Source organism: Erythrolamprus reginae, chromosome 3 (assembly GCF_031021105.1).
Source record: "Erythrolamprus reginae isolate rEryReg1 chromosome 3, rEryReg1.hap1, whole genome shotgun sequence".
NCBI lineage: Eukaryota > Metazoa > Chordata > Lepidosauria > Squamata > Dipsadidae > Erythrolamprus > Erythrolamprus reginae.
Genome location: NC_091952.1, coordinates 63,493,419 through 63,600,860, shown reverse-complemented (window position 1 = coordinate 63,600,860; position 107,442 = coordinate 63,493,419). Strand labels below are relative to the sequence as shown.

At 38.8% G+C, this 107,442-nt stretch overlaps 2 protein-coding genes across 2 annotated transcripts; one reads left to right on the top strand and one right to left on the bottom strand.

Moving 5' to 3' along the window:
• Positions 1-7,407: 7,407 nt before the first annotated feature.
• On the bottom strand, positions 7,408-17,976 carry DDX20 (DEAD-box helicase 20). Its single transcript, XM_070745615.1, has 11 exons — positions 17,678-17,976; positions 15,900-15,994; positions 15,184-15,352; positions 14,181-14,295; positions 12,359-12,501; positions 12,008-12,146; positions 10,723-10,781; positions 10,254-10,336; positions 9,583-9,688; positions 9,394-9,495; positions 7,408-8,629 (listed from the first exon to the last, which is right to left on the bottom strand). Exons 1-11 carry the CDS (start codon positions 17,871-17,873, stop codon positions 7,554-7,556), a joined length of 2,283 nt encoding a protein of 760 aa, XP_070601716.1. The 5' UTR covers positions 17,874-17,976; the 3' UTR covers positions 7,408-7,553.
• A 24,217-nt stretch (positions 17,977-42,193) lies between these two features.
• INKA2 (inka box actin regulator 2) lies at positions 42,194-83,932 on the top strand. Its single transcript, XM_070748921.1, has 2 exons — positions 42,194-42,601; positions 82,041-83,932. The coding sequence occupies exons 1-2, from the start codon at positions 42,551-42,553 to the stop codon at positions 83,076-83,078; spliced, it is 1,089 nt and encodes a 362-aa protein (XP_070605022.1). The 5' UTR covers positions 42,194-42,550; the 3' UTR covers positions 83,079-83,932.
• Positions 83,933-107,442: the final 23,510 nt, after the last annotated feature.

The following is a 107,442-nucleotide window of genomic DNA, read 5'->3' as shown; positions in this document are numbered from 1 at the left end:
GTCCTCCCGTCCCCCCCCAAAATACTATTTAATTAAAAAACTAGAAGAGAGAGGCTAATTAAGAGAAATATATCATGGTTACAATAGTTACACAATGAATATGAAGTCTGCATTTTTGGTAGAAAATGTTCTACTTTAATTCTTTCCTATACCATGTTGAAACCCCAAATGCTGCAAGAACATAAGAGTATAATTTATTTCTTTAACTCTTATCTTCCATATAACCATACATTCATAACTATATAACAGAAAAGCTAATTTAGCTTTTTTAATTCTGAGAACAGCTTAAATTCAAAATGACCTTGTGGAGTCAACTTTTAAATTTAGACTTAAAACTGAAGTTTTGAAAGCATTGTTGTGAGCCGCCCCGAGTCTTCGGAGAGGGGCGGCATACAAATCCAAATAATAAATAAATAAATAAATAAATAAATAAATAAATTGGGAAGTACATATTTAATAATTAACAATTGTTCAATTTATAGGTTTTACTTTGCACCTTAACTAAAAATTTAAAAATATTCATATGCTAATAATTTTCAATCTAGGGATATTCACTAAGGTGGTTGGACTCAATTAGTGATGATGGGTGCCTCCTAAAGGACCAACTTGGGACCAGATTGTCCAGAAAAAAAATCTTATTTATTGGGTCTCAACTCAACTCTCCCTGCTCAATATTACATAATCTATCAAGGATATTCAACAGCAGTGTTAAAGACAAACTTCAAAGTTCCAAGCGAAAAAAAGGGAGAGTCTAGCACAGGCAAAATTGAAATTGGTCGATAATGAATTAAATATGAATTATTTCTAATAACTCAAAGATAGGACTGGTATATATTCTTTTTGTGCATTGTAAGTCATTTTTAACAACCAGACAGCATCATTTTGTAAAAGTAATTATAGATTAGTAGGGTAAAAATATGCTTCGAGTTAAAATGGCACTCCAGTTGATTATTAGCTCAGCAGCTTTTGAAAATACCATCATGCTAGATGAAAACAAGATATACAGTATTTGGTCCTCTATGGCAGTGTTTTTCAACCAGTGTGCCGTGGCACACTAGTGTGCCGTGAGATATGGTCAGGTGTGCCGCGAAGCTCAGAGAGAGAAAGAAAGAGAAAGAAAGCAAGAGACAGAGAAAGAAAGCAAGAAAGAGAACAAGAGAGAAAGAAAGCAAGAGAAAAAAAGAACAAGAGAAAGAAAACGAGAGAGAGAGAAAGAAAGAAAGCAAGAGAGAGAAAGAGAGGGAGGGAAGGAGAGAGAGAAAGACACAGAGGGAGGTAGGGAAGGAGAGAGAGAGCAAAAAGGAGAGGAAAGAAGAGAAAGAAAGAGGGATGGAGAGAGAGAAAGAGGAAGGGAGAGAAAGAGGGAGAGAGAAATAGAGCGAAAGGAAGAGAGAAAATATTTTTGTCCAAACTTTTTTTAGCCCCCCACCCCACCCCGCTCAATGTGCCCCAGGGTTTCATAAATGTAAAAAATGTGCCGCGGCTCAAAAAAGGTTGAAAATCACTGCTCTATGGCAAAGTCAAGCCTAAAGATAACGGAAATGAACAGTCCTACTTTTTGCAAGCTTCAGAGATTGCACTGATTTCAAATGAAAACCTTTACCTGTGCTTCATTTTACTCTTTACATTTCAAGAGGATTTTGAACAAACTTTAAGCAGTGGTCAGAGTTCTTTTTCTTCTTGTCTGGGACTTTGGCAGTCAAAGAAAATATAATATCACCTCTATGCTTTTTTCTAAAATATCCTGCTACAATCTGGGCACCAATTATTTTTCTTAACTTATTGTTCATGTACAAAAGCAACTATGTGAAAATTTTATTATTCTGGGCTGTGCCATGTGGTTTGAGGATCAGAGGCATACCTATAATGAAGCATGTTTAGAATTATCCACTTTTTAAAAAATAACAGGAAACTCCATGTGCTGGGAAAGGTGAAAAGGACTTTTAAAATACTTCATGCAACACTTTGTCTGGTGGGGGATGCAAAAACCTGGGAAAACATTTACCCCTCATAAATATTAGAATGAAATAGCAGTAGACTTTGCTATTGTGAACCCACAATACTCAGTAAATATGATACTTCATGTACATATATAAATGATGACTAAAGTTATTCATTTGAATGACATGATTACTTCTATACATGTAAAACAACACAACAGAAAATCAGACCCTTGCGCACAGAAAAATTATACAAAATTATGCAACGTAACAATTGTACTGAGTAAAAGCAAATGAAAGAGAAGAGTATAGCAACGCTTCAGATTTTACACAGGTTGAATAGCTATAAGGAGACAAAATTTTCTAGGTACTAGAAATTTTTTTGCACCTTTGAGTCAGCAATCACTCCTCACAACTTCCTGGACTAGTTCTTGCAATTTTCTTGGAAAGACTTCAGAAATGGTTTACCATTGTCTGCTTCCTAGGGCTGAAAGAGAGTCATTGGCCCCAGGTCACCCAATTGCCTTTGGGCATAAGGCAGCATTAAAATTCAGTCCTCTGATGTCTAGCCTGTTGTTTTAACTACATCAAACTGGCTCTTATTCCAGAACTTATACATCTACCCAACTCAGTTTCAATTATGAGATGCTAAATGAGATACAGTATAAAGGAACTGAAACAAAACAGGAAAATTAGTTTTGGAGATAATCGATAACAACACACATAAAAAACTGGGTGTATCTTATACATCGAAGTCGTCACCTGTGAGAAGCTCCGACAGCATCCTGGCGGAGCAGAGCAACTCGCTTGTTCACATCCAGCAGCCTCAGCCGATGCCAGCTGCTCTCCTGCCCCCAGCTGCTGCTATTTCAAGCCACTGCTGGGACTCCTAGGGACTGCAAGAGGTGATCGGTAAGTTTGCACAGAAGGGAGCAGCTTCTATCTCTTGGGGTGGGGGTGGGGGTGGAGGGGGAAAGGAAAGAGGGATGACTCAGTGGAGAGCAGGGAAAGAGAAGAGCAAATACTTCGTCAGCCAGGTTTTACTGGCGTTTTTTCCTGTTGCTGTGCTAATGAGCCCTCCCTTCAGCAGTGGTAAAATACATGCACATTTAAATATTTAGATTTCTGAGAAGCTGCCACCATTGCTGCCTGAAGTGAGCCCTTCCCACCACTGCTGGCCTTCCTGCACAAAGCCTGCTCCTAAACTGCCTGAAGAGCTGCCACCCTAGTTGCTGCATAATCTTTGGATGGATCCCCCACCCGGACTTTCTCACCCTCCCCTCCACAAAAGCACAAATTGGGCTTCCAAGTTTTAGCAAGCCAAGAAAGAAATCCAAGTGGGTGGCTTGGTGGGTAAAGTGTTAGGAATTCTGGGAGTTGAAGTCCACTAGTCTTAAAACTGTCAAATTTGAAGACCCCTGAGTTAGGGTTTAGAAGTGCAAGGGTCTTCAAACTTGGCAAGATTAAGGCTTGTGGACTTCAACTCCATTTCCTAAGGTAGCATGACTGGTGGAGGAATTCGGGGAGTTAAAGTCCACAAGTTTGAAGTCCTTGAAGCTGTCAAGTTTGAAGTTTGTAAAAAAAAATGTACATGGTTTTAAAAAGTATACATGGTTTAAAAAAGTATACATTGTTGTAAAAAATATTCTGCTACACTGGTATTTTATTAAGCAATATAATACTACACCATTTGGTTCAGAATACTTTTTCCCTTGTTTTGCTCCTATAAAATCTAAGTGCGACTTATACATCAGTATGTCTTATACACCGAAATCTGCTAAAAATTCTGAATAAACTTGAACCGCACATTATGTCAGGTTAAATCTATGTATAACTTCTTTAAAAGTAAAATTGGAGATATCAGTAAAAGTATTATATTGGCAGATAAGATATTGTATGGGTGCTTTTTAAATATAGAAATGGACACTTCATGTGGTTTTCAACAACAGAATGAACAGGACTAGATATAAGTAGAGTGTCAATAGCACCACCTATTGAACATTGTAATGAGAAGACTCTTAAATATTTTATCAAAGTCTAGATCATGCATAAGAGGTATTATTTGAAAAGAATGCTTTCTAAAATCCTTTAAATTGTTAAGAATACTATAAAGACTAAAATAAATCTTCATATTTACCCTAGCCAATTAGGCTTGTTCTGTTGACTCTGCAATTTTCTTATAAACATTTAATAATATAGCAAATTGGGTAAATTAAGGAGAAAAAAATGGCATTCTGGTCTATGGAACTTTATGACCAATCAAAATATTTTTCAAATGATGAAAGATTTTGAAGGCTAGGGATATGTCTTTTGAGAAGACAAACGTTTTGGAAAAGCACAGTGATTGTATCTAAAAGTTTGAAGAAAACTACAAAAATTGGTCTGTTTAGGAGGCAGGCGGTCCCAAAAATAAGTTTTTCAAACTTGAACTTTAACTATACGTGCAAGATTAATAAATACATTAATAAGTAAAGATGCAAACATACATTCTCATTTTACCCTTTCAAAGTCTTGATATCTATCAGGTGCCCTACCAGGTGAACCTAATCTGAATTTGAATATTTCCAAATAAAACCATGATCAAAATTCATAACATTTTGTCCTAATTCAACTGATCTAGTTTAATCAAGCTTGTTTCTATCAATATAATCAAAAATTTCATTAAAATCCACAAAAGCAGTAGTTTCCTATGGGCCTGTTTTACACACTTACCACATAAGCCAATACAAAACCATGATCAATTGTTGGAAATTCTTGTCCAAGACCTGCCTGCTCCTCTGCAAACTATTATTGATGACCCAGTTCTCTAATCTATTTATTAGTAAGAAATTTTGCATAAATTTTAGCTGTAATGTAAATTCAGAGTAATCATTCTATAATTTGCTGGGTGGCTACAATTTCTTGTATATTGGGATCAATATACACTGCTCAAAAAATAAAGGGAACACTTAAACAACAGAATATAACTGCAAGTATTCAATGAGAATATTTCATTCATTCAGATCTAGGATTTGTTATTTGAGTGTTCCCTTTATTTTTCTGAGCAGTATACTTTTATTTCAACCCTGGAAAGTTGGCCATAGAAATTAATGTTATTAAAGTGTTTAGCCAAAATAGACTTCCACTATATGATATTAGCTTTTAATATATCACCAGCAATACATGTTTTCCAGGGGCTCCATTTCTTTTAAAGAGATATATAGAACTAGAGCATATTGTCACACAAGTTTTACATTAATTGGAAAATTAACTGGAGTGGGATGAGGAGCAAACTATCTACTACAATAGTTCTCCCAATTCCTCTCTGGACGTTCTAGCCCCATGATGATGAATCCATGGCACACGTGCCACAGGTGGCACGTAGAGCCATATCGGAGGGCATGCAAGACATTGCCCTATGTTAGCGCCATCTGGTTCTTGGCCTTGGGAAAGGCCATTTTGCCTTCCAGACGCTTCAGGGACACTTCCCTGAAGTCCCAGAGTGCAACCCACCCCACCCCCCAAAACCACTGAATGGATAAATCGGAAGCTCGGAAAACACATTCCAGTTTGCCATTGTGCTGTTTTTTGCACTCCAAGGGTTCAGGGAAACTTTCTGAAGCCCAAGAGAGCAAAAAAACACCCAAGGGACAAACCGTTTTTCTCTTTGTGCTGTTTTTAAATGTTTTTGTTATGTGTGTAATTTGTTGTAAATGAAGAAAATTTTCCAATAAAAAAGAAAATAATGTTAAATGTCCCAGCAAGATTTTGCTTCTGCACATGATCAGGAAGCAAAGTCTCAAGAGGAGACATGTGCGAGAGATTTTGGTGATTTTTTTGCTTCTGCACATGTGCAGAAGTAAAAAAAAAAGCTGAAATATCTCTTGCAGGCCCCCTCATGAGATTTAGCTTCCTGCGCATGCACAGAAGCAAAATCTCGCTGGGACATGCACCAGTAGCAGTGGTAAGATAAAACCTGCCCTGCCTGGTATATATAAATATATAAAACAATTGCTGCCAATCTGCCTTCCACTGAGGACCTGTATACTGCACGAGTCAAAAAGAGGGCTGTGAAAATATTTACTGAATCCTCACATCCTGGACATAAACTGTTTCAACTCCTACCCTTAAAACGTCACTACGGAGCACTGCACACCAAGACAACTAGACACAAGAACAGTTTTATCCCAAATACCATCACTCTACTAAACAAATAATTCCCTCAACACTGTCAGACTTTTTACTAAGTCTGCACTACTTACTATTTCTACTAGTTTTTTCTCATCATTCCTATCACCCTTTTCCTCCCACTTAGGATATGACTGTAACTTGTTGCTTGTATCCTAAGATTTATATCAATATTGTTTCTTCATTGCTTATTTGACCCCTATTACAATCATTAAGTGTTGTACCATGATTCTTGACAAATCTATATTTTCTTTTATGTACACTGAGAGCATATGCACCAAGCAAAATTCCTTGTATGCCCAATCACACACTTGACCAATAAAGAATTCTATTCTATTCTATCACAAAGAAATTGTGAGTTAATGGGGAAAATGATAAAGAATTAAAAAGAGAGAATAGTATTATTGAAGTTGGACAATTAGGATTAAACATACTTATTTGTATTATTGTTGTTTAGAAAAGATTTGACCTAGTCAATGCTGTCCACAAAATACAATATGTATGGTGTGAAAATAAAACTGCAAATAAAACATGTTTTTTTAAAGAGGTCAACTATGTTTATACTGAAAAATGTTGCAAAAATGGGAACTCACTTATCAACTTTCGATTTCTGCATTTTTAACTGTTCTTTTTTCACTTATTCTAAATATTAGTTCGAATTGGATTTTATTGTTTTCAGGATTGTAAATAGTTGGTTATTGTTTTTTTAAGTCTATGGCAGTGAGAGAGTGCAAAAGACTTGCATGATATCATGTCTTCTTGTGTTTTAGAAGTTTATATTCCTTTTGCTTCAAGCATTTCCATAATTACTCATGGGACACAATTAGATTTTGCTCTTTGCCAAATTCCTAACTGTGTAATAAGCTATTCTACATTACATGTCAAACCAGTGGCTATGTTGTTGAATTAAATGTAGAAATGTCCTGACTTAATTCTTATGAGAATTGTACTTTCAGACTTTGTAAGATTCTGTCAGTGTAGCTTTACAATAAAGTATAATTAGCTTATCTGGTTGTGATTCTTAATTGGCTTGCCCAATGAGGCTGACGTCAGTCTTGCAGGTCTGAAAGTACAATTCTCCCCGCCCCCTTTCCCTTTAGTTTGAGAAACCAGGGAGACTCTCTTTTGAGAGTCGCCCCATCCCACCCCACCACCTAGTTGCACACTATGTTGTTTTCTATCTGATTTTTCGCTTGGGTAGCATCTTTTTGCTCAGTCTCCCAAAGTCTTCGTCACATATTATTCCAGAGATTGATTCCAATACATAAAAACAACATGGCAGCAATAGCAATAAACAATATGACATTATTTGTCCAGTTTATTAGCAAAATGGTTTGATTGAAATGTATACAAAAGAAATATCAAAAGAAAATTACATGAGTACACTTAAGATAATTAAATATAAAGTATCATTTAGGTATGATTAGAGACATACTACTTTTAATATTACCTATCCTTCTTCAACAGCTCTTCCAGGTAGATTGCATTGGCATGATATGCAGTCAACATGTTTAATGGTCTCTGGTATTTTTGGTAGTATAAACGAGAAGCTTCAACATAATGCTTCCGCCATGCCCGGTAATATCCTCTCCAGTATTCAACAGGACTTAAATTCTCATTGTGAGGCAAAGGAACAGTTTTGCTTTGGGATGCTTCTTCTGTAAGTTCAGTCTTGATGGGGTGAATGGAGGGATAGTGGTCACGCTTGATCTGTTTACTCTGTTTCCCATTTCCTTTCATGCTCTTTGGGACTAGGAAAGTATCTTGCTTTTGTTTAAGGGCAGGACTTATCTGCTGAACTGTTGACAGTATACTAGTCTCGCTTTGCTGTATATCTGAAGTTGTTTTGATGCAAGATTGATTCTCTTGGCTACATATGGATGATTCAGAACTACAAGAACTACTATCATAATCAGATTCCTCAGCCAATGTCCCAGTTGTTGCTTCCATGTACTCACTGGATTCCATTCCTACTAAATCTAAAGAATCTAAATGTTTATCTTGCTCTCTGGGATTTGTGTAAGTTCTTATAATCTCTACATCTCTCTCCAATCCTTCCTTAATGAAATATTCATAATCCTCAATAAAATCAACTATGCTCCATAAGCAGGCAGAATCCTGGTTCTTAAAAGAAGACAGGCAAGGGATTTTAGGAAGCATCTTCTTTAAACTTTCTTTGTCCCCCTGTCCATTACTGTGCACAGCAGTTTCACAATCAGATTCCACTTGGTGTTTTTCAAGTGGGATATCATCATGTTTATTTTTATCCATTGATGTTTTAGCATGCTCTATTCTATTTTTAAGAAGCTTCTTTTGTTTGCAAACTTGTTTTGGCTTGGCTACTAGAGAATTGTCAGAAACAATCACCTCTGTACTAACACTTATTGTTGGGGGTTGCCTTGTTCCTTCTGGCCTTTTAGTTGGCAACAGACCTGTATGAGGAGATGCATTGGGATATGGGACAGCAGTGACTTCTACATGCCCTCCTTCAAAATGTTCCAGCAGCTCTGGTGGCAAAGTTTCTTCAAGGAAAAGAAAAACAAATTCAGCCATGGGTGACTGAATTAATTGATAACATGCCATAATTTCAATGTTTAAATTATTTAAAATCTATATTTTTATTTCAGATTCTACTATATTAAAGTGAAAAAAAATCAGGATTTGGAAACACAAATTTTAAATGAAGCCATGTTTTAAATAAAAGTCATAGCATATATATTTTATAAGTATTCATTTTAAAAGTAAAAAAGATAAACAAAAGCATTACCAGAAACTAAATGATCACACAAGTGCTATAGAACAAATACAATGATATGTCAAAGTGCAGGCAAATGAATTTGGTTATCTTTTCTTCTGACATTCATAAGAAAATATTCTCCATTTTCCAGTAAGTATAGCCAGCTGTAAACATAACTTAAAATTTCTCTCTACCTTGTTTTAAAACATTTTCAAACAAACTTGTAATAAAGTGAATTGTTTCCTGAGCATCAATGCAAAATGTTCAAAGTGTTCATGATAAGAAATGATAAATATTCATTTAATTATTTGCAATATGCACTGAAGTTCTTCATCATGTGAAATGTATAACTCCGGTAATTCCTCACTTCCAAAAAAGCCTTTCATTAAATATTAGGATTCTGAATAAGACTATAGATGCATAATTAACAGTGCAATAGTACACAATCACTGTTTAAATTTGATCATCTCTGGGACAGCATTTTAAAGAGCTTAAATTCAAGAGACTTAAATTCATAAAATTATGATCATGTACAGGAGTCATTCTTACCTGGTAAAGAAAGAAGCTGAAGATTACATTTTTGTGCAATTTTCATCATTGTATTTTCTTCCTCTCCACGACAGCAGTACGTCACAGCTAATCCTAAAGTTCCTACAATGAATCAGAGATTAAAGTCAGTTGGAAAAAAGCATTAGTCCATTTTGCTTCTACAAAATAGTAGAGTGGTAGAGTGTTTACCAAAGCGTCCAGCTCTTCCAATACGGTGCATATATGTTTCCCAATCCAAAGGCACATCTAAATTAACAACCAGATTCACTTTCTCAGCATCAATTCCACGAGAAGTCTGAAAGAAAAAAAACACAGCAAAGTGTTTGTGAATAGAAGTTAAGCCAGGCAAGAAGAAGCCAAGTCTATCTTCTTAGACTTCTTTTCCTACATTACAATGCCATAAAGGAAAAACAGTGCAGATTCTTAATGGCTTGGGTCAAATGCAAGTGGTCCAGTTCAAAAAGAGTTTCCTTAATACAATAGCCATACTCTATAAAGGCATATGCTTGTAAAAGTTCCTCTGAGGACTGCAGGCCCAATCCAGAAAAAAAAATTAATTGTATTCAGAAATATTCAATTCAAATATTCAATGTTTTATAAATTAAATTAATATGTGCATTATAAAACAGAATTAAATCTAAAGCTGGTATTGTATCTTTCTTGCTGCAAACACTGCAAAAATGGTATTATAAAATGCAAAAGGTATAAATAGCAAAGCTTCAGATAGTGAAATATTTATATAATGGTGATATACTGTTAAAAAGCTGTATGTAAGCTATGGTTAACATTACTAGATCCCATGAGTTAGTCTTGTATTAAGTAATTTTATCAGTTATTTAAAACAAATTAGGAGAACCAACCAAATCTGTCGAAATTAATACTCTGCAATGAAACTGCTTCAGCTTAGCCATGGCATCAAGTCGCTGGTTCTGATTCATACTGCCTAGAAAAACAAAGATAAATAAGTAATGAAAAAGAAAAGTGAAGGAAATACATGAACTCTACTAGTTTAATTCTTAAGAAAACTGGCTGACTTCAAACCTGAAGAAAGCAGTAGCATGTTAGTCATCAGCAACTTTAAATAAATTTATACTGAACTGTCAGGCAAGAACTTTTTGGCAAGAACGCTGAGAGTAAAATTTAACTTATAACACTTCCAAGTATGCCTTACAAATGAATCTATATTTACAGTACAATATAATTTAATACCACTTAAAGAAATACTCATTTTATTTACTAAGGATGAAAACTTACTGAATTTACATGCATATACCTTTTAAAATTTTTGTACACACAATACTGAACAAAATAACAAATCTACAAGCTTACCAGAAATACACTCAGCAGGAAAACCTTTGGATGACAATATATCAGCCAAGTGTTGAGCTCTTTAAGACAGAAAAATAAAACATCAGAGACTTCTATGTTTACATGTATGTGTTGTTTCCATTGTCATAAAAGTTTCCTCTGCCAGTTATTTAAACTGCTTTATATGTGGCAGAAACAAAATGTCTACTTCCATAATTGGAATGTATTGATTTTTATGAAGATATAACACCATGGACATTTTTCCTCTCATAGCTTAATCTGCTCTATCAGTAATAAACTCTTGATTTTTAAAAATTAATTAAGGTGGATTCTTTAAAAAAAATTAAGAGTTTTTTAGTAAAGAATACCGAGTCTTCTGCAACGTGCTTAGCTTTTAATGATCAAACATCTCAGTTCTATAAATTAATGGGCTCAACTGTCTTTTAACTATATACTTGCTGTGGATGCTTTGAAAATGATTGGAAGGCATGCTTTCACTATACAATCTCTATCTATCTATCTATCTATCTATCTATCTATCTATCTATCTATTTATTGGATTTGTATGCCGCCCCTCTCCGTAGACTCGGGGCGGCTAACAACAGTGGTAAAAACAACATGCGACAATCCAATATTAAAGCAGCTAAAAACCCTTATTTTAAAACCAATCATACATACAAGCATACAACATAAATTGTAGAAGCCTAGGGGAAAAGAATATCTCAGTTCCCCCATGCCTGACGACAGAGGTGGGTTTTAAGAAGCTTACGAAAGGCAAGAAGGGTGGGGGCTATTCTAATCTCTGGGGGGAGTTGGTTCCAGAGGGCCGGGGCCGCCACAGAGCTCTTCCCCTGGGTCCCGCCAAACGACATTGTTTAGTTGACGGGACCCGGAGAAGGCCCACTCTGTGGGACCTAATTGGTCGCTGGGATTCGTGCGGTAGAAGGCGGTCCCGGAGATAACCTGGCCCAGTGCCATGAAGGGCTTTATAGGTCATAACCAACACTTTGAATTATGACCGGAAACTGATCGGCAACCAATGCAGACTCTGGAGTGTCTATGCTACTTATTGAAACAGGTCTGAGAAAAATGTGGGTTGCTTTACTGAATAGGAACACTGTGCATGGTTGAGCGTCAAAACATTTCTTCCAAACATCTTTTTAACCATAACTCTAATTCTTTTTTTTACCTCAACATTATATGCATTTAACATTCACTTAATACACATGACTACCAACCAACACCCACACCCACAATCTTTGTTTGAACTTTTTCAGATTTAAGAACAAAACAAAATTCAGAATACCGGCTATGTAGATTTGAGAAAACCAAGGCCTGGTTGAACGGTATTTTCCTGAAGAGTTCCTGTAAATGCTCAGCCTTCTCCTCAAAGGTCTTATGAGGTAATGGGTAAGAATTCACAACTTTATAGTACTGCTTCAATCCTAACCAAAACAGAATAGGCTTATATATCATATGGTAAATCAAAAATGCCTTGAGGATATACATTTAACAATATATTTGGATCACAGAATGTGGTTATAGTGTTACTACATAAAACAGTTGCACAGAATATATAACCTATATATGATGCACATTTAATCACAAATTTCATAAACACTGGATATCTGTACAAAAATTTAAAAATCTCATTTACCAAGGAGACTTGGGTCCGTAGAATTCAGTTTCACAAAAGTGGGTTCTCTCATGTATTTGGCCAAAGTATTAGCTAAGGATTCAGGATAGGTGGCTGAAACTGCCAACATCTGCTTATTGGCTGGTAGAGAAGAATAAATCCAACTAAAATGTGTGAAAAAAGAAAACACCGTTCACAATATTTTGAACCATTAATGGCAAAGGACAGCATGTGCATAAACACATTAATTTCAATTGCTTAAAATACCAATAAGACATATTGTATGGATAATCCATACAATATGGATCATTTATATGGATAGCCGGTGCAATAAATTAAGATAATAGTAAACATAAAATACAGTGATCCCTCGATTATCGCGAAGGGTTCCGTTCCAAGACCCCTCGCGATAATCGATTTTTCGCGATGTTGGGTTGTGGAAGTAAAAACACCATCTGCGCATGCGCGCCCTTTTTTCCATGGCCGCCCATGCGCAGATGGTGGAGTTTGCGTGGGCAGCGGGGAAACCCCGATCTTCGTCTGCTTGCTGCTGCTGCGGCCGCCCAGCAGCTGATCTGCTCGGCAGCGCAGCAGCAGCGAGCAGACGAAGATCGGGGTTTCCCCGCCGCCCACGCAAAGGGGAAAGCCCGATTCGGCTCCTCGCTGCTGCCGCCGAGCAGATCAGCTGCTGGGTGGCGGAAGGAACCTTCCCTGGGTCTTCCCCGCCGCCCACGCAAAGGGGAAGACCCAGGGAAGGTTCCTTCGGCCGCCCAGCAGCTGATCTGCTCGGCGGCAGCAGCAAGGAGCCGAATCAGGCTTTCCCCTTTGCGTGGGCGGCGGGGAAACCCCGATCTTCGTCTGCTCGCTGCTGCTGCGGCCGCCCAGCAGCTGATCTGCTTGGCAGCGCAGCAGCAGCGAGCAGACGAAGATCGGGGTTTCCCTGCCGCCCACGCAAAGGGGAAACCCCGGCTCCTCGCTGATGCCCCCGCTCGCCCGCCCGCCGCCCGCCAGCAAGAGGGGGAGAGATAGAGAAAGAGAGAGAAGGAAAGAAAGAGATGAGAGAGGGAGGAACAGAGTGTGAGAGAGGAAGAAGCAAGATAGAGAAAGAGAGAGAGAAAGAAAGATGATAAAGGAAGAGAGTGACGTCATCGGGTGGGAAAAATCGCGATATAGTGTTTCGCAAAGTTCGAGATCGCGAAAATCGAGGGATCAATGTAGTTTCACGTCAGATACTATTATAATGTGCTTCGCCAATTCAAGTAAAGATCTTTAGAACAAAATATTGAAGTAGACCAGCAAGTACTAAGAAATTTAAAAAAACAATTGACAAATGACTCTAATGCATCTAAATTTTACCAATCCTGGTAAGCAAGACATAGATTCTCAAGATAATCTGCTTAGAGATAGTATTGATAATGGTGGTCATTCATATTCTTAAACTTTGGACCAGCTCCTCAGAAAGACAACCAACCCAAGCATTGGTTACATAACATAATGTATATAATTGGCTACTTTTCTAATAGGGAGCTATTATATCCAGGAACTAAAAAAATACCTCAATGTGAGATAAGAGGACTATGAACTGAAAGGCAACTGTATTTGATAATGGCTCCCATATTATGGAATATACTGACCCAATAGATACATGGCTCTAATTCCTTTTGCATCTGAAAGGTCTTTATGTTTCTTTGTTAACTACACCAAATTATTTTTTAGGCATTACTTCTGCATTTCCAGGATTGTATTCCCACATTTGTTCCAAGCCTTTTCATGAATTTCTCAGACCATTTATGTAAACCTTATACATGAAAAAAAGAAATTATGTGCAGCTAACTATGCTTACTTTATTTGTTCCTGGAAGCTGCCTTCTTCCAGAAGCTTGTCTGCTTCATCAAGAATGAAAAGACGAATGCTGGCTGTATTCAAATAGTCCAGATCTATAAGTTGTTTAATGCGACCTTGAGGGGAAAAAAGAAGCAATAAGCAAAGAGACACTATCATGTAAATATATACATATCAATGAAATAGACAGGCAGAAAGTCCTTGTTTAACCACAATTTGGCTGGCAACTTGGTCATTAAGTGAAGTGTTCACTAACTACAAATGTGCTTATGATACTTCAGCTTTTCTTTATACACATGTGAAGATTGTAAATGCAAGGATTGATCATAAAGTTACATTTTCATCTCAACTATAGTGGTGCACTGTCACTAAACAAGTCAGTTGCTAAAAGCGAAGTAAGTATACTGTCTCCAGAATGTCTACAATATTTTTATTGTCTCCTTCACTAGGTTTATATAATGCACAAAAAATAAAGGGAACACTCAAGTAAAACATACTAGATCTGAATTAATGAAATATTATCATTGAATACTTTGTCCTGTACAAAGTTGAATGTGCACAACAGCATGTGAAATTGATTGTCAATCAGTGTTGCTTCCTAAATGGACAGCTTGATTTCACAGAAGTTTGATGTATTTGGAGTTATATTGTGTTGTTTAAGTCTTCCCTTTATTTTTTATTGAGCAGTGTATATAAATTGTTCACCAGATATTCAACACAACATAAATTACATTCCTTCTCCAAGTTTTCCCCAAAAATAATAATCTTGGAACATAGGACAAGTGATAGCAACTAACTGGCATAACAACCTTCCACTGTTAAAGAATGGAGTTGAATGTTATATACTAGTCCAAGTCACCCTAATCGTTTTTTAAATTTAACTATTGTTTTCTATAACATGTGAATATTAAAGTTTTTTTTTAAATTTCAGACAGATAGCATCTGCTTGTTATCTAGCACATTAAATAATGAGTTTAAAACATTTAGATACAATGTTTCCTTACCCGGGGAGCCTACAGCTATATGACACTTTTTAAGTCTCATTTTATCTTGATTTACAGGAGTTCCTCCAATGAAGACGTGACATTCCAAACCTTCCATTTTAATCCCAATAGTTGTAATTACTGCATGTATCTGCACAGCAATCTCTCGTGTAGGTGCCAAAACTAGAATCTGAAACAAATATTAATTCTATAAGTAAGAGTGAAAAATCAACTGAAGTTGAAATTATCTACTCTTCTCAAAACAGCCAATAAATATAATGAAATATTTGGAAATAATAAAACCAAAAGCTAAGTATCCTCCACATCACATCAAGTTCAACTGTCTGCTGATTCCATGGATTTATTCACACAGCTTTTTTGGCAACACAAAAATTATTTAGCATTGTCTTCCTTTTAACATTTCTTTTACTTCCCAATCTAGCCAACTGTGTTAAAATTTTGGTCCATCTAGGTTTTTGAGATATCCAAGAACAAGTCACCCCAAACACAACCTAGAATCATAATTCTCAAATTAGGTCAGATAATCAGTACTTGTTTCAATTAACTGCACTTACATAGTCAGCTAACAGACTCAAGTCAGGAATTTTGGACAGAAATACAGATATTAATATAATTCTGGACAGCAGCATGCACAACAGCAATATCACTACAGATGATTGCTGTGTTTGCTTTTGAGATGGATGTTCCTGTCTGAATTTAAGCATTATCACCCTTACCTGAGTCACTGAGTTTTCCAAGATAAGGGAATCAAGTGCAATAGTAGAAAACACACAGGTTTTACCTGTGCCTGATTTTGCTTGCACAATAAGGTCTAAAAGACAAAGAAAAGTACAAGTCAGAAAGCATCAACTTTTGAAAGTCCAAAGAAAAAGGTTACTTCATCAGTATTCGAGGCTGGGAGTACAACTAAGATTCCTTGAAAACTTAAACTATACCAGTTTTATTTAATAAGCCCAATTAATATTTTTGTCACATACAAGTAGTCCTTGACTTACAATTCGGTTCAGTAACCGTTTAAAGTTAAAACAGCACTTGAAAAAAACATTTTATGACTGTTTTATGACCATTTACGACCACAGATTCATTTGTTGCAGCAGCCCCATAGTCAGGTGATCAAAATTCAGACAGTTGGTCATTGTTATTTATTTAGATGGATGCAGTGTCCAAGATTCATGTGATCACATTTTGCAACCGTCTGAGAAATAAAATCAAAGCCAGCTGCACTTAACAGCCATGAACTTAATTGCAGTGATTCACTTGGTAAGGTCAATGGGGCAAAATTCAATTAACAAGTGTCTCACATAGAAAGTATGGGAACAATTGTGGTCATAAGCCAATGCCTTTGATATTGTAATGCTAACTACACTGGAATCTCTGGAGCACACCAGAGATACTACTTTCTCAGAACTCATTTGGAAGTGTAACACATAAACAGAAACAGAAGAAAAACATTGCACTGCATTAAATTCCTTATTTTTAAAGTGTAAGTCAAGTAATGGAGATTCTCAAGTCATCCAGATCATGGTTGTCCCAAAGGTGCTTTTTCAGGAAGCAGACTTTTATAAATTATATAATTTGAAAATGCAGCCGCGCGAGCCATAGTGGGTGTACCAAAGCATCACTCCAATTCTCCGTGAGCTGCATTGGCTACCAGTTGGTCTCCAGAAGCAATTCAAAGTGTCGATTATTACCTTTAAAGCCCTACAAGGCTTAGGACCAGTCTATTTACCGGATCACCTGCTACCTTATACTTCCCAACGGCCAATAATGGCCCTAGAGTTGGCCTTCTCCAGGTCCCATTTGCCAAACAATGGGGACCGCAGGGAAGGGCCTTCTCTGTGGCAGCTTCAACCCTTTGGAAGCCTTCAGAGATCTGCACCATCCCTACCCTACTAGCCTTCCGGAAAGCCATTAAGACTTGGCTTCTCTGGTGGGCCTGGGACCATGAATGACTGAGTGTATGTATATATATTATTAAAGGGCTATTATTTGTTTCTGCATTCTTACTTTAATATTGCAATTTTTTATACTTGTTTTAAATTTTGTTAACTGCCCAGAATCCACTGGAGTTGGGTGGCATATAAATCCTGTTAAATAAATAATTATATCATATTATACACACACACACACACATAAATTATAAATCCTTCAATGGGATGGGATGGTTTATAAATGTATATAAATTTATACATCGTTCCATTCCCTATCATTCGGTCAGAGCTGAAGAAGCTTCTTGGATGAGAAGCGAAACATCTTCCAAGAAAGAAAAAAAAAAGCCCGGTTGCCTCCTGAAAAAAAGCACTTCGGGTCAGTGATAGGCTTCCTTCATACAGCCTGCAAAAAGACGCGCGGATCTCTTCCAAAACGTCTCACATTTCGCGAGTATTTTTCCATCACGCCAATGGACGGAAGAATACAACCCCACCACAAGCAGACTGACGCCGCAGCACCACGGAAGCCCGAGGTCCCCGCTTGCTGCAGCCTTATTTCTCACCTAAACCGCAACGGCCTAGCGGAATAGCTTTGAGCTGCACCGGAGAAGGCCTTAGGAAGCCCGCCGCTTTCAACCCTTCCAGAACTGGGGCTGAAAGAAGCAGAGACCCGAAATCTTCAGGCCCTTCCCGGAGGAGGACATCCCGAGTACGCAGCCAGGACTCCGCCATCGAAGGAACCGCGTCTGGGGTGTCCATCTTGGACGGCGAGATGCTCTTCAAAATCTCATCTCGCGAGAAATCAAATCGGCGTTAGAAATAAAAAGACGCGAGTCGTCGCTAGGTTACTCCTGATAGGCGCGCGCGCCGAGAGACGAAATGCTTGTAGTATTGCTGAAAAAGAGAAACTTGAGCGAAACGCGGGGGTGCTTGGAAATGATTGGCCCACTCAAGGAGGGTGAAACCATTAAGAGGGGGTAGGAAGAAAGGGGAGGTTGAAAGGAAAAGTCCGCTGCCTTTGGAAATGGGGCATCTCAGCGACGGAAGCTGAACTGAGGCCGGACTGTGAGATGAACGAGGAGGGAGGGTCGAATTAGGAGATTCGGTGCTCATCATGCGCGAAATGAGTGTTGCACCGCAATGACTAATAACGCCATTCTGATATTAAAATAAAGATCAGAAACATAACAGTTTATTATTATATCATTAGAGGCGTGCATGAGCGCACCATTGTTTCCTTTTATCATGCCTTTCTATATTATGTTTATATAAGCTACTATGTGTGTATTATGTTTATATAAACTATCCTATACTTGATTGACAAATAAATATAAAGATCATAGACATAATCATTTATTACTATATCATTAGGGGCATGCAAAAGCGCACCATTGTGCTTACTGTCCCTGTCCAACTGTCCTGTATTTTATCATTCCTTATTATAATGGTTATATAAACTACTATCCTGTACTTGATTGACAAATAAATAAAATAAAATAAAATAAAGATTGTAAACATAAATATTCTCCAGCTGGTCTCAATTCTCAGAAACACCATAGACACGCCGGTGTTTATTGGGCAATCGTATACAAGCGTTTTATATCAATGCCATCTTCTGGGCTTTTCCCCTGCCACACGCACACACAAATTCTCTGTTTAATTTGCCATACTGGGATTTTCCCAGTCCACCATCGAGCCCAAACTGTTTGGCTTTTCGAGGTTACCTGTAATTGACCAAGGGCTACACATTTTTCCTTATCTCTTCTACTATCTCATTTCAAAATTGGACTTGAGTAGGAATTCATTCAGGCAAAAGTAATGCCTACAGATGATTTAATAATCCACATTACTGATTCACCATGAGAAAAACTCACCGGGGAATAGGCATTGTGTCATTAACTTTATAACGAAGGAGAATTATTATTTTTGTAATGAACAACACTTAAATTCCCTGTGGCTGGAACTAACTTTAATAAAGCTACAAATGCAAATACTGTATATGCATACCTGGTATCAGTAGGGGGGTTGCTGCAGGAATGCTGCACCGGTAGTAAAAAAAAAAGGATGCACCGGTAGTAAAAATTGAGCGTGCGTAGCTTTGGGTAGTGTGTCCCAGTGAGATTTTGCTTCTGCACATGAGCAGGAAGCAAAGTCTTGAGAGGGGACGTGTGCGAGAGAGGGATTTCGGTGATTTTTTGCTTCTGCGCATGCACAGAAGTAAAAATAGCTGAAATATCTCTTAGAACCATAGAATCATAGAGTTGGAAGGGACCTCCAGGGTCATCGGGTCCAACCCCCTGCTCAATGCAGGATTCATTAAACCATCTCAGAAAGATGACTGTCCAGTCTCTGTTTGAAGACCTCCAGTGAAGGCTAGCCCACCACCTCCTGTGGCAAACTGTTCCACCAGTTTATCACCCTTACCGTTAAAAAGTTTTTTCTGATATCTAATCTAAATCTACAGTACTCCCTTGCAGTTTCATTTCTTGAATGCCGCCTCGTGAGATTTTGCTTCCTGCACATGCAGAGAAGCAAAATCTCACTGGGACGGACACACACGCAACACACCTGAAGTTGCGCGCACAGCGCAGCAGTAGCAGCAGTAGAAGGAATCTGCCCCTGCCTGGTATATATAAATTATATACATGTGTGTGTTTGTTCGAAACCCCAAAAACTTTCACCTTAGACTCTCTACCATTGACCTCACTCCATTCCTAAGAGATCTGTAACGGGCGTACATAAGCACATCAATGTGCCTACTGTTCCTGTCCTGATGTCCTCATGTATTCATAAGCATCTCATGTTCATGGTAATGTTTATACATTTTATGTATTCACAATCATGTTTATACTTTTTCTTATATGTGCTTATATATGCTTGACAAAATAAATAGAAGAAAATAAAATATTAGAACGAGATTCAATTGGTGCCTCCATTTCTATCTCCATTATTTTTCCTCCTGTATTTCTTTCTAAAGTACAAATACTTTGACTTTCTTATTCATTGTATAACTCCTCCTACCATAGAAAGAATACAAATCACAATACATCACTATTTTTTTTACAATTGCTATTTATAATTACTATTTTATAACTATAGCTTATAATAATTGGTATACAATAAAAACATCTCTTTTTAAGATGTTGTAATCCCTTAATTCATAATAGAGTCAAGGCGACTGATGCCCTTCCTGGGGCGATTTGGAGTTTGCAGTAGATATTTTGGCTTTGCACCCTAGGAGGGACATATCTGCCATTACCTAGGATTGAACTCTCAACCTTCCGCATGGGAAGAGTTTCTTCATCCCTAGCCACCTATATAATTTGTGTTAAGTGTGGGTGATGAATGGAAATGAGGTCAGAGTAACTTATAACACAGCTTTTTTATTTAACTCATAGCCTGGCTGGAGGCACTCCTTTTAATAGGAGGCTGTCAGCTGGTCAACCAATCAGCTTAAAGTATTTTCCCACTTCAATAGCAGACCTGAGTGAAAACATCAGCAACTAGTTTCAATTACTCATTTCAATACATAGCAATTTGCATACAATAACACAAATAATTCATGTTGAAATTGGGTAAAGTCTTACCTGATTTCCAAATAAATCCATGCTGTAATTGAGTAAAGTCTTGTATAATTTGCACTCAGGAGAGAGGAAAAGCTAATATCACTCCTGCACTCCTGCTATTTCATGGATTAGCTACAAACCTGATGCAATGTGAAAGGTGATCTGGTGAAGCAGAATAGATTGTTTCTTGACCAATGACTAAGGCGGTGAGTCTAATCATTGATCAAAACTATCTGCAACTTTGTGATCAGAGTATCGTTTCCCACTGACTGGTGATATTGAGAAATGGGGAAAGCAATGCACTTTGCTGAATATTCTTTATACCATAAATCAGAATATTACCATCCATTGTCGGGCTGGGGGGTGGAAGAATAGGGATTGATAAGAAGGACAACTAATTTAGCGCTTTCCCCCTCTGATGGCTAAAGAACAGATGGAAAGCATTTTAAAACAAATTAAGGCCTAAAAGTTTAAATATATCAACTGCACTTCCTGTTTCTCACCAGAGGAGAGTGCAATTGGACCATGTGTTTTTGTTTTTATTTTTTAAAAAGCGATAAAAGAATATGCATGCAGACAAGTCTGTGTGACATCCTGTTAAACACAGATAACGATTGCACCTGTGTAAGACAAACAAGATTTTTCCTCCCATCAAAGAAAATAATAAACAATACTTATTAAAACATCAAAAATCAATCACAAGGAAGAACATGCTCTGGTAATAACTGTTGAACTGACTATATCAAGAAATGGGAAACAGGATTAGGTTGTAAAGTGAATTGTCTTTATACTCCAGTGTTTTTCAATCTTGCCAATTTTCAAATGTGTGGACTCCACCTCTCATAATTCTCCTATCATATATCTGAAACTTGCCAACATAAACTCTAATCTAAAGTAGCATAAAGTAAAGAAACCATGACATGTTTGCACGTAAAATGCATGTAATTTAAATTGGTAGTAGAAGATTTAATGTGCCAAAAAGAACCCATCCAAAGCTCACATTATTGGTTATAGGATGTTAAAACATTTTTAAATTTCTTTTGCAGAGAAGCACTCATAAATAAGGAAAATGGTCTCTGGGCAAAGGAATAATTACGGTAGTCTATTTTTCATGTTAGGGTTCCAGGTAATATACAATTCAAATGTTGCTCCTGATTTTTTATCATAGATAAAATAATAACTGTTTGTGTTTTGAAGTTTTTTGGGTTTTTTGCCTATTCTTGACGTGGTCTCAAAAATAATATCGAACATACTAGAGCAGTGATGGCTAACGTTTTTGTTGCGGTTCGCTGAAAGCGTGCGTGACAGCACGGAAGTGCACATGCACCCATAATGCAATGCAGATATGCCTCCCATGTGCCATGCCCCTGCACATGCGCACACAACCCCACACAGGCATCCCACCATTGCAATGTGTGTGTGACCCCACATATTTCCCCACCCTGTGCATACGCACATGACCCTTCATGCTCCCCTGCCCCATCACCCCTTGCGCATGTGTACGATACCCCCTGCACATGCATCTGGACATTCTTGGGGGGTTTTAAATTTGAAGATACAGTATTTTGCTTCTCATTCAAGAAGCTTCTTCAGCTTTGACAGGATGATGGGGAATGCTGAACCAGCTTTTTGGATGAGAAGTGAAATGTCTTCAAACAAAAAAAAATCAGAAAGTTCAGTTGCTTCCTGAAAAAGCACCTTTGGGATCTGAGTTACCTTATTTCCTCATCATGTTTTTTTTTATTACTTGGCAGTGTGTTTTTATTTGTCCTACATTGTTCTTTTTGTGAAATTACTGTAATTATAAAATATATCGCTTTCTGTTATGTATTTCACCAATCCACAGGCCAGAGCATAGTGTATGTTTGCACGTACAATATAGTGTGTTCTAATAACCAAGAGCAAAAATAATTGATTCTACTATTGCAGCTAAGCGTGTATTAAAGTCTAATAACATAATTTCAGCTTCAGAAAAGGAAGGAATCTGTAATAAGAGTCCAAAAAAACAATTGATTCTTGTATTACAAATAGGCCTACTCTGACATTTCATAATTTTATAATTTGTAATCTCATTTTATAGCATAACATAATTTCAGCTTCATAAAAAAAGGAAAAACACTGAAATACGGAACAGAGACTTTAAAATGATCCCTTTTATCCAAATCCATAAGATATATATGGTTTCTGGGCAACTCTTGTTTTTATAAATAGATTTTAAATTAAACCCAGATATGTCTTGTCTATGGATTTATGTCTGCAGTGGAGATAATGACACAGTGATAGAAATTGGCAGTCAGAGTAAGCACTGACAAAGATAATCATTTCCAAACTGTCATGTGATATTACAGCTAATTTAGTAACTGTGATATTCTACTGGAAGTGTCACTGATGTCAGCCGGGCAACCCTGCAGACTTTCTAGAGGGGGTAATTCAAGTAATTACTTCCCCCTTAAGCAACGTTGCCAAATCATAGCTCCTTATATCGAGCCGACATACTGTGTTTAAAATACACTTCAAATACTGTAATGTTGCAAATTATTTGTACAGAATTAATCTCTCTAATGTCAATAATTTATGAAGTATATTAGTTTCAGTAATATACTTCATAAATTATCACTAATATATCTTTCATACACACACACACACACACACACACACATATATACATATCCAAAAAAAGACCCTGCCTTAACCTGAAATAAATGCTCCTCCATTGAAAAATGGAGCCCTGAGTTTTCTTCTTTCAATTTCAACCTAGGACAACTAACATTGTTCCTGGCAAAGAAAAAAGAGCCTAAATCCCCTGTAGCCATTCATTCTCTAGCTAATGCCAGTTTCAATATTATGACATTTATTATCATGTTTGCATAAAACTAAGGTGTAACGTTAACAAGTATGTGCTGTATGGTTTTAATTGTTGGGGTTTTATATATCTTTTCTTTTAATATTAGATTTGTTTACTGTTATATTGTTTTTATTATTGTTGTGAGCCGCCCCGAGTCTTCGGAGAGGGGCGGCATACAAATCTAATACATTGAATGGAATTGAATTGAATATTCAAAGCATTTCTTAGCAAAGGCAATATATTGTATTATGGATGTTCTGTTAACCAATATATGTTGGCTTTGGTTATGTAGTACGTTACAGACACTATTAAAGTAGGACATATATTTTCACTGAAACATTTCACTAAAACTGACTCTAAATCATGTTGAAATATTTTGCACAGGACCATTCTACAATCAGATTGCTTCCATTATGAAATACTTGGTTTAGAATTTTTTTTTTTTAAACCTCTATTAATTCTCCTTAGAGACCAGACACAATCAGAGATCAGTCTCCAATTATGTTGGCATTCACCTGCCACATTAATTTGTAGAGAAAATGTAATAGATCAACTGGACAATTGACTAAATAGTGATTGCTTTAATTTCTTAGTTGTCACTCTTCATTTTCCAAGACACAGCTTGTTAAAAATTACAGAGAGGGGCGAGGGTGTTTTAAAAAAGATTTCTTATTTCATATGATGTAGGCTATTTCTAATACGTTAGGATCATACTTTTAGTTTATATTTAAAAGGCAACAATACTGTAGAACCTTTATATCCAAACTGTGTACAATGAAAAATAATGTCCATTGTAAACAAGTACTGTACTGTCCATAGCTATTTGTGTGCATGTATGCATGCACCTTTCAATCAGTGTTGAGTTGTCAATTGCCTAGTCGCTGTTTTTGAGTACTTGTTATTTTATAACTTTTCATTAATAAATCATTTCATATTCTTCTCTTTTAATTCTATAGTTACATTTTTAAATTTAATCAGTTTGCAAAAATTTATGGTTGAACTTCACTGGATTCAACATACCGTCTTCTCTCTCTCTCTCTCTCTCTCTCTCTCTCTCTCTCTCTCTCTCTCTCTCTCTCTCTCCTTCATTTAGATGGATCATCATATTACATTCATAAATCCTGTTTCATCAGCGAATCCATATAAAAATCGATTCAGTTTTTGCGTTCCATTTTTCTTTCTTTCTTTTCTTTTTAAATTCTAGAGGAAATCATGTGAAACAATTAACATCTTCAAAGGAATAAAACTCACAAGGGATAAAGAAAACAACAACACATTACCCTTCCTGGATATCCTCATCAGCAGAGGAAATGACGGCAAATTAGAAACACAAGTCGATCTAAAAATAACCCACACTAACCAAGTACTAACCAAAATAACAGCTCAACCTCCCATAAGAGGAGCTGTGTAAAGACATTATTCAGATAAGTACAAGTGTACTGCCATAACCCAGAACACCAATGAAAGGGAACTGACTGCCTTTAAAACTTCTTCCAATGAAATGAATATCCTGTAACTTTATCAAAAAGTACCTGACCATTCAACCTTACAGCACAATAATCAACACAAGCAATGAAAATGATAACACTGCCATATATCAAAAACTTATCGGAAGTAGCCAGCATACTATTATAACCGCATAGTATCATATAGCACACAAAAGCCTTCAAAACATCTTAAGTAAACCAAAAGATTCAGTAGTCCTAGAAGAAGAAGAAAAAACAGGAATTATGTTCAAAATGTATAAGAACAGGATTTACAGTGTAAGAACTGTAACAGTCATTGTATAGGACAGATAGACAAAAAAATAGAGGAGCTCATCCATGAACACCAATTAACAGTCAGAATACATGATGAGACTTCTGGCACATGGATAGACTCAAATATAGTTTTAACTGGAAAACCATAGTTTTCTGTGAAGTAAATGCAAAAATGCTAGGAAATTCCTGGAAACTGGGCATTCAGATAAATTAGCCATCAATAGATATAGAGCAGGGTGTCAAAACCTGATTTCATTGAGGGCTGCGTCAGAGCTGTGTTTGACCTCCAGGGGTCAGAGTGAGTGTGGGCAGAGTGGGTGTGGTCACTCATGTTGGGGATGCCTGTGATGGCCTGAGAGTTCTGCCAGCAAAAATGGGCTCCTGAACTCCAATTTTGGCTTCCACGTCCTCCTGCAACCCTCTGCAAAGTGAAAATGGAGCTCAGCCCTCTTGAGCTCTATTTTCGCTAGCAGAAACATTGCTGGCAGGTCCTTCACTATTTACAAGTTGGCTCCATGGGCCAGATCTAAGTACTCCATCGGCTGGATCCGGCCCCCAGGCCTTGAGTTTGACACCCCTGCTATAAAGAGATAAATAACATTTGCATACCATTCAAAAGAGGCAATAAAAAAGCTAAAAAGGAAACAAAAAGACAAGACACGTTTCTCCAGCAACCTACACCCAGATAAACAAGGATTAACACCAGACAAACAATAAAAACAAACAGAAAGCAATGCCATTACTGTATTAAGAAACTACCAAGGAGAAAACCACATACCGTACTCACTAACACTGACAGTATGTACAACAATCAAGCTCCAAGAGCATTAAGAACTCCACAATTCATCTCTCAGTTACATATACTCTAATTAGTAGAAAAAATTATGCTATCAAGGGATAGCAACCAGCTAGAAGAAACCTTTTCCAAATTCAACAACTCTTCAATTATTCTAGTTGCTCTTCTTTTTTCCTTCTCCCTTTCTTTTCCAGTCCCTTTAATACCTTTATCTTGTGTTTCTTTATTGAATCAACCCACTGATTATAAATGATGGACTTTTAACACTTTTCTTCTTCCATAGGCTAACCTGAGAGAAATATCAGAAGAACTCTGCCACTCTATTCCTCTAGAATTAAACTGGTAAAGAGAGCTTTGCTCCGAAATATAATAAATAGTAAAAACAAACCTAACCAGCTTTTCCAGAAGCCTGAAATGCTGTAGGTGGATGGGTCTTAGAGAACTCCTTCATGGAGCCACAGGCATTGATCACTCAATCCGAATATATGAACATGGAAGTACATACTTCATTGTAACCTGTTTTCTCACTTTTAGACCCAAATCCCAGTGTCTGCCTGTATGTATTGTCCAGACTCCAGAATGTATCTTCTTTTCTCTACTATAGCTATGCAGCATCATAAAACTATGGCAGAGCTATTAGAAAAAGCACCATATTGCAAAATTGCTGTGATGCTGTCAGCTTAACACTACAGCTTGCAAAAAGAAGCTGTAAATAAATAAAGAAGACTATCTTGATAGTAACAAACATTCCAAAATACTTTTATTTCCAATGCAAAACACATTTTTAATTCAAAAGTGTAGATGGGGCATCGTGTTTGATTTGGTCCTCTTTTCTCTTAAGTGTAACAGGGACTTTTTGTTATTTTCAGGAAGCAATTTAGGATTTTTTATTTAGTTTTTTTATAGTATTCTCATATTAGCCAGTTGAAGGGAACACTGAACGTGATTTCTGCATAGTCTTGGCATTTTATAGTTGGCAGGTCATAAGATGATCAAAGATAAACTTTGAACTGCTTTGGAGGGATAAGGGCGTGGAAACATTTTTTTATGTTATTCAGAAATGTTCTTAATAACATCAAATTCGAGGCAGAACAAATTGTTTACTTCCAACTGATGTGGGGCGGAGCAATAAGGGGCTAGACGGTGCGTCAATAGTGACTACATTCTGTGCAGTCTTAGCTGGGTAGAAGCTATAAATGTGAAGAGAAAGGAGATGCCTTGAGGCAGGATATTATGAAACTAATATTATTTTAATTGATCTGAGTAATCAATTCCACCCATTTGAACTTTTAAAAAGTTAACATCCTTTTAAAAGAATATAAAGCAGACTATATATTCTCTATAACACAATAAAAATAACATTGACAGATTTATTCTTAATTTTCGTTGGTTCCAGATGCCCGATTGATCTATGTTTATGCTCATCTATGGAAGCATGAAATTCAAATAGATGCTTTGGTCACAGAGGCACTAAAGAGTACTATACAAAACTTGAGATTTCTAGCTACATGCTCTGTTCTGTTTGTTGCAGGGAGGTAAACTGTTGGGAGGCAGAGGCCAAAGGGTGTGTGTGGGTCGGGCTACATTCAGTATAGAAGACATACCCAAGTTTTCACCCTCTTTTGGGGGGGTAAAATGGGTGTCTGTATATTAATAATGTCTGTTTCTAGGCTTTTCCCTGAAGCCTTCATTGCCAAGCAGCTGGTTGGTGGTTGGATCATCCTCCTGAAATATTGCCTATCAGCTGTTCTACGTGATCGGGATGTCCGCTGATCTCTGCCAATTGCCACCACCAATCTCTGCAGCTGCCATTCACAGCTAGCAATCAGTGGCAATCAGCGGTGGTGATCGGTGGTGACAATCGACAATGGGGATCAGTGGCAATCGACAGTGGTGATTGGTGGTAATTGGCAGTGGCAATCCCCACTGTGTAGAACAGCTAATTGGCTGTATTCTGGGAAGCCAATCCAACGGTTTGGCATTCCCCAGTGGTGGTGGACTGCGGCATCAGAATTGCTGTACCAACCCCCATACCCCCCCCCCAATATTCACTCTATAAGATGCACAGACATTTCTATCAATTTTTTTGAGGGGGGGAAGTATGTCTTATAGCGCAAAAAATACAATATCTATGTATGTATGTATGTATGTATGTATGTATGTATGTATGTATCTATCTATCTATCTATCTATCTATCATCTATCTATCTATCTATCTATCTATCTATCTATCTATCTATCTATCTATCTATCTATCTATCTATCTTCTATCTCTGTTTATCTGTCTATCAGGACAATTTTTACTTTCCTAAATCAAAGTCCTAGTATCAGGCTGGTGTCAGACTGTTTTCTCTGGCAGAAAGGTTTCCTCCATATTCATCATCAAAATGAGTATCTTAGATCGTTGCTGGAATCCATTTTCTTTCTGTGAAAGAGACTGTAATTTGCCCATCAGTTGACAAGGTTTTAGGGCAGCACTTAACATCCTAGTTGCTTTGATAATTGACCTACTATCTCATCTTTCCCAGCAGGACAGATACAATGAACTGCTACAGATTACAGTATAAATATGCTTTCAGGCATTCACTGAAGTGTGTATCTTCCATTGAGAGAAGAAAAGGAGGGGGAGAAAATAGAAGAAAGAAATTTCACGAATCCACAGAAAGAAATATTAATTAGCCTCAAATGTTTTAAATTAATATTCTTCAAATGTGAACAATGTTTAACAATATAGTATAACTCCATTAATACAGAATAATAGATTTATAGTTTACAGTATCTGTCAAAGTATGACAAACGAGTATATTGTTACTCCTATTGATCAAGAATAATAGTTCATTTTTATTTTCAAATAAAAATAAAAGTCAAAAAATCATTAAAATTGTTAAAAATTCCAGTAGCAGCAGAATAAAATGCTATCCTTAAAATTCATACTGTAACATTGCTAGAAAATATTATTCAAATCTGGCTACAATAAATCATACAATTAATTTAAAGTTCTAACCTTGATTTCTTACTTTGATTTAGAAATACAGTTGATAGAATTTCCATTGTCAAAGGCAGACAATCCAATCCACTCACACATATACTTCTGAAACTGAATTTGGGGTTTCAGTCCCAATGGATCTATAATGAGCCTATTGTTAAGTAGTAAAGAATAGAATAGAATAGAACAGGGCATAACAGAACAGAATAGAATTCTTTATTAACCAAGTGTGATTGGACACACAAAGAATTTGTCTTTGGTGCATATGCTCTCAGTGTACACTAAAAAAAAGATATGTTTGTCAAGAATCATAAGGTACAACACTTAATGATTGTATAAGGTTCAAATAAGCAATCAGAAAACAATGTTAATATAAATCATAAGGACACAAGCAACATGTTACAGTCATAAGTGGGAGGAAATGGGTGATAGAAACGATGAGAAAAACTAATAGTAATAGTAAGGCAACCTTAGTGAATAGTTTGACAGTGGTGAGGAAATTATTTGTTTAGTAGAGTGATGCTGTTCAGGTAAAAACTGTTCCTGTGTCTAGTTGTCTTGGTGTGCAGTGCTCTATAGAGATGTTTTGAGGGTAGGAGTTGAAACAATTTATGTCCAGGATACAAGGGGTCCATAAACATTTTAATGGCTCTCGTTTTGACTCGTGCAGTATACAGGTCCTCAATGGAAGGCAGGTTGGCAGCAATTGTTTTTTCTGCAGTTCTGATTATCCTCTGAAGTCTGTGTCTTTTTTGTTGGATTGCAGAATCCAACAAGACAGTTATAGAGGTGCAGATGACAGACTCAGTGATTCCCCTGTAAAACTGTATCAGTAGCTCCTTGGGCAGTTTGAGCTTCCTGAGTTGGCGCAGAAAAAACATTTTTGTTGCACTTTTTTAATGATGTTTTTGGTGTTAGGTAAGCATTTTAGGTCTTGAGATATGATAGATGCTAGAAATTTGAAGGTCTTTACTGTTAATACTCTGTTGTCTAGTATTGTAAGAGGAGGTAAGATGGGAGGGTTTCTCCTAAAGTCTACCACAATTCATTTCTATGGTTTTGAATGCGTTCAATTCCAGATTGTTCCGGTCGCGCCATTAGGCTACTTGATCAGCCTCCCATCTGTATGCGGTTTCATCATTGTCTCAAATGAGACCAATCACTATTGTATCATCTGCAAATTTCAGTAGTTTAACAGATGTATCATTTGAGATGCAGTCATTGGTACATAGAGAGAAGAGAAATGGTGAAAGTACACAGCCTTGGGGGGGCACTATGCCAATTGTACAGGTATCTGATGTGATTTTGCCTAGCTTCACCTGTTGCTTCCTGTCTGTTAGGAAGCTTGTGATCCACCTACCAGTGTGTTCCAGTACTGCTAGCTGATTTAGTTTAGTTAGAAGAATGTCTGATGGTGTTGAATGCTGAATTAAAGTCTACAAAGAGGTCCCTTCTGTAGGTCTTTGGAGATTCCAAATGTTGAATAGAATAGAATAGAATAGAATAGATATTCTATTCTATTCTATTCCATTCCATCCCATCCTATAGATCTTTCCTACTTAATAATATCTTTCTTACTTAAATGTATGTATGTATACGTATGTATGTATGTATGTATGTATGTATGTATGTATGTATGTATTCATGTACGTACACACACACACACACACACACACACACTGTTTTCCCCAAAATAAGACATCCCCTGATAATAAGCCCAATTGGGCTTTTGAGTACATGGCAATAAGGCCAAATGCTTATTTCAGGGCTCAAAAATATATATAAGATAGGGTCTTATTTTCAGGGAAACACAGTATATAAGATATAGCATAACCAAGATCCTTCAAACTTAACAAAATCTTTCCTACTAAACTCTCTCTCCCTCCCTCTCTCTCCCACTCTCTCTCTCTCTCTCTCTTTTTCTCTCTCTCTGCCTTTATTATTAATTGGACAGTTTTGTTTCTACATTCCCTGGAGTTATTATATGACCTTGTCCGCTATACATATTCTGTAGCAGATATTCACCCTTCTGTGCAATGAACAGTTCAATTGATTATTTTGAGATTGTTGCACTGGATCATATTCCCAAAGTAGACAGAAAACACTTGTCCTGATTTTTTCCCTTAATTTGTTCAAGAATGGTAAAGTAGTTGATTCTCTATACAGAGTAGTATATGTTGATATATACATCCAAAAAAGCCTACATTTGTGCAATCACATTGGTTGCTAGAATTATTCCTTGAAAGAAACTGCTGTAATATACGAATTCTGAGGAGGGAAAAGCAGTACTACAGAACCAAAGAGTTGGAAAGGAATAAAACTTGTTTAGTTTACTCTGCTCAGATCAGGATTCATTTACATGTCTCACTAATAAACCATTCAGCCTGTGACAATGCCTAGGAAAAAAATTCACCATGTCATGTAGCAGCCTGTTTCACAAGCTGACAGCTCATACAGTCAGGGAGGTTACTCATTATGTCTAGTCTGAACCTTCTTTAACTCATTGGTTCTTCTCCTGGCCTCTTTTGGCAATAGATAATACATCCACACCTGCTTTGAAGATATATTGATATCTTATCTTCTCTTGGTCATCTTTACTGCAGGCCAAATATACCAAGAATATTTAACTGTTCTTAATGGAATTTCCAGACAAAAAATCTTGGTAACCTCCTCTGAACTTCCTTCAATTTGTCATTGGACTTTTTGAAATGTGCCCAAGGCAAAGTAGAGTTGAATTATTATTTCTTACAATTTGGCTTTTACTGCACTGTCAATGCACTTCAATTTGCCTTTTTAGCAGCTAGATGGTATGTCTGGCTCCTGTGTTTTGTACCACCTAGATCCTTTACACTTTTCTACTGCCAAGGTAGGTCTCCTCCATCTTTTACTCATGGCCATGCCCTACATGTTTGATACTCAGATGCAGAAATGTATGTTTCGTGCTATTTCAATCATCCTATTAATCCCAGTCACTCCTTAACCTTAAGTAAAACTTGGTTTTATTTCCTAATTTTGTGTCATATACAAGTGTTTCTAAGTGTCTTTTCACCTTAGTCATTAAACAAATGGTGAACAGCACAGGGCTTAAGAGGGTGAACAGCACAGACCCTATGGCACCTTCTATCCTCCACATTGAAATGGACCCATTAGTAAGCTCTCTTAGAATCAGGGTTGGTATACTACCCAGACGGGGGTGGGGGCACAGTGGGGTAGTGAAAATGGAGCTCCAGCCCAGATCACCCATTTTGCACTGAAAGATGTTGAAAGTAAATGCAGGGCATCCTGCATAAGCCATGCCCACAGTGTGGTAGTAAAAATTTTGGTAGCCCTTCACTGCTTAGAGTACAATAAGTCCATCTAATAATGGTATCATATATACTCCATAGTTTTCCATTTTGTAAAGGAGGATTCTGTATGTATCCAGAGCATTCCCCTGATCTATTTAAGCTAGTGGTGTGGTTCTATCAAAGAAGCGAACCTTATTTATTTATTTATTTTATTTATTTATTAGATTTGTATGCTGCCCCTCTCTGCAGACTCGGGGCAGCTCACAGCAATAATAAACAATATATAACAAATCTAATAGTTTAAGAGAAAAACTAAAAAACCCATTATTAAAAGCAAACATACACACAAAAATACCATTCATAAACTGTATAGGCCCGGGGGAGATGTTTCAATTCCCCCATGCCTGACAGCAGAGGTGGGTTTTAAGGAGTTTACGAAAGGCGAGGATGGTGGGGCAATTCTAATCTCTGGGGGTAGCTGGTTCCAGAGGGTCGGGGCCGCCACAGAGAAGGCTTTTCCCCTGGGTCCTGCCAAACGGCATTGTTTAGTTGATGGGACCTGGAGAAGGCCAACTCTGTGGGACCTAATCGGTCGCTGGGATTCATGCGGCAGAAGGTGGTCCCGGAGATATTCTGGCCCGATGGCATAATTTCTTTGTGACAATTCACACTGTTTCTTGTTAACTCCAGCCTATTCAAGTGCTCATAAAATGCTGTTTGATAACTTGTTTGAAGATTTTTCCCAGTTCTGATGTCAAACTGACAAATCTATAGTTTTATACTTCAGAGTTGAGGAGATCTGAATAACATTTGCTGTCTCCAATCTTCTGGAACTTCACCAGTCAAAAACTCTCCTCTTGTAGCAGAAATGGAGAACTGTATCTAGACATAGAATTCTATTCTACACTTGTTCCAGTGAATTAGATGATAATAGGGAGTAGGCTTTATGGAGGGAAAACTATTTCCCCATTCCCTTATCACAGGAAAGAATAAACTATACATACTGATCTGGGAAGAAAGGAGCTGGATGGATGGGTCGCTTGCAATCTAAATGGACTCCTGCATTTGACCCCAAAGCAGGTGATTTCTCATCTTTATTCTAGCTCATAATTTCCAAATTATACTTTTTAGGGGAAAATGGCAAAAAAACCCACCTCAACAATCTAAAAAGAAACAAAAGCACCAAACAAGCAGCACACATTATTTAGGATTTTATTTATTTATTGCTAGAAAAAAAATGCATACGAGTGAATAAAGTAATACTACCTACAAAATTGCCTATTAACACTGAGTTTGGGGGGGGGGGGAGACAAGTCAATGAGAAATGTGATTGAGATGGCCAAAACAAGCATGCAGAAGCTAGAGGATATCTAGGAACATGCAACCTACTGGATTAAATGTAAAATTTCTTGGCACTAATTCAGTTTAAACAGATAAGTTGTGATATTACATCAAAGTTCTATAAACAATAAAAAGTTTTTTAAAATGTAGAAGAAAGCTGACGTCTGGCCACAGTCCAAATCTTAAACTAATTAAAACATATGTGTTATGACAACTGTTGTGTCCAAAGCTATTTTCTACTAAAAACTCCTCTGGAAGTGATCCGGCAACAATCTATGTTTAAAGTTATAAAAAACATTTCAAAATATTAAAATGTCTGCACAGTTTGCAATTGTTGAGCTGCTATATATCCAAGTTTTTCCTATTTCTGTCATGAGTGCTAATTTCCAGCAACTTTGTAAACTTCAGGATATTGCTCGTAAAAGATAGGTACACACGTGAAGATCATAAACATTCCAATGATTAAACTAATAACGACTGTTTTAAATATGAAAGCCAAGCAGTGGTGGAAATTACACTGCTGGCAAAATTAGAGGATGTAAAATGAAATAACAATAATCTAAAATGCAAATTGGCCAATCACTAGAATGAATATGTGTTGTTTGAATATGAAATGTTAACTTCCTGGTAAGCGGCCAATTTCCATTTTGTTAATATTCCACAAAAGCATAAGAAAATGGATTAATAATTATGCAGTTAATTATATCACTAGTCAGACTGTGAAAGACTGTGAGACTACAGAAATTATACTTAAGGTTTTGCCACTTTTTTCAGGCTTTTCTCAGCTGCTGTTTCTCAACAGCTTAGTAACTATCTGGCTTAGAGCCAAGTATGTAAAAGTATTATCATCACTCACTAGCTATATATTTCTTATTAATGTTTACCTCATTTGCTAATGTGAGAAAAAAGGCTACTATGCCCATCTAAGGTGCTGGCCCATTTACTTCAGATTCAAACCCAAAGGCTGCCCAGAAACCATTTTATTCTGAGCCCGTCACTCAGTTGTTGTTATTGTTTAACTGATAAATTTGAGGAAAATCATTATATCACTTGGAAGTATAGAAAGGCATTGAAGTTATGACTGATATAGCCATTTCCCATCACATTTTCATGTATAACATAACACCCTGTATGTGGGAATTCTTTCCATATATAAAATATGCCACTTATGGCTACAGCCCATTCCAGATGGAACATTTTTATTTACTAGTGTGAAAAACAAAGAAAATTGAAATGTTTCTCCCTGGTTACTTTTCTGCTCTGCCTATCCACTTACCCACTAAACTGATACTTACATACCTTCCAATCATGTATAAAAATAGAAAAGGATCGTAGGTATTTTAAATGTACAGTGATACCTCTACTTACGAACGCCTCTACTAACACACTTTTCGAGATACGAACCCAGTGTTTAAGATTTTTTTGCCTCTACTTCGGAACTATTTCCACCTTATGAACCCGAGCCCAGATCCATGAGCTCTCTTACTGCACGTGCGCTCTCTTAATGCCCCGCCATGAGGATTTCCCTTTGTTTGCCGCCCCCACCGGGATTCCCCGCCTCTGGACTGCCAACTCCGACTGTTGCCGCCTGAAGTGGTAGAAGGAGAAGTGGAAGCGATGAGGAGATGTGTGCTCTCCACCTCCTTCTCCTATTGATTCCGCTCCCGACAGAACAAATAAGAGGCCCAAAAAAGTGAAAAGGCTTCTTGATCAGCGGGAGGGAGCGCAGCTACAGGGGATGAAGGTGCACGTGAGCAGGCAGGGAGAAGAAGGAGGAGGAGGCAGAATGAACGTCGGCAGCCAGGACCCGGCACTGTCCCCCAGACCCAATTCTGCAGTTCTACTTCAATTCTGACGTTTCTACTTACGAACCTGGTCACAGAACGAATTAAGTTCATAAGTAAAGGTACCACTGTATTTGCAAATGTATTTTGCAACCATGTCAGATTGGTGTAAACACCATGTATGGCTAGGCGCTCACTTGCTTTGCTTGCATGGATCGTCTTTCTTATTTGCCCATTGCAGCAACTTTTAGCAAATGGGTAATCAGAACCATTCATTGTAAAGCAGAGTTTATTTTTTGAACACCACCGAAAATGCCCAAATGTCAATTAGGTAGTTTCATGCAAATGTCAAGAATGAACTATCCTACCATCTCACCTTTGTTCCTGTAACTATGTAAAGGAATAGTGATAAAGCCGCTCCGAGTCCTCAGAGAGGGGCGGCATACAAATCTAATAAATTATTATTACTATTACTATTACTATTATTACTATTATTATAGACGTAATTGGCTTCTACAGGCAAGGTCCTTGTATCCATGAAGTCCCTGCTAGACCTAGTTTTTCAATAATTGAATTTTATCTCACAAGAGGAAAACCTTCCCAAATGTGATGTTTTCTGTGTATGGCATATGCCTTCCCAAATCTGTGTGTTATCTTCATATTGCTCCAGAGGATTAGCAAATCAAATAGAAATTAGATGGATTCTTTTAACCTTTTGGTTTATCATCCAGACATCCCTTTCTTTTGCCAGATTTATACATTTTATGCTATCACAAGAGATGTTTAGGTTTCACAAATAAACATATTGATGAATATGTACCGGTACTCACAAATAAATATTACTTTCCACTGATTATTACAGCAACACTTTCTGCTATGGTTATACAAATCTGTATGTTGTGCTGTCATTCAGATTTTAAGAAAAGTAGCTTAGAGATGACTTGGGTAAGAAGCATATTTTCCCCCATTATCTAAGAAGGGAAGGCTTTCACGCAGCGTGTTCCTATTTGAAAGCCACTGGTAAAAATAATGCCTGCTGTGAATGTCAAAGGGTCTTCCACTCCCTCTCCTTAAAAGATCATTAAAAAAAAGATGTAGTTCCCTCAAAACATAACTCCAGCTGTGAGGGCAAATGTGGACTTAGATAAAAGGAAATAAGAGCATGGCAATGAAACAAGGTGTCCCACAGTAATCTCTATGTATTTAAATAGCTGGTAAAATGATTTTAGTATCTAAAATAACAATCTGGGCTACTGTACAATATGCCCTCCTAGGGAGAAGACTATGCAGGACAGAAGGAGACCACCAGATTGCAAGAACTCATTGATAGCCTTACACTGCAATCAACAAGGGCATACATTTTTGCAGCTACTATGGTTGTTAGACGAGCAGGCACAAAAACAACCAGGAAAATGATTGAAGCCTGGGAAATGGGCCCCCTTCAGTCAATGAGAGTGTTGATTTGCCATCAGCTTATCAAGTACAGTGGTACCTCTACTTACGAACTTAATTCGTTCCTTGACCAGGTTCTTAAGTAGAAAAGTTTTTAAGAAGAAGCAATTTTTTCCATAGGAATCAATGTAAAAGCAAATAATGTGTACGATTGGGGAAACCACAGGGAGGGTGGAGGCCTGGTTTCCTCCCAGGAGATTTCTAAAGAGGCCCCATGGAGGCTTCTCCCCGCCTTTTCCAGCCCTGTTTCCTCCCAGGAGATTTCCACAGAGGCCCCACTGAGGCTTCTCCCTGCCTTTTCCGGTTACAGATTCAGAGGCTTGGGTTTGTAAGTGGAAAATGGTTCTTGAGAAGAGGCAAAAAAAATCTTGAACATCCGGTTCTTATCTAGAAAAGTTTGTAAGTAGAGGTGTTCTTAGGTAGAGGTACCCCTGTACTTAAAAAGCAAGGGCTGGGTAACATAAGCAAAAGACAGCCAATGATTTAATAGCCAGCCATCAACACACCCCAATTGAAGTCTAAAAAGCCATATACAACAGGCACAATATAAGTATCACACTACAGAACAGCATACTCCCTGAAGATGGGCTCTAGCATGTGTCTGAAAACTCAGAACACAAAACCTCTGGTCTCGGTGACTGACCCAGATTGGATACTATCCTATCCTAATTAATAAATATTGTACGGATGAAGATTTATTACTCATCCTACAGAGCATTGCAAACTAAGACAACTAGACACAGGAACAGTTTTTCCCCAAATGCCATTACTCTGCCAAAGAAATAATTCCCTCAATACTGTCAAACTATTTACTAAGTCTGCACTACTATTACTACTAGTTTTTTCTCATCATTCCTATCACCAATTTCCTTCCACTTATGACTGTATGACTGTAACTTGTTGCTTGTATCCTTAAGATTTTTATTAATATTGATGGTTTCCTCATTGCTTATTTGACCCCTATGACAATCATGAAGTGTTGTACCTCATGATTCTTGACAAATATATCTTTTCTTTTATGTACACTGAGAGCATATGCACCAAAGACAAGTTCCTTGTGTGTCCAATCACACTTGGCCAATACAGAATTCTGTTCTGTTCTGTTCCAGACTAGATTGGATGGGTAGAAGGAACTGGGAGAGGACAGTCTTTCAGGTAACCCAGTTCCAAACCCTGAAGAGCTTTAGAAGTGACAACCAGCACCTTGAGTTGCACACAGAAATACAACCACCAATGCAGCTTCCAAGGTGTTAAATGTGACGAATAACCAAACACCATTTACTACCTGTATAGTTGTATTCTGCACCAATTGAAGCTTCCAAACGTTCTTCAAGGGCAGCCCCATGTAGTGCATATTCAATTCAATTCAATTTATTAGATTTGTATGCCGCCCCTCTCTACTGGATTGCAGTAATCCAGATAGGAGATCATGAGGGAATGAATAACAGTGAGGAGAGACCCAGTCCAGGAATGTGTGGAGAATATGTGGAAGGTCTTAAGCTTAAAACGTATCAGGAAAGACTTAATGAACTCACTCTATATAATCTGGAGGACAGAAGGAAAAGGGGGGACATAATCGAAACATTTAAATATGTTAAAGGGTTAAATAAGGTTCAGGAGGGAAGTGTTTTTAATAGGAAAGTGAACACAAGAACAAGGGGACACAATCTGAGGTTAGTTGGGGGAAAGATCAGAAGCAACATGAGAAAATATTATTTGACTGAAATTGTAGTAGATGCTTGGAACAAACTTCCAGCAGACGTGGTTGGTAAAGCCACAATAACTGAATTTAAACATGCCTGAGATAAACATATATCCATCCTAAGATAAAATACAGGAAATAGTATAAGTGCAGACTAGATGGACCATGAGGTCTTTTTCTGCCGTCTATCTTGTATGTTTCTAGCTTTCTATGAATAATGACTGAAAAAATGCTACAAGATAAGAAAAGATAAACTCTTCCAACAAAACACATTCCCCAAAACAGCAGTTCCCAGAGATGAGGTAATAGCAACTCCAGTGGACAAATGCTACAATAAAAGTCCCAAGGTTTTATTGTTGTTTTTGAGCAGACAATATATTATTCAGATGTTCTTCGGAGCCATCAAGTAGATTGAGGAACTGTGCATCATGGACATCTCTCTTCAGTATATCTAGAACTCAAGCCTAATCTGGCCCATTAAACTTTCAGTTGGGTAAATATTATGAGGCTCAAACATTAGCTTTTAATTCAGAAAGAGAACTACAAACCTATATTTGATTCTACGTGTCTAAATCACGAGATAAAAAGAACAAGTAACTGCGAGTTTTATAATCCTTGGTGTGATAAATGATCCAGCATTGGGGTGTCTATATGCTCAGGAATGTCCTTGATGTCAGCTGGGCAGTGGACAGTAGTTTTCAGGATGGGCTTGATCCTGGAAACTGAGTCACATACAAGCTGCCACTTGAAGTGGACTGTTTGTAATCCTCGAGACTTGAGCTTCTAAGCCCATTAACCAAAAAGATATCCAGGAATGACAATCAACACCTGCTCATTGTGGCAGGAAAGAACCTCCTGGGTCCACGCTGCTGTCTACATTTGGGCATATTTTTTTTTTCTTTAAAGCTATCTTATAATCAGGAGGCTGGACAATATAAGAGGTATTTTTTTTTATGATGATGTGATGAGGATATATATGTACATACAGGAGTGGGCTGCTGCCTGGACGTGGGGGAACGCAGTGGGGTAGCAAAAATGGAGCTCCACCCCAAAGCACCCAATTTTCATGAAAGATGTTGAAAGAAAATGCAAAGCATCCTGCATAAGCAACGCCCACAGTGTGGCAGTAAAACATTTGGCAGTCCTTCAGTGTGTACATAAAAAATCCAAGTACCGTAAATACCTCTAACATATCAGTAGAAGTAAACTCATTTTTATTCCTGTTGTCAAAATGCCCAAAGACCACTTGTTCAGAGTACAGTGTTCCCTCGATTTTCGCGGGTTCAAACTTCACGAATAGCCTATACAGTAATACCTCATGATACGAACTTAATTGGTGCAAGGAGGAGGTTCGTAAGACGAAAGGTTCGTAAGACGAAACATTGTTTCCCATAGGAAACAATGTAAAGTCAATTAATCTGTGCAACCAAAAAAACCCCCGCAAAAAACCGGCTTTCGGCGACTGGTGGGAAGCCGCGCGGCTGTTTTAAAAGGTGACAGCCGGCCTGGGGGGCTTCCCAGCGGGTTCGGGGGGTGCTGGGAAGCCCCCCAGGCCGGCTGCGACCTTTTAAAATAGCCGTGCCGCTTCCCATCTGTCTCCTGAAGCCGAACGGCAAAGCCGAACTTCCGCGTTCGGCTTCAGGAGACAGCTGGCAAGCGGCGCGGCTCTTTTAAAAGGTTGCAGCCGGGCTGGGGGGCTTCCCAGCAACCTTCCGAACCGAACCCGGGGTTCAGAAAAATTTTGCCTCTTCTTACGAACTTTGTTCGAGTTACGAACCGGCGTTCGGGAGGCTTCTGGGAAGCCCCGCCGCCCGGCTGTCACCTTTTAAAACAGCCGCGCGGCTTCCCAGCAGTCTCCGAACGCCGGTTCGTAACTCGAAAAAAGTTCGTAAGAAGAGGCAAAATTTTTCTGAACCCCGGGTTCGTATCACGAGTTGTTCGTAAGACGAGGGGTTCGTATCTTGAGGTACTACTGTATCACGTTTAAAAAAAAAATATTAATTAAAAAATATTTTGCGGGTTTTTTTCTATACCACATCATACGTCATCGCCAAACTAAAATTTTTTGCAAATAAATAAGAAAAAAAATGTTAATAAATACATTTGTTTATAAATATCAGAATCACTAAATGTCTTATTCAATGGTGACTACCAGTAATAATGGTGAGTAAATGGTTGCTAAGGGAATGGGAAATGATAATTTAGGGGTTTAAAGTGTTAAGGGAAGGCTTGTGATACTGTCCATAGCCCAAAATAGTGTATTTACTTCCGCATCTCTACTTCGCGGAAATTTGACTTTCGCGGGCGGTCTCGGAACACATCCCCCCTGAAAGTCGAGGGAACACTAATTAAAAAAACACAACCCACCCAGGATATCAAATGATGCAGTGATATCTGATAAAGCAGTTGTATACACTAGCATGGTAGGAGAGTAGGAGAAAATCAGCTATAGACTTCACTATGATCTATCTCCCTTATAACTTCCAAAAGTGCTCCATCCCAATGTCCTAAAGTCCAGGATCTAAAATTAGCTAAATGCTAATGAAGAAGGTGCTGCCAGTTTAACAGATTAACAGAGTTGGAAGGGACCTTGTAGGTTATCTAGTCCAACTCCCTGCCCATGGAGACCCTACATCCATGATGGCAAACCTATGATAAGTGTGCCACAAGTGGCACGCGGAGCCATATCAGTGGGCACACAAGCTCAGGTCCAGCATGAATGTGTGTGCCAGCCACCTGATTTTTGGGCCTTCTGGGCCAACCAAAAGTTGGGAAACATCCTGTTTTCAGTTTCTGGGAGGGGTGGGGAAGGCCCATTTTTTTCTCCAAGCTCAAAAGCCTTTCTAGGAGCCTGGCACCCCAAAAATGGCATCCCCCTCCTGGAGGTCCACCAGAGGCTGGAAATTTCCATTTGCCTTCTTCCAGTTGAACCAGACAACTAGACACAGGAACAGTTTTCCCCCCCCAAACGCCATCACTCTACTAAACAAATTTCCTCAACATTGTCAATTTTTTTTACTAAGTCTGCATTTCCATTTCTATTAGTTTTTTTCTCATCATTCCTATCACCCATCTCCTCCCACTTAGGACTGTATGACTGTAGCTTGTTGCTTGTATCCTTAAGATTTTTATTAATATTCTTCATTGCTCATTTGACCCCTATGACAATCATTATGTGTTTTACCTCGTGATTCCTGATAAATGTTTCTTTTCTTTTATGTACACTGACAGCATAAGCACCAAGACAAAATCACACTTGGCCAATAAAGAATTCTATTCTATTCTATTATTCTATTCTAACGTCGGCACTGCCAACTAGGATCGCCGCATCCGCCCTTTGAGGCGGGCGGGACGTCTGTCCTCGCAGAGCGCAACAAAGCAAGCAACGCCTCTTTTGGATTCGGTTGCCAAGCCTCTCCTCCAAGGCTTCACTTTTGCTACCACGTGCGAGCGCGGCGGGAATTGCCATTCAAGCGCCGCTGCCGCTGCCCTTCCCGTCACTTCGGCTCGTGGGTTCTCCATTCTGGGCGCTGGTGCTTCTTCGCGCAGCTCTTGCAAAAGGCAAAGCGAGGCTCGGGCTTCAGGAGCAGCTCCCGTGCCTTTGCAGAGGGTTAGCGGGCGAGAGCCTGGCCAATCCCGAGCCTTTGCCGTGCCGAGCGTTGGCATTTGTGCGTGCGCGTTTTTAACTTTGAAAAGAAAGCCACTTGGCTTCTGGTTTTTGTCGGTCGCGGGCAAAAAGGAAAAAAGTTTTGGCGATCTTTTTCGGGAAGGGCGCTTTCCCGGCGGCGGATGGGCGTTTAAAGGGGCCGTTGGATTAAAAGGCGGCGGGGGCGGGAAAAGGAGCGTCGCGGCTGAAGCAGGAGAGCTGGGCGCGGCGCGCCTCGCAGCCCTCGGCAAAGCTGGATTCGCATGGGAGGATGGAAATGAAGGACATGGATCACTACCTACGCCGCCTGAAGCAAGAGTTGGTAAGGCATGAACGGGGGAAGACGGGAAGGAGGGCGGTTGTGATTAAACCTTGCATACTTACCGCGCGTCGCCCTCTTTTGCAACTTTTCAGGCACTTCCCCGGCAAGAGATTTGTATTAGCAGAAAGAAGAAATGAGTCCATCTCTGTAAATTTATCAAGTGTCATGGTTAGTGTCAACTTATCTGTTGACCTGATTACTCTACAGCTTTTAAAAAAATCTTTATTGAAGATAAATAAGGGGGATACATAAAATAAAAGGGAGGTGCATAAAATGTTGTAAGCCACCCTGAGTCCAAGGAGAAAGGCGGCATAAAAATCGAATAAATAAATAAATACAAATGTATCTGAATTTTGAGTAAACAATTATAAATCGGAATACACACACACATATATAGAAAAAAAACCCCAAGGAATCTTCAATAAAGATTATATTTTTTCTAAGAAAGAAAAGATTTTTATTAGCAATGGTCACGCCAATACTGTGGCGATAAAAGCGCTTGGTATTATGACTTAACATCGATCCATCGATCGCAGTTGGCTGGTGCTGTAACCGATCCCGCCCCAACCCATACACACCCCTTTCATTAGAAAGTACATATTTTCCAAGCTTTTGTTAGAAAAATCTTCCACTGGCGTTTATCTCAGGTATACCAAGAGATGCATCCTCAACCCATTCGTGATTTTTTTTTTTTAAACCTTTAGAAATTTTCTTTTGAATGAAAACTAAACCTAGTTGTCTCGGATGGGTATTTGATGAACTGTATTGAGGGAAGGGAGTAGCAATGCTGTTGGCTGCCCCGAGCCTGCGGAGAGGGGCGGCATAGAAATCTAATTAATTAATTAATTAATTAATTAATTAAAAGTAATTAATAATCATAATAATAATGCACAAGTTAGACATGCTACCAGAAGCCAGAATCCTAAACTTTGCTGCTCAGAATCTATCATTCTTTGCCTATTGAAAAGGGAGAGCTTCTGCTAGTATAACTGATGACCGGGACTAGCAAATGTGGTAATCCATTCAGATAGCAATCAGTTGTAAACTGGAAAGTATCTAACCCAGATGATTAATGGACATCATAATGCATCCTGTTGCTGAGTCCTTTGACATATTATTTTACGTTTAACAAGCAAGTCTGCTTGGAGCAAAACAAAAACATTGAATCAGCACACTAAATAATCTTACCTCATTTCTTTCTTCCTGACGTGGATGCATTATGAAGGTATACCAAACACCATCTTTCAATTTTCTTTGCATCAAATGACCCTGATTCAAGTAGTATTGCTTTTTGCTTTCCAGAGCAGGTATGTCGCTTGTACTTTGCAGATATATTTTGGGGGAAGGGGGTGGAGATATTTTATATAATTACGGGGGTTCCTCCAAATCCTCTGTAGACAATTCTGAAACCCTTACAATTGATATTTTCTTATTAGCTTCCTTTTTTGTTTCATATTGCATAAGTTTCCATTGTGTCATTTTTATGCAAAGGAACTGCTTAGGTCTGCTTAAGTACTCATACCCAAAGTCTCTTGATTGGTATCCTGCAACATATTTAGAAGGTGCTTCTTCACAGTTGCACTTTTGAAAAAGGTAAATTTGATTACCCCACACCTCAACAATCTGAGTTGGTTTTATTATTATCATATTTTATAAATGAAAAACTGAATTGGATATTCTGATTTCCTAAGATGTGCAGTGGGCTGCATTTCCATTCCATAGCTGAAGCCCTCTTTAACAGACTTGAAAATAGTTGTGTAGATCTGTATTGAATTAATTCAACTGCATTGAATTAATGCGGCTATATGTTATAATTGGAGAATTCTGGAATGCAAGCATATTTCCACAAAAGGAATATGCATACATGAGTTACTCGCAAAGAGGTTTGCTTGAACTCTGCAATGTATTTTAGCTTCCCCACAATCAGTTTTAACTGGTCCTTATCTATTTTATCCATACATTTTGGGGCACCCTTCTGGAGGGAAGTGAGTCAGTTTTTTCCCACTTAGACTTTTCTCTTAAGGGCTTGCCTACCTTGCTTTACAAATTATTTTACAGCTTCAACTGAAGTATAACCATAGTATTGTTTCTGTATCACTCTTGATGTGGATGCTGTTTTATAGTCTCTTTTTCTTGGCCCTTTCATCACAACCCTATGAGGTAGATCACCTCTACATCATTATCATCTACAGAAGTCTGATATGTTACTGATGTCTTGGATATCAACCCCATAGAATGCAGCTGTGAGAGCAATCATGGGCTTTCCCAAATATGCCCATGTTACACCAACACTCCGCAGTCTGCATTGGTTGCCGATCAGTTTCCGGTCACAATTCAAAGTGTTGGTTATGATCTATAAAGCCCTTCATGGCACTGGAACAGATTATCTCAGGGACCGCCTTCTGCTGCACGAATCCCAGAGACCAGTTAGGTCCCACAGAGTGGGTCTTCTCCAGGTCCTGTCAACTAAACAATGCCGCTTGGCGGGACCCAGGGGAAGAGCCTTCTCTGTGGCGGCCCGGCCCTCTGGAACCAACTCCCCCCAGAAATTAGAATTGCCCCCACCCTCCTTGCCTTTCGTAAGCTACTTAAAACCCACCTCTGCTGCCAGGCATGGGGGAATTGAGATACTCTTTCCCCCTAGGCCTTTACAATTTTATGCATGGTATGTCCATGTATGTTTGGTTTTTATATTAATGGGTTTTTAATCGTTTTTAGTATTGGATTATTATTGTACGCTGTCTTATTATTGCTGTTAGCCACCCCGAGTCTCTGGAGAGAGGTGGCATACAAATCCAATAAATAAAATAAAATAATAAATAAACAAACAAACAAACAAACAAAGTGTCAGGCAGCTGAATTAGGAACAAGTAGGGTTGAAGATTAGTTTCCCTGAAGAATACCAATATGGGGAAGGGCACTGTACTGATTGATATCTGTATACAGATTGATATCTATCTGTATACCCAGATTGATACGTGTACAGTGGTACTTCTACCTAAGAACGCCTCTACTTACGAACTTTTCGAAATAAGAACCGGGTGTTCAAGATTTTTTTTGCTTCTTCTCAAACAAGAAGCTTCGAAACTGTAACCGGAAAAGGCAGGGAGAAGCCTCTGTGGGGCCTCTCTTGGGATCTCCTGGGAGAAACAGGGCCAGAAAAGGCGGGGAGAAGCCTCCATGGGGCCTTTCTAGGAATCTCCTGGAAGGAAACCGGGCCAAAAAAGGTGGGGAAAAGCCTCCGTGGGGCCTCTCTAGGAATCTCCTGGGAGGAAACAGGGCCGGAAAAGGTGGGGAGAAGCCTCCGTGGGGCCTAGGAATCTCCTGGGAGGAAACAGAGCCTCCACCCCCCATGTGGTTTACCCAATCACACACATTATTTGCCGCTCTGAGTCCACGGAGAGGGGCGGCATACAAATCTAATAAATTATTATTATTATGTCAGTACAACACAGCAAACGAGATCACTATGCTGGATTTCGTATTTCATCACCAGTTGGGCGATCCCAGTAAAACGGCCTTTTGCAATTGACAGATGGAGATTTTATCAATTCCGATGGTTTTCAAATGTCCGCTGAGATCCTTTGGTACTGCACCCAGTGTGCCAAGTACCACTGGGACAACTTTCACTGGCTTATGCCAGAGTCGTTGCTATTATTATTATTATTATTATTATTATTATTATTATTATTATTATTTTATATTGATTCCTATGGGAAAAATTGCTTCTTCTTACAAACTTTTCTACTTAAGAACGGAACGAATTAAGTTTGTAAGTAGAGTTACCACTGTATATCAGTGAAGTGAGGCATCTTTGTTTTATATTGTTTATGTAGCTGCGCATTTTATAATCAAGCCTGGGTAGCTCCCAGTCACCTTCCTAGTCCAAATATTGAAGTTACTCAACTGCATTGCGTGCACTCCAGTTGTTACTTCCATTGCAGTGGAAACAAGAGCACCTTAGGGAAGACTCCAGCAAATATGGCGTTTCCTTCTGCCTGTTGAAGATCTACCCCTTTCTCCCTGCTGCTGCTCTGACAGAAGCCTCGCTTGCTGTGACAGGCTTAAGCTTGCCCACCAACAGATGCTTCCTTCTGGTGTCCTAGTTTTTGTACTAATGGATTAGTAATGAAGATTCAGGATGCTCTTAAATAAAGTATTTGCGTGTCCAAAAAAAAGAGGGTGATGAAGAAGAAGAGCCATGGGAAGTTTATGTCTCAAATGAATGAATAATAGAACTGCAGGTTTTAGGGTGTTTTTTAAAAAAAAAATAAGTTCATGTAGGAGTCATTATGAGAGGAAGAGCTTTGCAATTCAAAAGGCTGCTTTCCATCCAAAAGATTATTATCACCACAGAAGTAACTCCAAGCAGAGCTAGATGAAACTTGAATTCAAAATGGATTTTAGTGCTTTAAGACTGTAATCTGCTACAGATTTAATCACATTGCACACTATAAAAATCATTTCTTTCACAGCAGCGATTCTGCAAGTGTGTTTCTCCGTCCATAGATGCTTTTGTAAAAGGGGGCAATTACAGGCCATTCACTAACCACTCAGATACATGTTCTATCACAGAATGGGAATTGCAATAATGGGCTATTGTCAATTTCCAAAAGGCAACAAATAGATGCAGCCAGTGCAAAACAAAAACATAGTGCTACTTAGGAAAAATGCAAAAGCCCAGCTCTTAATGTTTATTTCTTTGTTTGTTTGTATCCTGTGTTTATTATTTTACAAATATCTCAAGGTGGCAAAATGTGGTTTTAAATGCTGTAATGCAGTGTTTTTCAACCAGTGTGCCGTGGCACACTAGTGTGCCGCGAGACATGGTCAGGTGTGCCCCGAAGAAGGAAGCTCGGGTTCCGGTCTCGCAACTTTTTGCTGAGAGAGAGAGAGAGAAAGAAAGCAAGAGAGAGAGAGAGAAAGAGAAAAAGAAAGTGAGGAGAGAGAAAGCAAGAGAAAGAAAAGAGAGAGAGCAAGCAAGAGTGAGAGAGAAAGAAAGCAAGAGAGAGAGAGAAAGCGAGAGAAAGAAAACAAGAGAGAGAGAGAGAGAAAAGGAGAGGAAGGGAGAGAGAGAGAGAAATGAGTAAAAAGGAGAGGAAAAAAGAGAAATGAGAAAATGATTGAGACAGAGAAGAAGAGGAAATAGAGAGAAACAAAAGAGAGAGAGAAGTGACTCTTGATTTAAAGCATATGATAAAAAGCACCCAAAGAATAAGAGAGAAAACCCCCCCAGCCCTCATCTGTTTTTGGAAATGGTTCAAGAGTGTGTATACACACACACACACACACACGGATGGGGAGGAGATAGGGATGGAAAAAGAGAGGAGAGTGTCTTAGGGTGTCATTTTGTGTCATTTTGGTTGGTGGTATGCCCCAGGATTTTGTAAATGTAAAAAATGTGCCGCGGCTCAAAAAAGGTTGAAAATCATTGCTGTAATATATTAACAGGGCAACCCTAAGCTAATATAAGGGCTGGAGTTATGAAATACTAGCAGGATGTTCCTTACCCTTGTGTGTGTGTGTTTACCCAGGAAAGGAAGGGAGAAATGCAGAGTGAGGGAGTAGAAGAATGACATAAAAATTGTGTTAGCGGAAACTTCTTTACAGCCATTAGTCACCATAGGTCTAAAGACAATTGTCCCATGTCTCCCACACAGAGACAGATAATGACTTATACCAAGATAGTTCTTCAATTCTTGGCCACTCCTTCCACATATTTATACATACAAAACATGACCATTACATCTTTTTTCCATTTTCTTTCAGCAGAGTGTGGCCAGCAATAATTTGTAACTATCACTATTTTCCTGACATGGTTTTATTCTTTGTAGAACTCTCACAACTATCATTTTGTAAACACAGTTTGCACCAAGGAAAAGAAGAAGGCACCCTACACCCACATTGTTCCTGACAGGATTTCCTCAGAATGCCAAGTAGGAAAGCCTGCAGGTATTCAAATTGGGTGTGATCCTCATTACATAATCATCATCCAGTATTGCCTCACTTCACAAGTTTGGGAAGTTTGAGTACAAACACATACACATGCATTCAGAAAGGATTATGACCCTATTCACCCTATGCTGGCAGGAGAATTCTGGGAGTTGAAGTTCACAAGTCTTAAAGTTGCCAAGTTTGAAGACCTCTGCGTGTTACAAGATCTGTTAGCAGAGAGTAGTTTTATGGAAATGTGGATAGAAGCTAATCTTAACTTAATGTTATATCACTAGGACTTCTGCTGAACTAAATCCAGGGAGATTTGGAACCAAAGGAGCATTTCTTTACACAATGAACAAAATTCACCCCATCAGAAGTAGAGATATACACCAATTGAGGCCCTTGGGAAAGAACAGTTTTATAGAAGACTGGGTTATGAATGTCTATGGCCTTGAAGATTGCTGGTAACCTAAAGGATTACAACTAATTACAACAATACTCTCTGTTGAGGAAAAGAGTTATTATATTTAATCCAAAAATGGTGGTCTAAAAGAAGTGTTGGTTTGACCTAACAGGCTTCCTCTTTTCTTGAGAGAGAATAGTTTCCCTGCAGGCACCACAGAAGCCTTATCATTTAGTCTCATCAGCAGACAAGAATTTGATGCATCATCCTTCCTAATACTGTATTACAAATGCAGGAAGAATTCAGCCAAGAAGAACTTGTTAGAGCACTGAGTTCATCTAACAATAAAAAAGGTGGGAAGATTTTCTTCACATATCCATGAATACATGAGTTAATCAGTGAAACAACCACCCTGTTCCATCTTCAGGAAACCAGGCCCTTTCTCTCCCTCCAGCAACAATATGATAAATGACACACTACTTTATCTAACCTAATCCTATTGGATAGTGAGATTCTTGCTCCATTGTCTTATCCATTATTATTGGCATTCTGTAATACAGTGTTCCCTCGATTTTCACAGGTTCGAACTTCGCGAAAAGTCTATACCACGGTTTTTCAAAAATATTAATTAAAAAATACTTTGCGGTTTTCCCCCCCTATACCACGGTTTTTCCCACCCAATGATGTCATATGTCATCACCAAACTTTTGTCCGCCTTTAATAAATATTTTTTAATAAACTTTAATAAATAAATATGGTGAGTAATAATCTAAATGGTTGCTAAGGGAATGGGAAATTGTAATTTAGGGGTTTAAAGTTTTAAGGGAAAGCTTGTGATACTGTTCATATCCAAAAATAGTGTATTTACTTCCGCATCTCTACTTTGCAGAAATTCGATTTACGCGGGCGGTCTCGGAACGCATCCCCCAAGAAAATTGAGGGAACACTGTATTGGGTATTAAACAAGATAGAAAAGACTTTTGTCTTCATGTCTTCTTCTTCTTTGGAGCCAGATAAACTGATCAGGCAGAGTAAGCAGAACTAGGGTAGACATTGACCCAAGGTGCCAAAGCTTAGGGAAAGGCAAGTCCATCCTACCATCTAAATTAATCTAAAAATGCAAATCTATGGCATTGAGATGACACCATCAGTCAATGTGGGATGCCAAATACCCTTGAATCAACACTAAGGGAACTAAATTCCAACTAATAAGGGCGGTGGAAGAGTTTTTATCAAGAATTACATGGTGAGTAATATATCATATGGACACAGACTAAAGCAGTAAAAGATAGGATACAAGTGTGTTCATCATCTCTTGTGTGCATTTTAGCTTTTCCATGAGAATTATGTTGTTAGCTATCACTAGCACTAATGATGTTACCTAGTGAGAGTAATGAAATGTTTGCAAGAAATAAGCAAACTCATAGAACACCAAGGACCCCTTATTTCAATCCTGAACTACAAATAGTCTCCTTTATTATCTATCTTGAATTTGCTGCTAGCACATTTTTGTTGTAGAATATCCACTATGACGGAGGCGGTATGGTTGGTGATAGTCAGTGCCTGATTCAAAGTGTCAGGAAGCGGAACCATAATCCCATGTACGTTTCAGAAGAAAATCAAGCCATCTGTGCATTGCCGTATGAAAACAATGAACTGAAGTGAGAAGAGATCTTACCTGCTTTTTACTTGTCAGTCTGAGATTGCATTTACTCTAAAAGCATACACGTTATTATTTCATATCTCCTCTGCCATAGTTCATTGCCATCATACCTTCCAAATTTCTTCTGCAGTAGTGGTGATGGGTAGAATTGTGCTTTTCTAAAAAGAAAGCTGAGGGTTTATGAACTGACAAGCAGAATTGCCTCCTCTTGCTATTCACCAACCCTATTCATACAAATATTTTGCCAATGTTTTTAACTTAATTTTATTTGAATTTTTTTAAAAAGAAGATAAAATCTGATTCAAGCTAATATAAAGTAAGGAAGAAAAAAGAAAGGGGGAAAGGTCCAAGGGAAGAAAACAAGTTAAAAAATGGAAAAGAAAGAAAAAAGATACGAAAAAGTGGTTTCCATTATTCTTTACAATAGCAGAATCTGTCAGTTTAATCAACATTCCTTTGTAGTGAGTAGTGTTGAATCTTTCCATCTTTGTGTATATAATAATCTCTCTATTCCTCTCTTTCTTTCTTTCTCTCTCTCTCTCTCTCTCCCTTACACTCATCACTCATGCTTGTTGGACATGTTAAAAAAAAGATTGCAATACAGACATTGGTGCGGAAGATTTTCAAGATTAATATCCAAAGGAAGCCACAACTTTTAGTCTTTTAAGACTAATAGATAAGCAGGTAGAAAAAAGTTGTGTAAGATTCTTTATATATTTATTTTTTCTGTTTATTTATTAGTCTTAAATGGAAACATCCTGGTTTCAATTGGATATTAATCCACGGAGAGGGGCGGCATACAAATCCAATAAATAAATAAAATAAATAATCTTGAAAATCCTCTAAACCAATGTATGTACAGTGGAACCTCGACATACGAGCAGCTCTACTTACGAGCTACTCGAGATAAGAGCTGGGAGGGGAGCGACATTTTTGTTCGCCTCCCGAGCTCACATTCGGGATACGAGCGCCAAGGAGCTGTCTCCTGAAGCCGAAAGCTAACTTCCGCGTTCGGCTTCAGGAGACAGCTCCTTGGCGCTCGTATCCCGCGTGTTTTAAAAGGTTGCAGCCGGCCTGGGGGGCTCGGGGGGGTGCTGGCAAGCCCCCCAGGCCGGCTGCAACCTTTTAAAACACGCGCGCCGCTTCGCAGCTGTCTCCTGAAGCCGGAACGCTAACTTCCGCGTTCCGGCTTCAGGAGACAGCTGCAAAGCGGCGCGCGTGTTTTAAAACGTCACAGCCGGCCTGCGGGGCTCGGGGGGAAGCCCCCGAGCCCCCCAGGCCAGCTGCCACGTTTTAAAACACGCGCGCCGCTTCACAGCTGTCTCTGAACGCTAACTTCCGCGTTCGGCGGCAGCGGTTTTTTTTGTTGTTGCACGGATTAATTGACTTTACATTGTTTCCTATGGGAAACAATGTTTCGTCATACGAGCGTTCCGACTTACGAGCCTCCTTCCGGAACCAATTAGTCTCGTAAGTCGGGGTTCTACTGTATTTCAATCCATTTTTTAGCTTTTTTACATGATAAAGCATGATAAAATGTCCCTTCTTATTGTTAACGTTTCTAACATACTGTACATTTGAAGTGCCTTTATACATTATAGATAGTTTCTCTGGTATTAATACATCATTTGATAAAAAAAAATCTCTTTAGGATCATAACACAATATAAATTGTCATTTCCATCTGTATTTCTTCCACTTTATTTTTTTCCAAAAAAGTCTTTCTTTCTGCAGAGTTTAGTCTGAATCTCTGTTGTGAGAGGTACTAATCTTCCCTTCTAACCTATCCCACCTGAATGTAATTTTCTTCCATTAAAATTTGTCAGAAAAAAAGACTTTTCTCTAAAATATTGCCTAATATTTTAAATGGAATTTCCTTCTGCACAATTACGGTATATCCATATTATCAGTCCTCAATCAAATATTAAAATGCTGCTGTGAAACCTGGTCTCTGGTCTTGACAAAGTTCACAAGAACACCCAGTGTTTTAAAATGTCATCTCTTCCTCCATCCCTAGTGTTTCTCACTAACCATCAGATCTTTCGCCTTTTACTGCTGCATCCTGAGCAAATGCATTTTTCACTGAGTAATAAGTTTTCCTGGATTTAACTGGAGGCAACATTCAAGAATTGCGGTCATGTTTACAGTAAGCTCACTCTGTTCCTAATAAAAAGAGAACAAAATAGGTCACCTTTCCTTGCTTTAATGCATCTGACTGTTCCTGGTATGTCAGATTTGATGAACAGCAAAGTGGCTCAGAAAAGATAAAATTCATTCTCTTGGATAATATAGTTAAAAATAAAAGCCAGTGGTTATTCCATCAATTATACATATCTTAGTTTGAACTAAAACCATTTAGGTTCCCCTTGATGCAGATAAAGGCCAATGAGAAATTGAAGCACTTAACAGTTTCATGGTTTAAATAACTGAATAATATGGAGGATAAAACTCTTTGTGATTTGTACAGATGTGTATTTTCCAACTAGTGTAGACCATAATTGGGGAATGCAGGCTAGGGAATTCTGGGTATTGAAATCAACATTTTCAAGTTGCCAAATAGAATAATATGGATATAATATGAAACAGAATTTCCTACGAAAATAGACTAACAATCCTGGTCCTAGAAAGCCTAGAACTACGGCGCCTAAAACACGATTTGAGTATTGCCCACAAGATCATATGCTGCAACGTCCTACCGGTCAATGACTACTTCAGCTTCAACCGCAACAACACAAGAGCACGCAACAGATTCAAACTTAATACGAACCGCTCCAAACTTGACTGTAAAAATATGATTTGAACAATCGAGTTATCGAAGCATGGAACTCATTACCGGACTCAATTGTGTCAACCCCTAACCCCCAACATTTCTCCCTTAGACTCTCCACAATTGACCTCTCCAGGTTCCTAAGAGGCCAGTAAGGGGCGTACATAAGTGCACTGGTGTGCCTTTCGTCCCCTGTCCAATTGTCTTTCCTTTCTCTCACATACCATATATATTTTCTTTCTTTCACATATCCTCTCCTCTAAGTTCACTTTACCCTTATACAGTATATATATTTTACAACAGCACGAAGCTTGGAACTTCAGCCTGATGATGGTGAATGTGATTTCACCGAAACGTCGCATAGACATGCAAAATATTACACAGGGCAAAACCCGAACTCAGAACAATCTACATACATACATACATTATATATTTTATATATATATATATATATATATATATATATATATATATATATATATATGTTAAATGTTTATAGCTGGAATTTAAAATTAAGGGAGACCAGGATAGATCTATTTCGGCCTTATTAGGCCTCATCAGCTGGCCACACCCATTCTTTTACTGGGATTCGATCTGGGAAGCTTCTATATATATATATATATATATATACACACACACACACACACACACACACACACACACACATGTCTATTTTTCTTTGTGTGTAGGACAAATGAATAAATAAAATAAATAAAAAATAAAATTTGAAAAACATTAAAATGTTCCTTTGCCTGATCTAACAGGGCTAGCCTTGAGTTCTATATAAAGTTAAGCATGTTTCTTTACTTGCCAATTTTCTCCTGTAGTTCTATGTGAAAACAATTTACATCTACGAATCATAGCTATCAGTAAGAGTTTTGCCATTTTGGCATACATTGTCAGTGGATTGTATGTTTGCTTACTTTTAATAATATCCATATTATCAGTGTACTTTCAAAGCTTATTTTTCAAGAAATTTTTTATCTCAATGATCCAATGAAATTAAGTGGCATTTTTTTCAAAATGGAACTGACTTTGCATCTTTTAAACTACTCATAAATCTTCAATATGAAATAAAGATTTCATATAAATTCTGACAGGACCTGTAGACAGTAGATCAGCTTTTGTCTGTGCTTATGTGTATTTTGTCTGATTGATAGTAGTAAAACTTCATCCTGCAGTGTAGCTACCTGCCAATATCACACCCAACCCTATAGCCTTGGCTCAGTAGTTTAGTCATCAAAATGTGCAGGTTGGATTCACATCGTTGTGTTTTCATTTAAGCATTGACACACTGAAGTACTCATGGGTAGCAAATGCAACCTTTAACTAAATTTCCGACTCTCTTTATAGGATGAGACAGGGCTAGACAGACAAGGCTAGACAGAAAGCCTGGAGATGCAATGATAAGAAAACCTTTACTTGCTAAAATGTTGGCAGCTGTTGCCAAATATTATGTGGGCCAGGAACTGCTGGAAGGAGGGGGGGAAACTATATTAAAACTCAAGTTATTGCATTCTCGCTATTCTGGTAAACATTTAATTGTATTCTTACTATCCAGTCATAACTGCATTTATTTGGATCAATTTCAAAAGCATTTATTAAATCTTAAGCTACCAGGTCATGGGTAATTAGCTAATCAGTATAATTTTCCAGATTGCAGCCCTATCACAATTTCCTTTCTGTCTGTTTTAACATTTAGGCATAAAGCCAGAGCTTTAGTTTCTAACTTGGTACTTTACAGCAGTGATTTTCAACCTTTTTTGAGCCGCGGCACATTTTTTACGTTTACAAAATCCTGGGGCACACCACCAACCAAAATGACACAAAATGACACCCTAAGACACTCTCCTCTCTTTTTCCATCCCTGTCTCCTCCCCCCCTTGTGTGTGTGTGTGTATACACTTTTGAACCATTTCCAAAAACAGGTGAGGTCTGGGGGGGGGTTTCTCTTATTCTTTGGGTGCTTTTTATCATATGCTTTAAATCAAGAGTCACTTCTCTCTCTCTTTTGTTTCTCTCTCTTTCCTCGCATTCTCTGTCTCAATAATTTTCTCATTTCTCTTTCCTCCCCTTTTTGCTCATTTCTCTCTCTCTCTTTTCTCTCTCTCTCTCTCTTGCTTTCTTTCTCTCTCACTCTTGCTTTCTCTTTCTCTCTCTCTCTCTCACTCTCTTTTTCTCTTTCTCTCTCTCTTGCTTTCTTTCTCTCTCTTTCTTTCTCTCTTTCTCACTCTCACTCTCTCAACAAAAAGTTGCAAGACCGGAACCTGAGCTTCCTTCTTCGCGGCACACCTGACCATGTCTCGCGGCACACTGGTTGAAAAACACTGCTTTACAGAAATAACAGAAGAGTTGGAAGGGACCTTGGAGGTTTCTGATTCAACCCCTTGCCCTGGCAGGAAATCCTCTAATATTTCAGACAAATGGCTGTCCAATCTCTTCTTTAAAACCTCCAATGTTGGAGACCCACATCCTTTGGAAGCAAGTCGTTCCAATGATTAACTGTTCTCACTGTTAAGACATTTCTGCTTAGTTGTGTGTTGCCTTTTTCCTTCATTAATTTCCATCCATTTCTTCTTTGTCCTGCCTTCTTCGGAGAATAGGTTGACCCTCTCTTCCGTGTGGCATCCCCTCAATCAGAATAGAGCTGGAAGGGATCTTGGAGGTTTTCTAGTCCAACCCCCTGTTCAATCAGGAGACCCTATACAAGTGATGGTGAATCTTTTTTGCTTAGTGTGCCAGTAACCAAAGTGTGTTTGTGTGTGTATGTGTGCACACTAGTGTGTGCATGTGCCCACACCCATCCCCTCCCCCCGTGCACGCGAACCTCCTGCGCTGCTCATGCAAACGATTTCCTCATCCCTGCACACGTGCAGAGGCATCACTGAAGCCAGGAACAGGGAAAAAACAACCAAACGGCTAACCAGAAGTTCAGGAAAATGGATTTCCGGTTTGCCTGTTGTGCTGTTTTTCACACTCTGGGGCCTTCAGGAAAGCTTCCTAAAAGCCACAAAGTACGAAAAACAGCCCAACAGACAAACCAAACTTTCGGTTTGCCCGTTGGGCTGTTTTTTTGCACTCCGGGGTTTCAGGGGAACTTCCCTGAAGTCTCTGGATAATAATAATAATAATAGTAATAATAATAATAATAATAGTAATAATAATAATAATAATAATAATAATAATAATAATAATAATAATGATCTGGCATAGTGAACTGGACTCAAGCAGAGCTGGACAACCTGGACAGGAAAACCAGAAAATTGCACTACACCCCCGTAGTGACGTTGACAGGCTGTATTTACCAAGGAAAATAGGCGGCAGAGGACTTTTGCAAGTGAAGCAGACAGTGGAGGAAGAGAAGCATGCATTAGCTTGCTAGTGCACGCATGAGTGCTGGAGCTGACATAGAACAACACCTCGCGTACCCTCTGATATGGCTTCGCATGCCGCAGCTTTGCCATCACCGCCCTATACCATTTAAGATAGGTGGCTGTCCATTTTTTTCTTAAAACCCTCCAGTGTCTAGGAACATGTGTAATTACTTTAGATAGGATAAAAGCTCTTGAATTTGGGGATTTGTGCTTGCTTGATTTATGTTAAGTATTGATTTCATCTTGGGACAAGGTATCTGTATATTCACCCACCTAACTGAATGGCAATATAAATTTGCCAGGACAAGAGAAGTAAGTTAAATGGAACATTATATTCACTTCCAATCTTATGTTCAGATCTTGATGTAAAATATTTTAAATCAATACTTCATTTATTGAAAGAGACAAAGCTTTAGAGGAAAAGGGACAAGCAGTGTAATAGACAGCCCAGGATTTTCTAGCCACATTAGGAGAGGGAAAAGTTTGTCTTTTTTACTTTATGACTGAGCTCTATCAGGACTTAGCTATGAATATTCCATAGTCCAAAGCCCTTTCTCTGTGTCTCCAGACAACAAGAAGAAACAGTCTGTGTGCAATTTATGTAGGAGTTTGGTTTTATGAGCTCAGTTTGCATTGAACAAAATCATGATGTGCGTAATATATTAAAAAAAACCTTATTTTTTCTCCTGCGAAGAGGAGGAGAATAAATGTCACATTACAATAAACTTTAAGGCTGACTCACTTAAAGTGGTATATCTTAATAATTGTCAAAGCAAAGAAGGAGAATTAATCACTGTCAAAATTTTACTTTTGCTCCTACTTTGTATTATGGGGTCTTGCAACTTTTTATTATTCAGCCAAGGAGAACATAACAATGATGGTGGAGATGAAACTTGCATTCCCCAAACTTGGCAAGTTTAAGACTTATGGACTTCAGATCTCAGAATTCTCCAGCCAGCATAGTTGGTTGTAGAATTCTGGGAGTTGAAGTCCACAAGAATTGAAAGTTGCCAAGTTTGAAGACCTCTGCTTTATCTAAACATATTAATTCTGAATGAAGCCCTTTCCACTTCCAGCCTTGGTTACTGTTGACATTAAGTCCATGATAGCGAACCTATGGCATGCATACCACAGGTGGCACGCGGAGCTATATCGGAGGGCATGCGAGGCGTTGTCCTATGTCATTTCACCCTCCGGAGGGCAAAAAGTCACCCAACGGGCAAAACAGAAGTTCAGAAAAACAAATTTCTGGTATTCCCAGTGTGCTGTTTTTTTGCACTCTGGGGTTTCAGGAAGCTTCCCCAAAGCCTCCAGAGTGCAAAAAACAGCACAACAGGCAGAATGGAAGTCCGTTTTTCCGAACTTCACATTTTGCTGTTTTTTTCACTGTCCCAGGCTTCAGTGATGCCAGTGCACATGAATGGGGACGGGTGGAGATTGTGCGCAGTAGCAGTGTGGAGGGGGTGTGCATGTGTGGTGGGGGAGGGAAGTGGTGTTGGCAGATTACCTCAGGGACCGCCTTCTGCTGCACAAATCCCAGCGACCAGTTAGGTCCCACAGAGTGGGTCTTCTCCGGGTTCCGTCAACCAAACAGTGTCGCTTGGCGGGACCCAGGGGAAGAGCCTTCTCTGTGGCGGCCCCGGCCCTCTGGAACCAACTCCCCCCAGAGATTAGAATTGCCCCCACCCTCCTTGCCTTTCGTAAGCTGCTTAAAACCCACCTCTGCCACCTCTTGTATTTATGATGAAAATACAAGCAAATGAAATTAAAGTGTCGAGGAAGAGAGGTGAAATTATACATGGTCAGAAGGAAGAACAAAAGCTTCCTTATGTGTGACTGCCAGATGGCAATCTGTGGGTTTAGAAAACTATGCCGGACTTCCTAAAATATTCATACATATTTTCAGAACTATAGAAGGGAATTTGATTTTATTCTCCAAGGTTCTAAAATCTTGAACCTTGCTCATTCAATTAAAAAAAATGACCCAAAAGTTTGTTTGTTAGAGCAACATCAGAATGATGAAAGTGGCATTGTAACATTACAGTGCTGACGCTAATCTGTCCTCTCCTGCCCCCAGCCTCCCACGGTCACTCTTGTTTATTAATAAGCGTCATATCCTGTTTTCCATCCAGCAATTCAGGGAGTGTATTTGCTTTTTTAAAAAAAATTCTCCACAATAATTATTTTGGGGGTAGATTGGGCTGAGAGAAAGTCATGGCTGAAGAAATATTTTGTACTTGTGTTCCTGTGGCCCTTGATAACTCTTTATAGATAACACTGGCTATTGTTTCAACAATGGCGGAAACTGGGCTTCGTTGTTCAATAAAATAACGTAAAAATGGTCTAGAGCACTTAAATAGTTACAGCTTTTAAAGTATTTATTTTCAGGAAAAGTCCCCACTTTGAACTACTGCTTACTAGCATACTGCATTCATTACTCTTCCTTAAAATACATATTTTAAGAAAACAAATGAAATGTGGATTCATTCTGTTTTGTTTTGTAAAGTTTTGTAAAGTTTTTTATTTCATTATACACATATAAAAACATTCTTTTTACATCAGCAATGTGTCATCCAGCTGTACAACTTTTTATCATACCTTTATATAATTTTCTCTCATTAAATTCCCTTTTATTCTTTTTTTAACATATTATACATTTTGTCTTGATATATTACATTTTTTACTCATTTACTTTCTTCAGTTCCATACTCCTTTCTTTTTTTCTATCCACTTGTAAAAATGATGTGGATTTATTCTCTGGCTGTACTTCCTCCCATAAGTTTCATTTTGTAAGGGAAATCTGTAGAAGGTATATTATATTATGTGATCTTCTAAAGTTAGCATTTTGATTCATTAAAAAGGATGCTGTTAGACTTGTGAAGCTCAGTGAACGAAAAGCCAGAATATTTGATATATTATACCACGTGGAAATGCATGGATTTTCCCTGTGATTAGAAAATGTCAAACAAAGGAAAGAAATTTGCTAGCAATGCTGCAGATGAATTACTACATCCCACTATTTGCTGTATTGTAAAAAATGATAATTCTTCTTAATGCTGATGTGATACTTGTGCTATTAATCTGCCGGTAACCTATGTCTCAATTTTAACAATTGACATAATTATTGTTATAAACCTACAGTTTCTCCTTAGTGGGTGGAGATAGCATACAGGAATGGGTTAACTCCATCTGTCAGCTTATTGGACTGAGCCTGAAAACTGTAACAATACGCCTCCTCCATTTGTCCTCCTAACTTTTAGACTCAGTCAAGCTTTGAAATAGAAGTGCTTCTGTGATTCTTTTCCATTCCTCGATACTTTTTCAACTGTATACATATTGATCGATCCACCTCAAAAAGGGGAACTGTATCCCAAACTCCCACTCCAACGCGGTAGAGCAATTCTTGATTCCAGCGTAAAAGACTTTTAGCCTGAAACTGTTGAAGGCCACCTGTGGCGATTCAGCTTCCTAGAGGCAGTGGATCAGGCCAGTGCCCATGAATTTGCTCTGGAACACTAACCCTCAATCGCGACTAGCCCTGGTTGAGACAGGCCTGTGAGCCACCTGGCTCAGGGAAGGGAGCCAGTTGATTGGGCACCACTCACAAGCTTTGCTTCATGGCGGCTGGCCCTGGAGCTTGTGAAATGCCAAAATTAAAATCAAATGAACTAGGAGGTGAGTTCCGATCATTCGGAAGCTCCCTGAAACACGAAACAAGCTCCCTCATTCTGGGTTTGTGCCTCGAAGCTAGGAGGTGCCTGATATTCTGCCCGATCTCAGGCATTCCAGAAAGCTTCACTACCCAAAGAGTGTAAGAGTATGAGTGTTTTTATGGTCTTTGGAGTTTTTAGGTTATTAGTTATTAATTGGATTCAGGATGTTATATATTGTTATTTCACATGTTGTAAGCCGCCCCAAGTCCTCAGAGGGGAGGGGCATAAAAGTCCAATTAATAAATAAATTAATAAATACCGATGCATAGTCAACAGATGATGCTGAGGAGCAGCCCTTCATAGCAGCTTCTAATTTGCCTGGCAACAGTGAGTACTTCTCCAGTCCATTGCCAGAGCACAGGCCCACAAAGTTGGCCTGGGAGCAGCCTGTCAGGCATACAGTTCCGCTAGCTGAAACTATTTTTACTCCTTTTTGGGTGGTTTCACATGTCCACCAGATGTAGTAATATGTGCCTGGTTTTTCCCTGCACTTCCAACATAGTGGTGATAAATTTGGATGCATTTTTGCAAGTCTAGCCGGTGGCAGGTGCCATCTGTAGAACATTTTGTAATGATTTTCCTTATATGAAGTTGCCATTGTTAGTTTGTAGTTGACAGTCCAAATTTTTTCCCATTCATTTAAATTAATTGTATATCCAAAATTTTGTGACCACGCTATCATAGTTCCTTTAACTATTTCTTCTACTGTATCGTGTTGAAGGAGGAGATTGTATATGTTTGATATTTGTTTTTTTTGTGGGCCGAAAATAATCTTATCAAGGAGATTGTTTTTTTGAAAGTCTAATTTGTTCTTATCTTCATTATATTTTGATTTAATTTGTAAGTAGTGTAACCAGTCCACTTTAATACCTTTTTCCACGAGTTTTATTTTTACTCCTACGGCTACGGGCCTTTGATCTCGAGCAGAGGTAAACAGTATTCCTTGAGAGTTAATTCCTTGTCCCTTCAGTATCGCTTGCATAACATGAATATTTCTTGCAATGTTTCTTTCCCTTGAGATTTTTCTTTCAAAATGCTGGTTTTAAATTCTCTGTTTAAAAAGGAATGGTGTGAAGCCATTCATCATATGTCAGAACATGGGTGATACTAGATTAATAGTTGGTTGGGAACTTCAGGGAAATGCTTGCATTTGAGCACATTTTCTGTGACAGTGAAAAGTTGCCCTATTTTGCCATCTTGCCACCTATTTACATTCTGACTAACTGTATAGCAGTCTGCATTGGTTGCCGATCAATTTCCAGTCACAATTCAAAGTGCTGGTTATGACCTATAAAGCCCTTCATGGCATTGGACCAGAATACAGTAATACCTCATGATACGAACTTAATTGGTACAAGGAGGAGGTTCGTAAGACGAAAGGTTCGTAAGACGAAACATTGTTTCCCATAGGAAACAATGTAAAGTCAATTAATCCGTGCAACCAAAAAAAAACCCCCCGCAAAAAACCGGCGTTCGGCGACTGCTGGGAAGCCGTGCGGCTGTTTTAAAAGGTGACAGCCGGCCTGGGAGGCTTCCCAGCACCACCCGGAAGTTCGGCAAAGGTTCGGGGTTCGGGGGGGTGCTGGGAAGCCCCCCAGGCCGGCTGTCACCTTTTAAAACAGCCGCACGGCTTCCCAGCTGTCTCCCGAAGCTGAACGCCAAACCCGAACTTCCGTGTTCGGCGTTCGGAGACAGCTGGGAAGCCGCGCGGCTGTTTTAAAAGGTGACAGCCAGACTGGGGGGCTTCCCAGCAACCTCCCGAACCGAACCCGGGGTTCAGAAAAATTTTGCCTCTTCTTACAAACTTTTTTCGAGTTACGAACCGGCGTTCGGGAGGCTTCTGGGAAGCCCCGCCACCCGGCTGTCACCTTTTAAAACAGCCGCGCGGCTTCCCAGCAGTCTCCGAACACCGGTTCATAACTCGAAAAAAGTTCGTAAGAAGAGGCAAAATTTTTCTGAACCCCGGGTTCGTATCACGAGTTGTTCATAAGACGAGGGGTTCGTATCTTGAGGTACCACTGTATCTCCGGGACCACCTTCTGCCGCACAAATCCCAATGACCGGTTAGGTCCCACAGAGTTGGCCTTCTCTGGGTCCTGTTGACTAAACAATGTCGTTTGGCAGGACCCAGGAGAAGAGCCTTCTCTGTGGCGGCCCCGACCCTCTGGAACCAGCTCCCCCCAGATATCAGAACTGCCCCCATCCTCCTTGTCTTTCATAAAATTCTTAAGACCCATCTCTGCCGTCAGGCTTGGGGGAACTGAGACATCTCCCCCGGGCCTATACAGTTTATACATGGTATGTTTGTGTGTATGCTTGCTTTTAATAATGGGGTTTTTAGTGTTTTTTAAATTATTAGATTTGTTCTTACATTGTCTTTGTTATTGTTGTGAGCTGCCCTGAGTCTACAGAGATGGGCGGCATACAAATGTAATAAATAATAATAATAATAATAATAATAATAATAATAATAATAATAATAATAATATCATTACATCATGAAGCACCAGTATACACTTCCTAGGAGGGAGATCTTACCTGAACTGCATTGTCCCAAGAAGATTCATTTGTTAAATTCACCATTCTGGCAAGTAGCTAAGCACAACTAGTGCATCATGTTCAGTGCATCATCTTGCTGTCCTTTATTATCCCAGTTGGCAGAATTTGAAGCTGAAATGTAATCAGTCACACAATCAAAGTGAAAACTACAAAATGAGAGAAAAGGGAGAACTCAGAAAATAGAAATTATCCTTCACTTTCCATGGAATTTCATGAAATATAGACATTTACTCTTAAAAATACTGGAATAAATACACTTTTCGGGATAAGTGCTTGTTACTACGTTAAATGCTTTTTGTGCTCCTTTCCTCCTGCACCGACCTTTGAAAGTATGAAAGAAAACAATTGAAATACAGTGATCCCCCGGTTATTGCGTCCCCGACCATTGCGAATGGGCTACATCGCGATTTTTCAACCCGGAAGTAAAAACACAATCTGCGCATGTGCGCCCTTTTTTCCTATGGCCACACATGCGTAGATGGTGTTCCCCGCCGGGCAGATCAGCTGCTGGGCGGCTTCCCTGGGTCTTTCCCCTCTTGCTGGCGGGAGGGCGAGAAGCCCCCCCCCAGCACCCGCTCGCCCTCCGTTCGCCCGCCCTTCGCCCGGCCACCCGCCATTTGCTCGCTGCTCGCCCGGCCACCCGGGTTCGTTTGGCTTCGGGACTCAGTTGGGAAGCGGCACGGGTGTTTTAAAAGGTCTCCGCCGGCATGGGGGGCTTCTTAGCACCCCCCCAAACCCGGGTTGGGGGTTCGGGGGGGGGTAGGAAGCCCCCCATGCCGGCGGAGACCTTTTAAAACACCCGTGCCGCTTCCCAGCTGAGTCCTCAAGCCAAGCGCAGAAGTTAGCCTTGAATCCCTTTGAATCCCGCCGCTTCTGCTGGATACGGGCGATGGGCGGGGCGAGCTGCCACAGCCCCTGGCTTCCGCGCCGCTCGTCCCACCCACCGCCCGTATCCAGCAGAAGCTGCTGGATTCAAAGTGCTGGGGTGGGGGGCTGTCGGGACAAGCCGCGCACAAAGGCCGAGGCGAGGCTGAGCAGGAGGAGAAGCCAACCAGCGAGGCGGTGGGCTGGGAGCCGCAGGTGAAAGGAGCTCGGGCATCGGAGCGCGGCGCCAGGCATTGTACTCCGGACCCCGCCCGCTCAGCCCCGCGGCGGCCCTTTCCCTCTCCAGGCTGCGGGCGGGGTCCGGAGAACAATGCCCGAGCTCCTTTCGCCTGCGGCTCCCAGCCCACCGCCTGTCTCCTGCTGCCCGGTTTAGCCAGGACACGAGCGGCGAAATGACTTGGAGGAATGTGAAGCTGAAACCGGCCAGTTTCAGCTTCACATTCCTCCAAGTCATTTCGCCGCTCGTGTCCTGGCTAAACCGGGCAGCAGGAGACAGGCTTTGAGTTTTTGGCTGCGGGGGGAGAAGTAGGACTTTCCTAACTCCCTCGCCCCGCAGCCAAAACTCAAAGCCTGTCTCCTGCTGCCCGGTTTAGCCAGGACACGAGCGGCGAAGTGACTTGGAGGAATGGGAAGTCCAAATCGGCCGGTTTCAGCTTCACATTCCTCCAAGTCATTTCGCACCCCGCTTTAGGAGTCAGCGGAGAACGGCGCAACTGTTTTAAAACGATCGGAGCTTTCCAATGAGTCCCGAAGACAAACGTGTCTTTGGGACTCATTGGAAAGCCGCACGGGTGTTTTAAAAGGTCCCCGCCGACATGGGGGGCTCGCTAGCACCCCCCCAAACCTGGGTTGGGGGTTCGGGGGGTGCTAGCGAGCCCCCCATGTCGGCGGCGACGTTTTAAAACAGCCCCGCCGCCCCCAATCTTCGGCTCCTCGCTAGCGCTGCGGAAGTTAAAAACATCATCTGCACATGCGCAGATGGTGTTTTTACTTCCGCAGCGCTACTTCGCGAAAACCCGCTCGTTGCGGGGGGTCCTGGAACGGAACCCTCGCAACGAGCGGGGGATCACTGTAGTTTATGATTTTTATATTAAAGGTTTGTAAAGATTCTCCATGTAGACAGTGGCTCTGATCTCAGTGGCAGGATATTCTATTCAAAATACTTGAGAACGCCCCTCAGCTAAATAAAGCGGGTATCTAAGGCACAATATGATGAAATTTAAACATTTTAAAGCAAACAGAAGTCTTCTGCTGTGGTAATGTCATTTATAAGAAAATTATTGGCTTGAAAATCCTGTGTTGTACTATGAAACAAGTGCACAAGCTGTGTTCCTTCAGTCTTGGTTGTGCCCCCAAAGGCCTTTAAAGTTTTGTTGAACTGTAATTTTTAATATCTAGGGAGTAATCAAATGAGTTATATATTTGCCTTGCATTTTGGATTGTAATCCCTGGCACATTCACAAGACTCAAGCCCATTCCTGTTGCTAAAACTAACAAAATGAAACAAGTGGAAGTATTTTTGAAAGGTAGAACATCCGGAATAGTGGTTCACTCGCCCTTAAGGAACAAGCTTGTAGTTACTTGTATGTTTTGAATCAGTTTTCAGTGAGGATAGCCCAAGTGACATTTGTCATAGCTTGAAGACTACAGCAAGATTTCTTATGTTCAGTTGATATTGTCTTCTCTGACAAGCAGCACAATTTGAAGGTGAAAGGTGGAGCTCTTTTCTAACACTTATTTTATGAGCCTTTTAACCAGCCAGAAATAGCGATGGTGGCTGCTGCTACTATTACTACAACTACTATTGCTGATTTCATTAGCAGTCTCAATGGATTTCAGGGGTCATGCTCAAGTGTGGGGCCAATATTTCAAGGTCTTATTGTTTAATTTTAATTTTTTTCCAATTTACATATCAATAAACATTTTAACAGTAATGTGTCATATGTCTCATACAATTATTTACCTTTATTTCTATACATTTCTCTGTTCTAAACAATTATACCACTTATTCCACATCTTATAAAATTCTGTTTCTTCCTTGCCTTTCATTTCTAATGCGAGCTTATACATATCAGCACATTCCAGTATCTTATGTATAATTCTTTCACTTCATGGTATATTTTCAAGTTTCTAACATTGAGCATAAACAATTCTTGCTGCGGTTACTATGTGTAAAATGATGTATTAGAATTGTTTATCTTTTGATTAATTATTCCTAATAAGAATAGTTCAGCTTTAAATTCTACTTGTTCTCCTATTATCTCTCTAGCCATCTCCTTATCTGTTCCCAATATTTATTCGCTTTGGGGAATTGCCACCACATGTGATAAAAAGTTCCATCCTTACTTCCAGGATCTTTTAGATAGAAGGATTAAGGAGTGAAAGCCTTGCTCTGTAAAAAATGCAAACAGGAAAAGCATTCCCAGAAAGGAGTTTTGTGGAGATTGGCCATCTCTTTTGTCCCTTAAACCTGCCAAAACACTTGGGGAATTTGGAAGCCTTCACTGTTAGATTACTGAAGGTTGTAAAAGGGGATTCATCTTTGCAAATGGTTATTCATAAACATTGGATTGGAGCCTTTTGCCTGCCTTTCCAATGTCCTACCAGAGAATTGTGTCCCTTCTAGTACAATTACACTCTACATTCTTTGGGGATGACAAATAATAGGTTGATTTAAAATTTATGGATTAAGTTATACAGGTAGTCCTCAACAGCTTGTTTAGTGATGGTTCAATGTTACAACAGCACTGAAAAATGTGACTTAAGACCGTTTTTCACAGAATCATTGCAGCACCCCCATGATTATGTGATCAAAATTCAGATGCTTGGCAACTGGTTCACGTTTACGATTATTGCTGTGTCCCAAGATCATGTGATTCCTTTTAGCAATCTTTCAACAAAGTCAGAGCAAAGTCAGTAGGGAAGCCAGATTCACATAACAGCTGGACTACTAATTTATTAATTGCAGTGAGTCACTTAACAACTGCTGCAAGAATTGTTGCAAAATGGGGCCAAAATAACCCAACAAACATGGTCTCCTTCAAGGGCTTTCGTCAGTCAGAATCAACATTAGTTCAGATACCCCCCAAAGGCTGCTACTATAATCACAATATTTCTCAAAATGAACAATTAACATAAACATTGTCAAGTTTGCTGTTATAACACTCAACGATTTATATAACTTTACTGCAGGATCTTTTTATTCCCAAAAAATAGCCTTTCTGCAAAAAGTCTTCCCTAACTTAATGCCTTCCAGAAGTATTACATTTTAATGCCCATGATTCCATGAAGGTTGGGAATTTATGTACCTGGAATCCAATACTTTTACAGGACAGTATTGAGAAATACTTGGTATCTTACTTGAAAATTACCCAATGAGACAATAACTAATCAATTGGAGGATGCAAATTTATAGAGATAGCTAAATTGTGTTATATGAATTGGTGTGTGTGTGTGCTATTTTTGTTCTATCCTTCCAGTTGTCTCACAACATTCTTCATCAAACTGCTTGATTTAATTGCAGAGATGGTGGTAAGATCACCAGATTCTTAATATTTGATTATTTTAATTTTCCCTTCTTGTGATTGGAGATGGTTTGAGACTTATTACAGTTAACCGATGCCCAATTCAATGGTTGGTGGTACTTTAGATATTATATTCATTTCAGGGCACTCCTATGGTATTTTGAGGAGCTTTGTGAAGTGAAGCTGGTGAAGAGATAGTGTTCTTGCAATGATACTGGTAGTAAACAAGAAATGAATGCAAACTAACACAGATAACAAGTCCTTCTGAGCCTACTTTATGATGCTAAAGGCAGCAAATCTATTATTACTCTTACTACATGTATGGAATGCTAAGCAGTTTTGCGCTTGAAGTATCCCAGCATCTTTTGGAGAGAGATGGGCCAGAAGGAAGAGGTCAGTGTAAAGCGTGATCATCTGGGTATCCTTTTTTAGAGTGAAATTGCTTGCAGTGGCTCTGACGTAGAAGCTAGATGGGCAAAATCTACAAATGTGATGACCTACCGAGTTTCTTGTTGGCTCTTGAGCCTGCAGATCACAAGTAAATAGAATCCTCTGTAATCGGCTATGGATTAGACCTGCTCAAATGGCTAATTCAAGCAGGGAGACAAATGGGAGTTAAATCCAGGTTGTAATCAATTCCTCTTTAAGAGAAAATAAAATGCAAGAGATCCTTAAAGAGACACTGGTTTCCCCACTTTATGAAGCCATGGCAAGTTTCAACAAAACTGGACAGTTGTCAGCCTATCTAGTTTAGATTAGAATAAAATAACAGAGTTGGAAAGGATCTTGGAGGTCTTCTGGTCCAACCCCCTACCCAATCGGAAACCCTACCCCACTTCAGACAAATGGTTATCCAACATCATCTTGGAAACTTTCACTGTTGGAGCTTTTACAACTTCTGGAAGCAAGTTGTTTCACTGATTTAATTGTTCTGCCAGGAAATTTCTCCTTAGTTCTAAGTTGTTTCTCTCCTTGATTATTTTCTACCCATTGCTTCAGGTGCTTTGGAGAATAGCCTAACTTCCTCTTCTTTGTTGCAACCCCTGAGATATTGGAACCTTGCTATCATGTCTCTTCTAGTCCTTCTAGATTTACTCAGTTCCTGCAACTGTTCTTCATATGTTTTAGCCTCCAGTCCCCTAATCATCCTTATTGCTATTTTCTCTACTCTTTCCAGAGTCTCAACATCTTTTTTACATTGTGGCAACCAAAACTAAATGCAGTATTCCAAGTGTGGCCTTACCAAGGCTTTATAAAGTGGTATCTCTAACCTTCTCTTTGTGGCTGCAGTTATGGAGTGGTCTCAAGAATACAGATAGTTCTCGACCGAAAAGGGGTGATTTGTGACCTTTTTCACATCTCCATTGCAGCATTCCCATGGCCATATCATCAAAATGTGGACACTTGGCAACTAGCAAGTCCTTATAACAATTGCAATGCTCCATGGTAATGTGATTACCTTTTGCGATCTTCTGACAAGTAACATTAATGGGAAAGCCAAATTCACTTAACAACTGTGTTACTAAACAATATAAACTAAACAATTGAGGAAAAGTCATAAAAGCAGGCAATCCTCACTAAGCAACTTCTGTTGCTTAACAACAGAAATGATGGGTTCAATTATGGTTGCAAGTCAAAGATTACCTGTACAGATTAAATAGATTCTTGGCAGTAGGTCACACATGGGCATGGGAGAGAAATTGTATCTGTCAATCTCGGGAATGATCTTTCATAGATTTGGGTGGGAGTGGTGTCACCAGCCCGTTCTCCTAGATCTTTCAGCTGCTTTTGTTAACATTGATTATAAAACTATTCTATCTGTTGTGTAAGTGGCTTTACCTGGAGCATGTTGTACTGAAGATGGTGACTTATGTAATTCCTCAACTAAATTACCATAATTTGGTCTACATGGGGCTGTTCTTGAGAACTGTCTGGAAACTTTATGATCCACAATGCGATGAAATATGTATCCAAATTGGATGCTGCCATATTACATCTTTCCTCATGCTAAATATTTGCTTTGTATTACACGGGCAGGCACCATTCTGGCCATAAATGACAAAAAATATTATTTATGCTGTCCTGCATTTTGAAGTAGGAAACTATAATATACGTTTCATAATGGTAAAAACTCATAAGCACAGGCACATAACAGCTTCGCCTTTGTATGAGGTACAACTGTGATTATGAGCATTAAGTAGGTGGGGGAGAAGTAGAGGGGAACAGAGATAATGAAAAATATGGTGAAATCGTGCTTAGTTCAAACATTTAGTTTGATCTTTATGCTAAAAGCTAGCACAAGTATGAGAGAAAGATGTTGCAACTTGAATATTCCGCAAACTGAGGATAATAAGTAAGCAAACCAAGATATTGGACAAGGTTACAGATCTCCCAGTTCCACTCTAAATAAAGGTATCCCCAGTTTCCTAACAGAAATTCAATACACTGTGTTCAGTTCTGGAGACCTCACCTACAAAGGGATATTGACAAAATTGAACAGGTCCAAAGACGGGCCACAGGAATGGTGGAAGGTCTTAAGCATAAAACATATCAGGAAAGACTCAATTAACTCAATCTGTATAGTCTAGAGGACAGAAGGAAAAGGGGGGACATGATCGAAACATTTAAATATGTTAAAGGGTTAAATAAGGTTCAGGAGGGAAGTGTTTTTAATAGGAAAGTGAACACAAGAACAAGGGGACACAATCTGAGGTTAGTTGGGGGAAAGATCAAAAGCAACATGAGAAAATATTATTTTACTGAAAGAGTAGTAGATCCTTGGAACAAACTTCCAGCAGATGCGGTTGGTAAATCCACAGTAACTTTTTAAAAAATATATATATTTTTATTGATTTTGTAAATATGGTTACATAAAAAACAAACATAAAACAGTGCATGTGCCCATCACCTGACCGACAAAAGAACCCCCATCACCACCACCACTCATTGCGGGGGGTTCGAAAATTTACTAGTTTATATATATATATATATTTCCTTGGCTCTACTTTGCATTTGTTATTACTGAAAGAGTGATTGGAGTTTATTTTTCACATTTGCATCACAGATTCTACTCAACATATAACCTTTCACCTTATTCCATCGTACCATCAGCTTCTCCAGTTTGTAACTGAATTTAAACATGCCTGGGATAAACATATATCCATCCTAAGATAAAACACAGGAAATAGTATAAGGGCAGACTAGATGGACCATGAGGTCTTTTTCTGCCGTCAGTCTTCTATATTTCTATGTTTTTAAGTGGTAAAAAAGTGATAGAAACTTTGTATGCAAAGTTAGTTATATAAGGTACGGATAAGGAATGCTGGCACAGTCTTCATCATTCCTTCTTGGGCATGGAAATGTGGTTTATCCATGTGGCACCAACTTTAGAAGACCTTTTACACAAAGGTAAATGTTTTGATAGATTACCCTGCAGGGAAATCAGATTTGGGGAAATTCCTTTGGTCTGTGCAAACCAACCAAGAATTACCCAAAATATATTTAAATCAAAAACTATTTGAAACTAGTTTTTTTTTATTTACTCAAAAGCAATGAATGCAAGAGAGCTTCACTGGACTTTTTTTTTTTTTTTTTTAAAGGATACTCTGTAAACCATGAAATATGATATCCTGACCAGTCTAGATGTGAGGAATTGTAGAACTGAAGTCACTCAGTTGTATCAGAAAACATTTTAGTTACATCTTAGAATATTCATGAAGGGGCTTTGCTGTTCTGTTCGGGTCGTATGTGACCCGAAGCCAAGTTTGAGTCCCTGTAAAAAATTTTCCCTGCATATCTGAAACTTGAAATTTCATGTAGGTTCATCATTTCAGGGGTTCTCTCTATGAGAATTTTTTTGGGGGGGTGGGGGGCTTAGTTTTTGCTGGGCAAAAAAAGTTACAAATCTTATGTTCCTGGGTCACCCTGACCCGGACCGAAAACTCTTCATTTGCAGTGCTTATGTTTGGTCTTTTTGAAAGCTTTTTTCACTTGGAAAGTAGTCTGAACATTTCTGCACACAATGATATGAAAATTGAAATGAAAAAAGTAAATCTTATTGGTTTATTTTGCGGATATAATGCACGCCCCCCCCATTTTTGTGAAAAATTTTTCAATTTATGGATAGTTTTGCTTGCAAAATGCATTCTATTTTACTAAAGTTGGTGTGGGATTGGTAGCTTGAACATTTCTGAATATAAGAAAAATATAAAGGAACTGAAAAAAATGATTCTTATTGGTTTTTTAACATCAGAAATAAGGCCTCCCCCCCCCCCCCTTGGCTGCTTGCAACCATTTTAACTTTTTATTTTTTTATGCTCCAAATCCGAAATATTCTTTAAAATCTTAGGCATTCATTTACTCAATTTAACAATGCTGATCATCAAAAAATATTTTTGGGGTGGTGGCTAATTGTTTTCTGGGCAAAAAAAAATCATAACTTTGAATCTGTTTCTGTTCGTATGTGACCGGACCAAAAATATTTTTTTTAGGTACTTGAATTTGATCTTTTTGAAAACTTTTTCAACTGGAAAACTAGTTTGAACATTTATGAACATAATGATATGAAAATTGAACTGGAAAAATTGAGACTTATATTTTTATTTTGATCAAAAAGCCCCTCCCCCCATCCTTTTTTAATTTCGTGTCAATTTCTATTTTTTAAGGCTACAAATCCCTAAGGAATCTTCCCCCAAAAGGTTTGATATACTAAATTGAACATTTCTGAATATAAGAAAAATATAAATGAACTGAAAAAAATGGTTCTTATTGGTTTATTTTTGCCACAAAAGGGCCACCCCCCCTCGGCCTTGCTGTGTGCCATTATTGTCACTGTTTATACATATTTGTCTAGAAATATTTGGAATATCCTTTTGAAAATCAACCACATTGTAGCCAGAGAACTAATTTTATGAAACAAATCCATTTTACTAAAAAAAAGTATGTAAGTTTGAAATTAACAGCATAATGTTTATATAAATTGAAATAATTGAGGCATACTTTATGTGCAAAATAAACCAATATGCATCAATTTTTCCAGTTCAATTTTCATATCATTATGTTCAGAAATGTTCAAGCTACCAATCCCACACCAACTTTAGTAAAATAGAATGTATTTTGCTAGCAAAACTATCCATAAAGTGAAGACTATTTAAAAAAAACGGGGGGGCGTGCATTTCATCAACAAAATAAACCAATATGCATCAATTTTTCCAGTTCAATTTTCATATCATTATGTTCAGAAATGTTCAAGCTACCAATCCCATACCAACTTTAGTAAAATAGAATGCATTTTGCAAGCAAAACTATCCATAAAGTGAAAAAAAATTCACAAAAACAGGGGGGGGCGTGCATTATATCCGCAAAATAAACCAATAAGATTTACTTTTTTCATTTCAATTTTCATATCATTGTGTGCAGAAATGTTCAGACTACTTTCCAAGTGAAAAAAGCTTTCAAAAAGACCAAACATAAGCACTGCAAATGAAGAGTTTTCGGTCCGGGTCAGGGTGACCCGGGAACATAAGATTTGTTACTTTTCTTAAACAGAACAGCAGGGTTAAGAAACTGTGGCTTCTTCCATGCTAGTCATTAGCACTACCCATCACTGTCACTGAATGTTTTGTTAAGAGGTAACATTTACTCAGATTTTAACAAGTCAAATAGTTGACTAAAAGTAATACTAAGTACTTGAAATTTTAGGTTTTATCTTTTAAGTATTGCTCCTTTCTTTTTCAGGCAGCATGAGTTATCCCTAATAGTATAATTATTATTTTTTTTGGGGGGTGGGGTTCTGTTTAATAGAAAATACAAATACTGTAGAAACAAAAATAATGAGGGAATAAGAGTAGGACAAGAATGAAAAATGGATAAAAAATAAAAGAGAAAGAAAAAAACGAAAGCAGTGTCTTCCAACTTTTTATTGCAATAGAATATTGCACAGCTGCAACCTCAAAGTTTTATTTTACATATTTAGTAACTACTAGCCATTTTAAAAACGACAAATTCATCTAATCCTGAAAATCAACGCCAAAGTTTAATTTATTTCTGTTTTGAACATGAAGTCCAAAAGCAATTTCCAAGTAGAAAGAAAACTGCATACATTGTTTAATTAAAACAATTAGTTTTGCCATTTGTTCCAATTCCCATCACTTTTTCCAACCATTCCTCCATTGTGGAAATGGGTGTATCGTTCCAATTTTGCACATAGAGAATTCTCACCCATTCAATACATATAGTAACTTTCCTCCCCTAAAATTGTTTATCCAATAGTCCTAAAAGGAAAAAAAACTGGTTTCAATCTTTGTTTCAGAATCTTCTGAATTAAAATAATAGGATGGTGCCTTCTGTGGCAAAATTCAGGTAATCAGAACAAAAGATTTTTATTTAAGTAATATCCAGAAATTATCTGATTACTAAAGTAAATCAGTTACTGGTACTTAGCTAAAATACCTTTAAGAATGGAGCAGTCTAGGACCAAAAGAAAAACCCCTTTCATTATTTTTCCAGTTCCTATTCCAGGATTGGAAGGGAAGGGAGAAGAGTGGAGAGGAACAGAACGGGAAAGAATAGAATAGAATAGACATGGAATATTTGTCCTCTCCTATTTATTCAAGGAGGGAATATTCCTTTAGGGAAAATTTTATTGTCAGCTGCGCTGCCAAGCAATCTAGTTTGCAGACCTTAGAGTTACTTGGATGAACAACAGCTAGAGTAAAAAAGGCCACTATATAGGTAGTCCTCAAGAGTCACTAAACCAGTGATTTTCAACCTTTTGTGAGCCGCGGCACATTTTTTACATTTACAAAAGCATGGGGCACATTGAGGGGGGGCGGCTAAAAAAAGTTTGGACAAAAAAATTATCTCTCTCTCTTCCTCCCTTTTGATCTATTTCTCTTTCCCTCCCTCTTTCTCTCCCTTCCTCTTTTTTCTCTCTCCATCCCTCTTTTTCTCTCTCTTCCTTCTTTCCTCTTTTTTGCTCTCTTTCTCTCTCCCTCCCTCCCTCCCTCCCTCTATGTCTTTCTCCCACCTTCCCTCCCTCTCTTTCTCTCTCTCTCTTTCTTTCTCTTTCTCTCTTTCTTGCTTTCTTTCTCTCTTGTTCTCTTTCTCTCTCTCTCTTGCTTTCTTTCTCTCTCTCTCATTCTCTTGCTTTCTCTCTCTCTTGTTTTCTTTCTCTCCCTCTTGCTCTTTCTTTCTTTCTCTCTCTCTTGTTTTCTTTCTCTCTCTGAGCTTCGCGGCACACCTGACCATGTCTCACGGCACACTAGTGTGCCCCGGCACACTGGTTGAAAAACACTGCACTAAACAAATACAGTGATACCTCGTGATACGAACCCCTTGCCATACGAACAATCCGAGATACGAACCCGGGGTTCGGAAATTTTTTGCCTCTTCTTCCGAACTTTTTCTGTCTTACGAACCCATCGCCCAAACGCCGAACCCGGAAGTTCGGCAAAAGTTCAGGTTCGGGTGGCCGGCGAGAAGCCCCGCCGCCTGGCTGTCACTTTTTGAAACAGCTGGGGGGCTTCTCGGCATCCTCACGAACCCGAACGCCAAACCCGAACTTTTGCCGAACTTCCGGGTTCGGCATTGGGAGAACACTGAGAAGCGCACGGCTGTTTCAAAAGGTGACAGCCGGGCAGCGGTGTTTTTTTGCGGGTTTTTTCTTGCACGCATTAACCCATTTTACATTGTTTCCTATGGGAAACAATGTTTCGTCTTACGAACTTTTCGCCTTACGAACCTCCTCCGGGAACCAATTAAGTTTGTAAGGCAAGGTATTACTGTAGTTGCAAATAAAGAACTGCCTACATTCTGAAGAATTCCAAAATTTATACGTTCATTTCTGTACATTAGAAATATTAGGAATCCCAACTTAAATTCATTTTCTCACTAGAGCAGGGTTAGAATTGCTTGAATACAAGCACATGGATCCATTACATCAATATCCAACCTTCTCCCCCTTATCAAAGAATAAACCCCAGTGGCATTGATGCAATTTCTATGCATTCCTTTTGTGCTGGCTATAACATCCTCTTCCAATAACCCAAATATTGTTCACTGGAGGCTCTATTTCCTCCCCCTCGTTGTTAAGAGCTGCTGTGGCAATCCTTTCTTTCCTGTTCTCAGGGTTTCTCTGAACAACAATTTCCTCTCACAACACCTCTTTCATTGAGGGGAAGGACATCTGTCTTCCTTCCAATTATGAGAAGCTTCTTTTCTAATCCCACATTCAGCTGGCCTCTGTTATCACACTTTTATCCTGCTCTGTACCAAAATATAAACCTACTCCTCCAGCACAACAGATGTGGTGACAAATTAGAAATGAAAACAAGTGTGGCTCAAGGGGATTGGGTGGCACTGAATTCCAGGGAAGCCCTGCAGAATCTGACTCTGAGAAAGAGAAGGAGATGGAGAAATCAGGAATAGAGTATGATGGATTAATCCTCTTGTAACTATGTCTCCGTATACTGAAATGTTTTATAATAAAACTGGAAAATAATGGACAATTTATCTCTCATCCAGGTCATTAAGCTCTGTTATACTAATGGTTAAAATTGGGCATTGTTTTTTTTTTAATGTCTGGGGGAAAATTAACATTCTTAATTACACATGAATAGTCTACATGTGTTTTTTAAGTGCTATTGGACCTGCCAGATTCTATAATACTCTATTAGCACAATTACATGCAAGTACTATTTTGTACAGCTAGTACACTGATGTGAGAATGTCACTGGCATTCTCTTTTCCTTTGAAATATTTTTTTCAGTAGGGAAAAATATCAATAATTTTTTTTTTTGGAGGTGCATAACCCTGATCTCTACCATAGGCTTCTTCTATAGATATAATCTTAAACTATTCCTCCTTCTATTTCCTTGCATCTATTTGCATTTCTTAATAGTTGGTATATGATGAATTGCTGTGTTTAAACAAAAAATATAATTTAAGATTACAAATTTGGCATAGTTTTTTCAGATGTAGCATATACTAAAAGAGCATTAGCGGGGATTTGAAGTGAACATTTTAAGGGCCTTGTCTTCCTTTTTCCTAAAAGAAAAGTTTGTAATAGCTTACCCTTTGATAACATATTACTTAAAAACTGCTCAATATTTAGTTTTTGCTTGACTCAACTATAGGATGCATAAATGGCAAATTAACAGAACTCCAATACAGCAGATAAGACCTTATTCATATCTTGGTATGCAGTTTCAGGTTTCCTTATATGGGAATATATAATTCTCCTATTGGACCAAGGTTATGCAACATTGCTCCTCAAATGTCTTGAGTTCTTCCATTCAAGGGGGTCATTTTTTATTCCTGAAAATTGAAAAATTGAAAATTTCTTGCTAAGGTTGTTTCTCATCTTCTTTATGGTGTCCAAATTTGTACTTTTACCTTAGAACGGTGGTGGCAAACCTTTTTTCCCTCGGGTGCCAAAAGCGTGCCCACACCCATAATTTAATTATCTCCACCTGCCCTGCCCCTTACACATGTGCACACGATACCCCCGCCCCCATTTCCTGACTTACGGTAGACCCATTTTTTTGCCCTCTTCAGGCTCCAGAGCTTCCTTGAAGCCTGGAGAGGCCGAAAATGCCCTTCCCTCCCCCTGCCCAGAGGCCCTCCAGAGCCCAAAAATGCCCTCCCAGAGCCTCCGCACGAGCCAAAAATCAGCTGGCCAGCACACACATGCATACTGGAGCTGAGTTAGGGCAACGGCTCTCAAGTCAGCAGATATGGCTCCATGTGCCATTGGTTGGCCATCATTGCTCTAGAAGCTTCTCAGTCCAAGTTTAAAAGACCTGCACTTGCAAGACTCATGAAAATATCTGCCTTATAGTAAATGGTCTATGGTTAGTTTTGGTTTCAGAGCCTAGTAATACTATCTCATTAATTCATGGCCCAAATTAAATTTAATACCCTCTTTGACTTCATGGACTCCCTATGGAAGTCTCACATTCAGAAACATTACATTCGGATTTCTCTTCAGTTTATATAAACCATAAGTTAACTGCTTCTAAGAAACAGGAGCAAAAGTGTTTTAATTGGCTGTTATTTTTAGGTTGCTTGCAACTTACTGTGTTGTTTTAACTGATTTCACAGCAAATTCTCGTATAAGTGGAACACCAAAATCTGGTGACATTAGACATCCAGCTGCAGTGTGGCTTATGTAACAGTCTTTATATAACTTTGGCTAACAGTATTTTTAATGTGATGTAAATTTGAGATTATATAATAAAATGATATACCGGTTTACAAAGATAAGCTATATGAAATGTTGATTAAATTGTTAAATTTCACTAATAAAAAAAATCTAAGTTGCAAAAATCAAGGTGACTGCTAGACGGTAACAAAGAGATTGGATTTTCTCTGATATATGTGAATTTTTGCAGATACAATATAATAGTCCTAGATTAAGTCCACACTAAACATACTTATCCTAGAACAATCTTGTGCTTTCTGAATGCTTTTGCTTAAATATTCATCAACTCCTGATACTTAAGAGCTTATGCCAGTATAGACTGCAAAAGCCTACTTTGAAAAGTAAGTAAGACCCATTAAGGGGAAACTGCTTTCGAGAAAGTATAGTTAATATTGCAAGCCTGCTCTATGTGTGGGTACATAGCATTAAATTAATTTACTTCTAAGAAAATGCACATAGGATGGTTTTAGTTAGGTACCAAATAAGCAATTATTTGGTACCTTAGATGTCTACAGAGATGGGGACACAATTTCTGTCATTTATATAAGTATCATAATGCCAGTGACATTATAATGGCTTGTACTGGATAGCTATGCCCAAGATTTGTGATGCAGCAGTGTATTTTGCAAAATAGATTGAATCTTTATTCCAGACATTTTTCTCCTCATGATCTTACATCCTTTGCTAAATTATAGTCTCCTCTGACTTCTATTAGACTTTTAATGTTTTCTTGCAAGAATAGTTGAATTTACTGCCTTATACTTAATTTACAGTATGTGCAGTTACTGGCACCTAAAATATATAAGAGTAAGCATACATAAGTGCACTGGTGTGCCTTTCGTCCCCTGTCCAATTGTCTTTCCTGTCTCTCACTTATCATATATATTTTCTTTCTTTCATATATCCTCTCCTCTAAGTTCACTTTACCCTTATATATATTACTACATGTCTATTTTTCTTCCTATGTATTTGTGTATTGGACAAATGAATAAATAAATAAAAATAAATAAATAAAAGCAAGTGTCCACAAAACACTTTTGCCATAGTCTTTTGGCCCTGGGTGATTGTGTTGAATCAAAGGATGTACTTGACTTTCTATACTTATTTATTTTATTTATTTTATTAGTTTTTTATGCCGCCCCTCTCCGAAGACTCGGGGCGGCTCACAACAACAATAAAAAACAGTATAAACAATGGAACAAATCTAATAATAAGAATTATATAAACAACCCCAACTGTTAAAAAACCATACAACACATACATACCAAACATAAAATTTATTTTTATTTATTTATTTTATTTATTTATTCAATTTTTATGCCGCCCTTCTCCTTAGACCCAGGTAGGCTTACAACATGTTAGCAATAGCACTTTTTTAACAGAGCCAGCATATTGCCCCCACAATCCTGGTCCTATAAATATAAGAAAGCCTGGGGGAGATGTCTTAGTTCCCCCATGCCTGGCGATATAGGTGGGTCTTGAGTAACTTGCGAAAGACAAGGAGGGTGGGGGCTGTTCTAATCTCCGGGGGGAGTTGATTCCAGAGGGCCGGGGCCGCCACAGAGAAGGCTCTTCCCCTGGGGCCCGCCAAACAACATTGTTTGGTCAACAGGACCCGGAGAAGGCCAACTCTGAAAGAGAGGTTCCACTATTGAAAACATCATTGCTGCCTTGTCAGTGATGGACAGATTAAAAAGGAGTATCTCAGGGTACCTCCCCAATAAGAGGAGAACTGTTCCTATCTTATAGCAGTAGAACAATGAATTGGTAATGGAAAAATAATGGAAGCAAAATGTGCGCTTGGAAAAGCCGTTGTTGCCTAATAACAATCTAACACTATCCCACACACCCTATTTGCAAGGCCTCCAATGAAAAAATGTTTCCAATGTGGTAGAGTAAATTAGTGTGCGGGCGTAAGTCTCAGGAGGCCCAAATCCACAGGTTTATGCTAGGATCACTAAATTTCTGTAGGCAAATTATTCTCTCTTAGCCCAACATATTTCACACGATGGTTGTGTGGATGTTAAAAAAATGGAGAAATCCAATTTATAGTTGTGACCAGTGTTCCCTCTAATTTTTTGGGGGGTGGGCGGAAAAGTATAGTGTCTGAGCCGCAGTCCCTTTGGGACTGGGCGGCACAGAAATAATAATAAAATTTCTCTCTCGGCTTCTGGGCAGGTTTGGAAAACTCTGAGTTGATGATGATTTTTAAGTGAGCGATTGCTCACTGCTCAGCTTAGAGGGAACTATGGTTGTGACACTTAATATAGTTCATGTGAATATTCCAGCTTTAAAATCTGGACAGATTTTATCTTTGTTTAGGCCATAATGCTATGAGGGATGAATCTTATTCTCTAGGGAAGACCCTTAGTGTTGTGTTTCTTCCAGTTCCCTTACTCAGTAGAAGTAGAGAACAAGACCTTCTGAAATATTCATATTTCCTAATGGCTCCTTGTCACATGAGACCTAGTTTAAGAGGAGGCCCCCTCCTTTCCCCCAAAAGGGGGAGTTAATTGAATCAGTGAACTGCACAGCACAGCTCTACAACATATGCTGACTTTCCTATCAGCCACAGTCATTACTGCAGAACCCATTGCCACTCATCATTGCCTGATTACACTACTTGGCCTGCAAGGAAATTTGATGGGAAGTGTCCAATGTTAGCATCCAAGCTGTTTCCCAGGTCAGTTTTGCAAAGCTTCAGATAAAGAAAGTCAAGGCAGAAAAGATTAGGAAGAGAGACAGTACTGCAAACTTGGAAAAGAGGTAAGGTGATAGTTTTCTCTGAGGCTTAGAGAACAGATGCCCTCTTCCCTCCCCCCCTAGATTCTGCACATGAGTAACATAATAGCTGGTCTATAAAAAGAAAATGGCTGTGGCTTGTGCACTGTGCAGAAGGTTGATTGATTTGAACTTAAGATTTAGCTGTAAACTGGCCAGAAAGAGTGTTTTGAAATGGAACCTCAATTTAGGGAGCGTGCTCAGCCGCTATATATTGTATACGTTCTGGCAGGCAGACTGGATTCTTGTTTCTACTTCAGCTGTTCCTGAATCCAGTTTTGAAACCTATTACAGAAGACGTGGTTGGAAATAGCTGCATGGTCGTATAGCCACAGGGTTCTGAAGAACAATGTCAGTGATATTTGGCTCCCAAGGACATGATAACTGCAGATAGTAGGTCATGATTGGTAACATGAAGGCAGATAATCTCGGAGGTGTAATTGTAAGCCATGCATACAGGTAGAAATTGTATAGGGGCATGACAACAGCACTGCAGAAAAAGTAATTGTAGTAAGCTTGACCAAAATACAGCTTAAGATTGTCAGGGGTTTTTTTTTTCATTGTCTTTGTAAACCTGGCTGAAGATTCCAGAACATCAAATAATTCCACTTTTCCCTTCAGTTCTAGAGAGTAAGGGGTGAGTAGTGGCAGCTGCCAGGAAGTATGCCCAGTTAGTTTTGTAAAGCTGCCTTGGGGAAAAAAATCTTTGGAAAAGATTGAACAAAGTAGAACAGTTACAGGAGACGTTGGGAAGAGCTGGCATGCTTGATATGCTATTTGGGTTACAAGAAGACAATTTGCCAATAATACTGCAACCTGAAAATAAAAACAGCCTTGTTATGATGTTTTAGTTAATGAATTTGTATGCATTTCTTCATTCAGTAACTGTTCTGATTTTCAATCTGATTATACGTTCTTGTCCTGAATTGATGGAAAGGTACTTTTCCTGAACAGCAAATAAAATGCAAGTGTGTCAGTTGTGTTTACCCCTACACACACACAGAGAGAGAGAGAGAGAGAGAGAGACTGTTTTTGTGAGGGATTGTGGAGATGATTCTTGAATTTTTAAATGGGAGAGTCATAGATTGATTTGTGATTATGTTTTTTAAGAAAAAAGACAAGTTTAACAATATTGTAACAAAACATCACGTGATAATTTCGTAACAAAACATCACGATAATTTCTTCAAATGTTTCTTGACGTTTGATTAAAAATATATCATGTTCTGAGAAAATAAGGAATAGAATGTGGTATGTGCTGATTATTTAAGATCATCCTTTTTGTAATAAAAAGCATGCTAAAAACAAAGACTGAAATTGATGCAACCAATTAATGCAATTAAATCAATCAGTTCTCTCAGAATATCTGACTTATATGTTATAAGCAACTAAAAATAATAAGCAGAAGCATGTAATGTGAGAACTATATAACTCCACATTTAAAAATCAGGATGAAAGTTGAATGTTATGGAAAAGGGCGGCAAACAAATAATAATAATAACAATAATAACAATAATAATAATATGATCAATGTAAGATGCAGAAGTAAATTGCAGTTGATTATCGTATATTTCAGTTATACATAATAGTGAATTCTCTGACTTTATTCTTTGTCTTTGTCTTTTACAATATAGCTATCCATGAAGGAGGTTGGAGACGGGCTGCATGAACAGATGAACTGCATGATGGGTGCTCTGCAAGAACTGAAACTGCTTCAGGTCCAGACAGCTTTGGAACAGCTGGAGATTTCAAGCAACCCAAAACAGGTTTCAGGAATTGGACAGCATCACTATTACCAAAACAATAAGGAGATGCCAAGGGCAAGTCTTGATGCCAGCCAAGAGAGCAAGACCCTGCTGGGAAAACGTTATTTGGACAACTGCAGATCTTCAGCCTTTTTATGCTCAACTCCCGTGTCACACTCTACCAGCTCGTGTTGCCGTACTTCTTTGCCAGACACTAACCATGGGCACATAGCTTCATCCCTTAGCAGCATAGGTAGTGAGGATGACAGTGGCCCTTCTTCGACTGCAAGCACAACAGAGTATCATTCACCAAGAATGTTGGAGTCATCTAGTGACAACACGACGAGCAGTTGGCTTACTCAAGACAACAGCTGTTTGTCTGAGACTAAGTCAGTTTGTAAGGATTGTTGGTTTTCGGATGAGAACAAAGACTGGACTTGCTCATTAATGTCTCAGAGTAGGAACAGACAACCTTTAATTCTAGGTGATAACATCTTTGCTGATCTTGTTGGTAATTGGCTGGATTTGCCAGAGATAGACAGAAAGGGAGAAAAGAATGAGGCATCTGTGCCAAGTAGCAAGTCCCAAGAATTCTACAGGAAATTTTCTCTCACAGCCAATCTCTTCAAGAAATTCTTAAGGAGTGTCCGGCCAGATAGAGACAGATTACTAAGAGAGAAGCCCTGCTGGCTGCCCACAAAGAACAAAGAGACTGATATCTTAAAGAGGCCACAAACAGGCAACAAACAGAAGGGGATGTTTTACTTTTCAGTTCGTGGCAGCACAGCAAACTCTCAAGACAAGGTCAACAGATGCGAGAAGAAGGAAGGAAGGAAAGCCAAGCCCAAACTCCATGCCAAGAAGGTCCACACCACAATAGAACACACTCAGTCAGGGTTTGATTTTAACACAGCAGTCTGGGTCTGAATTCCAGGACTCATCATTTCAATTGCTAAAACTGTTCTGTCCATAACTAAAGAGAAAGAAGTAAGAACAAGAAAAGAAATATTTTTCAGACTCAGACCAGGATGAGGAAACAGTGAAGAAGGTGGTGTTCTATAGAACAAGTTAACACATATAAATAGATAGACATTGCTACCACAAGCACAACTTGCCTGACAATGAATTTCATAAATGGAACTAGAAGTTTCCTAAGGTGTAGACCTTGCCAATGTCAATTGTTTGGATAAGCTTCAGGTTTGCCAAATGTATTCCCTTTGTCTCCAGGTCAGGTAGCAACAAAGTCACAAGTGTTAGAGTGTGTTAAATGTACTTACATTTACAGTATGTCTGTGTGATTGGATTTATGTTTTAAACTCTGGTTTTTCTTATGAGCACTAATTGCACCAGGCAAATGAATAAGCACTTGACAATGAAGTCAAAAATGAGTTGTAAGTTTGTAAGAAGAGACTGATGGTGGGACTTGAGTGGAGTTGGTACAGCCAGTTTATCCCTCTGGCTTTAGCTGTTCTTTTTTACTTCTGTCTCACCCACCGCAATCCATCCTGTACTAGAATATGTCCAAGGTGTGCTGTTACTAGTAGCCTTTCCATCACTCCAACATCCCAGTTAGCAAGAATTATTCATCTTTTATTTTATTTTTTGCCTCCAAAGCCTTAAATTCTGGATGCCTCACTGAAACCACAAGTTTTAACAGATGTTTTCCTGATTCTGTATTTTCATTTTGCATTTCTTACTGTGTTTGAGCATAGTTACAAAAACGTAGTTTTCTCCAGGAATCACTTCCCCAAGAGTTTATTAATAAAAGTGACATTCCTCTCAAATTGTCTCCAAATGAGACTGCTTTTACATTTGCTGTATACATCCTTTAGCGAACCTGTATTGTCTATATAGGAAAATGAAGAAAGGCAAATCATAATGGCTGTTATTTGGTGAAACCTTCATTAGTATTGTGTCCAAAAATTACAATACACACCAGGAATAATTTGTATTTATTGTAAATTTCTAGGAAATTGTTAAAATCTTGTAGATAAATTGAAATCCTTATATTCTGGAAAAAAACACACAATAAGAACTATGCTGCAAAACCACAGCTAGCGTTTAATTACAGATTTGAGTTCTGTTTGATCGTGGAATTTAATGGTGACTTTGTTCCAGTCACTATATTTTAAGCTATACCATTGCATAGTTCTCTTGTGGAATAAAGTAAAGGTATATTTTCGTTCCATTTATATCACTCAGCCCTCTGAAAGGAATGATGAGGATAAATGCAAGCAATTGATGGAATCGGGATATCTGTGGATAAGCTTTCTACAGGCATGTAAATCTATGCCCATGGAACCCCTGTTTATTTCAAATGATAGGACCGCTCTTTACTATCAAAGTGATTAATACCCAATCTTTAATTATTTGTGAATTAATGTAAGCTTTTGCTAATGAGGAGATACTCAGCAGTTTGATGAAAGGAAAGTAGGTTTGTGATCCTTTCCTATCTGAATATGGAAATCTATATGTATAATAATCTAACTGCCCCCTTCCCAAGTTGCAATAGAGTTCAGCTTAATTTATACAATCTCAGATCTGTCTTAAATGTTGACTTCTGTTAATAATTTGGAACACGTCAATGAAAGCACTGTATAATTTTCATTGGATGAGAAAAGGGAAAAAAACCCATAAATATCAGTGCTGTCTAATTGCACGAAGCATATTTCTGTTTCAGCTACCGAAAGCAAACAGCCAAGTTTTAAAGACTGGAGATGTTTGAGTGTGTTTTTTTTACCCCGCGAATGAATTAAACATAGGCATAACACAAGCACAACTTTTGCCCTTAGAAGGAATCAAAAGATGCTGAAAGGCCTTTGTGGACCTGGAAACAAGGACACATTTTCCTTTTTTCCATAGACTTGAAAGCACTTTTCTTAGACTCTGTAAAGAGCCACCCAGTTAGTTGAAGATCACATTATATTTCCAAAGTGATTGCTCTCACAAAAATGATATTTCAACAAGACAGGTGGCAAACAAATGTAATAATAAAAATTAACTTAGCACCATTAAACAATTGAAGATTTATGAGGATTTGTAAAGACTCTAGCCTATCAGTGACCATTTGCTTATAAAATCAATGAACAACTTTTAGCTACCGTCCAATATCCATATTTATCCAAGCTATTGGGAATAGAATAGAATTTTAATTCAATTCGATTCATTATTGGCCAAATGTGATTGGATACACAAGGAATTTGTCTCTGGTGCATAAGCTCTTTGTATACATACAAATAACAAATGATTAGTGATAGGTCAAAGATCTTAAATCATAGTTACCATCATTAATCGTGATATAGTCGGAGATTCAAGACATGTTGGGTAGGTGGGATTTCAAAAGCAGCAGCATGACATCAATACGGCCCTTTCTTTAAATGATGTACATTTAAAGAAAAGGGCCAGCTTATCATTTGATTGCATGATATTGCTTTTGTCATTCTAATTGAAGAGTTGGATCCTGTGGACAACTACCTTGGCTTCAGGAAATATTAAAGGGAAAGCTTCTTTGAAACCTTTTTGTTCTGTCGGGCTCTCTGGTAGACTCCTCCCAAAAATTCACAGGTACAAATTTCAGACACACACACGTTTGAAAATTCAAAACAATGTTCTTTATAATGAAAATTCACTTAAACCAAGCCCTCTTTTGGTATAGCAAAGAGCACTTGTCTCCAAACAAACTGGTAATTTGTACAAGTCCCTTATCAGTTCTGAGATACTTAGCTTGCAGCTGTGAGGCAATTCACAGTCCTTCTTTCACAAAGTGAAACACACTTTGCTCTGGTTTAGTTTCAAAACAGGGAAAAATCAGCACACGAAAGGTCAAAGTCGGTATAGCAGTCACGAAACACAATGATCAGATAATCCTCCACAATGGCCAAACCCACAGGCTGCTATTTATAGCAGCCTCACTAATTACCACAGGTGGCCTCATTTTCTTTGATAATAATCTCTCAGTTGTTGTTGCCTATGCATCGCTCTCCGCATGTGTGGCTGTATCATTAACTCTTGTTCTGAATCCAAGGAGGAGCTAGATAATTGATCTCCTTCTGAGCTGCCTGCCACACTCTCCTCCTCCCTGTCACTCATGTCTTCTTGGTCAGAGGAGCCTTCATCAGCAGATTCCACCGGGGGCAAAACAGGCCTGCAGCATGTGGATGTCTCCCCCACATCCACAGTCCTTGGGGCAGGAGTTGGGCCAGAGCTAACCACAACACCTTTCTGTTCTGAATTTAGACTCCTTTTTAGACTCCTGCTTGGTTCCGATATTGGTTTGGTTACCTGATGTACTAGATAAAATGACACCTTTCAAAACTTGTATCCTATTGTAATGCATAAGCAACTAAGGATGGAAACTGCATTTTGTAGCAATGTGGCTTCTTTCTGGGCATGCTCAGTATATAGCATTGAGTCCCCCCCACACACACACACACACCTTTATCCAACAGATGCCTAGAACATTCCTCAAAATCTTGCAGAAGTTCCTCCAAGAACCTTGCTTACCAAGCAAGGGGAAAAATCATTTGAAGGATGATCACCAGCCAGCTCTCCATGGTCACAATAGGATCAAGGAAATAAGGTTTTTATCTGTGCTCAGTTGAATATGTTCATCTTACTTCAGTAAAGCTGTAGGCATCTCTTGTGTCATTTCTTCCACTGAAAAGTAGAGGGTTTTCTCTGACCGCTTTTAAATTTTCTGGAAACTTATGCCGGGCACCACAACAGAAACAAACGTTAATGGATATTATATGCTATTGTCAGTTTTCTCAGGTATCCAGACATTAAACAAGATGAGCTATAAGTCTAGGATGCTTGGCGGCATAGCTATAGGTATAACAAGCAGGAAGAGGGAGATTATGATCCAGCTATATAGAGTGCTGGTGAGACCACATTTGGAATACAGTACTGTGTTCAGTTCTGGAGACCTCACCTACAAAAAGATATTGACAAAATTGAACGGGTCCAAAGACGGGCTACAAGAATGGTGGAAGGTCTTAAGCATAAAACTTATCAGGAAAGACTTAATGAACTCAATCTGTATAGTCTGGAGGACAGAAGGAAAAGGGGGGACATGATCAAAACATTTAAATATGTTAAAGGGTTAAATAAGGTCCAGGAGGGAAGTGTTTTTAATAGGAAAGTGAACACAAGAACAAGGGGACACAATCTGAAGTTATTTGGGGGAAAGATCAAAGGCAACATGAGAAAATATTATTTTACTGAAAGAGTAGTAGATCCTTGGAACAAACTTCCAGCAGACGTGGTAGATAAATCCACAGTAACTGAATTTAAACATGCCTGGGATAAACATATCCATCCTAAGATAAAATACAAAAAATAGTATAAGGGCAGACTAGATGGACCATGAGGTCTTTTTCTGCCGTCAGACTTCTATGTTTCTATGTCTACATTAAAAAAACCTTACAAGTCTGGAAGAACAAATCATATTTTTATATTCTGGTAAGTGACGGGTAAAAGTCGAAAATCTTTCAAGGACAGACAGCAACTACCTGCTGTACTATGCAAGTAAGTCATAAAACCAGAAGGAAATATATGGCTGAATGATTCTGTATCTCTCCATACAGAATTCGTAACCTTTGAGAGATATAATAAAATATTAAGTTGTTTACCAATGCAGTCAGGAGAATGAAAGCTAGTGATCCCAATGTGCAGCATGTAAAATGCATGAGAGAATCATGCAACAAAAAAATGTGCCACACACCTACTTTTTGTGATATTTTTTCCCATCACTATAAACTCCCCCCGCCTGCCTGTTCACACACAAGCATCAAGGCCTCTGTTGAAGCTCACTACTTGAGGATTTATAAATAAGGTAATATGAGACGATTTTGCCATGACACCTGGTTCTTAGCAAACGGTTTAATCCACAAACACATACACACCCTACAACAGCTGTCAGCGGCCCTGTTTTCCTGCTGTCTGACAAGGAAGCCAACTGGAACATGTCCTGAAAAAGAGACCTTTGGCCCTTCTGCCTTTTCCTGACAGCTGCACTGAAGGTATCAGAACACCCTCTCACTTATATGAGATAGGAGAGTAAAGGGATAAGAAAGAGATCGCAAAAAGATAAAATATTGCAGACATATTCTTCCCTTTACCATGTTTCCCTTTACCATCTCCTCAAAACCCACCTCTGCCGTCAGGCATGGGGGAACTGAGATATTCTTTCCCCCTAGGCTTCTACAATTTATGCATGGTATGTTTGTATGTATGATTGGTTTTATAAGAAGGGTTTTTAGCTGTTTTAGTATTGGATTTCTACATGCTGTTTTTATCACTGTTGTTAGGTGCCCCGAGTCCACGGAGAGGGGTGGCATAGAAATCCAATAGAGAGAGATAGATAGATAGATAGATAGATAGATAGATAGATAGATAGATAGATAGATAGATAGATAGATAGATAGATAGAGAAAGAAAGAAAGGAAAGAAAGAAAGAAAGAAAGAAAGAAAGAAAGAAAGAAAGAAAGAAAAGAGAGGACCAAAATAATGACATTTTCCTTTGGGAAGATGCAAGCTAACACACAGAAAAGAAATTAACATGTCTTACATGGTTTCTTGGGCATTGCACAAAATTTCTCCTAGGACAGTGATGGTGAACCTTTTTTCTCAGGTGCCGAAAGAGTGGGGCGCACACTATTATGTATGTGCGAGTGTCCACATCCATAATTCAATGCCTGGAGCGGGCGAAAACAGCTTCACCTGCCCCCCAGAGGCCCTCCGGAGGCCGGAAATGGCCTGTTTCCCAACTTCTGATGGACCCAGTAGGCTCATGTTTCACCCTCTCCAAAGGCTTCCCTGGAGCCTGGGGAGGGCAAAAACGCCCTCCCCATCCCCCTGGAGGCTCTCTGGAAGCAAAAAACACCCTCCTAGAGCTTCTGTGCAAGCCAAAAATCAGCTGGCCAGCACACACATGCACATTGCAGCTGAGCTAGGGTAATGGCTGGCGTGCCAGCAGATATGGCTCTGTGTGCCACCTGTGGCACCCGTGCCATAGGTTCACCATCACTGTCCTAGGACAATAGCAGAATTAGAAGGGACATTGGAGGTTTTCTACTTCCAACCCAATTTGTTCTACTGATTAATTGTTCTAATCATGAGAAAATTTCTCCTTATTCTAGATTTCTTCTCCTTGATTGCTTTCTATCCATTGGTTCTTGTCCTGCCTTCAGGTGCTTTGAAGAATAGATCAACTCCCACTTCTTTGTGCCAATACCTTATGGAACACTGCTATCATATCATCTCCTAGACCTTTTTTTCATTAAACATAACCAATTCCAGAAAACATTCTTCATATGTTTTAGCCTCCAGGTCTGCATTTCTAATTTGAATAAATTATTTCTGCATTTTTTGTCTGAAAACCTCTTCAAACACTCTATGTAGTCATCATAAATAAAAAAAGACACAAGATCCTTGCTGGCTCAATTGATCCTGCATTATTTCTTCACAAAAAGGTCATTCTGACCTTCCCCTAAAAGTAGCTCAAACTTGCCCAGAAACACTTTCGATGACACATGTCCTTATGATATTACCTTTCTCACATTCCCCATTCCAGGAATAGGTCTTATTTATTTACTTACTTACTTACTTACTTACTTACTTACTTACTTACTTACTTACTTACTTACTTACTTACTTATTTGATTATTTGATTTCTATGCCGCCCAATCCCAAAGGACTCAGGACGGCTTACAAAATAATATAATACAATACAAAAAAGATGCAACCAATAAGAAGAAGTCGAATATAATATCAAACTAAACCCCGTAATAAAACCCGTTTGTATAAAAACAGTCATAATAATATGCATACACACCATTCATACAGTTTGGCCATGAAAGATGTACAATTCATGGCCCCCAGGCCTGCTGGCAAAGCCAGGTCTTTGTGGCCTTATGGAGGGCCATTAGGGTGGGAGCAGTACGGACATCGGGGGATAGTTGGTTCCATAGAGCTGGGCAGCCACCGAGAAGGCCCTCCCCTGCAGTCCCGCCAACCTGCATTGCTTAGTCAACGGGCCCTGGAGGAGGCTGACTCTGTAATGCTCTTATTGGTCTCTGGGAGGTATGTGGCAAAAGGCGGTCCCGTAGATAGTCTGGCGCTGAACCCTATAGGGTTTTATAGGTAATAACCAACACCTTGAATTGTGCCTGGAGACTAATAGGAAGCCAGTGCAGCTCTCGGAGCATAGTGTTATATGACAGCATTGTAGACTATTTGCAGTCTCTGAACACTTTTCAAGGGTAGCAACGTGTAGAGCGCATTGCAGTAATCGAGATGGGTTCAACTTTTAAGTTGTATTTTCCCCATACTCCCAACATATCTATGATGGGATATTTTTATTTGGCTGTTTTATTGATTTTATTACTTTGGTGCAGACTGCTAATTGCCTTAATTAAATTGTTCTTTTATCAATTCCACAGTCTACTTCTAGATGCTGTTGGCTACTGCCAGCACTACCATTCCCTTACAACACCAGTTGAGAGTAGTGTCTTACTTTTTTCTTACTCAACCCTCCTACTTCATTGTGTACCCCTCTACAGTCCCTGCCCCAGCTTTCCTACCAGTAAGTAACATTGATTGAGAAATTAAATCAGGGAAACCCACAAATGCTTTTTCAAATGTCTTCCTTAGTAATACAGTAAAGACAAAGTACCATACTTGTTTCTGAGCTTAAAAATAGATCTGAGGCTCAGGAAGGCTGCAGGTGTTCAGAAAAGGATTTAGAAAACAATAGGTCACTTCCTTTAATATTCAATTTACAGCTTAAATGAGCCTAACAGCTATGTACTTGGACCTTGAAAATGAGATGTAGCTTCAAAGTCTGCTGCGGATAGCTATGGACCATCTGTTTGCTCCATTCCGTGACCAGAGAAAGTATGAAAATCTTAAACCCCACTCCACCCTCCTCAATCCATCTCCTACTGAAAACTGACCTGGCTGGAATCAGATATAGTTCACAGATGGACTGTGATAACGTGCTTTAAATTGCCACATGCTCAAAAGCCGTTTGGGGATTATGCAAATTGTTTCTCAAATTATAAAAAATAATACCTTTAGGAAAAAGTCATTAAAAGATCCAAGAAATGTTACCATAAAGGAAGCTTGTCCTGGTGGAGGAATGGCTTATGAATCCCAGTTACAGTTTTGGCAGAAACTACATTAGACTATTAGCTGTATTCCCATAAGAGGAAAGTGAACATTGACAACGTTGTACAGACAGCAAGGCAAATTACGAGGAACACAATACAATGCTGCAGTCATGCTTGTAACTCCTTTCTAATCTAGACTCACAGACAATCTTGCTCAAGTTAAAATTTCAAAAGCACCAATAATTACTGTCTTCCTGCTTTACTGACTTTCCCTGAAATTCAAATAAAGGCCTTGCTTTTCTATTGATATAAAATGACTTTGCCATTTTTAGGAATCGGAGGTGCATAATTAGCCTGAAAGAGGTATTTAATGAGGCACCCTTAGATGCCTGCATCTTGCATAGGATTTCAATACAATAGCACATTCGTCTCATCCCACCCCATTAATTACCAAGCTCTCACCCTCTCTCATCCCCTGATTTCACAGTTATCATGTGGAATAATAAAGAATGCAAGTCCCTAGGTATATCCCACGCATGCATTCTCGAATATCCTTTTAATTAAAACATATTTCCCTAGGTTTCCATGATACTGAAAGGTGTAAACTTAAGTTTATTTTATTTTAATTCAGTATTTATTTATGTCCCATCTTTATTATTTTACTAACATAATACCTGAATTTGACTTTTAGTATTTTGGCCTAATATAAAGTGGCAGTCACACATTCAGTTCTGCCCTATCTGTTCACAAGATATTTGATAAAAATCACAATAACATCACAATTGTTCGCACAAAAGATGGAAATTGTACAATGCACATCATTTGCTCAGTGAAACAATGATGCAAACAACATATACTTAGATACCAACAGACAGCCATAATCCACCCATCACTTGCCACATGTACGGTGATTTTACTCCTTAGGGCAGTGGTGGCGAATCTGTAGCCTGTGTGCCAGAAGTGGCATTGCAGAGCCCTCTCTGTAGGCATGCATACCATTGCCCCAGCTCTGTTTCACATCTTTGCCATGCATGCATGCACACCTCCTGGTCTTCGGGTCTCTGCTGCGCATGCACCTGGGCCTTGTAGTTTGGGTACACACATGCACTTTACGCACTTGGTGCCTAAAAGATTCTCCATCACTGCCTTAGGGGTTAAGTCAGGAGGGTCAGGAAATCATAGGCTTTGAATTTTGGATTTATGTCCTATGATCATTTAGTAAAATCTTTATTCTCATTAATAATACGCCTCCTTTAAAATTGCTACCTGTAATCATTTACAGCTTTGAATTTTAATCTATCAACTGACCTTTATACATATATTTTGAAAAATGGACCATCTCTCAGTTTAAGTGACAACAACAGTAGTCTTTTTCTGCACTGCATGAGAGTACAGGTAGTCCTCGTCTTGCAACCTGTCACTTAACGACTGGCCCCAATTATGACACTTCCTGAAAATTCCCGATCCAAAGTTCTGATGTCTGCCCCGCCCCTCACAGTCACATGACTGCATTTTAGGTGCTTTGCAACCGGCCTGCATTTATAGCTGTTTGCAATTCCCTGCAGTGATATGACCACGAGTTATTATTCTTTTGGTTAGATACCATTGTTTACTTTCAGTTTAAAAAAACACAGAATTTGCTTAATGACCATGTGTTCACTTACGATTACACATTCAATTAGCAAACCCCACAAAAATGTCATAAAATCAGTTGTTTGGTCATGTGGTGACCCATTTATGACCATTGCAACCAAAATTGTGGGCTCAAATTATAGTCATAAATCAAGGACTAACTGTAACTGCACGTACAATCAAGTTTGTGTGTTATTTCCAAATTAGAGTCATAAATAGTGTTATTTCCTCTGCAATTATGGGAAGCATTTCAGGAGGAAAACCAGGTATCTCTACTCTTTTCTGGTTTCGCAATTCCTAAATAACAATGGCCACAACATTTATTTTATTTATTTATTTTATTTATTTATTTATTTGTTTTGTCCAATACAGTAAGACCTCACATAGGTGAAATCTGCAATGGGGAATTTATCAACTGATAGTACTTATTTAAGTATTTATATTGTAATTGTTTGGTAAGTTTTCATTGTTTTAAGTGTTTATAAACCCTTCCCACACAGTATTTATTTTAGATACAGTATTTAAATACAGTATTTACAATTTTAGATATATATTTTTTGAAAAACCTGCCGATCGAGTTCCGCTGGCTGTTTAAATTTGCCGATCGACTTCCTCAGAACCAGCGAAGATCCGCGAATGATTTTTCTCATTAGTATTTCTTGAAAACCCACGATGAAGTGAAGCCGCAGTAGGTGAAGCGCGGTATAGGGAGGGATTATTTATTTATTTATTTATTTATTCATTCATTCATTCATTCATTCATTCATTCATTCATTCATTCATTCATTCATTCATTCATTCATTTATTTATTTATTTATTTATTTATTTATTTATAAGATTTGTATGCCGCCCCTCTCTGTAGACTCGGAGCGGCTAACAACAATAATAAAACAACATGTAACAAATCTAATATTTAAAATAATTTTAAAAGACCTTATTTAAAAAACCGAACATACACACAAACATACCATGAGAGTTATAGAGGATATAATCAGGTAGAATGTATTAAAGGGGGAATGGAGGAGAAAATAAAGGAGTGAAATATAACTATGAGAGAATAGCAGGAAAACATATTGGTATAGAAGAGAAAATATATGAGATAGGAGAGACAATAGGACAGGGGACGGTAGGCACTCTGGTGCACTTATAAGGATATAAGGATACAGCTTGGCAAAGGCTAATTTGGGAGAGATTTAGTATTATGTGCAACATATGGGCATTTTGAAGAAAGTGGAAATCATATTTCAGTAGCAGGGGGTGTTTGCATTTTGGCAGGAAAGCAGATATTTGACTTTCAGGTTCCATCTACAGCTGTTTTGAAGAGTTTAGTTGGAGCCCTATTTCTGTCATTTATCATGTTCTAATATCTCAGATATTCCACAGTTCTTGGTTTAATTATCCTCACAGATGTCTGAATAGCAATGTCGGGGCAATCGCACTTAGAAGGTGTAAAACTAAGTGTTCATTTCTCATTAAAAGCATAAAAATGTATGTTAGCAAAGAGGTCAGTCGGGGTGAGCAGATCTAATTAGGAGCCTTGCTCCCATGTTGCTTAGCAACCAGGTAGAGAAAACATTTGTCTGAATTTCCTGCTTCTACAGAAAGCCTATATGTTGTGTTTTTGACAGGCAAAAGAGGGGGTTTATTTAAAATAAAAATAAAAATGCTGATGTGCTCTCCTCACTTCTAAAAGAGACTATATTTGAAACCTTCTTCACTCTTGAATTCATCCTGATTAACTTATTCAGCATTAGGATTCATGTACAAAATGGGAATTGTGTTCAAACATGTCAACTACTCCTGAATAATTTAGTACCAAGCTTTTCATCTTACCAGTTTCATGAGCAGTTCTAAAGAGAAGATCTGAAATAATTTCCATCAGAATTATGTAAAAAGGGGATAGATGAACCTAGGGGTAGCCCAGATCGACCTGCGATTATGTAGTTATAATTCTGATAGAAAAGAATATTTTAACTCAGGGCTGAATTGTGGAGTCAAGCTTGGTTGTTGTTGTTTTGCAGAAACATCTGCAAGAAAACAACCAAACAGCCCACCATTATAATTCTACCCAGATGTTCTTGTATTCCATCATCTGTGCTGTCTTGTTTAAAATATCATATAATACAAATCTTGCAATGCTGAAGTAAAAATCAATACAACCTTCCCAAGCCCACTTTTCTTATTTTCAGCATGAGCTCATAAGCCAACCTCATGAAGGTACATTACTTAGGCAACTATGATCAATTTCATCAATCCAATCAATGGAGCTCTTTTACTCAATGTGTGTGTGTTAGATTTTTATTCTGGAGACCAAGACAGCATACTTTTACATATGGCACACTCTCAACCTTTTTCCTTTCAACAACATAGAACATAAAAACATAGAAGATTGACGGCAGAAAAAGACCTCATGGTCCATCTAGTCTGCCCTTATACTATTTCCTGTATTTTATCTTAGGATAGATATATATGTTTAAATTCAGTTACTGTGGATTTACCAACCACGTCTGCTGGAAGTTTGTTCCAAGCATCTACAATTCTTTCAGTAAAATATAATTTTTTCACATTGCTTGGTTGTGCAATGTAGTTATGAGATACAGTAGCTTGGGATGAGAGAATGAGCAGCACTAAGTCACTTGAGATTGATTGTCTGTGACTGAAAATGAACTGAATGTTCCTAGTCCAACATCTGAGCCGTTGCATTACTCTGATCCTCGTATGACTATATTTCCAAGGCAAAGGCCCACAGAATGGTTCTTACCAATGCAGCTTTCTCAGTTCTCAGCAGGTTAGTGAAGATTGGACTTAATCCCTGGATAGTTCAGTGGATTTCAAGCTGGCTGAAGCATAGACATCAGAGAGTTATTGTTAATGGCGAGTATTCTGAGCAGAGACAGGTTACAAGTGGTGTGCCACAAGGGTCTGTTCTGGGTCCTATTCTTTTTAATATGTTTGTGAGTGACATAGGGGAAGGTTTGGTAGGGAAGGTTTGCCTATTTGCCGATGACTCTAAAGTGTGCAATAGGGTTGATATTCCTGTAATATGGTAAATGATTTAGCTTTACTAGATAAATGGTCAAAGCAATGGAAACTGCAGTTTAATGTATCCAAATGTAAAATAATGCACTTGGGGAAAAGGAATCCTCAATCTGAGTATTGCCTTGGCAGTTCTGTGTTAGCAAAAACTTCAGAAGAGACGGATTTAGGGGTAGTGATTTCTGACAGTCTCAAAATGGGTGAGCAGTGTGGTTGGGCAGTAGGAAAAGCAAGTAGGATGCTTGGCTGCATAGCTAGAGGTATAACAAGCAGGAAGAGGGAGATTGTGATCCCCTTATATAGAGCGCTGGTGAGACCACATTTGGAATACTGTGTTCAGTTCTGGAGACCTCACCTACAAAAAGATATTGACAAAATTGAACAGGTCCAAAGATGGGCTACCAGAATGGTGGAAGGTCTTAAGCATAAAACGTATCAGGAAAGACTTAATGAACTCAATCTGTATAGTCTGGAGGACAGAAGGAAAAGGGGGGACATGATCGAAACATTTAAATATATTAAAGGGTTAAATAAGGTTCAGGAGGGAAGTGTTTTTAATAGGAAAGTGAACACAAGAACAATCTGAATTTAGTTGGGGGGAAGATCAAAAGCAACGTGAGAAAATATTATTTCACTGAAAGAGTAGTAGATCCTTGGAACAAACTTCCAGCAGACGTTGTTGGTAAATCCACAGTAACTGAATTTAAACATGCCTGGGATAAAAATCATCCTAAGATAAAATACAGGAAATAGTATAAGGGCAGACTAGATGGACCATGAGGTCTTTTTCTGCCGTCAGTCTTCTATGTTTCTATGTTTCTATGTGAATTAAAGTACCTCTTGGCTCCACATTGATGAAGACATAAATATGCACTTTGTGTCTTTGCATGGAACTGAGAAATGTGCCCATGAAATCTTCATATCAGTAATTTCCTAGAGTAATTAGTTATTAACTTTAATTATGAGCACAGTGAGCCTAGTAAAAGCAGGGCTGTAGAAGAGCAGCAAATGACCCCTGGCCCTACAGCAAATTGTTGTGTCAAGATCTACAACAACTCACCATGTCCAGCTTGCCACAGGCATCTTGCTATGCCCAACTCACTGCAGGACAACTCAATGAGGTCAACTTGCTGTGGAACCATTTCCCATAGAACAAGAGTTACACTAATATTGAAGAAATAGTCAAATAAAATGATTAAAGAAAAGATGCCAAAGGTATTACAAAAAAAATGTGAATAACAATTTTTTTTAAAAAAAATTAAATAACTTGAATTGTTGAATTATATGGCAAGAGGTTGTCCCTTGGTGAATTGTCTACAGTGAGTTGGTTGTGGCAAGTTGATTGTAGTGAGTTGGCTGAAGAGAGTTGTCCCATTCATCCTCTCTCATTGCTCACTGTCTGTGCCAACTCAGCTAAGTTCATTCCCAGGACAAGCTTAACATCCTCTACAGGCTTCCAATACCTTCAGCCTTAATTTTAAGGAAACAAGGTGACTCCAACAAGGATCTGAAAGAGGGGGAATCAAAAGAGTAAAAAATTATTTATTTATTTATTTATTTTGTCCAATACACAATACATATTGAAGAGAATAGACATGAAGTATTATATATAAAGAAAAGATATAAAAATAGAGGAGAAGATATATGAAAGGAAGAAAAGATATATGATATATGAGATAAGGAAAGACAATTGGACAGGGGATGAAAGGCAGGCTAGTGCACTTATGTACGCCCCTTACTGACCTCTTAGGAACCTGGAGAGGTCAATCGTGGATAGTCTAAGGGAGAATTGTTGGGGGTTAGGGGTTGACACTACTGAGTCTGGTAATGAGTTCCACGCTTCGACAACTTGATTGCTAAAGTCATATTTTTTACAGTCAAGCTTGGAGCGATTAATAGCCACATATATCCAGTGTCAGGGTGTTGCAGTATAGCATAAAACATGTTAGAATAGGATTGTATTATAATTACAGTGGTCCCCCGATTATTGCGAGGGCTCCGTTCCAGGACCCCTCGCAATGATCGGTTTTTCGCGAAGTAGCGCTGCGGAAGTAAAAACACCATCTGCGCATGCGCAGTTGGGTTTTTTACTTCCGCCGCAGCAGCGAGGAGCCGAAGATTGGGGTTTCCCCGCCGCCCACGCAAACTCCTCGCTGCTGCTCGCCCGCCCTTCGCCCGCCCACGCCGTTCGCTCGCGCCGCTTCCCAGCTGAGTCCTGAAGCGAACTTCCGCGTTTGGCTTCAGGACTCAGCTGGGAAGCGGCGCTGGGGTTTCCCTGCCGCCCACGCAAACTCCTCGCTGATGCCCGCCGCTCGCCCTCCCGCCAGCAAGTGGGGGAAGACCCAGGGAAGCCGCCCAGCAGCTGATCTGCCCGGCGCCATCTACGCATGCGTGGCCATAGAAAAAAGGGTGCGCATGCGCAGATGGTGTTTTTACTTCCGGGTTGAAAAATCGCCATATAGCCGTTTCGCAATGATCGGGATCGCAATACCCAGGGGATCACTGTATATATATCTGGACCTCTAGCATAAAAATGCTCTGCTTATTCAGGATAGGAGGGCACTAAACGTGCCTAGTCTGCATTCCTGGCAATTACTACAGGGAAACAAAAGGGCTCAATAAACATCTCACAATAAACAAAGGTTTCACCACTCTGGACAGGATAGGATCAAAGGGGGAGATTTACATTGCCTGAAGCATACACAGGAGGACAGGGTGATTAAGGAAGATTAGTGAGATAGGCAGAAGGCTTCAGAGAAATTAGGTGTGAGAAACATCTGCTCTGAGGAAGAGTTTCTAGGAAATTGTTTTTTGATATCTATGGGAAAAGAAAGAACTCAAAAGATATGTTTGAAGTTATGTTATTGGATGTATCACTTGACATGCATGTGTAATTATCCCCATTTCCTTATGTTCCCAAATAAAAAGGGGTACATGGCTGTACACCATGTCACTTCACCCAGAGAGAGACAATGTGTCCAAGATTTCTTTCTAGTATTTGCGTTCGTGAGTGACCCCGCACAGCTGGGTTGCACTTAGCTCCTTTTGAGGACATTGTCTTCACTAGGGACTTCGACAGCATCCACATCAGGGTTCCAAGTAACATTCCTACCGAAAGAAAGATTCGGGTTAATGTACGCCACTCCACATGCAGGCCAAATGTCATTGAGTCTCAGAAAAAGGAATGTTATTATGGCTAAATATCCCTGCAACTCCGTACAATCCCCCCTCCCAGTTTCCCACAGCACTAAGTGTGGCAGCCCTGAAAATCCGAAGAAAAAGAAACATGAAAACATCATTGTGTCAAAGTATCTTTAGTATAAACAGTCATACTTTTCATTTCCTCTTTTTACTGGCTTCTAAACCTCTTGTCCAACAAACTCAAAAGCTTGCAATTATTATATAATGGCTGGATTAATAAAGGCATTGCCTCTATAGATTTCTTTTTCTGACACAACTAATTTTTTTTCTTTTGCCATATCTCCTTATATGGAGCCGGAGACCACTTGTCAAGAAAAGTGATTGGTAATCAAAAACATCATTGTTATCATTAAATCGCATATATGTGTATAGGAAATAAAAATTTCTCAAGCATTCCACTGAAAGAAAATTCTATAGAGCTTTTTGACTAATTTTAATGGGAGACTTGGAACTATTGACACAGCAAGAAGGAAACATTACAATTTCAAATCAATAAAAAATGCATGACAAATTCTGCTTTGCTAAGATTGCACTTGTCTTTCCTTCACAGGTCACACAAGGTGACTGTTTTGTTTTTATTTAAATGAATCGTCAGATGCACTTCAATATCAGACAATGGTGTCTACTTAAGAATTTCCCCTGCATCAAAAGGCAAGCCTAACACATTAAATAAATAAATGGCTTTTTAAAATATTTCTGTATTTCCTTTACATCTGTTCCAATACTACCAGGAGCACTTCTTAAGATCCAGGATACTAGATGTTTTTCTTAAATTCCTGCTTTGCAACTCAGACTTGTTCTGAATTATTTCCACAAAAGGAAGCTTTAATTGCTAGAAGCTGAGTCTGCACATAATATGCAGAATAATGGTATGCCTCTTATTGTTTTGAATATGTTAATTCCTTTTTGTTTAAGATTAGAGATGATTCCTAGTAGATTGTTAGAAAGACTATCTGTTTCTTGTTATATCTATTTCTTGCCTTTATAAGTGAACAGCATAGTTTCCAAAAACTGGATTTCAATGGATGGTGCATTTTGCTGGTGTAATGTTTAATGCACAACTGCATGTTATGTTTCGATCTATTAAAAAAAGCCCCAAAAGGCCAATTAAATCAACAGGAAAGAACTGATCAACTGAGATGTTGTAAAAGAATTTCAAGCAAATTCAACAGAAGTGGAGTTCATCTTCACGTGGGCTTCCCGAATTGTCCTTCAGCTACTGAGAATTATGTAGTTATGCTTTATTCAGATCATTTTTAAATTAGTAAGCAGACCACACTGGATTTTTCCTGTTGCTTTGATATACACAGGATATGCTATCCATATCCCAAACAGGGCATCTGAAACAAAGGATAATTAACATGCCACTCTATCTTGCTTAATTACTGCCCTTATACACTTTTTTGCTTTAGTGTATTAAAACAGAAAATCAAAACTGTCATGAATTCTGCTGAGAGCTCATTTCATCAGACTGCAGAAGAGTAAGAAGGGAAAACTAGGCTACTCCATCACCTTGGCAAAACAAAAAAACACAATGTAGTTTTGGCTCCTTATGGCGTTGAATTCTTTCCAGCCAGTTGTCATAAGAAAACTTAAAGCTTCCAGCTGCTGGCCATTACAACTGTGATATAGATAGATTTAAAAAACCATGCACATTTAGCTCCAGGGGGCTTCTCTTTTCTAGGTTTCTTTTTTCTATTTAGTATTCCTTTTGTGCTCTGTGCTTAACTATCTTAATGACAGCTCAAAAAGCCCTTTCAATCAAAAAGAAAAGCATATGTGATTTAAATAAACAAATTAATAAACTATAATATTCTATGTAGAATTAAAACAGCAGTAATCAAGTCTGGCAACTCCATGATTTACAAATAATTCAAGCTGGTGAACATATTCAACACTCCTTCCTTCTTCTATTTTATGTTATGATCGGATAACTGGCTGCTACAAATTAATCACTTGATGCAGTTATATTCTAACTAGATCCCAAAGTTTTGAAAGGGCACTCTAAATGCCTCACTATAAGATAGAGCCTCAATAGTATAGAAAAAATCCCCTTCAAAGATACTAGAAAGATTCCAAGTAAAAACAGAATAGGTCACATGAGCTGCAACCTAGTTAATTCATTATCTGCTTGGCATATTAGATCTTGGTGTATTTTAGCCACAAAAATACTATCCTTTGAAGCAGAACAAAGAACAGTGAAGCTAAGCATGCATATCCTATTATCATATTGTCCATTTCATTAAGCAATGCTATTGCCCACTGGAGAATCATATAATATATTTTGATGCTTTCCTACATTTCCAAAAACCACTGAGGTGATGGGGAAACAATACATCCTTTTGGAAAGCATATTGACTAGCATCTGTAATATTGTTAGTACTGAATTCCTTAGAATGTACTAGTATATACATTTCTAAAGAAACTTTTCATGAAAACCATTCACATCTAATAAGTAATAAGTACTAATACCACTCTACTATGCCCTGGTCAGACCCCACCTGGAGTACTACATCCAATTTTGGTCACCTCACTACAAAAAAGACATCGAAACTCTGGAGAAGGTGCAAAAAAGAGCAACCAAAATGATTAGGGAACTCGAAACCAAGACTTACGAAGAGAGATTGAGAGAACTGGGCATGGACAGTCTAGAAAAAAGAAGGTCTAGAGGGGACATGATAGCAGTTTACAGATACTTGAGGGGTTGCCACGGAAAGGAGGGGGTCTCTTTATTCCCCAGGGCACCAGAGGGCCGGATGAGGAACAATAGTTGGAAGCTGACCAAGGAGAGATTCAACCTGGAAATAAGGAAGAACTTCCTGACGGTCAGAGCGATCAACCAATGGAACTGCCTGCCAGGGGAGGTGGTGAACTCCCCAACTCTGGACACCTTCAAGAGGAGATTGGACTTCCATTTGGCTGGGGTGCTGTAGGGTTTCCTGCTCAGGCAGGGGGTTGGACTCGATGACCTAACGGTCCCTTTCAACTCTATTAATAAATAAATAAATCTAGACATAAACCACCTAATCTTTTAATGGTAAAAACGCCTTTTTTACAGTCAGAGAATGGAAGAGGATGTTTAATGCCAATGGTCTGAACCTCCCAAGTAGAAATTGAAAGAATTTGTAGAAATAGATGAGTGAAGGGCTGCAAAAAAATTTATTACCACACTGTGGGTGTGGCTTATTTGTGGGTGTGGCCTGCTGGCCATGTGACCAGCTGGGAGTGGCTTGACAATTATATGACGGAGGGTGGCTTAAAGGTGGCCAACTTGATGTCACTCACGTCAAAGATTTGGGTTAGGGTTAGGGTGCCTGGCCTGGCCTGGCCTGGCCTGAAAGAGATACAATTTCCCTATTTATTTACTATTAATGAACATCCAAAATATACTATTTAATTCTATGTATATATGCCATATGTGTACATATATTACACACAGGCACACAAAAATATACATTACCTACTATATAAACTGTATATATATATACACACACACACACACAGAGTTCTTCTAAAATTATACACATTCAGCCTCATTTACTGCAATAGGAATAACATACTCAGAGCCCAGAAGGGAAAAAAAGAAAAAAAATGCTCCTGGTGACCAGTGTGGGCGCACACGTGTCCGAGAGGTGGCCATGCATCAATGTGAGAGTCGGTTTCTGCGCATACGCTGGAAGCCAAATCTCCCATGAAGATGTGCATGATAGCGAGATTTCGGCAATTTTTGCCAATATTTTTGCTTCTGCACATGCGCTGAAGCAAAAAGCCCAGCGAAAATTGTCGAAATCTCACTTGTGCATGCTTCCTCGTGTGAGATTTCGCTTCTAGCACATGCACAGAAGCCAAATCTCATGCCAATGCATGTATGTCTGCTGGTCAGCTGGAACTGTGCACACATCTCCATTTTCGCTACCAGGATGATGTATTGCAACCCGTTACTGAAGAGGGCTAATGCTATTATGCCCTGAATGTAAAGGTCTTTTGTACATAAGGTGGCCCAGCCTTTTGTCTTGTAGATAGGTTGACACCAGTTTTGGGGGGACTATTAACAAAGGTGGGGGCTGCTTTTCATGTTTCTCCTTTTCTCATCCAGGGAGGTATAATATTCTGCCTTTTTAATATTTCCTAGAATATTTCATTCTTCTAGGAGAGGGTGAGTGTTAACTTCCTACAGTATCTTCCCACCTAAGGAAAAAGATTGAAAGGGGTTTTCTTTTGTCACACTTCTGATTCTTTTAAAATGTGATATTCCTGCCCTCTTGTGATTCAATCAACAGAATGTTTAAACAGGATGTTTACATTTGTCTCATCTCCCCAGGATGGAAGGCTTAACCCTCCATCTTCATTTCCATAACATCTGAGGAACAGGTCACATGGGGAGGGTGGAGGGAAGAAGAATTTATTGCTCTGCAGTAGCTCCAAACATTGTCAAATATCTTATGTTATTAAGATTTTGAATCTTGTATAAGTCTAGAGTGCTCCAGTATTGGAATTTCAAGAGTAAGAATTTCTCAGCAGATTAGGGGCTTCATTACAATAGGCTTGAAGGTCTGCAACCTTTTATTCGGACCAACTGAAATTGGATATCTTCTTTCACATCCAGCTTCTAAAGATTCATCATTTTTTCCAATCAGTTTATCAATGTACTCAGATAGCCCTTAAGCACAGTTTTTAAATTATTAAGTTCAATGATAGTAAATCTGTTCTGTCGGGCTCTCTGATAGGAGCCTCCCGAAAATTCAAGGATACATATTTCAGACACACACACGTTTGAAAATTCAAAACAATGTTCTTTATCACAAAAGTCAAAATAAACTAAGCACTCTTTTTGTATTGCAAAGAGCACTCTTCCCAAAACAACCAGGTAGTCTGTACAATTTTCCTTAAGCAGTCATTAAGTACTTAGCCAGCAGCTGTGGAGAAACTTCACACACCTTCTTCTTCCAACGAAGGGAGACACACACACACACACACACACACTGCTCTGCTTTGGTTTCAAAGGCATGAAAAAGCAACAAAATCTAGCACACCAGATTCCTGACGAAACTGCAACAGATATTCTTGCACAATGGCCAAACCCACATGCTGCTATTTATAGCAGCAGCCCTAATTACTGGAGCCCCACCCAAACACAGGTGGCCTCCCTTATTTCCTGTAATATGTTCTTACTTGGCCTCTTCTATGCATAACTCCGCTCTTGCGTGGGTCCAAAATGTCATAATCTGAAGCTATAGAAGATAAGGAAGATTGACTGCCTTGGCTGTGTGCCAAGCCCTCCTCTGCTGAGTCACTCCCACCTTCTTCTTCATCTGAGGAAACTAAACTCTGATCTTATTCTGTCGGCAATAACACAGGCCTGTGACATGTTGAATTTTCCCCTGCATCCACCTCCCCATTCCCTGGGGCAGGAGCTGGGCCAGAGCCAACCACAACAAAATCACAGGTGGAGTTCAGCAGGAACCAGTGAAGGGCTACCAAAATTTTTACTACCACACTGTGGGCGTGGCTGATGCATTTTCTTTCAGCATCTTTCAGTGCAAATTGGGTGCTCTGGGGTGGAGCTCCATTTTTGCTACCCCACTGCGTCCCCCCCTGTCCGGGCAGCAGCCCACCCCTGGCAGAAACTTTCCAAAGGAAACTGCACAGCCATCTCTGCCCTATAGCAAAAGGAATACAGATTTGAATCAGGAAAGGTTTGGGGTATATAGGCCCTTTTGTGATGATGTGGCCACTCTGAACTCATAATGTAATGAGATGCAGATGCAACTCAGGAAACAAATCCCCTTGAACTGGCTCATCAGAAAATACATTCACTCCAACCATCTGTGTTGCAGCCAAGTCATCTTTTAATTTCCCCTAGTTTGCTTCCAGGGAATATTTCTCAAAATATTGCTAGGGTCTCTCCTACTACCCCACCCCACCCATTCCTTCCTCCTATTTGCATCAGCAAATAACTGGTGTAACTGATCCTGATTAATTGCAAAAGACTTCCAGATGCAGTTTTTCCCTCCCAACTGTTTTCTTTCTTCATTGCATTTCATTTTTAACTATCCCAGGCTTTCTCCTTCTCGCTATATTTTTGGTTAACTGGATATCTGCGCAATATCTTTTGATTAACAACCTTAGGAACAGTCCAGCAGCATCCTAATACTGACTGAATTATTAAACATTTAAACATTTTCTTAGGGAAATATATATTGTAGAATAAAATGGAGCAGTACTTTCTTTAATTTTGGCTTTGGTCCTATCAATAAACAAACTTTCTTTACACTCATAGAAATATTATTATCCTGGGTACCATTTAGTCTAGGATTATTTCCAGTGAAGGGCTACCAAAATTTTTACTACCACACTGTGGGTGTGGCCTATGCAGGATGCCCTTCATTTCCTTTCAACATCTTTCAGTGCAAATTCGGTGCTCTGGGGTGGAGCTCCATTTTTGTTACCCCATTGCGTTCCCCCTCTGTCCGGGTAGCAGCCCACCCCTGATTATTTCTCTCCATTGCAGTTAACCAGATACATTAAAAACAACACTTTTCCAATCATGTTTCCTAAAATTGCTTTTAAAGACATGAATTAGAGCATTATTTCTCCTCCTTCAGACATCACTTTAAGATGTATGAACTTCAACTCCCAGAATTCCTCAGCCAGCGCTACAGAATTCAGGAAATTGAGCTCCACATATCTTAAAATTGGCTGAGATTTGGAAACACTGCATGACAGGATGAGGAAGGAGGTTTTATATTGTTGTAAGCTGCCTTACTTCTTTAGGATTGGGCAGCATAGAAGTCAAATTAATTAATTAAATAAATAAATAAATAATAATTGAGAATCATTAAAACAAATCCTTTTCTGTAGTAAAAGCATCTCATGAGCAAATAAATTATTGAGAGGTAGCTAATGCCTCTCAAATATTGCTTTCCTCCCTAAAAATCATTATATTTTTTATAAAATATATATGGTATAGTATTACTTTTATCTTCATTGCAAATATCTTTTTAAAATCTGATTTGTAAAGAGTCCTGAAATTATTCTTCCAAGTGCTATTTCTGCTATGATTGAAACAAAATTCATTTTTCATATTTAGTTTGACTCTTTCAGTACTATTTAAATAAAATAATGGGAAAATTTTATTTAAAACAATATTTTTTCACCAAACTTACACAAACATCCATACACATGCCATATTATCGAAGCATCCATATTTATACATTTATATTCAAAATATAAGCATATATCTTTAGTTTGCTCCATTAGTGGGTTCCTACCAGTGCGCTCGGATACTCCATTCCTGTAGCGGCTACCAGATTGCGCAATTTGCATGTGACCGCTCCGGTGCTGTAGTTGCCAGTATGTCAGGTGGTGCCATCTTTTTTTCTGAATTTTGGGGCCTTTTTTTCTTCCTGCGCATGCACAGAAGCAAAATCTCACAAAAGGATGCTTGTGTACCAGAGATTTTGCCGATTTTTTGTTTCCACACATGCCAAAAAAATCGCTGAAATCATGCACGATAGAGGGTCCCGTCGTGAGATTTTGGCACGTTTCTGCATATAGGTGGAAGCAAAATCACATGAGGGATGCCCGCATAGGTACACCTGCACAGAGTACAGCTGAATCAGGAGGATGTCACGCAGCGCACCAGTATGCAGGTAAGTGCTACCTGACGCTGGTTTGCTCCTTTTATACTTTTATCTCCTATCCCTTTCCTTCTATATTTCATTCTACTCCCCTGCCTCTATCTCCCTTTCTCCCCTCTACCCTCTGCACATACATTTTAGATGTGGAACAGGAAGAATATCAGTTATCATGGTGAAATATTTGAGAAAGATACCCCTGAAAACAGAAGCAAATTAGAAAATATTTCCCATGAGAATCTGTGGTTTTTTTCCCTTGACCTTTAGCTGGTTGATGCAAAGGAAGATTCTGGACAAATCCATATTATGGATATTCTAAAATTTGTTAGAGATTTTAAAAAATATACTGCTCAAAGAAATAAAGGGAACATTCAAATAAGACATCCTAGATCTGAATGAATGAAATATTCTCATTGAATATTTCATTTGCACAACTATTTCAATTGCACAACAGCATGTGAAGTTGACTGTCAATCAGTGTTGCTTCCTAAGTGGACAGTTTGATTTCACAGAACTTTGATTTACTTGAAGTTATATTCTGTTTTTTAAGTGTTCCCTTTATTTTTTGAGCAGTGTATATAGAAACCTTTCATTTTAACAAATTAGCATCCAAAGAGTTAAAAATATATTGAGGCAACCATTAAAAAAAGCTGCTACAATCATCTCTGTATCCT

Excerpts from the sequence above, each read along its gene's own strand:
- DDX20 (XM_070745615.1), bottom strand. The coding sequence starts at position 17,873 with ATGGACACCCCAGACGCGGTTCCTTCGATGGCGGAGTCCTGGCTGCGT. Across the intron at positions 12,502-14,180 it reads AGCTTCCAGGAACAAATAAA|TTGGATTTATTCTTCTCTAC; the intron begins GTAAGCATAGTT and ends CACACATTTTAG. Across the intron at positions 8,630-9,393 it reads TCAGCTTCTTTCTTTACCAG|AAACTTTGCCACCAGAGCTG; the intron begins GTAAGAATGACT and ends TTTTCCTTGAAG.
- INKA2 (XM_070748921.1), top strand. The coding sequence starts at position 42,551 with ATGGAAATGAAGGACATGGATCACTACCTACGCCGCCTGAAGCAAGAG. Across the intron at positions 42,602-82,040 it reads GCCGCCTGAAGCAAGAGTTG|CTATCCATGAAGGAGGTTGG; the intron begins GTAAGGCATGAA and ends TTTACAATATAG.